Consider the following 125,306-nt stretch of genomic DNA (forward strand, 5'->3'; position numbering starts at 1 on the left):
GAACGGCCCGGCCCGGCCAGAGCTCCCGCCGGGGCCGCGGGGGAGAGCCGCGCACCGGGCAGGGAGGGCGCACCGGGCAGCGCCGGGTGGGGACCGAGCGGTGCCTGCTTGCCCCGGGACTGCGGAAATCGGGAACCGGGAACCTCGGAGGCTGCGGGAAGTGCCACGCCTGCGGTTCCTGCTCTCCGAGAGCCCCGGCAAACCCCGCACGCCGGTGCCCGTGCCACGCCGGTGCCCGTGGCACATTTCCTTCTGTTCACCCCCGGTGCTGCCGGCACCGGCGCGGGCAGGTCCGTGCAGTGGCGGGGATCTGGCGGCACATCCCGGGCGGTGACACCGGAGTGCCGCGGCGGGATCGCGTTATGCCCGGCTTTGGCTGATCCCACACCCACCCGGTCTCGCTCTCCCGCGGGGCTCTCCTTGCCCTCCGGCTCTTCTCAGGGTCGGCTTTTGGTCAAGGGGGGTCTGTCCTGGGACTCGGGATGACCCCAGAGCAGGCTCAGGTTGCAATGGGGTTTGGGGACAGGCGAGGAGGTGGGGATGCAGGGAAGGAGTGCTGGCTCCAAGGGGCTGATGGAGAGAGACGTGTCAATCCGGGCAGCAGCAGCAGGACTTGGGGGGCTCAGAGGGTCCCAGGCCAGCGTGGCCGTAAGGGGGTGAGGGCCTGGCTGAGCTTCACATCCCAGTGCTGGACAGCCAAGTGCAGCCAGCAGGAGGAAGGAAGTGGCTGGTGCTGAGCCTTTGCTCCACGCACTCTCCTGATGCTGGACAGGGCACGGAGCCAGTGCTGGCACAGCTGGGCCTGATGCACCGAGGGATGGAAATGTGGACAAGCCAGACCCAGCCACGATGGCAGAAATCTTGTCCTGGCAGTGCCGGTTGGGAGCCTGGCACGGGCCCACCCGTGTGTGGTGTGGCTGGAGCGCTCCATGCTCCCATATCCTGCTGCCTGGGGGCTCACCCAAGGGGGTCACCGTGCCACCACATGCCCCACTCCAGTGACCAGAACCCCTTGGGTGGGTGGTGTGGAGGTCCCGGGGGCTCCATCCCCACCACGCTGCTCGGGCCCGTGGCAGGGGCAGGAGGGTGGGGTGGGACCCCCGCACCCAGAGCGCACGGAGGAAGTGGAGGTTTCACAAGCTGGGGGTACACGTGACACGGGGAGTGTGGCAGGAGGAACCACCAGTGGCCCTGCAGCGCCCCGGTCCCCGCAGCACAGCCCCGGTGGCCATGGCGCCCTGGCTGCCCACCAAGGAGAAGTATGGCGTGGGTGAGTGGGGGGCTGCTGGCACTAGGCGCTCGGGCACAGGGCTGGTGGAATGGGGGTTTCTCAGGGTGAGGTGACATCCATGGTGAGGTGACATCCCCTCCCCCGGCTCTGGTGGTGGCAGTTGGGTGATGGCACCAGTGGTGCCGAGCTGGTGCCGCTGTGAGGTGATGTGAGGAGGGGGCCAGGTCCCTGCGGTGCTGGTGCAGGAACAAACAGGGGTAGTGGGGGCTGCAGGGCTGGTGACAGAATGCTCGGGGAAGGGGACCAAGCAGGACAGGTGCCAGCAGAACCCATGCACCAGGAGTGGTGCTGGTAGGGGTGGGAAGCACTGGGGTGGGGGCTTGGCTTCCCTCCAGGCTGTGGTTTTGGGCTCAGCCCGGCTGTTGAGGCTCTGGGGGAGCCTTGAGGCACCCCAATAACTTTCTTTAGGTTCCAGCTGGGGCTTTGTAGCTGCCTTAGTGTTGGTGATGGCAAAGCTGTAGGCACCCCCATTCCTCATAGCACCCCCAGATTGGGTTCCCTGTGCCCTGCACCAGCCCTGGGCACCCCCACTCCCTGCAGCACCCCCAGCTTCTGCTGGCCCTGGCAGCCCTGTGCTTCTTCCCGTTTCTTGTGGGGCCGTTTCCTGCACCCTTCCCTTTCACTCTCTGCAGTGCTGGAGCAAGGGCTGAGCTTCTGCAGCGTCCTGGGCAGCACCTGAGTGAGGGCTGAGCTGCTACTGGTCCCAGCTGGCTCAGGGTCTCTGTAGGGAGTTCAGGGTGATGGGTGGGGTCCTGTGGGACCTCAGGGCTCCTGGTGCCCCAAGGTGTGAGGGTCAGCATGAGGGGTCCTGACAAGCCAGGTGGGTCTGGGGGTGCTGAAGTTTCAGCTGGGCCTGGCTGGGCCTCAGGGTGGACACAGGCATGGTCCTAGCAGGGACTCCCGGGTGCAGGACCTGTCCCCCAGTCTGGGGGCCAAACCAGGGCTGCCTGGCCGAGAGCTGTCCTTGGGGCCAGAAATAGTCACAGGGACAGCAGCAGCACAGCTGGGCAGGAAGTGGCTGGCCACCGGAGAGCTCCTGTCCCCACGGCGCCCCTCCCCTGCCACCAGCTCTGCTGTCCCTAAGCAGACCTGTCCCTGGCCACCAGCCCTGGGCAGGGGCTCAGCTGGCGCTGACCTCCCCGCACTGCCTGTGCCAGGAGCGGGACCACTGGCACCCAGGGTGCGGGTGGCAGGCAGGGGGGTCCCAAAAGTGACCCCCGAGTGTCAAAAGGAGGCTAGGGGCTTCTGCTGTGCTTGGCTCTGTGTGGGCTGTGCCGTGGCGGTCCTCGGGTGTGGAGTTGGTGTGCTCGGGGGTCTCACGCTGTTTGTGGGGCTGGGGGTCTTCTCCATCTCTTGGGACTGAACGGGGCCTGCTGGAGTGCTGTGGGGGGCTGGCTGTGGGGTGCAGGTGCACAGGGCCTGGGGGCTGGTGAGGGGCTCCAGGCAGGGATCCCAATTCCCAGCCCCTCTTCCCACAGCCGTGTGGAACTTCCCGCGCACCAAGGAGCATCACCTCCCGCTGCAGGTCGGGGAGATGGTGCATATCCTGCAGGCCTCCGAGGGTAAGGGGGACCCCCGGGTGCACCCCAGGGTTCCTGCACCCTCCTTTGTCCCTGCAGCAGGGGCCAGGACCCTCAGCCTGGCTGACGATGTCCCCTCCCCTCGCAGGCTGGTACTGCGGGTACTCGCTCCGGAACAGGGCTGCCCGGGTAGGTGACGGGATGCTGGGGTTTTGGGGGCAGGAGGGGCACTGCTGGTGGCTTTCCCTGTCCCTGCTGGGTGTCTGGGGGGACGGAGGGGGCATGGACAGCGGCTTGCCTTTTCCTTGGGGGGATGCTGGGGTTCGAGGAGGGCAGAGGGTACAGCAGGCTGGGCACTGGGAGCCTCCAGCTGTTCCCCCCTGAGGGACAGCTCCCAGCTCGGGGGTGCCGACGGCTCTGACTCCCTCAGGGCATCTTCCCGGCCTCGCTGATCCGGCTGAAAGGCGGCGTGGTGGAGCAGCGGGGGTAGGTACGGGGCACGGGCAGGGGTGGGTGGGCTCCACCCTCTGCCCCGTGCGGGGTCCCTGCGGTGCTGGGGCGCTCCACGGGTGCCTGTGCCTCCCCTAGGGTGGAGGAGAGCGTGGTGCCCGCCGAGATGCCCACGGTGCAGGAGATCACCACCACGCTGCGGGAGTGGGCCACCATCTGGAAGCAGCTCTATGTGGTGAGGGACGAGGGTCTGGGTGTCGGGGGGGATCTGGGAGCGGGGTGGGGGACATCTGGTGGCCGCGGTGACCCTGTGGTGCTGCCGCAGGCCGGGCAGACGGAGCGGTACGGGCAGGTGAAGCGGATGATGCAGGAGCTGATGGAGCAGCGCTCGCAGCTGCTCTCGGGGACGCTGCCCAAGGACCAGCTCCTGCGGCTAAGGAAGGAGGTGACCGGCAAGATGGACTACGGCAACAAGTGAGGGCGGGGACGGGGCACGGGGACCTCCAATCTGCCTCTGGCACAGGCTGTGCTGTGCCCCAGGTGTGCTCCCTGGTGGCCTGGCTGGCTGTCCCTGTGTCCCCATCATCCCAGCTGGCTGTCCCGTGATGGCTGGGGACAGTAAGTGTGCCACCAGCTGCTCAAGCCACCTGGCTAAGGGCTATGGCTGACAAGCCGTGGCTGGGACAGGAATGTTCTCAGTGCTGCCAGCTCCTGTCCCTTTTCCTGGTCGGATCTGTCCTGCCCCCTCAGACCCTGTGCAAGGACAAGTGAATCCTGGTGGGACACACGGCCCCGTGTGCCCCCAGTCCTGCCTCACCCCATCCCGGCCCCTGCAGGATCCTCGCGCTGGACCTGGTGGTGCGGGATGAGGACGAGAACATCCTGGACCCCGACAGGACCAGCGTCATCAGCCTCTTCCAGGCACACAGGAGGGCGGCACAGACCCTCACCCAGCGCATCCAGGAGGAGACGGTGAGGCTGCTGCTGGCCCTGCACCCACACCCTGTGCCAGGGGATGTGCCAAGGGCTGAGCTGTGGGGCTGTGCCCCCCTTGTGCCCCCCAGAGCCCGCAGCAGAGAGCACCAGGCCATGGCACCCACGGGGCTGCTTCGCCCTCTCACAACCTCTACCTCTGCGTCCGCAACTTCGTCTGCCACATCGGGGAGGAGGCGCAGCTCTTCATGGCCCTGTACGACCCTGGCGAGCAGCGCATCATCAGGTGGGGCCCCGGGGCACAGGACAGACCCTGCCCCTGCTCTGCTGGGTGCTTGTCCTGCTGCTCCCTGTGGCATTCCCCCCGGGCTGCCCTCCTGCCCAGCCCAGAAGGACCCGGCGGGTGTCACGGGGGGAAGGGGCACGTCCCTTCACAAACGGCTTCTCCAGAATGGGAGGGTTTGTCATGGCGTGCCTGCCGTGCAGCCATATCCCATGGGACAGCTTGTCCTGCCCCAGGCACTGGGGAGGTGACCAGTGCGGTGACTGGGGACAGCCAGGCTGGGCCAGTGCCTCGGGGACACTGGTGGGATGAGGGGTCCGTGCGGTGGGAGCTGGGAGGGGCTCTGCCATCCCGCTGCCCACCTCAACCATCCCCCGCCCCGCAGCGAGAACTACGTGATCCGCTGGGCCAGCACCGGGGTCCCCCAGGACATCGAACTGCTCAACAACCTCAAGGTCGTGTTCACGGTGAGCGCAGAGCCCGAAGGAGCCGCGCTGCTGCCTCCCGCCGCCCCCTCCTGCAGATCTGCTCCCACCCCCAGCATTTCGGGTGCCCCGTGTCTCCCCGACAGAAGCCGGACCCCCACCAGACCCCCCGCTCGTGTACCCCAGAGCCCTGCCCTGGTGCCGGGACGTGCTGCCGGCCCTCTGTGGTCCCCTCCCGGTGCTGGGGGTCTCGGGGTCCCTTCCCGTTGTTGGAGGTCCCGGGGTCCCCTCTCGGTGCTGGGGGTCTCGGGGTGCTCCGTCCCCGCTCGTCCCACGCCCCTCGGCGCTCGCTGACTCAGCGCTTTGGCTGCAGCGCAGCGCTGACCCCCGGGACGCCGCGGAGCCATCGATATGCAAATGAGCCGGGAAAATCAATGTTAATGAGCAGCATCAGCACTTCGGCTCCGCTGCCGCCCCCCCCGGCTCTCGCCCAGCTCAGAGCCCTCTGCTCTGCTCGCTGCTGATGTCCCCGCGTGTCCCCACGCGTTGTGGCGTGTCTCTATCCCTTCTTAGCGCCGCTGGAAGGTTTTGGCGCGGGCGCAGCACCCGGGGGACCCCATCCCTTCCCCAGTGTCTCCGGGGCTGGGGTAAAGGGCCGCCCTGACATCCTTACACCGTGCCAGCTTGCCAAACTGCCTGGTCTAGGGTGACCCATTGGTACCATCGGTCCTGGCATTGTCGCCATCCCTGGGCCTTGGGACTCCTGGGGTGCACAGAAGCCCCCAGGGCAGCGGGGCTGTGTGCCCACTGCCCCCACAGTGCAGGGCAGCAGGGACCCTCTGTGCCCACTGGTTCCCCCTGCCCAGCCCTGGGCACCCCGTGATCACCTGGCGGTGGCACGTCCCCGGCAGTGCTGCCAGTGTCACACGGCCCCTGTCCCCCAGGACCTGGGCAGCACGGACCTGCAGCGGGAGCGGCTGTTCCTGGTGTGCCAAATCATCCGGCTGGGGCGCATGGACCTGCGGGACAGCCACAGCCGCAAGCTCAGCACGGGCCTGCGCCGGCCCTTCGGCATCTCAGGTGGGGGTGGGCTCCATGGAGACCCCCAGGGACTTCCGTGCCACCATCCTGGCACCCCTGCCAGCCATCACATCAAGCTCTGTGATGTCCCTGGGCTGCTCCCACTGTCCCTTTTCCCTGCCTGCCCACACCGTCCCCCTTGGGGACAAGGGGCACAACACCCGCCCTGTCCTGGCACAGGGGACCCCCAGCACAGCGCTGCTGAGGTGTCCCCAGAACCCTGGGGAGACCCTCTGCCTTCACCTCCCTTCACCGTCTTGTTCTGGGCATGGATCACTGGCTGGGGGTGCCACCTCTGCCACGGTGTCACCTCCGTGTCACTGCAGTGATGGACATCACCGACATCACCAAGGGGACGTGTGACAGCGACGAGGACAAGCAGCACTTCATCCCTGTCCACCCGTGAGCCCCATGGGCGGGGGGAGTGCCTGGGGGGGGCAGTGCTGGGGGGCAGCGGGCAGGCTGGCATGGGGACACCAGGCTGGCATGGGGACACCAGCTGCCAGGGGACAAGAGGTGCAAGGATCAAAGAGAAAAGGTTTTTTTCCCCTAAATGTGGCTTTTCCAGGGTGGCTACTGATGGTGATTTCCTTCACAATATGATCCGGAAGGCGGTGGAGGGGAAGGACATCAACCACAAGGGACAAGGTAGAGACGCTGTGTCCCCGGTGCCCACTCTGTGACACAAGACCCCCTCCCTGGCCATCTGCTTGTCACGTGAGGCAGTCCCTGCAGAGTAGAGGACTTGCTGTGACCCCTGGTGGCCCTGGCTCCCCCAGCTCTTGCTGTCACCCCTTGAGAAATCACTGTGGTCCCTGCAGGGCTCTGGGTGTCCCTGAAGATGCTGTGGGGAGATCTGAGCCAGGTGAGGAAGGACCACCCGCACCTGGTGGACCGCAGCACGGCGGTGGCTCGCAAGCTGGGCTACCCAGAGGTCATCATGCCAGGCAAGTGTGGGAGGGACAAGCCTGGGGGTCCCTGGGGATGCCAGCATGTGCCAGGACCTGGCTGACAGGGCTGTCCTCCCCCAGGTGATGTCAGGAACGACATCTACCTGACGCTGGTGCAGGGCGAGTTCGACAAGGGCAACAAGAAGACGCAGAAGAACGTGGAGGTGACCGTGTGTGTCTGTGACGAGGCGGGAAATGTGGTGCAGGTATGGCAGGTGTCCCCCGTGTCACCTCACCTCGGGTATGGCAGGTGTCTCCCGTGTCACCTCACCTCGGGTAGAGCCAGCAGCTCCAGCAGCAAAACTGTCTTTGAAGAGCCCCTTGGGCCACTGGAGCTGCCCAGAATAGAGATCTGGGAATGGAATAAAGATATGGGAAAATGCTGTAAACGGGGTAGAGAGAAAATCGTCTTCCCTTGGGGACAGCCAGACCCCCTGGCCATGCCCATCAGACATCCATCCCCAGCACAGGCAGAGGGGGAAGGAGCTGGGGACTGGCAGGAGGCCAGGGGGTGTCAGACCCAAGTGTCACCTCCCCAGGCTGGCTCTTGCCTCTCTCCGGGTGTTGTCACAGCAGTCCTCAGCTGGCTCCTGAGGAATGGGCTGGAATTGCTGAGGGCTCATCTGGGCCGGTGCTGGGATGCATCCTCCATCTCCATCCACAGGGCCAAGCCCTGATGTGCCCTGGGAGGGCCGTGTGTCCCTTCAGAGGTGACACCAGGCCTGGCAGAAGTGGAGGGGATGGCGTTCAGGAAGGTGTGGGCAGGAGGGCTTGGGGCATGGTCAGGGCTGGCAGGGATGGGAATTCTCCCTCCCTGTGAGGCCATTTGGGCTGATCCTGAGCTATCTCCTCCTGACAGAACGTGATCCATGCGGGAGCAGGGGACTGCCCCACCAGCCACTACCGCTCTGTTGTCTACTACCAGCAGCGGCACCAACGTTGGATGGAGACTCTGAAGGTCTGGGGAGCCCCAGGGCACAGGGACTGGGGTGGGAGAGGGCTGCAGCCCCTCCAGGCTCCTCAGGGCTGCTGCAGGGGGTCCCCTTCAGGGCAGGCGTTTTGGGGGGCAGTCCTTGGTCCCATCTCAGGGACGATGGAGATGCTGCCAGGGTCACAGCATGACCCCTGGATGGACACCCAGCATGACCAGCTCTGGGGAGGGTGGTCCTGGGAATGGGCACTGCAGCCCTGTCCCCATCCCAGTACCCCCAGTTCAGCCTCACTGGTTGACTGGGAAGGATGTGGGGTTATTTGCAGCAGTAGGCGGTCTGGCACAGCCCCTGCTCGGGCACAGAGGGACATTGCCCAGGTGGGGGCTCAGCCCGTGCCCCCTGCCCTCACCTTGGCACGCGTTCCCACCCAGATTGCTGTTCCCATCGAGGACGTCCACAGGACCCACCTGAGGTTCACCTTCCGCCACCGCTCCTCCAGCGACTGTGAGTGTCCCTTGCTCCAGGCCTTCCTCCCTGCCTGGAGGTGTGTCCCTGGTCCCCTCCGACTCCCCCTCACCTCACCCCCGTGTGTCCCCCCCCAGCCAAGGACAGGAGCGAGCGGATTTTCTCCATGGCCTTCGTGAGGTTGATGCGCCCCGATGGCACCACGCTGCGGGATGGGGAGCACGACCTGGTGCTCTACAAGGTATGGGGGGGACCCCAGAGCCCCCTGAAGTTTGGGGAGGGGTGTGGGACAGCAGCACTTCTGAGGCCAGGGTGCCAGTCCCTGCCTGAGCCACCGTGCTGGTGGCACGTACCCGAAGTCCCCGAGGGTTTGCGGTGCCTCCCTGCCCGTCCTCGCTGTCCTTGGTGGCGGGGGCTCCCCGCACACAGCGTCTCCAATCCCTGCGCTGCTCCTTTGGAATGACAAGTTTTGTTTGGAAAAAGGTGATTTAAGCGTTTGTGACGGGGAGGGAACGTCCCCGTGGTGGGGCTGCGCTTCACCTGATTTCACCAGCCCTGGCGCTGCTCGGGTTTGCTCCGGGAGAGTGGAGGGGAGGGGAAATCGCTGTTCATTTGGGAAAAACGCAGTCAGCTCCAACGTGAAGGGCCCCTGAAGGGGCTGCCCCCTTACCTGGCGTCCCCTTCCTGCACTGGGGCTGCTGCGACCAGAGCAGTGGGAGGCATGAGCTGGTCTCTCTGCCAGGGCGAGCTCAGGGCTCTTCCCTGTGTGCGGACACCTCCTGGAGTCCCTGCCTGGCCATGGAGCTCCAGTGTCCCTGGGGGGGTCGCCTGCTCCCCCGCCCCTGGGCTGCTGCATGGGAGTGTTCTCTGATTTTGGCAACGTGACCACAGTTTCTCCAGGCGCAGCCACGTCCCTCCCTGAGTCTTGCCTTTTTTTGGGATGAGCCAACCTGCTCCCTCCTGCTGCAGCAGCCCAGGACAGGGACAGACCATGCTGTTCCTCCCTGAGGCTCCTGAACATTTGAAATCATTATTATATCCCTCCTCCCTGCTTTATTTTTGGGCAAAAGACCCAAATTCTTTGACTGCTGCCATGGCCCTCGGCGCTGGCTCTGGTCCCTGGCTCTCTGGGGACTGTCCCCTCCACAGCAGGAGCATATTGGGCACCTTTGGGATGTGCCAGTGCTGGCTGTGGCAGTGAGAGGAAACCTCCCACACCTCCCTGCTAGGAGAACAAACCCCCCACACCTCCCTTCTGGGTCCCTGTTCCCCTCAGAGCTGTCCCTGCCCTCCTGAACCACCACGTCCTGCGCTGCTCCGTCCTCTCCCTGTCTGACTCCGGCTCTTCCCGGCAGACACCGGGGGCTGGACTCTGGGAGTCAGAAGCTATTTCATCTTTTTATCTCTGCTTGCCAAAGGAATGTGAGTGAAAGGCTTTTAGCTGCTCAGACCTCTTGATCTCCAGCTGGTCTGAGCTCCAGCCAGTTTTCCCTGCGCGGGTTCGGCCCTGGGAAGGAGCACAGGGCTCCTGTGTGTTGGCTGCTCGTAGCAGGTGTCCTGGAGGGGAAAATCCAACAGGAAACATCTCTGTCACCTCCATCTGACCTTCAGCTGGAGGGGTTTCACCCTGAGAGGCTGCAGGCAGGGAAGGATGGATGTTTGTGAGCTCTGCAGCCCTGCTGGCTGGCTCTGGTCAATCCCTTATGTCCCAGGCTGGCCAATGAGCAGGAAAGGTCATTCAGAGTCACCCCAGTGAGTCCTCCTGGATGGAACCTTTTCAGCTTAGAGTAGAGGACACAGAAATAGGCTGTTTTGGAGGCCCTGGCATGCCCATACAGGTAGCAAACGTAGGGTGACAATGGTGTTGTGGAACAGGCTGTCCTGGACACCTGGGTGTTGTCCTGCTCCATGTCAGTGTCCCGGTGCGTGCCGGTGTCCCCACTGCATGTCCATCCCCGCAGCAGTGCCCAGGGGTGTTTAATTTCCAGCCCCACACTCCTCTTTGTCACTCTGCTCCTCCTGCCTGTTGTCCTGTCCCCGCTGTGTGACACGAGCTGGGGTTTGGTGTCTCCCCCAGCTCATTTTCCCAGCTGAGGGGTCCCTGTGGATCCCCTCAGGGAGCAGCTTTGTGGGATCAGCGTGGGGGAGCCAGAGGGTACCCAGGGGTGGGATGAAGGTTCTGTATGGTGGGAGGCACCAGCCATGGGGTCAGCACACAGCGGGCCAACCCTGTCCCCTGGGGCTCCAGCTGTGACCTGTGTTGTGCCCTGCAGGGTGACAGCAAGAAGCTGGAGGACGCCAGCGCCTACCTGTCCCTGCCCTCGGAGCGGAACCTGTCGGAGTCAAAGCTCCTCTCTGGCTCCTCCTTCCGTGTCAGCGGGGCCGCGCCGGCTTTGGCCGTGTCCACCCGGGACAGCTTCCAAATCTCCACGCTCATCTGCTCCACCAAGCTGACCCAGAATGGTGAGTCCTGATCCCCCACGGCGGGGGAGGCGGGGCTGTGTCCCCTCCCCGGTGCTGTTCCCATCCTCTGGATCACGCTGCTCCCGATGCTCGGCTCTCCAGCGCCCATCGCACTGGGACAACGGGATGAGAACAGTGGGAACAGCGAGTGCTCAGTTACTGTTTGGCCATGCTCAGAATGGCCAAGGCTGTTCCTGGGGAGATCAGCTCCATCAGGGTATTTTGGGGGGGGCTGCAATCCGCTGGAGAGGAGCAGCAGCGAGTGGAATTCCCACTTGAATATGGCTGCATGACCTTCCTTCGGAATTGAGGTGGGAATTGGAGCTCTGTGGTTTAACCCCCCATTCCTGGGTTGGCTCAGGGGAGTTTCCACCCCTGGCCTGCTCTACACAGGTCGGGGCAGCTGAGAACATTCGTGCCCCCTTAGCCCTGACACATCCCGCCCTGGCCAGGGAAAGGCCCACGGGAATTCTGGGCTCTCCTCCCACCTGCTGCAAGGCTGGAAGTTGGGAATGGCTCATCCTGCTCTGGCTGAAGTGCAGGGAGCTCGGGGGATGTGACCTCGTGGTGTGGGGATGTGACACATGGTGACAACGTGGCTGCAGGGCCCAGGGCACTGAGGTTCAGCATGGAGGGGTCAGGGATGAGGCTGCTCCATTAATTCCCTTCCTGCAGCACGATTTTGTCTCCCACAGCCACGACCTATTTAAAGTTTGTGCTTTATGGCCCTGGCCAAATCAGGGGATTTCAGCACTGAGCAGTGGCTGTGTGAGGGGGTTCTGGCTGTTCCTGGCAGTGTCCTGGCAGCTCCTGGGCAGCCAGGATGGGATGGGGGAGCTGGGGGTTTGTAACACTGGGGTCAGTGAGTGGTCAGTGCTGACCGCCCCATTCCTCCTGCCCAGTGAACCTGCTGGGGCTGCTGAAGTGGCGCTCCAAGCCCAGCCTGCTCTGTGGGAACCTCCAGAAACTGATGAACGTGGATGGAGGGGAGGTCATCAAGGTACAGCCAGGATTTGCTCCCCTCCCTCCCTCCCTGGTTCCTGCACTCCCCATGCCCACCAGCTGGGTCTTGGGCAATGCTGGGGTCAGCGCTCGAGCCCTCACAGCCCTCATGTCCCCCCAGTTCCTGCAGGACACACTGGATGCCCTGTTCTCCATCATGATGGAGCACTCGCAGACAGATGTTTATGACACCCTTGTGTTTGATGCCCTGGTGAGCAGAACCTGTGTGGGTCTGAGCCCCCCCCAGTGACGGGTGGGCACTGGGCCAATGGGGTTTGCTGGTCTGAGTGACCCAGCCCAGGGCAGGGCTGCGTTCTGAGGGACACTGTCCCTCTGGGGGACAATCCCAGCAGGATTCAAAGGCATTTCTCCCACACCAAGCCAAGAATGCTCCCGGTGATGGGACCAGGCCAGGGTGGGGTCGGGATGGCTGTTGCTCTGCCCAGGCATCCCCTTGCCCATGCTAAACCGTGCCCCTTGCCTGCTGCCCTCAGGTTTTCATTGTGAGGTTGGTGGCTGACAGAAAGTTCCAGCATTTCAACACGGTCCTGGAGGCTTACATCCGCCAGCACTTCAGCGCCACGCTCGCCTACAAGTGCGTTCCTGGGGGCTGTGGCACGGGGAGGGAATGCTGGGGGACAGGGCTGGGACAGCCAGGATGGGGCTGAGACAGTGGGTGCAGGGTCTGGCAGGGCTGGAATGCCCACAGATATCCCACCCCGCAGGAAGCTGCTGGCGGTGCTGACTCAGTACGTGGAGCAGGCGGGCCGGGGGGAGCCCTGCGAGGCCCTCCCACGCACCTTCAAGGCCCTGGAGTACATCTTCAAGTTCATCGTCCGCTCCCGGCGCCTCTTTGCCCAGTAAGTGCTCCCAGTGCTCCCAGTGCCGTGTGCCAGCACCCTGCTGGAGCCTGGTCCCTGGCTCGGGGTCTGTGGGAGGGAGGTCCCTGTGCTGTGGGAGCGCTGTCAGTGCCATCGTCAGCCCCAGGGTTGTGGCAATGGCAGCTCAACCCACCTGGTGTGGCACCCAGGTTGGCACCCACCGCTCCTGGCTGTGGTGCTGTGTTAGCTCGTCCCCAGGCGAGGCTCCTCCATGGCTGTGAATCCTCTCCTCGAGGATTCTGGCAGTTTTCAGCTTCGTGCCATCCTCTGGACGCTGCTGGACGATGGTGATCCACTCTGAGGGTGGGCAGTGCTGTCCGCCTTAGGGTGGGAGAGCTCTCTGGCCACCCCAAATTCCCAGCAATGACCCTGCCCCACAGTGACCCTACACCACAGTGACCCTGCCCCGCAGTGACCCTGCCCCAGCCACCCCTGACAGGGGGTTTCCAATGAGCTCTTAAAATCCTCCCACAACCGAGAGGGCAAAATGTCCTGGGCAGTCTGTGCCCCAGTGCTGGGAAGGTTTCCTGGAGCCCAGTTAAGGTCAGTGGGAGGTGTCCCTGCTCATGGCAGGGGTGTTGGAGGGTTTGTGAGGTGCCTTCCGAGCCAAACCCTGCTGTGATCCTGTGATGAGCAGAGCAGTGGGCTCAAAGGTCAAGGTACCCACAGGCACCTCCAGAGCGCCCTCAGACCTGGTTTCGCTTGTTCCCCGTGGCCATGGGGTTCACATCCCAGTCTGGGTGATGGCACAAACACCCCTCTTGTGGGCCAGCGTGGGAGAGGAGGAAGTCAGGACACGGCCATTGGTGTTACCCCACAAAGCCGGTGCCGTTCCTCTTTCGTTCCACGTACGCGGCACCGAAAGCCGAAGTGTCCTGAGGGAACAGCAGGCAGCGAGGTGGGCAGTGAGGGACCCCCACACACACGTGGCAAGGGCCCCCTGCACGGGGTGGGCACTGGCTGGCACCGAAAGCAGTGAGATCGCCCCATCCCCAGGCGCCGTGGTTGGGCAGGTGGTTGGTTTTGGGGGAATGAGGGCTTTGCCTCCTCCACCCCAAGCCCAGGACGTGTTGGGGTCCCTGTGGGTGCTCCCACTGGCAGTGAGGAGCTGTGCCAGGGTCCCTGTGCCCCCAGGAACTGTCACACCTCACTTTGCACCACTCTGTATTAACTGTGTGATTTGAGCCCTGTGTGTCCTTGCCACTTCCATCCCTTCCTGGTGTCCCATCCGTGGCTTCAGGGTGCTCCAGAGCTCTGCTGTGCTCCAGAACATCTCACCCAGCACCTGTCTCTCCCTCCTGTATGAGGACACGGAGCAGATTCCCAGCTTAGAGTGCTCCTGGCAGGAGAAATTAATTACGCGGCGCGTTTGCAAACAGCCCCGTGAATGAGTTTGCCTGGAACAGACACATCCCCGAGGACATTTAGTGATTTTATATAGCTTCCCTTTATCTCAGCAATCTCTACATGCAATAACACGGGCCCCTCAGATCCTCTAAGTGCTCTGAACGTGCTGCAATTTGTACGGGCTGTAATCGACAGGAATTGGGTTGTAATTAGAGTCAGTTGCTGCAGATTGCCGGGTCTGGGATTGCCTGTGCTGCTGCTGGAGCCGGACAAGCAGTGCCTGCAGCTCCTGTGAGGAGCCCAGGTAGCTGCAAGGATGGCTGAGGGCCCTGTCCTCCACCTTGGGACACCTCCCTGTGTCCCCTCAGGGGCCCCGATGGCACTGCGGTGACGTCTCTCCCTCGCTGCTTCCTCCTTGCTGGTTCCTCTGGCTGTTTCTGCTTTTTGGCCATCACTGAGGGCAGAAAAACTTTCTCTGCCAGTGCTCATTGTCCTCTGGGATTTTGAGGCCAAGCTGGACAGAGCTTGGAGCAACCCATGGCACGGGGTGGGCCTGGATGGGCTTCAAGGGCCCTCCCATCCCAAACCAGTCTGTAATTCCAGGATTTCCTTACGTAGCTGGTGGCTGGATATTTTTTCCTGCCACTTCTTGGTGTCAGTGGTGGGGGAATTACCTCAAACAGAGACTTTATTCCTGTGATCACACCTCAGCTTTGCACTTTTCCTGCTGCTTTGCACTTTTTCTGCAGCTTTGCGCATCCCATGGCTGAAATTCCCTCATTCAGTTCGCTCTGGTCCAGCGGGTGATAGGGGCTGGAGGGCTCAGGAGGTTCCTGCTCAAGTGGGACGGTGCTGAACTGCTTTGAGAGGGTTTTGGGCTGCAGAATCAGGCTTTTTTTTTAAAGAAAAAAAGAGGTTTTGTGAGTGGGCCTGTGGATATGATGGGGCAGTGGCTGTGGCAAGGGCTGTGGTAGTGCCAGGGCTGTGACAGTGCCAGGGCTCACCACTGGATCCAGCCCTGCATCCAAACGTTCATGGACGAGTGTAATTAACTGGGAATGTGGTGACCCCTGAGCAGGGGCTGGCGGTGCCAGGGAAGGTGTGTGCCATGGTGACACTGTGGTGACAGCACAGTGACTCTGGCCACTGCAGGCTCTACGAGGGGAAGGAGGTGGCCGAGTTCCAGCGCTCCCTGCAGCGGTTCTTCGTCGCCCTGAACCAGCTGATGCAGTCCCCGCTGGAGGGTCCCACTCTGCTCTCCCAGGTGGGGCGTGGGGCAGTGCTGGGAGGGCTCAGCTCTGCTGTGTGGTGGGAGGGAAGGTGTCCCAGGCCAGGCACTGGCTGTCCCCATGGTGAGGTGACACAGTGTTCGTTTTTGGGGTGACACTGTCCATCCTGTGTGCAGACCTCCTGTGGTGTCAGAAGGAACTGCCACCCTGTGTACTGCCTTGCTGTCCCCAGCTGTCCCTCCTTGTGCACGCTGAGACCCCGAGCCCCTCACTGCACTGGGGTTGGGTCAGCAGCTCGATGGCACTGGGCAGACGCTGTCCTGGCCATCATCCATGTGCTGAAGTGTGCAGAGGAAAATCTGGATTTTCCCAAGGGTTCCTGGGGATTGTCCCCCACCCTGGATCTGGCCTGGCTTCATTCCCCGCATCCAGGACCAGGCACAGGGGGCTGAGGGAAGAGACCTGGTGCAGGCTGGATGGGTCTGGGATGGGACTACACTCTGCACCCACAGCCACCCAGATAATGCTGGTGGGAGCTCTGTCTGAAGGCAGCTCTCCGGTGTCTCTGCAGGGAGCAGCCCTGAAGTATCTGCCCTCCATCCTCGAGGACGTGTTTGGGATCTTTGACTCCTCTGCTCTGGGGTAGGGTCCCTGTGCCCCCACCAACCCCAGCCCCCCTGTCATGCTCAGCACCTCCCACAGCCACCTCTGTCCCTGCACCCAGCACAGAGCTCAGGGTGAGGGCAGGCAGGGGTGTCTGAAATCACCTCCTGATCCCCTTCCCAGTTCAAAACTGGGAGAGTTCTGCTCAGTTTTAGCAGCTGCCTGTGCTTGGGCAGGGTCTGAGCCTGGGAACTCAGCCCCAGCTGGGTTCATTTTGGGAATTCAGGCAGGATTTGTCTGCTGGGTGCCTGTGGTGGGCACAGCTGCCCTGTGGGACCATCCTGCCCCACACGGTTCTGCCCCATTTAGAGGCTCCCCCCACCCAGCAGCCCCATCCTGACCAGAACCTGGAGCTCCTGGTTTACCTCCTCTCCTGATGGCAGGGCCATACTGCGGGACTTTGTGGGGAACCTGCTGCCCCAGCGTCTGCTGAAGCAGAAGCTGCAGTCCCTGACTCACATTGCCAGCACCAAAGCCTTCAGGTCCCACGGTGAGAGGGGTCCCGGTGGCACTGCCCTGGCTGAGCTCACCCAGAGGCCATGGCACAGCACGGGGATGAGTCTCTTTGCCTCATGCCCGGCATGGCTCCACAGATGGGGACAATCCCCTCATGCCTGTGCCCCTCTGTCCCCCCCAGAGTGCCGGGAGCTGGTGCTGCAGGCGGCCCTGCCCATCCTGCAGGAGCTGATCCAGGCAGGTGAGGAGGAGGAGTCCTGCATCGAGCTGCTCAGCAGCATCCTGGAAGTGCTGTACCAGGCCCAGAAGGTAAATCAGGAATCAATGGGCAATGACCTGACCAAACCCCTCTGAGTGGGGTTAAGCACCAGTTCCTGGCCAGGATATGTTTGGAGTTCACTGTAGTGAGCCAGGGGACTTGTGGGTGTCACCATGCCAGCAGAAACATGCCCAGAGTGGGGCAAAAACCTCGTGCTTTCCGCCTCAGGGAGTTTCTGGTGGGTTGCCCAACATCTACATGAGTGGGGAAGGGGTTTCCAGGCTCAGGGATGACACTGACCTGAGGGTGGTGGGCACATCACCACCTCTGCAAAGCTGGGAGGAAGGTGAGGGCAGGGAGGAAGACAGCAATTACCAGTCAGCCCTGGGCAGTATCACACTCCAGAATGAGGAGTGATGGCCCCAAACGTGAGGCAGAGACATAGTGGGCACCCACCCATCCAAATATGGCCTGTCTGGGGTGGGCTGGGGCCAATCCTGGGGGTCTCATCCCTGATTCTGGTGATTGCAGAGTGCAGAGAAGCTGCGAGCGCAGCACAAGGACCGTGGGGACGTGGAACTGGTGAGTGTCCCCGCACCAGCACGTTTTGAGCCTGCACAGGGCTCTGTGCTCTGGCTTTTCAGGAGCCTTCCTCTGTTCCTGCCCTTCCTGGCTGCTCTGGGGTTCCATTTGGGGGCCCTTTGAAAGTTCAGGTGTCACACCTGCAGTGCAGTCACTGGCACTATGGAAGCTGAGTTGGACACTGTGTCCTGGAAGGTGGTTCTTTAATCCCCACAACACCAGGGTTACAATTTCTGAGCTTTCCATCCCATTCCAGGAAGCCCAGGAACAGGATGGAAAGGTCAGAAATTGTGGTGAAATGTCTCATTTTGGGCTTAACTTTTAAACCTGAAATAACCTTTATGGAGAGCATTGTGGGACGCTCTTGGGGGAGGATTCTGCTTGTTCCAACCCCATGAGAGTTGAATCCACCTTTGCCTGCCCAGCACCAGTGCAGCCATCCCCATCATCCTCAGCCATCCTCGGCTGTCCCCACTGTCCCCGGCCAGGTGGCCACTTTGCCAGGGAGGTGTTCAGGGCTGAGCGGTACAGAGATCCCAAATCCCATATTTATGCTGAAGCACATTGTCTCGCTCTGTCTCCCGCTCTGGATCTTTCCCATCTCACCACCCCGATGCCACCACCCCTTGAATGAGCCATGCTGGGACATACCCCACAGCTGGGACGTGCCCTGCCATGGCCCTGACGCCTCTTACCTTGCAGGCACAGGTGAAGAAGCACATCCAGGTGATCCTGGAGCAGCTGCTCCCCACGGTCAATCGCAGGGTGATCGTCCTGGACCGGGAGAACCTGCTGAGGGTGAGTCCCACTGCGCCGGGGCAGGCACGAGGTGTGGCTGATTTGGGGCTCTGGGTGTGTGTCATTGGCTCTGCTCCTCGCTGGCCCTGCTGCCAGAACCCAGCAGGATGGGCTTGGATGTCAGGGATGTGCCCAGGGGCACGCAGGGGAAAGCAAGAGCGGGGCAGGAGCAGCCAGAGAGTAGAGGGGAGTGGGTGGGGGACAGAGGAAAAGCTGTTTTGGGAGCAGTGAAGGGTTTGGGCTGCATTATCTGGAAAACAAGCAGCTGAACCCAGTGAACCGGCGCAGTTTTACATGTCGAGAGCGTGTGTGAGGAGCTGGACACCCGGGAAGGGAGGCGGCTCGGAGCTCTGCACGGAGCCACGATGGGAGGGGACAGAGCCAGGGCCAGCGGGGGCTCGGGATCTTCTCTGGGGACGTGGTGGCAAACCCAGGAGCTGCACTGCGTCTGAGGGTGGGCTCTGAGCTGTGTTGGTGTGCGCTCTGGAAGCTCGGAGCAGGGAATTGCCGTGCTGTACCGTGCCACGCTTTGTGCCGTGCCCGGGGGAGCTGTGGGCAGCCGGAGCGGCAGCTCTGCCGCCGGGGCCGTGCCGCGATCTCAGCGCCGGGCTGTGATTCAGCCGTGACTCAGGCAGGAGATGCATGCGGGGTCGCACCGGGGCTCCATCCTGCTTTTCTCCCTCGTTCCCAGGCTCTGTGACTCAGGGCCTGGGGCAGCCGGAGCCGAAAGCGCCGGGCAGCGATGGAAGCGGGGGTGGGGGGGATGAAGGTGGTGCGGGTGCAGCCCACGGCAGCAGGGAGCGATCCTTTGCTGTGCCGCGCTCCTGCTGCTCGCTCCTGGCTCCACAGGTGCCGTCTGGCAGCTCTCCCAGCACCGCCCGTGGTTCCCGTGCTGCTGCCGCAGCTCCTGCCCGCAGTCGGGGCTCCCAGACCTTCAGCCCAGGCTGCCCCAGCAGCTCCAGCTGGTTGGGAAGGGCTGAGGAGACCAAAAATACGTGTGCCCGCAGCGGGACAGCGTCCCTCCATCCATCCCGTTGCTGCTGGGCAAGAAGGGAGTTGTGTCCCTGGGCTGCAGCCCCCGAGTGCCCCTGGCGCACGGGATGGGGTTTAACACTGTGCGCATCTCCTGCTTTGGGGTGCTGCGGTGTGGGCACCAACTGGAGAGCTGCCCGCCCTCTATTCACCTCTGTGGCTGCAGCAGCTGCTCCCCGTGGCCGGGGGTGGCCGGTGCTTTTGGAGGAGGCTGGACAATGTCCCCCTTCCTGAGGAAATGGCCCCGCCGGGAGAGCTGTGGCTGCTGCCACCACAGGCACCCCTCAGGGTGTGCTCTGGGACTCTGGGACCACGATGACAAGTTTTGCCTCTCGTGGCAGCCCCACAGTGGCCGGGATATTTGAGCTCGTCGTTCCTGTCTCCCTATAATCAGCCAGTGCATCTTCTCCACCCATGAGACCCCCGCCCAGTCCAGGGGTTTTGGGAACAGGTCTCCTTCTCCAGGCCATTTTCCACTGTCTCTGACCAGCGGAAATCCTCGGAGTTCCCAGTTAACCTGCAGGAAGCAGTGGGAGGGATGGGTGAGTAGCCCCCACTGTGGGCTGCAGGAATGGGCCAAATTTGAGCCTGAGGCACCTCAGGGAACCCCGAAGAGAGGGAAAATCCAGAAAAACAGCCTCTTCCCCCTCCTCATTCTCATCCTCCTCCAGAACAGAAGCGCACAGGCGGGAGAGGATGTAACAAAAATAGCGTCTCCGTGGAATTTATTGAATTCTCCTTAAATACAGCCGCTGCTCCCCTCGCCGTTTCCACACCCGAGCTCCCCGCGTTCAACGGAATGGTTAAAAATAGAAAAGCTGGTGCTACCCAAACCCTACCGTGGGAGGGAGGGAGGGAGGAGAGGTGGGCAGGGGGTCAGTGCTGGAGCGGTGCCCCCGCGCTCCGGGCTCACCGGGCACCGCGCTCACAGGAACCAGAAGCATTTGCGCCGGGATTTCTTCACGTCCAGCTTTGCCGGCAGCCTCGACACGGGCGACGGCTCCTGCCTGGGCGGTGAGGTGGTCCCCGCCGCCCCCACCGCCACCCCCGCCGCCCCCAGCGCCGTCGGGGGGGAGCTCGGCCCCGTGTCGCCCTCGATGTGGCTCAGCACCCGCTGGAAGCGGCCTTCCTGCTGTCGGAAATCGTGCTCCACGCTGCGGCACGCGGGGCGAGGGGACCGTGTCAGAGGGGCAGCGTGGCATCCCCTTGTTGCAGCCCCCCACCTGCCACAGCCCTCCTCTTACCACGGCCCGCTGTCTGCCACAGCCCCTGGTACCCCAAACACAGCCCCCGGGGAGCTCAGTGTCCCCAACACAGCCCCCGGGGAGCTCAGATTCCCAAACAAGCCCCCAGGGAGCTCATCCACCCAGGGCACATCGCCCAGAGCTGAGCCCTGCTGAGCTCCCAAAGTGGCACAGGGACACGGCCAGATTTCCTGGGGTCACTGCGCACCCCTGTGAGGGGACATCCTGCTGCGTGTGCCTTCAGACAGCCCCTGCCCACCCCCTGTGGGCTGTGAGGGGGGCCCGGGGCTGGATCCCTCCCAAACAGCTGCCCCATCCCACTGGAGTGTCCCAGCCTCCCTTCTGCCAGAGGGACAGACCAGTATCGGCCTGACCTCGTGGCCTGGGGTCTTTTGGGGATGGCTCCTTCTCAGCTGCCTCCCCTGCCCCATCCTTTTGCTCCATCCTCTGTATCCAACCCCATGGCTTTGTGTGTGGCTGGCAAGAGCTGGACACTGGTCTGGAAGGGGACCAGTGCTGAGGTGGGGGGGCGAGCTGGGGGTCTGTGGGACCCCTGTGAGCAATGAGCCCCCTGGAGAGGGGTTTTGCCTCCCAGGGGCTGAGGACAGCTGCAGCATCGGGAAGTGGTGGGAGCATGCGAGGCTCTGTTGCTGCCCATCACACGGCTGACAAGGCAGGAATTAGGGTCACCCTGGTCCGGGTAGGTGAGGGGGACTGTGTCCCCCACCACAGCTCTCAGGTTTCCTGCCAATGTTGGAGCCCTCAGTGTCCCCACAGGTCCACATGCCTGCAGCTGTTGCTGTCCCCTCCGGCCCTTGCTGTGCCCACAGTGTCCCTGCAGCCCCCGGTGTCCCCGCAGCACCCTGTGGTGCGGGCTGGCTGCTGGCAGCCACGTGCCGCGATGTTCCCTCACACGGAAAACACGTCAATCTCCTCACACCAGCCACGTCCCATCGGATCAGCGAGGTGCCGCCGAGTGTGCCCGGGAATGCCGCACGTGGCGCAGCCGCCCCGCACACGGGGAGCCCCCCGCGAGCCCCCCGGCGCGCTGACACCTCCTGTCACCTCCTGTCACCTCCCCCGACGAGGACAAGGAGTGTCCCAGGCATTTCTAGAAAAATGGGTGAGGGGTGCAGGCCATAATGAGGGGGGACAGTGCAGGGAGGGACCTCAACTCCCCTGCAGTGACACAGGGAGGGGTCAGCACCGCTGTGGGACCCTAAGATGGGACAGGGACAGGAGGGTCTGATCCCCTCCATGGGCCATCCCTGGGGGCTGGTGCTGGGGGTGCTGCCCCTGCTCCCTCACCCCGTGTCCCCCCAGAGCCTCTCCTCATCCCACGGGTGGCAGCGAAACCCTCAGCGAGTCCCCAGGGGAGCCCGGCCGTTCTGGGGAGCCACCTCCCCCAGATGTGACATCTGTGCCGCTGCCGTGCTGCGTGGAGACAGGCTCGTCAGGCCTAATTAGCCTGAAGTCCCCCACCAGCTGCAGCGGGGGAGTTTGGAGCAAGGGGGACTGTGTGGGGAACAGGAGCGCTGAGGCAGCACTGCCACTGAGCACAGGGACACCAGGGGACCCCAGCCAGGCACCCCTGGCCTGAGGTGCCCCGAGGAGGGGGCACAGTGCTCACAGAGCATGGCAGGGCAGTGCCACATGTGCACCACGGTGATCAGGCACCACAGAGCATGGCTTGGGACCAGCTCACCGTGTCCTACACATCCCAGTGCTAACAGCATCGGCCTAATTAACAAATTAGCAAAACAGGAACACACCTGGCCAGCCACCTGCACTGCAGAGGGAATGGCCAGAGGGACAGAAGGACACCCAGGGGTGCCCAGAAGGGCAGAAAGCTTTTGCAAAACTGCAACCCTCCCAATTCCCCCAAGGACAATGCTGGGAGGGCATGAGATGCCTTTTCCCACACACCAAATGGGATCTGAGCTGGCAGCATAGCAGAGGAAGGGGCTTCCACGCTCTGGCCCAAAGCCAACGCTGGGAAGCAGAGCCCAGGCCCTGTGTTCCCAAACCACAGCGAGGGGCAGGAACCCATCTGCAGCATCTGTGCAGAGCTGGCACAGGGACAACAGGATGCAGCCTGGATTTGGAGCGAGCCCACGCACCAGCCGCTAGCGAGGCTTCCCCGATAGATTGCTGTTACAGGAGATAAATGCTCTGCCATCGTGCCAGAGCAGCCCCCTTCCAGCTGCTGCTCCTCCATGGAGATCACCCTGGCTGATCCTGGGAGCAGGAGCTGCTCCCCGTAGGGAGGAGGGGACAAACCCAGCCCAAGTGACTGCCCAGACACCCAAGAGTGGTCTGTGTGTGGTGCCCCCAACACGGGGACAGGAGGGGCAGGCTTGACTGTCGCCCTCCCTGCTGCCTCCCAGCCGGTGGGGAAGTCTGGGAGTGCAGGGAAGCAGAACCCTCGGGATGCTGGGAGCCAGGGCTGGCCCTCACCTGTAGATGATGCAGGCACAGTCCCGGCAGGTCCCGCAGTTGGCGATGTCCTGCCCGGTCCGGTACGAGTGTCGCCTGTGACAGAGATGAGCTGTGAGCTTGGAGACCCGGTCTGGGTCTGCCTGAGTTCTCTGCTGCTCCTGGTCCCTCGTGTGCCTCTGTGCTCCCACTCCAGCAGCCAGGAGCCAAGACTCTCCTCCTTGGCTCCCAGCTCCTTTTCTCCCTGGGATTCAGACCCTCTTCTCCCTGTATTTCAGCCTTTCTCCTCCTGAATCACAACTCCTCTTCCTCTCTGAGATCCATCTCCTCTCCTCCCTGGGTCCCACTCCTTTTCCTCTCTGAGATCCCAGCCCCTCTCATCCCATGTGATCCCAGGTGCCTCTCAGCCTCGCAGATTTCTCTGATGAGAGTGATCAAGTGCTGGGCACAGTGGCATCTCCAAACCTTTCCCGTTCTGTCCTCCCCTCCCCATCCCAATCCTCATCCCAAGGGGTCCCCACGCCTGCAGCCCCCACACATCTCCCCACACACGGTGCCATGGAGAGAGCACAAGGCACATGGCAGTGCCCTGGCACGGCAGTCCCCTGGCAGATGGGCACAGGGAGATGCTCCAGACTAATCTCCAGCCTACACCAGACTCGGAATTTATCTTTTTGATGCTTTTGTACCAAAGCATCCTTCTCCTCCTCCGGGAAGGTGCACAGGACTTGGATTAAGCTGATTCCTGACCAGGCTCAGCTCATGCTGCTGCATCCTCCTCCCTCTCCACAGAAGGGAGAAGAGACCCCACATGTCTCTGCTGCTGGGGCCAGACCCCAACCCAGAGACAACCTGATCCCAAGGGCTGTACTGGAGTCCTCTGCTGGCAGGTGCTCCCTGCTGGTCCCTGCTCATTCTGCTCTGTCCAAAAGGAGCCCTGTGAATGCTGTTGGGATTCCCTTTGGGACCCTTTCTCCATGTCTCCATTGCTCCTTCAGGGCTGTGGACTTTGGGGGCACAGCTGAAAGGCCGTGTCCCACATATACGTCACATTTCCCCGTTGAAATCTTCCTCTTGTTACTCGACCTTGACCACGGTTGTTCTCAGTCCTCAGAAACTGGGTCTGTTAATGCACCAAATTACACATTGCAATGGGGATTTATTCTGCCAGCACCTGAATTAGATCATGAGGCCCTTTATATATATTTATGTATATATGTGTGGTACACTTATGTGTGTGTGCCTGCGGCTCTGGCACTGTACAACAGCCCCCCTCAGCTGGGAGAGCTCATCCTGGGATAGTCTTTCATCTTTTATATATACCCGTTTTTGTGGGATGTTGCTGGTGGTCGATGCCAGGATGTCTCAGGGCTGCTGGCCCTGCTCTGTTGCGCAGTGGGCACCTGGGATCTGATCTGTGGCAAACGAGGCTGTGCTGTTCTGCAGCATAAGGTCACCAGGATAATGTTTCATGTGATTTCCTATCCCTGGATTTCCTATCTCTGAGCATCTTGTTTGCTTGTTTGACTGTAACAGTAAATGGAGTTGAGGTCTTAATTAAGGTGTCCTGAACCCCCGAGGGGTCCCTCCCCACTGACAGTGCTCCAGGGGTGGCACAGGGACAGTGTTCCCTGTGCTTCACTTACAGCCAGAACCATCTGATTTAACGGATGGATCGATCTTGGATGGCAATCTTGGGCGTCAGGAACAAGCCCCAGAGATTTTACAGGAGGATGCCAGGACCGGCACCTCTTGGGGGTTTGCTGGTTGCCCTCGTGTGAGATGAGTTTGGAGCATTTCAGCTTAAGGCCGTCGTGGGCTGTCCTAGTACACCTTGCTCCATTTGGCAAACCTGCCTGGGAGGCCTGGAGAACACCCTGCCCCTCGGAGCAGGTCCTAAGCAGGGCAGGATGGGGGTGCTGGGCACCTCCCCGGGATGCAGTCACACCCATCACGGGGGCAGCAGCCACTGGATTTGTGCCAAAGGTACCTCCATGGATGGGGCACAGGGATGTGGTGCCTGGCTAAGCCTGCTGTTGGGATGTGACATTCCAGATCCCCGCTCCCAGGGACCAATGGGCAAATCAGCTGCACCAGAGCCGGGCAGGGGCCCAGCACCCCCTCATCCCCCAGATCTGCACCCCTGCACCCATCCCTGGGCACAGGGAAGGCACCCTGGGCACGTGAGACTTCACACCGAGACATGGAGCCACGTGCACATGGGACAGCAGCTCTGATTTTCTCAGAGGGAAACACCTTCAGGAGGCAGCAGCATCCAAATCTCTGTCAGGGTCCCCCAACCTGCAACCTCAGCTGCCGGGGACATTGTCCCCACAGCCCCCCACTCTGTCCCCTCCTACTCACCCATCCCGCTGCGCCTCCTTCTTCTCCAGGTCCTGGATGACGTCCAGCAGCACCCGGATGGTTTGTTGGCTGGTCTCCAGCACCCCTTCCAGGGACTGCAGCTGGGAATGCAGGTCCCCCTGCTCCCCGGGCCCCCGGGGGCCCTCTCCCTGAGATGTCCGGGCGTCCTCGTCCCTCGCTGGTGGTCCCACCGGCGCCTTGGCCACCACCACCAGCTGCAGAAGGTCCTGGACGTGGTGCAGCGTGTCCGGCTGCTCGGCGGCGAGGCAGGGCTGTCCGTGCCGGGGGGCCTCCGCTGCCCACCCGGCCGCTTTTGTCCCCACGCCGGGGCCCTGTTGGGCTGCGGACAGCGGCTCCCTGGGCCCCTCGGGCCCTGCCCAGCCATGCCCGGGTTCGGCGGCGCGGAGCCGGCTGCAGGTGCCGAGGGCAGCTGGTGTCTTGTCCGGCGTGGCGGCGGCCGAGCTGTGCCAGCCCGGCGCTGGTGGGACGGGGGCCGGCGAGGCGCAGCAGGGTCCCCTCCACAGCGCGGCGCAGAGCTGGTGCTGGGGTGGCGGGGGGTCCCGCGGGGGGTTGCCCTGAGGTGGCTGGCGGACGCCGTGGGTGTCGGTGGCGGGGACGGGCTGCCGGCGGTGCGGCGAGGGCTGGCACGGGGGCGCCGGGAGGCCGCAGGGCAGGGTCCGCTCCGAGTCGCTCCGGCCGAGCCCCCGCTGCTCGGCGGGCGGCCGGGGCTGGCCGCAGGGCACGGAGGCCGGGCGTGGGGTGACCCCGTGGCTGCCCCGGGGGCTCCCGCGGAGCTGGGCACAGGCTGGGGGTGGCGGGCAGGGCTCGGGGGTGCAGCTTTGCACCGGAGGGGCGCAGCGGGCAGCGGGGCACCCGGCCGTGCCTTGGTAAGGAGGAGGGGGGTCCCTGGGTGGTGGCGGTGGTGGTGTGCGGCGCACCTTGGCGTGCTGGGCGAGGGCCGCGGGGTGGTCACGGGTGGGGAGGCTGCCGGGGGCCCGCGGGGGCGCGGCCCAGCTGGCCACGGTGGGCACGGCCGCTCCCGGGCACCGGGCGTTCGCCACGGCGGGCGGGACCGCATCCTCCGCCACATCGCAGACGCTCTTGCTGCGGGGCTGGGGGGCCGGGAAGGGCTTCTGTAGGCTGGGGGAGGTCTGGATGGCGGTGCTCATGCACGCCTTCCTGGGCATGGGCAGCGTCAGCGAGCCGGGCTGCGCCTGGGGCCAGCTGCGCCGCGAGGCACGGAGAGCCGCCGGCTCAGGGGGGTCCCTGGGGGGCGGCGAGGCACGTGGGGTGTTGTGGCCGGGGCCGGCCGCGGGCCCGGGCGGGGGGCTGTCCGCCCGCCCCGCGCCGGCCTCCACCAGGTCCTTGAAGCGGACCTGCTGCGTGCGGTTGCGCCGGCGCTTGAGGCGGCTCTCGATGTCGGGCGAGTCGCGGTTGAGCAGCACCGAGCGCACCGTCATGGCTTTCTCCTGGCTGCCCTCGCCGGCGGGGGCCGGGCCGGGCACGGGCTCACGGCTGACCATGGCTCAGGGCCGCGGGGCCGGGGTGCTGCGGCGGGCCGAGCGCCGGCGGCCGGAGCCCTGGGCTGCAGCCGTCCCCGGAGCTGCTGGGGCGGCGGGCAGCCTCATCCCGCGCCGCCACGGACAGGGGATGCTGGGCGGGAGGTGGGCGAGGGGCCGCCGGGCATGCTGCCCGCCGCCCGGCCCTACAGCCCCCGGCACGCCGCCCCGACAGCCCTGCCCGGCACCGCGGCTCCCCGCCGGCGCCCGCAGCCCATCGTCCCGCCGCAGCCGCCCGGGCTCAGGGCCGCCCGCTGCGGGCCGCCCGGTGCCGGCCGTGCCCGCCCATGGCTCCCGGACCTGCGGGGACAAAGAGAGGTGCGTCAGACCCGGCCACGCCACCGCGGCCCCCCGAGGACACAAGTGTCCCCGTGGAACTGCCGGCCTCTCCCGCCTCGGCTCCTTCCCAGCCCACCATCACCAAACGCGAAGAGACAGGCTTTGATCTGCGGCGCTGCCTCCTCAGCACAAAGGGAGAAGGGAAAAGAAAGCCCTTTAGCATAAACACGTTCCGAGTTCACAGCTCAAATGAAGCAGAAGCAGCTGTTAAAAATAGCTCTGCCTCGCCGGGGCTGGTGCCTCGTGCGTGGGGCGCGGGCAGCGGGAGGGCAGGGCAGGGGCAAGGGCCAGGGGCTCCCGTGAGGGACGGACGGACGGACGGACGGACGGACGCGGGGCGCCCCCCGCACGTGGGACACCCGCCGTACACGGGCACCAGCTCTGAGGGGGATGGACAAGGCGTGGGGCACCCATCCAGCGCGGGACATGGCGGGAGTGGGCATGGCCACAGTGACACAGGGCACCCATCACGAGTGAGGCATGGCCAGATGGGTACAGGGGACGTGTCATGTGTGGTTGTGGCCGGACTGGGCACCGGAGGTGTTGCTTGGGCTGCAGGCATGGGGGACCAGCTTTGTGAGGTGTGGTGAGGCAGCGGCTTGAGGACACGGAGCTGCTTCAGACACATGAGAACAGCAGGAGGGAGAACCTTCAGTAAGGCCGGGGGATGTCACTGACACCAGCAGCACTTCACAGGCGGCACAGGGGCAGGACCCGGGGTCACAGGGGGGATTTCACCCAGCTGTATCCCCATCCTTGCCATCATCCTGGTCCCTGCCGTTGTCCCCGTCCCTGCCATCGTTCCCGCACGGCTCTGCAGGGCTCCTCCTCCCCACACCTTCAAGGCGAACTGTCCCAGACCTACCCCTAGCACCCACCCCCGTGCCCACCTGGCTCTGCCTCTGCCCACTGGGCCGCCGGCGGCTGCCCCGGCCCATCACACTGCCCGGGCACCGGGAGCACGGGGCACACCGGGAGCCCTGCTGGGATGTCCCGGCGTGCTGGGGAGGCCGTCGGCTCGTTTTGGGACGCAGCCAAAGACAGAGATTCCAGCCGCAGCGAGCAGTGGTTCAGCTTTGCCGCACCACACCGTGTCCCGTGTCCCACATCCCCGTGGTCCCCGCCCCAGACCACAGCCCGGTGCTCCCGCAGTGTCCTCGCACCCTCTCCGCACGCCGAGGCGGGAGCCTTGCTGCCTCCGCAGCCCCCCTGCCCTCACTGCGGACGGACACACGGCTCAGACACCCCCGTCCCCCTCCCTGCCTTGCCTTGTTCCTGCTGGCACGAAGCGCTGACTCAGCACAGCAGCCCGGAGTCCCCAGTGCCGGCACAACCAAACTTCCAAGCGCTGCGTGCCGGTGCCCCGTGCCCGCCCACGCCGGCAGTGAGCACTGACCCAGCGGAGCAGGGGGGGCCTCACAGCCCTCCCCTGCGCCCACCCTGGCCCCGCACGCCCCGGCGCCTCCGCACACCCTGCTCCGTGTTCGTCGGGATGCTGCTCCACGCGTCGCCCAGCCGCCCGGCGCTTCCCTTCCCGAGCTTGGAGCCGTGCCCAGACACCCGGAGATGTCTGCGAGGCAGGACGAGACGAGGGATGGGATGGGGCTCCTCGTTAGTATGGACAGCAACAGGCGGAGAGGAGCGAGCTGGCTGGGGCTGGAGCCAGAGCCGCCCGTCCTCGCTTCCTCCATCACCGCATCCCTCCTGACCCGGGGGCACCCACGCTGGCCTGGGCAGAGCCTGCCGGGATGTCCGCGGCCGTGGGATGAGCCACCCCTGAGGCCCCGTCACAACCGTGGGGTCACCTCTCTCCTTGTGCCGGTGCCCAGAGAGCTTGGTGCCCCCGGCAGCATCCTCGGCTGTGGCCGTGCCAGGGAGGGCAGCACGCCGAGGGCAGAGGGAGCTGCCGGCCACATCTCCGTGCTGGAGCCGAGCGCTCCAGAGGAGCCTGCGTGTGGCCAGCCTGTTCCGGAGGGGTCCCTAATGGGGACGTGGTGCGGAGGGGGCTGGGAACGGCTCCAAGGGCCGGGCACGGTCCAAGAGCAAGACCAGCCCTGTGATGCTGCCACGGGGCCCTCGCCGAGCCGTGGCTGACGCAGCACGGGACGAGGCCGATCCCCTGCCGACGCAGCAAACGCGGCGCTGTCACTCAGCGGGGCCCCGCCGGAGCACCCTCGGCCTTCCCGAACCGCCAGGAGATCAGAGAGGAGCCACAAGGACAAAGGGAAGCCTATAAATTATACATGGAGGCAACTCCGTTTGGGAACGGTTCTGAGGATGTCAAACACCCACGCCAGGACCCTCCCACGCATCCCTGCGTTTTCTTTGTGCTGTGGTTGGATTTAGTGCCGCGCTCGGGCACTGTTTGCAGCACACCGGCATCCCTGAGCATGAATAACGAGTCCCATTGTGGGATGGGATCAGGATGGTTCAGCCTCGGGGCTGCCCTGTCTGATGGACCCTCCTGGACTGTCCCTGAGCCTGAGGAACCCACTCTGCTGATGACTCCAAAGGACATCTCAGATGCACCTGGCACCCAGCCACACCAGCACTTCCCAGCCACTCTTCCAGCACATTTACTGGGCAATGGTGCTCAGTGCCTCAATCCTGGGGCTGCTGGAGCCCCTCCAAAGTCCTGAGCCCACCCCAGCCCCTTCCAGGGTCTACTCCAACAGGATCCCAGGGCTGTGGTCACTCCTCTGTCCAGAAGAGACCTGCACAACCTCCCGAGGCCAAAGCAGGAGCCCTGCTGCTTCACTCTGATGTGCCCTGCCGGACATTGGGGTCCTCCTTGGAGTCGTCAGTGGACAGCAACTTCAGGAGAGCCCAGTGGGTGGGACAGGGAGCCCCAGAGCCCTGGCATGGCGATCTGGGGGGTGCAGGTGGGCTGGAATTGTCCAGGGAATGGGTTTGGTACTTGACTAATCCCCCCTGAAGGATGGCAGCATGAACCAGCCACGCCAGTCAGCGCGGGGTTGCGGAGAACACGGCTCATCAAACCCATTTGCTGCCGGGCTTGATGAGGTTCCAAGTTTGGTCAGTGGAGGTAAAAGCCTCGGCGAAGCAGGCTCGGATTTCTGTGAGGCATTTGACATTTCAACGAAGAAAGCAGGATGATCCCAAAATAAAGTGGCACACATTAAGTGGATTAAAACCAGCTAACCAGCACGTCTCTGCTCGTAACCATCCCGTGCCCCTGACCACAGAGGGAAACTGAGGAAAGGGGAGGAAATGAAGAGCAAGGAAGGGAAAAGGCCAGTACAGAGGCAGGCAAGGGGCACGGAGCAGAGGCTGTGCAGGATGGGGCCCTGGGTGTCAGCTCCAAGCTCCACTCACAGCAGCTGGAAATGTGTGTTGGCAGGTGGGAGAAGCAACTTCCTTAAAAAGTGAGGCCAGCTGGCACAGGAACATCTTGGAAAGGTTTTGCATAGTGGTGGACCCTCCATCTCAGCAATTTTTTAAGGTCTGAGTGTTTTCTTCCTCTGGTTCCTATGGGAATTCCAGGCACATGGATAAGGTGAGACATCAGGTCACATCGGTGATGTGCAGGTGAAAGCAGGTGACTCCACTGTGACATGATGGGTGCCATGAGTTCTGCAGCAGTGGGTTCTGCTGGATGCTTGCACAGTTGGGAATGATTTCTCCTCTGCTGAGTGACCCCAGGAGCTGAGGAAGCATCAGGAATCTCTTCTCATGGACGCCCCTTAGAGAGCCCCAGCACTGGGTTTCTCTGGCCAGCGCCGATGGGTGGTGAATTTTGTGATTAAGAGGCACCAAACCTGCCAGGTTTGCATCATGGGAGACATCTCTGATGGTGCAGGGCTGACCTCAGAGGTCAAAGCCTTGCTTCACACTGCCCTGTCTGGAAAGTTACCTGCCAACTTCAGCCCTTTCTCCACCTATCCTCTCCTTCACCGCTGCCAGTAATGCCGTGGAAGAGGGAAAAACGGAGCAGACACATAAATCTTCTCCTCAGGACACAGGAAGCCAGGAGATGAGATTTATGAGAGAGGAAGTCAGGTTCTCCTGGAACCGCAGAGAAGTGAATGACCCGGCTCTGCTCACAAAGTAATGTCTTTGTGGAGTAACACGTCTGATTTTCCCGATCTCCAGAGGGGAGTGAGGTGCTGCTGGCAGTGGAGAGGGGCAGCGCTGGAGGATGAGGCACTGGAGGGGCAGGAACCAGGCTCATGACACATCACAGCAGAGCCTAATCCCGCCTTGGCTCTGGGAGGACTTGAGGCGTTTGTTCTCGGATCAGAGCATGTGTGGGACTCGAGGATGGAGGACTTGGAGCAGCTCCTCGGGCAGCTTGCACACCCGAAATCTGGTTCCTCGCTGAGGAAGCTCCACCACGAAGTCAGCTCATGCCCTGCCCTCATGCTTCTCTTGGAGGCTCTTCCAGAACCCGGCTGCTGGGAGCCTCACAGACCTTCTCATTTCCTGCAGGCACTTAATCACGGCCCGTTTATATCCGACTGTACTCGTGCCAATGGAGCGCTTCCGCTCGAGCAGCTCTTCTCCCTCCTCGCTGCTCAGCCCTCGCAGTCCCCAGCAAGGAGATGCCCCTTCTCCAGCCACATTCCCAGCACTCCCTGAGTCCAGCTCGACTCCTGTTCCCAAGGCCAGCTCCCCATGTCCCTGATGGACTTCGCAGTGCCCGACCCTTCCTTCTGGGCAGTGCTCAAGGCTCTGCTCGAACACCACAGCGGCTCTGCCAGGTCCCCCGGGCTGGTCGGGCCAAGGACACGGGCACTGTCCCTGCCACCAGGACCACGCCTGGGGTCCCTGTGCCCCGCAATCCCCCCAGCCCCGCATCAAGCATCACCCAGGAGTTCTGGGAGTGGCCCCAGCACACGGGTCCCAGTGCAAGCAGCGGCTCACACGAGCCGAGGGATCCGCACTCATCCCTATGTAGGTCACTGGCTGAAGTGCTCTGCGGGAACATTAGTCACTCTCCCAGCCACGGGGCCCAGGAGGAGGCTCTGGCACTCGGCCGAGGCAAGGAGCCCCCGCCACCCACCTCCCCAAGGCGCCAGCACCCATGGCCACCCCGCGGGCTCCTCTCTGGGACCACCCAGGCTCCTGGCTGGCCTGGCCACGCACACCATGGCTCGTGCCCATGGAAGGGATCCTGTCGTCCGGGGAAGGAGGAGCAGCATCCTCCTGGCACGTGGAGGTCACCAGCTCTGCTTCCATCGCTCCCCTCCGACTGCGGATGTGCTGGTGCTGCAGATGGAGGCTGCACACAGCCGGGGAGACGGGAGTACAAAGCCTCTGCACGAGCCTTCAGAAGCTGCAGAAGCCAAATTATTCCTCTGTCTCCCGTGGATGCTAATACGGCTGTCATGGCAGTGGTGTCTCTGTTCCCTGTGCTACCTGCTGGCGTTCCCACCTCTCTGCCAGGCAGAGGAGCGTTGGTATCACTGTTCTAATGAGACATGAAGAGGTGGAGTGACCTGCCTGGGGGAGCACGGGCAGAGAGGGGCAGACAGCGCGTGCGGAGCGGGAGCAGCTCAGGAGGAGTTTGTTCTGTGTCCCAAGGCTTCCCTCGGCTGCATCCGTGGAGGAGCAGGCGAGCATCCCTGGAGCTGCTGCCGGCACAGTGGTTCAGTGGCACCCCCGGGGCTGGAGGAAGCACAGCCAGCTCAGCTGCTTCCTTCCCAGTGAATGGGCAAAACCATCCTCCTCCGAGCCCTGGAGATGCCCTGTGTGTCTAAACAGACCTGGGAAGATGCTTGTGGTGGAGATCCAGCCCGGAGAACTCGGCTGGTGCCCAGCACCCAAACCCAGCGCTCTGCTGGCATCTCCAGCACGGGCTGATCCTGCAGCAGTGACAGGACAAGGGAAGTGGGACACGGCCCAGAGACTTTTGGCCATGGGACACTCAGCTGACCTGCAGACCCCTGCAGTCCTGCTCTGTTCGGGAGGATGTCTCAGCTCTGGAGAAGGGGTTGGGCACCCATCTGGAGTCCACCTGCCCCAGAGTGCAAAGCAGCTGCCTGGGTCAGGGGACCCTGAGCTCTGTGGGCTCCCTCACAGGCTAAAAATGGCATCAGAAAGCCACCAACTCTCCCCAGAGCACACACCTGGAAAAAGCTGGAAAGGCGTCAGTGCCCAGGAGTTCCTGCATCGCCCCAGCCGGTCCAGGCTCGGGGGGCTCGGTCCTGGGTGAGCAGGGACCTCCTGGGGCAGCCCCTGTCCCACCAGCACCCACCGGCCGTGGTGCCAGCAGCCAGCAGCACGGCCTCTGCAGCTGCAGCTCCCAGCACTGAGAACGTCCTTCCAGAATACAAATTCCTGCCTTTAAGTGCATTCCCAATGCCATCGAGCAGCCTGCCCCCCTTTATCTCTGTGCGCTTTAGACAACCGCTGGCTACCAGGGGAGTCTGGGGATTAGCAAGTGTCTTCCTTCCCGTCGTGCCTCAGTTTCCCCACCACCAAACAGTCCAGACCGTGCAGAACATCTCTGCAAACACGCGAGGCAGGCTCTGCCCGCGGCACTGGTTAGGACCGGAGTAGTGTTGTTAGCAGGGACAGGAATAGACCCACTAATTATCTGTGGCCTCTGGATGCCACCATGCTATTAAGTAATTACAAAAATTATCATTTGTAAAGAAGACAACCTCAGCCCAAAGGAGCTTCTGCGACGAAATCCACCCCGCTCCTCCGAGCGTGCCGGAAGGACGAACGCTCCCTGCGGAGAGGGGACACCGGGAAGGGCCGGAGGTGCCAGCCTCAGCCCGGCTCCGCCCGAGGGTCCCCCCGCGCTGCTCCCGGCCCCGCTCCTCGGGCGGCATCGCCGGGAGGGAGCGCAGCCGGCGGTCCCCGCGTCCCCTGCCGCCGCGGCTGTGCCGAGGGGCACCTTCCCGTACCCCCGGGAGGGGCCGAGTGTGGAGATCGCCGCGAGCTGCTGCCGGCACGGAGCACGCTGTGCCCCTCGGAGCGAGCAGCTGACACCGATGTCCCCGTATGTCCCCGTGCTGGCACAGCCCGGGCCCGGTGGTTACTCATACGTGTCCACCTCGTGCTCCCAACACGAAACCGGCTCCGCGGAGACCTCGGCCCCTCTCCCGCACCGCTGCCGGCAGCCGCAGCTCCGGCGGGGTTTGTGTGCGTTCCCGCGGGGAGGATCGGGACCGGAGCGCCCCGGGAGGCACCGGCGCACCCCGGGAGCTGCGCATCCCCATTCCGCGGGACTGCCTGGGGCTCTCTCCCGCATCCCGGAGCCCCGCCGGCGGACACAAGGCCTTGGGCGCGGAGCGCGGCGCCAGGAGCTGCCGGGAGCAACGTGGGCTGAATCCCTCCAGCCCCGGCCGGCGTCACCGCGGCGCGCGGTACCGAAAGTGACATCCCTGGATCTGCGTGTGCGTGTGTCACCCGGCACAGCCCCGGCTGACGGACGCGTTCCTAACGAGGGGGAGCGGAGATGAGCCCGCCTGGCCGCTCCCCAGAGCGGCTCCAGCACGCAGCGACCCAGCGAGCGGCGGGGCCACGGGGGCCGGGGCGGACAGGGCGAGGCTGCGGCACCGCGGCACGACGTGGGGGTCTTCGGCCCCTCTAGCACAGCAGCTCCCACCACAGATGCACCTCCATAGGCTACACACCGTGCCACCGTTCCAGCACGGCTGTTGTCCCCCAGAGACCCCCGCCACGGCGGCCGGGGGCCACCTCGGTGCGGGGTGCCCAGCGTAGGGGGCTCGGTGCGGTGCACGGTGCCTGCTACAGGATGCTCGGTGCGCGGTGCCACCGTCCCCGTGCCTCCAGCAGTTCCCCGGGCAGCGCCTGGTCGCCGGGAGCAAAGGAGGGGAGGACAGGGAGGTCCCGCGACCCCCAGGGATCCGGTGACACCGAGGATTCCCCTCGCCAGCCCAGCTCGGCTCCTCGCCCCGGCCCCGCCGGCCCCCGCGCATCCCGCGGGCCGAGGGTACCCGCACCACTCCCGCGCCCTCGGGGTCCCCGCACCGCCGGGCAGTCCCGGTTTCGGGGCTCCCCGCACCGTGTCGCCGCTCCCAGCCCCGGGGTTCCCACGCCCTGGCCGCGGGGCCGCCCAGCTTCCCGGTACCGGCCGGCGCCGCAGGGCCGATGCCCGCAGCACCCGGTCCGGCCGCCGCCCCGCTCCCCGGCCGAGCATCCTCCGCATCCCGCCCGGTACCTGGTGCTCGGCGGCGGCGGCGCGGGTCCGGCAGCGGCGGGCGCGGGGCTCGGCGGGGCGGGGCGGGGCGGCGCGCGCTCGCCGGTACCGGGGCGGAGCGGCGGGGGCGGAGCGGGGCGGGGGGCGGAGCCCCGCGATGGGGAGCGCGCCCGGGAGCCGAGCCCCGGAGCCCTGGAGGAGCCGCGGTCCCGGCACCGGGAGGGCGCTGCCCGGGCGGTGCGGTGGCTGCGCGTCCCGGTCCCGCGGACCCCCGGCGTGCCGGTGCTCGGCGGGGCGGCCGCGGGGCTGTGGCACCACATGGATTCCCGAAGGAGCGGGAGGTGTTGGGGTTTGATCCGTTCGCTTTGCACGAGAGAATTCCCTGCAAGCCCCTCGTAGGGGCTCACGCTGCTTCCCTGCGGCAGCACTCGGCGGGTTACGCCCCATCCCGAGGAGCTCCCGGGGCTGCCCAGGGGCTGGTGGTGCGAAGCTGGAGCCCTTGGTCGCCAGCAGCAGACGCATCCCTCCCTGAACAGTCCGCTCTGGTCTGCGTGTGATTGGCGAGGTCTGGCCTGGGGCTGCAATGGGGCTCCGTGTCCGCAGGAATCCAGGAGGGAGCTCCGGCAGTGCCGGACCTGCCAGGGCTGGAAGGTGCCCGGGATGGGCAGTGGTGGCCAGCGCCCGGTGCTGCCCGCACAGGACTCACAGCAAGGCAGTCGCTGGCCATGGGTTGGTGCCTGAAGCCACCCACAAAGCTCCATAAGTGACACTGGGGCACGGCAGGGCCCATCGCTCCTCCTGAGCATGCCGGATGATGATACCCCAGAAGCAGCTGCACTGCCCTTTCCCGCAATTTCCAGCCTCAGGTGTGTTTCTGCGACAGCTTTCTGGGCAGCAGAAGTTGTGCACACTCCACTTGTCTTGCTACAAAGTTGGGAGCCTCCTGGGCTAAGGGCTCAGTTTGGGACCTTTCACTGGAGGCACTCCAGAAGAAACCTGCTTGCCATTTTCAAAATGCCCTTACATCCATAGATGGTCTTAAATTTATCTCAAAAATGACAGAGGTGCTTCCACTCTGTAATTACACTTGCATCCCCCTACCATGGCATCATGGTGGGTGCAGGAGCCATCCCATCCCGGAGTGGGATACACAGTCTGGGAACTGGACGTGAAGGGGCTGGGAGAAGAGGTCTGGGGAGCTGGGGAAGAAAAGACCAGGGAAGGCAGGGCTGAACAGACTCCAAGGCAGCTCTGGGTTATGACTGGAGGAACAAGGACAGTGTCCTGCTCCATAATGCAGCTGCAGGACCCAGCAGGGCCTGATCAGCTCCTCTTCCCCAGAGCCACTACGTGGCCTGCATGGCCGCCATCCTGAGCCAGATGGACAAGGACCACTACAGCACCTATATCCAGGCATTCCCCTCCCGGCCTGAGCTGATGGTGAGTGCTGCCCCCCGACAACACCTCCCTCACAGCATCCCCCTGAAGGCACTGCAGTCCTGCAGCACAGCTCCTGACATCTTTCCCTCCCTTGCAGGACTTCCTCATGGAGACTTTTATCCTTTTCAAGGACCTGATTGGGAAGACGGTGTATCCCGGTGACTGGATGGTGATGAACATGGTGCAGAACCGGTGAGGGCCTGGGCAGGGCCGTGCAGGGGGATGCTGGGGTGGGTGTGAGCACCTGGGATGCCTCAGGGCAGGGGACAGTGGAGCAGGGCTCTGGACATGCCGGACTGGTGAACTGGACAGTGTTTGGCTGCCCTGCAGTGGGCACAAAGGACCTCTCCCCCTCTGTGGGATGGTGGTGGGCACACCAGGCTGGGCACTGGGCACACCAGTGCTGCCCTCACTCAATGCTCACTCGCCCCAGGGAGTTCCTGCGTGCCATCAACCATTTTGCCACCACCTTAACTGAGATGTTCCTGAGCAACAGCCACTTCGAGCTGCAGGTGGGTGGGTGCTGCTTCAGTCCTGCTTTGGGCCAGGTGGGTCGGGAGAGGACCCAGCCTGGTCCTCAGCCCACTGTGCCACCCAGCCTGGTGCTCATCCCTCTGCTTCCACTGCAGCTTTGGAACAATTATTTCCACCTGGCCGTGGCTTTCCTCACCCAGGACTCTCTGCAGCTGGAGAATTTCTCCCCGGCCAAACGCAACAGTATTCTGGCCAAGTGAGTCCGCACCCCCACAGACCTCAGGTCCCTGCGCCGGGCTGCCACCATGCCCCGAGGTCAGGGATTTTGGGATGAGCCAGCTGGGGTCACCCGGGGCTGTAGAGCAATGCTGACTGACCTCGGTCCCGGCAGGTACGGGGACATGAGAGCCACGATCGGAGCATCCATCAGGGACATGTGGTACAGCCTCGGTGAGCCACGGTGTGCAGTGATGGGGGATTTTTGGGTCTCTGTGGGCTGATGTCCATCAGCACCATCCCCAGAGTGGGCGTGGGGAGCGGGGTTTTGCTGGTTTGGGCATGGGAACCTGCACGGGTGTGGATCCGCCCCTCAGCCCCCCCTGTCCTCCCAGGCCAGCGCAAGATCGAGTTTATCCCGGGCATGGTGGGTCCCATCCTGGAGATGACGCTGGTGCCGGAGCTGGAGCTGCGCAAGTCCACCATCCCCATCTTCTTCGACATGATGCTCTGCGAGCACCGGCTCACCGGCAGCTTCAGCCGGGTGAGAGCCAGGGCGGCTCCTGAGGGAGCAGGATGGGGCGGGATGTTGTGGGAATCACCCGCACCAGGGGAGTGGCATGGCCTGGGAGCGGGGACGGAAACTCTCTCTTTAGGATGGTCTCTGGGGCGGGGCTGCTCCAAGTTCAGCCCGTCTTCATCCCCTCTCTGCAGTTTGAGGATGAGATCCTGCGCAAGCTGGACAGCGAGGTGGAGGGCGGCCGGGGGGACGAGCAGTACATGCAGCTTTTCAAAAGCATGTGAGTCTGCAGTGACATCCCTGCCACCTCCTCCCCAGGGCACGACCCTTTGCTGTCACCATTCCCTGCCATCCCACTCCTCACACTGTGCCCTGGCCGCGGCAGAAAGGGACCAGCAAGGAGGAAGGCCGGTGCCTGAGCACCATCGTGTGCCCCCTGCCCCTGCCTGCCCCGGGTGTTACCTCTGCCTCAGGCGATGCCATTGCCCCAGGTGTTATCTCTGCCCCAGAAATCACTCCTGCCCTGGGTGATGCCCCTGCTCCACCCAGACTTTGTCCCTGCCCTTTGATGCTGAGCAGGGCAATGGTGGGAGCACTGCCGTGCTGGCTGTGCAGTGGGACCCGTGGCCCCCTCTCTTCCCCAGCCTGCTGAGCTGCTGCCAGAGCCACCCCGAGCTGGCCAAGCCTGGAGAGAACTTTGTGAGGCTGGTGAGCGAACTCCTGGAGCGGCTCCTGGACTACCGGGCTGTCATGAATGATGAGAACAAGACCTACAGCATGAGCTGCACTGTCAACCTCCTGGTGAGCACTTGTGCTCTGTCTGCTCCAGTTCCCTGAGGCTGGCAGGGCTCATCCCCGTGTCCTCAGCTCTCTGGGGAAATGGGGATGGTTCTCATGCTTCCCCAGGTCCCCAGGGTTGGTAGGGCTTGTCCCTGCATCTCCCCAAGTCCCCACGGTGCCCCAGCACAGCCGAGAGGGGTGCATGTGGTGCCAGAGCTGGCATCCCTTGGGAATCAGCTCCCCAGGGCCATGGCCAACCCCATCCCTGTGTGAGGAGAGTCCTGGCAGCACCATAGCCCAGAGGGTGGCAGTGTGGGGGGCTGTGGCATGTGCCACCCCCGGGGCCACTCAAACAGCCTCGTCTGCCTTTCCACAGAACTTCTACAAGGAGATCGACCGCCAGGCCATGTACATCAGGTGAGCACAGCCCTGGGAACACCGGCAGCACCTGGGCTGGGGGCTCCCGAGCATTCCCAGTGGGATGGGGCTGGCAGAGTGCCCTGAGGGGCAGGGTGATGGCTCTCTGTGCCCAAACCATGTTGTACCCCACACGTGAGACTGTCACTCCCCACACACACGGCTCTGTCACTCCCAGGTACCTGTACAAGCTGAAGGATCTGCACATCAGCTACGAGAACTACACGGAGGGAGCCTACACGCTGCTGCTGCACGCCCGGCTGCTCACGGTGGGCACGGGGGGCTCGGGGGGGCTGTGAGGAGGGGCAGCCCTGTGGCCTTGGTGTGACAGGTCTCCACTCCCTTGTGCAGTGGTCAGAAGAGTCGAATGCAGCCCCTGTGCCAGACCCACACGGCCTCCACCTGAACACCCAGCGCCAGCTGAAGGAGGCTCTGTACAACCAGATCATTGAATACTTCGACCAGGGCAAGGTGAGTGTGGCCTCCTGCTCCTACAGACCCTGCAGCCTCTGAAACCCTGCAACTGGAGGGAGCTGGGCTGGCTTAGGGTAAGCCTGGCCTCCTTGCCACCACTGCTCCCTGTTCCAAGCTCCCAGACCCCATTCTTAGCACAGCCCCTCACTCCCCACTGCTGCAGAAAGGCTGGAACTGCCCTGCAGTGAGCCTGGGCTGGATGGTTCAGTCATCCTTCATGCCATCCCTATCTGTCAAAACTACTACACTATTCCATCCCTATCCCATCCTGTCCTATCACATCCCAGCCCAGTCCTTGTACTGCCAGGGGCTGGCAGGTCAGACATCTCAGGACAAAGGCTTGATTGGCTGGGCTGGGGGGCCTCCAGGGCTGGAGATGATAGGAAGCCAAGTCCTTCTGCTGCCCACTGGACCACCAGTCCCCACAGGAGAGCCCTCTCCCCCTCCTCATAGGGGGCTGGGGTGCAGGTGCTCCTACAGGCAGGGTGATCTCTGCTGGATGTCCCTGCTGTCCCCTTCCCCAGTTCACCCTGCACTGTGGGGCCCTGTCCTGGCCCCTCTCTTCTCCAGATGTGGGAGGAGGCCATCCACATCTGCAAGGAGCTGGCGGAGCAGTACGAGAACCACGTGTTCGACTACGAAATGCTGAGTGACATCCTGGTGGGTGCCCGGCTGGACTGGGGGTGCTGCTGGCACGGCAGGATGGTGGGGATAAGCTGGGGGGAACGGGGGGTCCGCAGGGCCCCATGCTGTCCTCATCCTGCCCCTCTCCTCTGCAGCAACGAGAAGCCAAGTTCTATGAGAAGATCCTGAAGGTGCTGCGGCCCAGCCCAGACTATTTTGCCGTGGGGTACTATGGGCAGGGCTTCCCCACCTTCCTCCGGGTAAGCAGAACCAGGAGCAGCCCCACAGCTGCCACCTCCACAGCCAAGGAAACCCTCTCCTCACTGGTCTCCACCTGGATGTGGAGCTGTGGACCACAACTCTCTGTCATCATCCAGCCTCTTCCTTACCCAGCATCTGTCCCATCCATGTCTGTCCTGGAGATGGACGTGTGTCCTGGGGGCAAGGTCAGATGGTTTGCACAAGTCCAGTCACTCTCCGTCCACCCACGCTGCCACGCCCTCGTAGAAGCCACCAAATTTGTCAGGAAGGATTTGTCCTCAGTGACATTGCTCGGCTGGCACCAATCCTGGTTCTCCATGTGCCTTCTTCCTTTTCCCTCTAGTTCCTGGGTTTGGGGAGATTTTTTTTTCGTATCAGGGGGGTGTCTTCTGCTTGGCAGGGGGCTCAGCCATATCAGCACCAGCTGATGAGCTCTGGGGCTTGCTGGCCCCATTCTGTGGCACAGGGATGAGCTGTCACCTTCTCCCCCTGCAGAACAAGGTCTTCATCTACCGGGGCAAGGAGTACGAGCGGCGTGAGGACTTTGAGATGCAGCTGCTGAGTCCCTTCCCCAATGCTGAGAAGCTGAAGAGCACATCTCCCCCTGGCCAGGACATCACTGACTCCCCAGGGCAGTGTATCCTCTGTGCACAGCGACGGGGCTGGGTGGGTGGCTTGGTCTCTGTCCATCACTCTCCACGTGGGAAATCCTTAAATGCCTCTCTGTGCCCCTGGGGTTCATCCCTCAGGGCTCTGGAGCCCCTCTCCCCAGCAGCCCTGTCCTGCAGTGTGTGCTCGTGGCTCCTTCACTCCCACAGACATCCAGTGCTTCACCGTGCAGCCGGCAGAGGAAGCCAAGGTCCGGCTCAAGGGCCGCAGCATCCCAGAGCAAATCACCAAGTGAGTGTCCAGCACAGGGAGCCCCTGCTCTGCTCCCTGTGGGTGGGTGGGACACAGTGGGGGAGTTCTTTCCCACTTCTGCCCCTTCCCTCCCCACAGCTTCTACAAAGCCAACCACATCCAGCGGTTCAGCTACTCGCGGCCGTTCAAGAGGGGCCCAAACGATCCCGACAATGAATTTGCAGTGAGTGCTGGGAGGAGCTGCCAGGACCCCCAGCTGGGAGGGACAGGAGAGCTGGGGGGGCCCTGCAAGGAGCTAAAGGTCCAGAGGAGAGACGGGGGATCCCCGGTCCTGGGATGGGGAAGGTGGTGGTCCTGTGTCCATGGAGGTGGGAGCCCCCCATGCCATGGGGCAGCCAGGGGTGACCCAGGGTGATGGGAGAAGGGTGGGGAGTGACTGCTGCTCTTCCCAAAGAACATGTGGATTGAGAGGACGACCTTCAGGACAGCCTATCCCCTGCCTGGCATACTGCGCTGGTTCGTTGTGACCTCCACTGAAACGGTGAGGAGGGGGCTGGGGACAGCAGGGCTTTTCCAGGATGGACACAGCCCACAGCCCTGCCAGGAGCTCAGGCTGGGGCAATGGGGAACGTGTCCTGCCTGTGCCATGCTCCATGGGCAGCAGGGACAGTGTGTGGGCAGCAGCAGAGGTGCTGGAGGGGGGTCAGCAACTGCTGCCACGGCTCTGTGCGTGGGCTTTGTTCCTCTGTCAGAGGCGGGTGCTTGGCCAACATCCAGGGAGTCTCAGGAGCCATGGCAGTGGAAATGTGATGTGCCCTGGCTGGGCTGTCACAGGACGCTGCAGGCACAAGGATGTATGGCTGCATGAGTGCTGCACGTGTGTCTGCTGTGGTGCTCAGGCTGTGCACCCCACTGTGGCACAGCTGCACCCTCAAAGTGACACCAGTGGTTACCCAGGTTTCCTGCAGCCTCGCTGCTGCCTCGTGCCCATGGGACTGACCCTGTGCTGGGAGCAGGGACCAGCATGGCCAGCACATTCCCATGAGCTCTCGCTCAGCCCCAGGCACCCGGTGCCAGGGGTCTGAGGGGCTTCTTGGAGTGAGACGTGCAGCCCCAGGGGTCCCTCCTGCCGGGCTGGGCAGAGCCCACCCTGCCATCCTTAAGGAGGAGGGGGCAGGGGGTTGTGCCTACAAGTGTTGACCCCTCCCTGCCCACAGATCACCATCTCCCCCCTGGAAAATGCCATTGAGACCATGATGAAAACCAACGAGAAAATCATGAGTGAAATCAACCGGCACCAGAACGACCACAGCCTGCCCATCAACCCTCTCTCCATGCTGCTCAACGGCATCGTGGACCCTGCAGTCATGGGCGGCTTCACCAAGTATGAGAAGGTGAGGGCACGCAGGGGCTGTGTTGGGGCCAGCTGGGCACAGCCAGGACTGGCACCAGCACCACTGTACCATCCCCAGCCTGTGTGGAGCTGGGTCAGCCCAGCAGTGGGACTGAGGAGGGTCGTTGCAGGCTTTTTTCCAGGAGCCCTACATGCAGGAGCACCCTGAGGATGCAGGGAACATCGAGAAGCTGAAGGACCTGATCGCCTGGCAGGTACCAGGTGCAGCCTCCCTCTGGCAGGGACAGCTGCCCCCTGTGACCACTGTCCCTCCCCAGCCCAGGGAGTCCCACGGGTCCCCGTTCTCCCACAGATCCCGCTGCTGGCAGAGGGCATCCGGATCCATGGGCAGAAGGTGACGGAGGACCTGCGGCCCTTCCACGAGCGCATGGAGCAGTGCTTTGAGCAGCTGCGGGCCAAGGTGGAGAGTCAGTACGGTGTGCGTGAGATGGTGAGTGCCATGATGGGGGGCATGGGGCAGGCACGGCTGGGGGTGACACTGGCACCATGGGGGTGACACTGGACAAGCCAATGCAGGTGTGGGGCAGCAGGGAGCAGCTGGCTGAGGCCACAGCTGGGGCAGGAACAGGGTGAGGAGCACAGGGCATGAGGGACCTCAGGGTCCCTGCCTGCTCCTGGAGAGGGCACAGTGCTGCTTGGGGTGGCTGGCAGTGGCACAGAAGCAGGACTGGTCAGAGAGGGCACTGATGGCCCTGGCTGAGCCCAGGGAAGGGTTGGGGAGGCTCTGCCCTCTCATCCCTCCTGGCTGTCTCTCAGATGTTCTTTGAGGACCGGCGGAGCGGCCGACCCCGGTCCATAGCCTGGGTACCTGACTGGGACCAGCTGAGCCACGCTGGAGCCAGGCAAGTGCTGCAGTGGGGAGTGCTGGTCATCCCCTCTCACCCCCGTCAGCCCTCCCTGCTGAGCTTCCTCACTCTGGCCCGGGTGCTTTTCTCCCACCTCCCCAGTCCTCTGCCCTTCCACCTTCCCTTTATGCCAAGTGCATCTCAGGGAGCTGTCCTTCCAGGCCACCACAGTGGCCCTGTCCTTATGGGGGGGCATGGAGGAGAGGCACCCCATGTGCAGCCCCCAGGCTCACCTGGACACTGCTGTCACCTGAGCCATCCACTCTTGTCCCCCAAACCTCCCCTGCTGAGCTCTGCTGTACATGGTGCCTGGCTGAGTGCAGCCACTCCCAGTGATGCTCCAGCTGGTCCATGGCAGAGCCCTGCTCCTCCTTCCCCTGCTGCCCCTCACCTGTCCCAGTCACCCCACAGCACGGAGGCACCCCCGACCCCAAAGCCTGCCCCCCGCCCCTCTGAGAGCGAGGACCGCAGGAATGAGCGCAGGGAGAACCGCTCCAGCTCCATCTTCGGGCCGCGGCGGCAGGACACACGCCAGTCCATCTCGGAGCTGCCAGAGCCCAAGGTGATGCTCAGCACAGCCCTGGTGCCTTCCTGGGGCCCTGCTCACGCTCCTCTGGGTGTCCTGCTGCACCCAGAGCCCCTGGCCCTGCCCGCAGCACCAGCCCCCAGCCTGGATGGGACACCCTCGAGGGGCTGGTGGCAGCCCCTGCTGCAGGGAGGGCTGGAGGGGTACAAGGCTGGAGACCAAGAGCTGCAGGGGCTGCCAACCAGCCTGGTCCTCCAAGGTGCTGAGCCTTCCTTCTGTGCCCCAGGACGAGAAGTGGAGACTCTCCTGCCCCATGAATGAGAGCAGCCTCAGCGCTGATGGGAAACAGCTCCCGCCAAGCCGAGCTGCTGCCGGCACTCAGTCCAGCACTGCAGGTACAACCTGCCAGGCCACCTTCCTGAGAGTCCCTACAGCCCCACGAGCAGGGCCGTGCCCTCCCACAGCACCCTCAGCACAGGTCCCCTCACCCCCTTGTGGCGGTACAGAGTGGGAGCGCAGGCACAACCCCTGCTGAACACTCCCTGCGGGGCTGCAGCCATTGATCCTGGACCTTGTGCCACGAGCTGTTCCTGGTGGGAGCCAGCCCCTTGCCCCTGGCTGGGCTCACATCCCATGGCACCTCTGTCCCCTCTGCCCAGCACTGCCACACTTCTGTAGGCAGGAGCACTGGCCCTGACAGCCCTAGGGACTTACAGCCCTGGGCACAGTGATAGACCCTATGCAGCTCCAGGCTGGCTGAACTTCCATACCACTTCTCCTGCCTGCACAGGCTCGTCCCTGTCTCCCACCGGCTTTGGTGGCCGCGTGAGAAGCGCCAGCAAGCTCCCACCACTGCCCCGCAAGTTCAGCCTCGCGGTGTATGAGACATTCCTGGAGCACAGCGATGCTGCAGCAGGAGGGAAGGTACTGGAGGGGAAGCACTGGAGGGGAGGCACTGGCTGGTTCTGGCCCCCTCAGCCCCACCACCCCTCATGTCCCTCTCTGCTCGCAGGCACCCACATCCCCAACAGTGGATGGGAACAGAAGCCTCAAGTCACCGCCACTGCCACCACCCAAGTCCAAGCGACTGTCACAGCTCTGACCTGCTGCCACCTCAGCTGCACTATTTGCAGAGGCCACCCCTGCCCAGAGTGCCCCTGTGCCCAGCCAGCTGCTGGACCCATAGCCCTGCCTGATTCTCACCTGCTGAAGCACCTCTTGCACCACTGACATCCAGAGCATCCCACATGGCCATGGGACTCCCTGTGTGCACTGGGCACTGCCACCCAGTGTCCCGACAGCTCTATTGGCACCCTCCAGATGTCCCCTGGGGCAGGGACCCACCTGGCCCTGGATGCTTCCTATGCCACTGGAGCCATGCTGAGCTCCCACACATGCAGCCCCTCCCAGCCATGAGGACACCCTTCCCTCTTCCCGAGCTGCCCACGGACTGTGCCAGTGGCAGGGAGCCAGAGACTTCCCCAGTGGCATTTCTGCGTGATTCCTGCTCTCCACTCGTGGGACAGCTCGCGTCCCTTGCCTGCCCACCCCATCCTGCAGCACTAGGACAGATTCGTGGAGTGAACTGCACAGGAGCCAGCCAGGTGTGCACACGGGCCCTGGCAGCCTCACGCTCCGCAGTGCCACCTCTCCTGCCCACACCTGCCACCTGCACCAGGCAGGTGTCACTGCCCTGACTGGCTATGCCACGCTCAGCTCCCGCCTCTGCGCTGCAGCCATGGCTAATAAAGGGCAAATGCATCAGCCAGGCACCTGCGTGGGGCTGAGCACCCGTGCGAGCCCCAGCACCCATCCCTGCTTGCCCACGGCCCACCCAGGGGCCCATCCCAGCTGGCATCACCCCAAAGCACAGGGACTCGCCCTCCTGCCGCAGGGAAGGGCCCCAGGGAGCCCACTGGTCATTTCCCAAGCCAGGCTGTGCTGGCTGGACACAGGGAGGGGACTCGCTGCTCAACTCCTGAGCTAGCACAGGGCTCTTTATTCAGGTGGGCTCAGTTGTATTTACAGTCTGTTACAGGGGGACCTGGACCCGTAACCAGGGGCTGGGGAGGGCAGGGGCTGCCTGCAGCTGGGAGCTGCCATCAGCAGGTTCCGCTCTACGGGGGAGAGTGGGATCAGCTCCCGAGGCGAGGGCTGAGGGACAGACACGGGGAGAAGGCGCCTCGTGCCACAAACATGGGGCCTGGGAGCGGTCAGACTGCGCTGGTGCCAGGCTCTCCCCGCATTCCCAACGGAGCAGCGGGTGCTGCCTGCCCAGTTCCTCACAGAGGGTTGGCTGAGGAGGCTGCCAGGCGCTTCCCAATGTAGATCCTGGATTGGAGAGAGTGACTGTGAGGCACTGGTACAGGGTGCTGGGCCCCCAGCAAGACAGGAGCAAGGGGAGATGGCAGCAGACTGCTCCAGCTGCTGGGAGCAGTGGTGCATGGCAGCACCCAAGGATGAGCAGCCCAAATGCAGAAGTGTTCCCTCCTCCCCCAGTCCCAGGGTGAGACCCTCCAGATACTCACTCCAGCCCCATGGTGAGACCCACAGACACTCACCCCAGCCCCAGGGTCAGCAGGTGGCTAAGCAGGAGCGAGGGGATGAAGAGCAGCAGCAGCTCTGAACTGAAAAGTCTCTTCTTCCTCCCCACTGCACCTCCCTGCAGGCTCCACAGCACTGGCTGGGGGGAGCACACAAAGGCAAATTCCCTGGGAAAAGTTCATGGTTAACAGGGTCACAGGGACAGCGGGATGGGGACCAGCAGGACGTGCTGGTGGGGGACATAGGACTTACTTTGGAGACAGGTACCGAGGGCAGCGGGTACAGGCCCAGCCCAGGGACGCTGTCAGGCGTCGCTGCCTCCACTTAGCTTCCTCTGGCACGTCCCACTGGAAGGAGACACAAGGCAGGTCAGAGCAGAGCCTAGGGGCACAGCAGGGTGTGGTGGGGACAGCTCCCTCACCTGCCGGGGGTGGGGGCAGCCTGGCTGGGGGTGGCTGTGGGCAGGCAGCACCTCACTCTCCCCAGGCTGATCGCTCCCATGGCTGGCTCTGTCATCATCCCAGGCTGGGGAGCCCAGCACAAGCAGGGTCCTGAAAACAGAAACCCTTAGTTACTGAGCCCAGCCGGTGGCCCCAGTGCCAGCCACAGCTCAGCAGGGCTCTGGAGCCTGGCTCCCCCTCGGGACTCACCCGTCACTGCTCTCTGTCTCCAGCTGGGCCTCCAGCAGCATCCGCTCCACGTCGGCGTGGCAGGAGAACGGCGAAGGTGCCAGCTCGGGTTCGGGGCAGCCTGGGCCACACCGCAGCTCCACCCAGGAGCCTGGAGGGGCTGTCAGCCCCTGCGCTGCCCCGGGCCCACCCCTGCACCCCATCCCATCCCCACCACGAGCCCTCCCCAGCACAGCCTGCATCCCTGCCTGCAGACTGCAGGAGCACCAAGTGCTATCCCTGACCTGGGACGTCCTGTGCACCCCAGGGCTACTGTCCGGGGACCCACATCTTCCTTGGCCCCCACCCCCGCAGTGCTCATCAGCCTCCCTTATGCCCCCACTGACCCAACCCCCAGTGCACACCAGCCTGCCCGGGATCCCTGTGCTCCCTGGCCCCCGGCGCATGTCAGCCCCCCAAGAAACCCCGCCTGGCCTCCCCACTAACCCACTCCCCATCCACAGTGCACATCACCCACCCGGAACTCCCGGTGACCCACACCTCCACGTGTGCACGTCAACCCCTCGGCTCCCCACCGTCCCGAACACCGCGGTGCCCCGGCCCTCCCATTGTCCCAAACCCCTGGGTGCCCCGAAACGCCCCAGTTCCCCGCCCCGCCCGGGTCTCCCATTGCCCGGATCCCGCCCCAGTGCCCCGGTTCCCCGCGGACCGTCGTCACCGGCTCCCGCCATGGCCCCGCGGGTGCTCCGCGCGCAGCCCCCGCCGCTGACAGTCACGTGACGCCCGCGAGCCCCCATGTAAATAAAACCACCGGCACCGGGCGCCGGTCTCTTAAAGGGGCACTGGCTCCGCCCGCTGGGGCCCGCGAGCCGCAGCTCGCCCGGCCGCGGGGGCGGCGGCCCCGCCGCGTTGCCTCTTTAAGCGGCGCCTACGTGCGGCGCGCGAGCAGGCGTCGGCTGCGGCGCGTGCAGACCCGCACGGAGCCGGCCCGGCCCCGCCCTCCCCGCTGGCCCCGCCCCTCCGTCCCGCCGGCCCCGCCCCTCGCCCCGGTGCCCGCACAGCCCGAGCCGCGCCGGACGCTGCCGCCGTTTATTTCCGCCGCCAGGGGGCGCCCCCGCCCCGCCCGTCCCGTCCCGCCCGCGCGCTCCCGGTGCCACCGGCCCGGCCCGGCCCGGGGCTCCGGTCAGGGGTTGCCACCGGCCCGGTCCGGCCCGGTCAGGGGCTGCCGCCGGCCCTTGCCGCGCCGTGCTTCTCAGCGAACCGCCTGCGGGAGAGAGCGCCCTCAGACACCGCGGGGCTGTGACCGCCCCAGGGGCCTCCCGTGAACCCCACCCGGGATCTCCGGTCTTGCCCAGAAGCAGCCCCGAGGGACCGGGACCCGGGGGCACTGCAGCACCCCAGGGCCCGGCGCTCTCTGGCTGCACGCTGGCTCTGGTTGGACTCGTTTCATTCGCCTGGAGCCCAGGGAAAGGGGTGACGGCAGCAGGAGCTGCTCTGGGAGGGCCACAGGGAAGGTACAGACCCTGCTAGGGACAATCCCGATGCAGCATGGACCAAGCCAGGGCAGTGAGGGATGCCAGGGCTGCCCATAGCAGCTCACGGTTTTTTAGGACCACCCATGGGAGTCCCCGTGCCCCAGCAGATCCCAGCCAGGTTTCCCAGTCAGGGTTATCCAACAAGATGGTTCCCTCAGCACCACCCCAGCCATCCAGTGCCCAACAAGCCCAGGCATGCTCAACTTCCCCTCAAACACATCCTCAAATTTCTGTATCTTCCTGAACCAAGACCCACACACCAGAACTGGCCTCTTGTCCCAGGATTTGCCTCATGAAAACCCTGCACAGAGATCAAACTGTGCCCTCACACCACGGAGGATTAATGGCACTGTCCCTGGTGCCAAACAGGAATGTCCTGCCCAAGACCGAGGGTGCCATGGTGCCAGTGGGACCTCAGAGAAAGCCAGTCCCACAGAGGCTCCCATCAGCCAGACATGGACTACACTGGAGAGCCCAGTGCCTGGGGCACCCCACCTGCAGGGGCTGGGATCTGGGGGCTTGGGCAGGGACAGATTTTGTGTGGCCCTAGTGCGGGGAGGTGTGGAGGGGCTCTCACCTCCTGGCATAGTCATACAAGGCTCGTTTCCTCTCCTGCAAGGACAGGTGACGCTCCACGGAGGATTTTGCAAACTGCTTTGTAGCCGGCTAGAAGAGAAAGCACAGGAGCCATCAGGAGACAGATGAAGCAGGGGCGTCCTTGGTGGCTCTGGAAGGACCTGGCATGCCAGGCTGGTGCTCCATGCCTCTGGCTAGTCCTCAACACAAGCCAACAGAGCAGGGAGACACAACCCCAAAGTACCTTGGAAGAAGGTGCAGCCACAGAGCCCTGGATGCCAGAAGCAGCTGCAGCCTGGGAGGTAGACGGGGCAGGCAGGTCTTCAGTCTCTTTACTCTCAGGGAAGAAGGGAACTCTCCCCTCCAGCAAGTTGGCAATGGTGGTATCCACACAGTTGGTTTGGACTGTGGGGACAAAGTTAGAGATCAGGACGCTCCATCTTGCTGCCACTGTGTTCCAGTGCAGCGGGGACACCGTTTCTTCTTTCACACCACAGAAAGTGCCCCCACATCCCCGCTGCCACCCCAGTCCCTGCTCACCCAGGTCTGTCTTGATGACCTCCAAGGGCACGTGAGGCAGCACCTCCTTGACCTGCTGTGCCATGGCCACGACCCTCATGTCCTCGGGAGCAGCCCCAGGCAGGTTGGGGGGCACCCTGGGCCGGGCTGCCGGGCGCTGGCTCAAGGCTGCGGGATAAAGGACAGTGGGCACAGGGTGAGGGACTAAAAGTGGGTGGTCTGTCGCTGACAGCAGAGAGAGGCCCCCCCAGAAGCAGAGCCCAGGCTGAGGTTCTGTAGCCAGGACCCTCACCTGGGGCAAAGGGCAGCCGTGACGTGTGCCTCAGCCTCTTCATGTGCTCGGTCCTGTCAGCAGCGGTGATCCGTGTGGATACCACACCCAGCTCCATGGCCAAGAGCTGTGGGATGCAGAGGAGTCACACATAAAAACACACAACACACACAGCCCAAGCAGCCCCTCCATGCTGGGGAACATGTCAGAGGTACATGAAGCCATGGTGAGGGGAAAAAGGCTGGGAACTGGTTTCTCCAGGGCCTCTGGGATGCACTTCAGTGTTGCAGAGTGCACAAGAAGGGCCAGGAATAGCAGTATCATCCTGTCAAAACAGGCTGACAAGGAGATATGTCTGAAGCTGTGAGGTACCCAGCACATACAACCAGGGTGGAGAAACAACTGCTTTGTTTCATTTGTGGCATTATAAAAAGGGGGGTTAAAGGTTTGAACTCGATGGGAAGAGCCCTGACAACTGCAGAAAGGCTCAGTGTGGGGTGGCAAATAAGCCATGAAATAACTGAGCTCTTGCAAGGGGCAATAAGTATGTACCAGAGCTCCCATCACACAAACACATCCAGAAACGCCTTCTGCAACTCTGTCTGCACCCCACTCTCCTCTGTGCCCACCCCAAAGTGCAGCAGCCCTGCACATCCCTCTCCCACACCACCCTCCTACCTCCTGAACTCGGAGCGCAAAGTCCTCACTCCGTTCATCCGCTCGTCTGGGGACAGACGGCATCCACCTGAGTGGGGACAACAGCGCTTGGAGCCAGCCCTGCTGGGAGCAGCCCCTGGGGACACCCTGCCAGGGGCAGCCATGCCATCCCCACCTCCGCACTCCCTGCTCACCCCACACCTTTCCCCACGGGAGCACCAAACCCCAACACCCACTCTCAAATCCAGGACATGGCAGAAGACAGAACTGGCTCACTGGAGCTCGGTTTGCCCTCAAGTGTAACACGAGGGATCTGCAGTTCCCAGAAAGGCCTTAATGAGGATCCGTGGCCATTTACATGGAAGTAGAAAACAGGTCACCCAGAATTCAGGCATATAGAACCAAGGAAAGGCTTTTCTTTGCAGAAATACACCAAGCCCTACATTTGATTCCCAGTCCCTTCCACTGTCCTCATTTAAGGAAAGCTACTCAGCCAGCCTGGGCTCACTCAGGCCCTGGGCAGGGGTCTGGACCACCCCTGCACCATCCCCCTGGACCACCCCACTCCCAAGGGATTGCAGGGACAGACAGAGACACTGAGGGCCAGCACTGCTGGGCTGAGCAGCCCAGCTTCAAAAATACACCTGGAAACTTGAACTGAACACCTGGAGAGACTGAGACTCCTCTCCTTCCCCAGCAGGAACCAGGAGCCCTCTCCACATCAGAAGCTGGTCCAGGAGCTGGACATGGCCAGGCCCAGATGGTGCTGAGCCCAGCCCTGCTGAGGCACCCAGGGAGGGAGCTGTCACTGCCATGGGGACACCACGGCCCTGCCCACCCTCAACCCTGCCCCAAACGGAAGAGAGAGACGTAGTACCTTACTTGATAAACTGTGAAGGGAACGAAGAAGGTCCAGAGCAGCTCTGTGATCCAGGAGGAGTCAGCCACGCTCTGGGGGAGAGAACACAGTGAGATCCCAGCCGTGGAACAGGAGCTGGTCCAGGTTCCACTGGGGAAGGAGGTGGGCAGAGCACACCTGAGCTGTGGCTGGAGGATTTGGGAAAGTGGGAACAGCAAAGCCAGTGCAAGCAGGGCAAGCTCCTGGGCAGCTTCACCCTTGCTGGTCACCACCAGTTTTCATTGCTCCCAGTGAAAACTTTCCTCCCACTAAGACAGCAGCAAAAGTTTCCCTCAGTATCTCCACATTCCCTGCTAGTCTGTGCCTTCAGAAAGCACCAAAAAAGCCTGGAAACCTACTAAAGCTTCCTCAGAACCCTGAACAATCCTCCCTCATTCTGGTGGCAACAGCCTCTCTGTGATGTCCCAACTCCTGTCAGCTCTCCCAGGGAACAGCACAAGAGGAAACAGCCTCAGGCTGTGCCAGGGGAGGTTGAGGTTGGATACTGGGAAAATATATTCCTCCTTGAAAGGGTTGTCCAGCTCTAGCACAGTGGTCCAGGGCAGGGGGGAGTCCCCATCTTTGGGGGGATTTAACAGCCCTGTGGATGTGGCACTTGGGGACATGGTCAGTGGTAGCCTTGGCATTGTTGTGGAATGGTGGGACCCAAAGGGCTCAGAGGGATTTTCCAACCCAAATAATTCTGTGATTCTCAGACAGGGATAAACCTGCTTGGTTTATCCCACAGCCTGGGAAGAGGAGCTGTACATGAGAAAAGCCCTGAAAGTCCAGCCATGAGGAAAACTGAGAAGCCTCATCTGGATAAACAGAACTTCAGAACCCTAAACCCAAATGCCTGGAGTGATGCCCACAGCCAGATCTCAGTTACACTGGCTGTGCCACAGAAAAACACACTCCTGCAACACTCCATGCAACTGGAGATGGAAAAAATTCTTTCTCAACCCCAAATTTGATGTTTGGCCCAATTCACTGCCTAATACACATTACACAATTACACAAGAAAACTTTCTATAAAACACCAATTGTACCATTCAAAATATTACATCTCCAACCCTTCCAGATTCTGATGGTTTAAAATCACCCCAGAAATCCACCAGGATTTACTCAGCCAGTGTGCAGGGAGCACAAAGTCCTGCTCACACTCTGAAAGTAAAATTTCAGGCAAGAAGAGACTGTAACCAGCACCTCCACAGAGACCTGCTGCTCTCCCTGACATTCACAAGGGAAGGGACGCACAGAGACACACACACAACTTGTTACAGCTCAGAATTTCTCTGAGGAACCAAACCCACAAGCATAAGATACTCCTTATAAACTGTCCAGAACAGAAAAACTCTCCCACTTCTCTAGAGAAGTTGTTCAAAATGTAACTTATCCTCATTGCTAGAAAACTACATCTTCACCCACACTTGTGGCCTGTCTCAACTCTGGCTCAGCACCTCTGGCCTGGCAGGGGTTACCAAAGATCTGCCAAATATTCCTGCAATTCCCATCCCTGCATACATCCAGGTGACTCCTCGCCCTTCCAGGGGTCACCAGATCATAAATAATAAACATCAAAAATAAAAAATTCAACAAAGCCTCTCTGAGAGCAGCTTCCCTGCGAGGCCTTTGGCAGCGCTGCCATTGCCCTCGTGAACTTTACCCCTTGTGTGGGGCTGCTCTTGCACCATGTCCTGTGTCTGTGCCTGGGGCACCAGCTCAGGCGCCTCCAGAGCCCTGTGTGACCTTTGGCACAGGCACTGACTGCAGCTGGTCTTCCACAGCAGGGAACTCACCAAGAGGAAAGCAGACTGTGCTGGCCATGGAAGCCAGAGGCACAGTGACAGCCAGCTGGGCCACCAAACATCTGTCAGACTGGCCAGTGTAACCCGGGGAGACCTGACTGGCCAAATTCCCAGGAAAGGCCCTGGGAACTGTGTTAGCCCTCAGCAGCTGACTCCAGGGTGCCAGGCCACACCACAGGCACCAAAGCAGGAGCAGAAAGAAAAGCTGTACCCACCCCACAGCCTGCCCCTGTGCCCACCACTCACCACAGCCACCAACGGCCTCCGGACCTGCAGGGCAACGGGCTGGACCTCATCCAGGATGGAGAAGGGCCAGGAGCTGGAAGGGAGGAATTCTGCAGTGAATGATCCCAGAGCCACCTCAAGCCGTTCTGTCACAACACACCAGAGCCATTCCCAGCCACCCTGCAGTGAGAATTCCCGCTCCCCTGCTGTGGGAATTCCCACTCCTGCACCTGAAGCGGAGCAGCCCGGCCCTGCCGTTGGTGGCCGCCTCCTCTGGGAACAGCAGCAGGGGTGGGTTCCCTTGGTGGGCCGAGTATTCCTTCAGGGAATCCACCAGCTCCGCACGGCTGCCTGTCACACCCAGCTCCATGAATCCTCGGGACCAGCAGATGAAGCCTGGGGCACCGCTCAGGGCAGGCTGCAGGGAGAACAAGAGTGAGGAGGAAACGCTGCCCAGCCCACCCCTTCAGGCCCTCCTGCCCCTCCAGGCCCACCTTCTCAGGTGACAGAGGTGACAAAGTTCCTGTTCATTAGCAAAAACTCCTCTGGGACTGAGGGTGACCTGTGCTGACAGCACTGGTGGCTGAGAACAAACACCTCACTGCCAGCCCTCAGCCCCAATTCCACAGGAAATGGATTCCAAATCACCAGTTCAGACCGTGCCCTGCCTGCCAGACACAGGCACTCCCAGCTGCCCGTGCCCCCAGTGTTCCCTGCAGCAGTCCCTGACACACTTGGCAGGACACACACTGCTCCCAGGAGTCCTCCCTCTCCAGGCCAGGGGTAAATCAATGGCTGTGCAGGACACAGGAGCCTGCTGACTCAGGAACTCCACACACAAAGAATTTTACAGGAGAGCAGGGACAGCCCAGAACTACCCAAGCACCACTGACATGCAGCTCCCTCAGCAGGCTCTGTGCGCCCCCTAGAACTGCCCACCCAGTGCTGGGGGAAACCCCACAACCAGCCCTGCCCCCTTATCCAAAAGGCCAGAGAAGGAAGCAGCTTCTGGGATCTGCCCACTCTTCCACCAAAATCAACTCCCACTGCAACAACTCCTGCTGCTCCTCACCCTGTTCCACTTTTTCATGCAGAGCCCACAAGTGACACTGAGCCACAGAAAACACCTCAAGGTTAACACCCTGAGTTAATAAATCAAATCTGGAGATTAAACTTTCCAGGATCTGAAAGAGCTTAGAAGGAAACTGGAGAGGGAATCTGCACCAGAAACTGGAGCGACAGGGCAAGAATTAATGGGTACAACCGAAAGAGAAGAAATTTAGGCTGGATGTTAGGATGGAAGAAATTTTTGGGTGTGAGACTGGCAGGCTTGCCCAGAGCTGTGGCTGCCCCTGGATCCCTGGAAGTGTCCAAGGCCAGGCTGGACAGAGCTTGGAGCCACTTTGGCTGGGCAGGGGGTGGCACTGAGTGGGTTTTCAGCCGCCTTCCACTGTGCCCACTGCAACACCAAATGGGGCAGAGCCGCCCGTGCCCCGCCCTCGAGGAGGAGCCCCGGCCGCGCCCTCACCGTGTTGCAGGAGGTGAGCAGGCTGACGACGTTGTGGTCGAAGGGGGTGACGTGGTTGGCAATGAAGACCCTGGCGCCGGCCCCGCGCAGCCGAGGGTCGCTCTGACGCACCAGCAACCCCAGCACGGAGCACATCACACGGACAATGAACCTGCCAGGGGAGCAAGGATCTTCCTCGAGTCCTGCCCTCTGAGCCACTGCGAGGTGACACGTCCAACAGGCAAGGACCCAGGAATTCTGGTGTCCGGATGAACGACACTGGCACCAACTGGAAATGACACGTCTAGAGCAGGATTTGGTGTAGGGCTGGGACTGGGGTGAGGGCAGCAAGTGCCCACAGGACTCCTGAGCAGCACACCAGGCTGATCCATGTGCTCCAGACCAGTCCCTGAGCACTCCAGAGGTGACTGCCAGCTCCGGGCTTGGCAGAGGAAGCACCTGCAAGGCTCCTGAAGACAAGGAGTCCCGAAGGCACAGCTCCCCACAGATCCTTCCCTGAGCCAAGCCCCCACGGTTCGGGACACCCAGGGGCCGGGCGCGGCCCTGCCACCCCACACCCACCCGGGAGCCCCCCGAGGTCACGCACCGGCGCACGACGCTGTCGGGCAGGGCGCAGCTGACCAGGAACACGTGGACGCCGATGAAGACACGCAAGACGAGCAGGCAGAGCCCCACGGGGGCGTAGAGCAGCAAGGCCAGGAGCAGGAACCCATCGGTCGGGAATCTGCAGGAGCAGAAAGGGGCCTGAGCGCGGCCGGGACGATCCCCAGGACCCGCCCTGCGGCCGCCGCTCGGCGCGGTCCCCCCCGGCAAATCTCCCAAGCCACTTCGGGCACACCCCGGACCCTTCCCGGTTCCCCCACGGGTCACCCCGACCTTCCCCACGGAGCTTTCGTGAGACACCCCCGGCCTCCGCTGGCTCCGCGACCCCCGCCCAGGGTTCCCGCAGTTCTCGCGCGGCTCCCTCGGGAGTCTCCACCGCGCGGGCCCCGGGCGGGCGCTCACCGGTGCGAGTCGAAGAGCCGCTCGGGGCCCGGGGCCGCGGGTGGCTCCATCCCCGCCGTGCCGGCGCCTCACGGCCGCCCCACACCCGCCGCCATCTTGCCCGCGGCCGCGCGCCCGGCCCACGCGGGGCACGCTGGGTGCGCGCCGCCTTCCTGGTCCGCACCGCGCCGCCGCAGCACTCTCGCCCCGGCCGCGACCCTCGGCGGCTCTGGCTGACTCGGTGAGCGGCTCCGACAATGCAGCTGCCCTGCTCCGCTGTCGCGCCGGTTATCGGCACATCTCTCTGACGGCGGGATAGTAGCTCCCAGCAGGCCTACAACTCCCGGCGTACCCCGCGGCAGAACGCGCTTCCGGCAGGCCCCGCCTCGGAACTACAGCTCCCGGCGTGCTCAGCGGCGGAGGACAGCTTCGGGCAGACCCCGCCTCAGGACTACAACTCCCGTAGTGCCCCGCGGCCCAGCCCCGCCCCAGCGGGGCGCGGTTTCCGCTCGGCAGCATGGCGGCAGCGGCGCGGAGGGTGCGGATCCGGTGGATCCCGGTGCCACCGAGTGTACAGCTCTGGTGCCGAGCGCTGACCGGGACCGCTGAGCCCCCACCGCCCCCTCTCCCTCCTCCTCCTTCCCATCCTCCGCCGCCCTCCGCGCGGGGCCGGTCTCTAGCGGCGGCGGTGGGCGCCGGGGCAGCGGCGCTGCTGCTGCTGTGGGCCCGGGAGCGCCGCCGGCCCCCGCTGAGCGCCGCCGTGCCCGCCCCGCCGCCCTCCCCGCCCTCCCCGCCATCTACCTCGCCCCGCGCTGCCTTCAACTTCATCGCCGACGTGGTGGAGAAAACGGCGCCCGCGCTGGTCTACGTGGAGATCGTGGGCAGGTACCGGCACCGGAGGGTCTCGGGGAGGGATTTTCCTCCTTCCTGCGCAGTGTGGCCTCGGCCCTTCTCCGGGCCCTCCGCCGGCCTCTCCTGAACCGTCCCGGAGGGCTCCCACAAGTGCCTCGGGAGGGACCGACACGCGGCTGCCGCACGTCGCTGCCACATCCATGTCCTCCGGGGCCGTCTGGCGAAGCTGCATTTCCAGGCTGCTCCGTTACTCTGCCTGGGAGCAGCACTTGGCATTTCCCTTTGAGCTCTCTAATGTTCTCACCGTCCAATGCCTCCGGCCTCTTGGAGCACCTCTGTGCAGCAGCTCTGCCCTTGAGCTTGGTGACTGCTGCTTCAGCTTGGTGCAGTGTCACCCTTTCTGCCTCGCAGTGTAAGGAGGCATCAGCTGGTGCTGCTCCTTCTCTGGGTTCCTTCCTGTTTTCCATTCACTTCACTGGACTGCTAGCAGAGATTGGGGTGATTGACCAGGGCTCAGAGTTGTGAGTCCGCTCCCACTATCAGAAAACGTTTCAGTGGCCTCTTTGGTGTTTGTTACCTGCTCCAAGGCTGGACTTCATGTGTTCTGGCCTTGTCCCTGTACTGGTTGCAGCCCCTTCTGCTCTTGTATGCTTCTATTCCTGGTAGCATTGTGCCTTTGTGGCCGTGCACAAGCTCTGGATTCCTGCTGTATTCGTACAGATTCCCCTATTTGGGATAGGGAAGGATTCCCCCATCGCACTGCTCGCTGCTCCCTGCTGCCTCCCAGCCCTGTCCCTACCACCCCTCCTGACCCGTGCCCTCCTTGCAGGCACCCCTTCCTGGGCCGGGACGTGCCCATCTCCAACGGCTCGGGCTTTGTGGTGTCCCCAGACGGGCTGATCGTCACCAATGCGCACGTGGTGGCCAACCGGCGGCGCGTGCGGGTGAAGCTGGCCAGCGGTGAGATGTACGACGCCGTGGTGCAGGACGTGGACCAGGTGGCCGACATCGCCACCATCAAGATCAAGCCCAAGGTGCATGCGCGTGTCACAGCCGTGGGGACGCTGGGGAGCGGAGGGGACGCTCCCCCTCTGTCCCGCTGACTGTCTCGCTCCCCACAGCACCCGCTGCCCACGCTGCCGCTGGGCCGCTCGGCCGAGGTGAGGCAGGGCGAGTTTGTGGTGGCCATGGGCAGCCCCTTCGCCCTGCAGAACACAATCACCTCGGGCATCGTCAGCTCGGCGCAGCGCGGCAGCCGCGAGCTGGGCCTGGCCGCCACCGACATGGAGTACATCCAGACCGACGCTGCCATCGATGTGAGGGACATGGGGACACGGGGAGGGAGGAGGGGGTAACATAGAGCACGGGGTTCTGGCTGGTCACCCTGGGATCGGCCTCAGGATGGGGCTCTTGTGGTCTGCTCATACTCTCTTTCCTCTGCCGCAGTTTGGGAACTCTGGGGGCCCCCTCGTCAACCTGGTGAGTCCTGCTGCTTGTTCCCTTGCTGGCTGGGGCAGGGATGTGCTCTGTGCCCTTTGCTGCTTGCCCCCTCTGTGGCAGTGCTTGTGGGTGCTGGGATGCTTACTGGAGGGAGGAGGGCTAAGCCTGGCATGAGCACCCTGTGCAGTATCTGAGGCAGCTGGAGCTAATGGGGCTCTGGTGGAGCCGAGGTCTGGCTGGTGCTGGCAGGGCAGAGCCAGGGACTGCATGAACTCATCCCATAGACTCAACCCCTGGGTCCTGCCCAGCCTCGGCAACGTTGGGACAGCAGCCTGGGGAGGGGTGGGTGCACAGGCAGGACCCCAGGCTGGTGCAGTAGCTCCCCTGCTCTCCACAGTGATCCAGGCTGGGTAGCCCAGTGCCCTTTCCCTGCAGGATGGTGAGGTGATTGGCGTGAACACCATGAAGGTGACGTCGGGCATCTCCTTTGCCATCCCCTCCGACCGGCTGCGGAAGTTCCTGCAGAAGGAGGAGCACCGCAAGAGTGAGTGGGAACCTCCCTGCTTGGGTGCTGGGGAGGAGGATGAGAGAGGGAAGCTTTGGCACAGCTGGACTCTGGGCCCTTCTTCCCGAGAAAGGCAAGGAGGGCAGAAGTCTTTGGGGTCTTACCTGGTGCCGCAGGAAAGCTGTGCTGCTGCTGCCCTCCTGGTTCTTCTGTGATGTTGGGGAAGGACGTTCTCTGTCAAAAATCTGACAAAGCAGGGAAGCCAAGTCGCGGTGCAAAATGCATCACCTGAAATGCTCCTGCTGATGTTGGGAACGGAGCTGTTGTAGGGATTTGGAGTGGCTCTGGATGCTGGCTGCCCCGAGGGCTCTGAGGGCTCGGCCCGGTTCTGAGCACATCTGTTTTCCAGCCATGACATTCCGTGCCCTTTCCTTCCGCAGGCTCTTGGTTTGGCAATGCAGAGACAAAGCGCCGGTACATCGGGGTGATGATGCTCACCCTCACTCCCAGGTACCTGTCCTGAGGTCAGGGGCCAACAGACTGGTCCTGTTGGGGCAGGGATGTGATGGGATCTTCCCAACTAACCCCGGGTGCCTGGTTTTGGGAGGATTGTCTCCACAGCTTAAGCTTTTGCTTTCAAATCTCTTTGTGCTTGTGTTGTGGTTAGTCTCTCAGCTGGCTCAGTGGTAAGTTGGAAACTTGCAAGTTTCTACACTGGTGGCAGACTCTGTGAGCTGATAAAAAGTGCTCTCCCTGACAGGAGGGTGGAGCCGGGTGAGGGTCAGGTTCTGCTCCCAGGAAACAAGGAACGGGACTTGAGGAAACTGCCTCAGGTTGTGCCAGTGGAGGTTGAGGTTAGATATTGGGAAAATTCCTTCTTGGAAAGGGCTGTCCAGCCCTGGCACATCAGCCTAGGGCAATGGTGGAATCCCCGTCTCTGGGGTGATTTAACAGCTGTGTGGATGTGGCACTTGGGGACATGGTCAGTGGTGGCCTTGGCAGAGCTGGGGGAGTGGTTGGACTTGATCTTAGAAGTCTTTCCCAACCCAAACAATTCTGTGAAGTGCCCATGTCAGCAAGCAGGACGTGTGCCCTCACCTCTGGGAGCAGTTCTCAAGGACAACACCTGCTCTGGTTCTTTAGCTCTTGCAGCCACATTTCAGAGACCTGCAGCTGCCTCGTGGGGCTGGTGTTGTGCCATGCTGGGCAAACACCTTCTGGGGCTGTGCTCTGCCCTCCTAAAGGTCTGGTGAGTTCCCCAGTGCCCAGCAGATGGTGCTGGTAATCCTGCAGAACCCGAGGGATATGGGAGGCCAGCCCAGATTCCTCCTGCTTCCCTGGCCATGCTTGCAGGGACCGGGTCTGTCAGGAAGCAGCGTGAAATTCCTCGGACACGGCTCCCGGGATGTGGCTCCAGCTTCCACACAGCCCCTGAGCTGGTCCAGGGAAACCACCTGACTGCCAGGCTTGTTTGTGCCCAGCAGGAAGGGCTCCCAACAAGGGATTGCTCGCCTTGGAATCAGGTGACTGCCCTGAATGCCCTGGACCTTTCCATCTGGAAACCTTTCCCTGGCACAGGAGGGAGAAGCTCCGTGTTGGGCACAGACCCCATTGTTATATCTGTGGTGCCCAGGCCAGATAAGAAGCAGTGGGCACAGAGACATGTGAGAGTCCACAAGAAATCCCTTTTTTTACTGTAAGGAGGGTGCTCAGACCCTGGCACACATTTCCTGGAGGGTCCTTGGAGGTCCTCAAAACCCATCTGGACACAGTCCAGAGCAGCCTGCCCTGAGTGGGTTTGCTGGGGGTCGGGTGAGATGACCTTGAGAGGCCTCTTCCCACCTTTGCTCTGTGAAATTGGGAAGGAATGGCAGTTTGCACGGGGCTGTGGGACAGCACAGTAGAGTTCAGCATGGATTACAGCCACGTGGGGAGCCCTGACTGGCTGAGCAGGGACTTGAAAGGAGCAGAGCTGGGCAGAGACTGAGTGTGTGGGTCTGCAGGGATTGGAGCTGATGCAGTGTTTGAGGGAAGAATGCTGTCACTCTGGAGAGATCCAGCTGGAGTGCTGCATCCACTTCTGGATTTCATTCAAGACGGGTGAGGAGCAGTTGGGGAGAGTCCAAAGAGGAGCTGTGAGTGATGCAGAGTTTAAATTTGGTTTAGAGATCCTAAAATCTGTGGGAAAGTTGGAGAAACTGATTGTTTAGACTCAGGAGGAGAGCTCTGCTGACATGTCTGTAAGAAAGAGGGGCACAGCTTGTGCTGTGTGTCCTGCCCACCTAGGGCAGAGAAGTGAAACCACAGCAGGTGAGGGGCAGGTCTGAGCCTGGGAAGGGTGATGTGACATGGGGATGTGCATCACCACAGCTCACACATCCAGCTGGAAGCTGCTCCAGGGCTTTCCAGCTCTCCCTGGTGCCACTGGGATTCTCATCTTCTCATTTTGACAAGAGAATGGCGGTGTTTGGGGCTGGCAGCTGTGGCTCGTGCTCAGTAGGGTGCAGGGACACAGAAGGGGAGGTTCTGCGCTTGGTCCCTAAGCCTGTGCAGCTGCAGGGAGTGGGGTGGGAGCCCTGCTCTTCCTCCAGCTCCATCCCTGATGCTGATGTTCACTCTGCAGCATCCTGGCAGAGCTGAAGCTGCGTGACCCCACCTTTCCCGACATCTCCTACGGCGTGCTGATCCACAAGGTGATCATCGGCTCCCCGGCACACCAGTAAGTGCTGCCCTGTGCCTCAGGGGTGTGCGAGGCAGCACCTGTGGGATGTCCAGAGCAGCAGGGCTTGGGCTCTGCAGCAAAAACCCACCCGGGGACCTTTTCCCAGGCTGGCTGTCTTGCTGGCCAAGTGCAGCTGTAGAACCCCAGGTGCCACAGCTCCTGCTGCACTCGGAGGACGATGACGCCGAGTGTCTGCACCACCCTCTGTGTCCTTCATCAGCGTTGTCCCCGCAGGGCAGGGCTGAAGGCCGGGGACGTGGTGCTGGAGATCAACGGGACGCCGTCGCGGCGCGCCGAGGACGTGTACGAGGCAGTGAGGACGCAGCAGAGCCTGGCCCTGCTGGTGCGGCGCGGCTATGACACCCTGCTGGTGAGCGTCGTCCCCGAGGTCACCGAGTAGCAGAGGCCACCCGGAGCCGAGGGCAGGACTGAGATGTGTCCGTGCTGGCCAGGCAGAGACCGAGAGCTCGTGCAGGGCTGGAAGGGGCCAGGAGAGGGGCCTGTGCTTGGGTGACTTGTGGTGCAGCTGTTCCCCTCTATACTCAAATAAAGCACTTTTCTAGTGGCCCCCAGGGCCATGTCGCCTCCTTCCCATGGCAGCAGCAGTTGTCTGGTTGGAGGCTGGGCTGTGTGGGACCCTGCTCCTCCTGTCACTCCGCACATGAGACCCTGTGGCTGGCCAGGAGCTTGCTGTGCCTCCAGGGAGTGTTCATGGTGTCCTGCCACCTGCTTGGTACCCACCTGGGCTGGGATCCAGCTCCTCTCTGTACCTGGCAGACAGCTGTCGAGCCACGGATTGTGTGGCCCCTCTGTGAGTCAGAACGGGTCAGGGACCGGCATTACCTCCCTGGAGTGCCACGGCCGTCTGGTCACATCCCTTCTGCTGGGAGCTGTGCGACTGTTCCAAGCTCTGTGTCCACATCCCCTCTCATGCAGCAGCTTTCCAGGCCTTGGTGAAATTGGTGTCAGTGCTGGACTCGTGGTGGCCAGGGCGTCATCTCCGAGCCCTGATGTCCAGGAGGGCTGAGGTTGGGAGCTGCCTGTCCCGCCCCCAGCTCGCTGTCACTGCTGCAGCTCTGCTCCCACACACACCCGGCCCCTGGGGACAGCTGGCGGCCGAGGGCCTTCGGGGAAGCAGCAGCTCCGGCTGTTCCTCGCCTTCCTGGAAGAGCCACCGCCGGCGCAGGAGCAGCGGCCCAGCGGCTCGGGCAGCCCCGAGCAGCGGAGGAATGCGGCTGTCGGGCCAGGCCCTGCCCGTGACGGCACTCCCAAGCCCCGGCCTGTTGCTTTTGGGACGTGAAAGAAGCACAGTTCCTCCTCAGGGGTGCCGTGGCGAGGGGCGGCTCTGCCACTGCTCCCCCCGCGCTCGCCCTGCCCTGAGAACAGGCCTCCTTTCAGCAGCCCCGGCCTCGCCGGAGGAATTCGCTGCCCCGGCCAGCGCCGCCGGCTCGGGGGGAAATCGCGGCGTGTCTGGCATAGCTGCTCCGGCTGCGCTGACCGCAGCGTTCCAGGGCTGAGCCAAGGCCTGCCCCCTCCTCCTCCCCTCCGGGTCCCCGGCATGGGGAGGGAGCTGGTGGGGTCAGAGCACCCAGCTGAGGGGTCAGAGCCGGGCTGTGCCTCCCTCGGCCCTCGTGTCACACCCGAGTGTTCCTGCCCAGTGTCTCGGTCCCAGGCCCTGCCCGGGCTGTGCTCCCCCACACCAGTCGAGGCAGCCCCTCTGCGCTGTGAGAGCTCAGTTGTTGTGGGTCACAGTCCTGTGGACCCCAATCCTCAAGGGTTACAGCCCCAGGATATGATTTCTGCTCCATAATATTCGCCCTGGATCTGGTGAGGGGGAACCAGCTCTTCACCGCATCCCTGCTCCTCTGTTCCCCCCACACGGTGCTGTGGGGCTGCTGCTGGTCCCTTCCTCTCACCCACCTGGGCTTCTCCCAGGGGACCAGCCCTGGCTGGGGAGGGTGCTGAGGGCTGGTGTGGGGTCAGGGCTGTGTGGATGAGGCACTGCAAGATCCAGGGGATGTTCCCACACTGTGCCAGAGTGTGGTGACCACTCCTGCAGCATGAACCGCGCCACCTGCTCCTGCCAGGCTCCCCAACCCAGAGACGTGCCAGCAGCCATTGGGAAATAGAACTTACAACTTTATAGAGGAAATAAAATTACAACTCAGAGATGGGGTAGGAGCCACCCCTGGGCAGCGCTATGGGCAGAGACACCTGCACCATCCCCAGGGGACCAGGGGTTCCTGGGGCCCCGTGTGGAGGGTCAGCCCCGGGGCCAGCTGTGGGAAGGCTGTGGGGTGAGAGGAACCAGGGCTGAAGTGGGGAGTGGGAGTTGGGGTGCAGCTGGGGTGGGAAGGGCTGGAGCGGTGGGGGGTGCAGGACCTCCCGGACCGTACCCGTGTGCCGCAGCCCAGGGGATGTGGGCACGGCCTTCTGGCCAGTGGTTGGGGTGGCAGCCCCAGGCTGGGAGGTGCAGGTGTCGGTGCCTCCAGCACCAGCCCTCCCGAGGTGGGGAAGGGCAGCCGGTGGCGAGTCCTGGGCAATCCTCGGCAGGACGCAGTGGCAGCAGCACTGGGCATCATCAGGCCTCCCTGCCGGTCTCCCAGCAGCTTCCTCCCACCCGTATGGGGTGAGGGAGGGAGATGCCTGTCTCCCCAGGGCCAGGGCTCTACGAAATCTGGTTGTTGAGCTGACCTGGGTACTGCTCAAACCGCTTGTTTGCCTCCTCGCTGAGCGCATCTCCTGCGGGCAGAGGGCAGCGGCTGTCGGCTCTGGTGCAGCGCCAGCACCTTCCACTGTAGCTGCCCCCAGCACCACGATCCCAGCCCATCCTCATCCTCAAGGCTTCCTGCAGCCCTGTGACTGCCCCCCACCCCCACCCCTGGGCCATGCCCCAGGCCATTACCGATGTGGCAGCTGTGTACCCAGATGCGGTGCCCGTCATATTTGCAGTTGCATTTCATGGCATTATTGGTGAAGTCACTTTCTGCCACCTCGAAGTTGGGGTTGATCACGACCTGTGGGGCACTGACAGTGAGACCCTTGTCCCAGCCCCCACAGGATGTGTCTCCCTAGCTGTGGAGGGTGTGCTGGAGAGCTCCAAGGAGCCAGTGGTTGCTGATGTGGTGGTCTTGTCCCTGAGCACCATGTGCCCATGAGCAGTGCTGCTCAGAGTTGGAAAACCCATGTGGCAGCATGTCTGAGCAGCCCTGCACGTCTGTGGGCACAAGGATAGGCACTGTCCCATGCCAGCACACCCACCAGCCCCACTGAGCTCCAGTGGGAGAGAGGAATGGGTGGCTGAAGTGTGTGGAGTGCTGAAGTGCAGGGACAGAGGCTGGGAGGGTGGCAGGAGGGGCCGGGGAGGGTCAGGTGCAGCACCTGCAGGATGTAGTTGCCTGGCTTGACGTCAGTGATGTCGATCCACTGGCAGTCGATGTCGTGGCGGTACAGGTCCCAGCAGCCCACGGTGATGCCCTGCTCCCCAAAGTTGGCACACTCGTATCTCTTGGCCACGTCTGCAGGCAGGAGGAGACACAGCTCGTCCCTGCTGAGACCCCCAGCCTGGCCCCATGATGGGGACACAGGCAGGGACACTGCTGCAGGGCCCCACGTCACCCACCTTCCTCGCACTCAGTGTCCTCCAGGCAGAAGCTGGCCTTGTGTCCCTCGGCCACCTTGGTGCCGTTGGGGGTCAGGATGTCGTAGTGTGTGAAGATGTCCATGCTGTGGTAGTGCCTGTGGGAGGGAGCCAGCACCTGCTGCAGCCTGCCCTGCCCTGCATCAGCCCCCTGCCACCTGCCCAGCCCCTTGCTGCCAGGAATGTCCCCACAGCCCCTGCTCTGAGGTGGCAGCACGGTGAGGTTGGGCAGAGCTATATCCTGCCCTGGAAGGGGACACCACTGGGGACACCCAGCCAGCTGGCCTAGGTAAGCAGAGGGCTCAGCTGCAGGGCACAGCCTGCAGTCCCATCCCTGCCCTCCTGGAGACCCCAGCCCCAACACTGCTCATCCAGGAACAGCCCTAAGCCAAACCAGGTGAAATTGGACCCTGGGCAGCAGACTGGGGCTATCCAGGGTCACCCCCACCTGGTGTTGTCCTCATCCAGCATCACCCTCTCACTCAGTGTCATACTTGCACATTGTCACTCTCTTTCAGCGTCACCCCTGCCCAGCACCCTCCTCACCCAGTGCTGCCCTCACCCAGCCCATTGCAGCACCACCACCCTCTCCGCACCCTGACCCCCAGCCCCATCTGTCCCCTGCCCGTGCCCCACACGCACCGATGGCACTCGTGCCAGACCCAGGAGTGGCGGCCGGCCTTGGGGCGGAAGTCGGCGCGGCCGCGGTTGTGGATCTGGGAGGAGAAGCGGAGCAGGCGGCGGTGTCCGTAGGGCCAGTTGGCCAGGCGGGCCGAGCTGGCCAGGCAGTTCTCCTCGGCAGCACAGTACAGCATGTGCAGCGGCCGGTCCTCGATGTACGCCGTCTCCTGCACCAGCGGTGCATGCAGCAGCAGGTCGGAGGCGGCTGGGGACAGGCGGCTGCTCAGGGACATGCCCTGCTCTCGGCAGGGATGGGGCGAGTGGAGGGGACGGGGCATTGCCCAGTGCTGGCAGGGCCGAGCCAGCCAGGGGGGACATGTGCCTTCCCCACTGGCTGGGAACCTGACCTCCATCTGCAAACCCCACTGACCACAGCCCCTGGCCCCACAACACTGTTGTCTAGATAGCCCACTGCCCACACTGCCTGCAGACCTCAATGTCCATCTACACCCCTGCTCACAGACCCCACTACCCACAGACCACACTGCCTGCAGACCCCACTGTCTACAGACACCACTGCCCAGAGTCCATGCCCACAGACCCTACTGCCCACAGACCCCACTGCCTGCAGCCCCACTGCCCATGGACACCACTGCTCAGAGCCCATGCCTGCAGACCCCACTGCCCACAGACTCCCTCCCTGCAGAACCCCCACCCACAGACCGGCCCCCTTGCAGCCCCCATGGCCGCTCACTCTCGGAGCAGATGACGCCCGCAGCGAAGCGCGTGCCCGTGTTCCTGCAGCTCAGGCTGGTGCCGTGGTGCTGGCAGTGGCTCAGGGACATCTCGTGGCCGGCGCACTTCACCCCGCTCATGACCATCTCTGTCACGTTGCTGGCGTCCCAGTACCACGTCTCCTGGGGAGGGGGTGAGGCAGGGTGGGTGGCGGGGCTGCTGGCTGGATTGCCCAGGATCACTCATACCCAGGCTGCAGCCAAGACCCCCACCACAACTGCCCAGTCCCCTAGCTGCCCAAATGGCTCCTGTCCTGTGACACAGAGCAGCCACGTCCCTCTGTCCCCATCTGTCCCCATGCAGCCCCATGGTCATTTGGGAAGTGCTGGCTGGTGCCTGTGCTCGCCAGGGCGTGACCAAGGCCCTCCCCGCTGGCACCTACCGTCACTGCGTGCAGGGAGTAGCCCAGGCCGAGCTGACGACAGGCCACCATGGCCTCCTTGGTGGTCCAGCCATCGCTGCACACCGTGCCCCACTTACTGCCTCGCTTCACCTCCACGCGGCCCTCAAACTCCGTCCTCCCGCCGGCCAGGCGGATCTGCGGGGAAACCCTGGGGCCGTGAGCGGGCACCCCGTGCTGTGCCACCTCCTGCCCCACGCCCATCGCCATCCATCCCTGTCCCCAGCCCCGTGAGCAGTGGTGGTGGTGGCTGCTGCTGCCCTGGCCAAGCTGGTGCTGGCACCTACTTGTAAGCCGTGGTTAGCGAATCCCAGACCCAACTGGCGACAGGCCACCATCGCCTCGAGCGTACCCCAGCCTTCGCCGCAGACCAGACCCCAGCGGGGCTGGTCCCCATCGCCAGCCCCCACCGCCACCTCGACCCGCCCCTCGAAGCGGCTCCGGCCCCCGCTCAGCCGAATCTGCAGAGAAAAGCAGTGGCAGCATCATTGCCACCACCGGTGATGCTCCCCCTGGGACTGCAGGACTGTCCCCAGCCCCTGTCCCAGCACAGCCAGGGCTGTGCTGCAGTGCCTGGGGAAGCCAGGAAGTGAGCAGAGCGAAGCACAGCTTTAGTGGGCAGGGAACTCCCCAAAACTGGTGGATTTGGGGACAAGAAATCGCCTGTGAGTTTGGGAATCGTCCCACCAGCGCAGGGAAAACAGTTCATTTTGAAATGGCGTCATTTCAGAAATGACAGGTGTGAGAGAGTTAAAGACCATTAAAAAAGCTCAAAGTGGATGAAACGATGGGCCAGGGCAAACAGGAACAAGCGGCTCCGTTTACTTGTTTCATCACAGGTTAAAAAAAATCTCTCTTGGTTGATCCACAGTGATTTTTTTTTTCCTGGTGTTTCTGCTGGGGAGTGCACACAGGCTTGCAGCAGGAAAAGCAGCAGGGAGCAGCTGCCCCACACCTCCCCTCACACAGCAGCACCCACAGAGCACCCAGAGCCCCCACAGCCTCACCTCCCCCTCCCTCCTCACAGGAGTTCCCACCCAGAAAATCCCTGAGCTCCCAGGGCATCCCTTGCCCCAGAGCGGGGGGAAATGTGTGGGGTGCAGAGGAGGAGAGTTGAGGGTCCCGTGGATCCTGTGGGCCTTTCCCAGCACCCTGCACTGAGACCCCACTGCTGGGAGCCCCATGGAGCCAGCAGCCCCCCGTGGTGCGCACCAGGTTCTCATAGCCCATGTAGGGGATGTTGCAGCGAACAGCCGCGTCCTCTGAGTGCTTGCAGTCCTCCTGTGTGATGTTCCTGAAGGGGCAGTTCCAGAGGGACTTCTCGTTGCCCCGGCACTGCACCTCGTTCAGGTGGATGGGGCCCGTCCCTGCACGAGGACAGCAGAAATCAGGGCCCTGTGACACAGGGATGCCCAGGGCCACCCTGTCCCCAAGGCTGCCCTCCCTTTTTAGCAGGTCTGAGGGAGTTGGACACTCCAGCCTCCACATCTGATGCCTGGGGCAGTGTGGTTGAGTGGCCGTGGTCCCATTGAGATGCTCCAGCAGGACACTTCAGCCAAGCAAAGCCTGGATAAATGCCTCATCCCCAGCTCCAGGAGGTGATGCCTGGCCCCTCTGCCCCATCAGCCTCACCTTGCCCCATGCGTGCCCCGGTGAGGGCCTCCTTGGCGCTGCCGAAGCCCAGCTCGCGGCACACAACGCTGGCCGACTGCAGGTTCCAGCGGTCATCACAGATGGTGCCCCACTCGCTGCTCCTGAGCACCTCCACGCGGCCCTCGCCCACCCTCGCGCCGCCCTTCAGCCGGATCCGGGGCTGTGGGAGCAGGGACAGGTGTGGGACAGTGTGGAATGGCACAACACGGTGCTGCCCATAACTCCTGGGATGTGCGGGGACAGGGCACCGTCCCCATCTCCTCCTCTGCAACCGGTCACCCAGCAACCCACACACCTGCAGAGCCCAGGGGACAGAGCCTGGCCGTGGGGCACTGTCCGGCTGTGGGCCACCACAGGACTTGTCCCCCTCCCTGCGGGGCTCACCTGGCCTTGCTGCTGCTGCTGCTGGCGCTGTTTCTTCTTGTGGGTGTTGCCAGTGGCGAAGAGGGGCCCGGGCACGCAGCTGACCACAGCGGGCATGCCGGCCCCACAGGCTGCTGAGGAGTTGCCCCGGTAGAACTCAAAGGAGCACATGGACAGGTGCACCTCTGTCCCCGTGCAGGACACCGAGTGCAGGCGGTAGTTGAGTTGCTGCCGCTCCGTGAAGAGCCTGTGAGGGGAGAGGAGCCCTGAGTGACGGCCAGCGTGGCCAGTGGCAGCAGAGGTGTCACCAGCCACCCTGCCTGCAGCTGCATGTGCTGGCTGTGCCCCTTGCACTGTCCCCAGGGTGACACACAGTGCCTGCCAGGCACCCACCCCTTGTCAACTGCCTGTCCCACACCCCCAGCAGCACAGGGACACGCGTGGGGACACGCACAGCTCTGGTGGGACTGCATGGGGCTCCTGTCTCTGGCTCTCCACCGGAGCCATTTACCTCTTCTTGGGCCCTACGTCCTCCCTGCGCTTTTGTTTAGGCTGAGATTTGGAGGCCAGCCTGGAAAATAGAAAAAACCATCACAAAGCCTGGGGCCTCAGGCTGTCACCTCTGCCTGCAGCAGTGACACAGGGAGCACAGCCTGCCCTGGCTTCACTGGAACTGGGCACTTCGGCCCCCAGAAAGACTCAGGTGCATCCCCTTTGTGTCACACAGGGGTGCAACAGCATCATCTGCTGTCAGCAGTGTGACACAGCCACACTCCGCAGCAATGATGCAGTTTCCCACATGCATCCCCACCAAGGAAACTGCTGGATGCAGCCACATCCTGCTCTGCCTTGTCACACTGCAAAAGATCAAACACCAGCAGCTACCATTTGATCGGCTGGGTATGGGTGAGGTGTGTCTGTGTCCTCATCCGGATACCACACCACCACTGTGCCATGTCCCCAAGGTGCAGGACACCCGGCAAGCAGCACCAAGCAAGCAGCACAGGCAGCCCCAGGGTGCCTGCCCTGGGGCCATGGGGCACGGTGGGACTTGCTGCAGGCTGGCAAGGACCTGCTGCCAGCGAGGGAAGCAGCCCTGGCACAGGCTGAGCCATGAGGGGAAGCTGCCTGGGGCTCAGCACACACAAGGTGTAGGTGCAATCCCAACAGCCTCAAATGCTTTGCTTTACTCAGGGTGGAAGAGCTAAAACCCCAGAGCCCATAAGGAATGAAGAGCAGAGTGGCCCAAAGGAGGGCAGGGGACTCATAGCCCCAGGGACCAGGCAAAACCAAGCCTGGCCACTGTCCCCACAGGCCAGCACAGGTTGGTGCCAGCCTGCACAGCCCAGCGAGCCCCAGGACACAGCACGGGGCTGGGATTCAGACAGCCAGAGGGCATCAGTGCCCATTCACACTCAGGAAACCACATCTGGATCCTGCACCTGGGTCCCCAGGAAAAGATGTCATGGATGTGGCGTGAGCCCCAGGGACAGTAGCAAGACAGTGGTGTGGGAGGAGATGGGGGGTGTGGGACTGTTCCAGCCAGGGCTGAGGTGGGAGCTGTGAGGATCCTGGCTCTTCCAGCAGGGAGGGAAGAGCACAAGAGGAAACAGGCATGACTGACAACAAAAGGTTCAGGCTCGGGGTAAGGAAAACCTTTTGCCCATGAGGGTTGTTCCATAATGGAGCAGAAACCACAGAGCTGCAGAATTTCCATCCTTGGAAGGTTTCAAAAGCCAGCTGGACGAGGTCCTGGGTTTAACCCACGGCTGGCTCTGCTCCACACAGGGAGTTGGACGAGGATTCCCAGAGGTCCCTTCCAGCCTGGATTAGACTGTGCCTTCACATGACTGTGGCTCTGCAGCCTCAAATAGATCAGCCCCTATAAAACAGTGTGGCTCTCAGGAGCCAGTTCCTGCTCAGGGCAGAGGGACAGGACTGCAGCCTCATGGAGACACAAAACATTTCCCCCAGTGCTGCAGGGGAAGGACCTGCTCGCTGGGAAAGGGGCAGTCAGCACCAAACCAGCCAGGAAACAGCACATTGGAGCAAACAGGACCTTCAGGTGGGGGTTGAGGAAACCCATGGGATGACCCTGCCTGAGTTCCCATCACCAGCTGCAGGAGCTGGCAAGGGTGACTGCTGGGGACACAGACCTGGGAGTGTCACAATGAAGAGCTCACAGTGGGTGTAGGGCACATTCAGCACCAGGGAAGGTGGTGGGACTGGGGCAAGGCCCTGTGCTGGGGTCAGAGCATCATGGCAGGAGGCTCAGGAAAGAGGTGCCACACCACAGCCCAGAGAGGATGGGCTCTGGCTCACTGTATCCACCAAAAAAACCCAGCAGCAGGATTCAGGGATGGAGGGAAAAGGCAGCCAGACCAACCCCTGGGCCTGGCAGAAAGGCAGCAAGAGAGAGTGGGCAGAGGATGCAAGAGACCCCAAGCAGATGTGGCACTTGGGGCAGGATGTGCCACACTGTGCCCATCAGCACTGCTGAGCACAGGCTCTGGTGCCCACACCAGCCCATCCTGTGGGGGATGGAGGGGTTCACAGCCTTTCCAGCATCCCCACTGCTGCTTTCTGCAGAAAGCAGCCCATTTCCACAGCCCTTCCTCCCCATCCGCCAGGAGAGACAGCTCTGCTCCGAGGCTTCCTGCTCCCCTCCCAGCATGCCAGGACTCCTGCCTGGAGTGCAGGACAGGGCTGCTCTGCCTGGAGCACGACCAGCTTGGGAGAGAGATCGTCTCTCGTGGGGAATGGGGAAGCCCAGCACGCACAGGCAGGTCCCCTGGGGTGGAGTTTGTCCTACTGGGCCAGCACAGCCCAAGCCTTCAGTCTGCTCTGTCCGGATCCGTTTGTGGCCGGATCCATTCTGACAGCAGAGACTGGTGGGGCCGGACAGCCCAGCTCTGCCACGGCTCAGCAGCTGGGGCGCCCTGGCCCCTTACCTGCTGCCCAGCCTGGGGCTGCGGCCCTTCATCCTGGCTGCTCGCCTCAGCCGCCTGCGGAGCAACACCAGCGCTGCCTGCTCAGGGCACACGCACTGCCAGGCACGGCGTGTCCATGCCCTTGCTCCAAGCCATGGTGTGGCTGGAGCATCCCCTGATGGCGGCAAACCTCCCCTCTGGATGGGGACACCACTGCCAGGCAGCAAAAGCGCTCCCCTTGGAGTGGCCTTTGCTGTCGTGTGTGTGGTAGGGGGATGGCCACGGCCCCCCAACCACCCCATGGCCTCCCAGCTTGGTTTGCAAGTGTCCAGGTGGCCAGCTGGGGCTTGGAGTGGTGAGCAGCGGGGTGGGAGGGATTTTAGGAGCCACAACACCCAACAGCACAGCCTGTGCTGTCCCCCCACGCCCTTGGCACAATACCGAGCCCCGCGCCCCTGGCTCTGCTTGGACACCCCACCCCTGTAGGCTCCCTGCTGGCCTCACTCACCTGTAGAAGTTCCTGTTGACTTTCTTCTCCGCCGGGAATCCCATCATGCCACAGATGACGCGGCTGTTGTGGCTGTCCCAGCCCTGGTCGCAGATCTGTGCCCAGCTGTCCTTGTAGCGCACCTCCACGATGCCCTCTGTCACCGGCAGCTGCCGCCGCCCCCCGGACACCACCGGCCGCAGCCGGACCTCCTCCACGTGGCTCTGCTCGGTCTGCGGGGATCAGGTCAGCCCCAGCTCACATTACCATCCCATCACCCCTCCTCCTGCCAGCCCACTCCCAGGGAATCTCCAAGGATGCAGGAGAGGGGTTCCCAGTCACAGGTGGGGCGCAGGGACAGCCTGTCCTGCATTCCTGCTGACCACATCTGATGGCCCTGGGCAGCCAAGGACTAAACCTCATCCAAAGAACTCAGTGCCTCTTGTCCCCTTGGGCCCCCAGGTGCATCTCTGGGGAGCACAACCAGTAAAGCCAGTGCTGCTTTCCTGCACCCCCAGGGAGAGCTCCCAGACTGCCCCACACCCAGGGCACACTGTGGCATCCTGGACACCACCAGCTGCCCACTCTGGCCAGCAGCTTCCTCACCTCGATGACGTTGGAATCCTTGAAGCCTGGAATGCGTTCATCCTTGCAGACAACACCTGCATCTTCCTCATGGCTGCAGTCGCTGTTCCCCCAGCCCCGGTGTTTGCAGTCCCCGATGCTCTTCTCATTTCCAGCACAGTTCACATTGTCCAGCCAGATCCGCCCTGCCAGACACAGCCTAGGGGTGAGGGGGAGCCAAGCATCCCCTGGGAACAGGGAAGGTGCCCACCAAGCATGGCCAGGGACCACACAGGTTACAGCAGGTGCTGTAGCACAAAAGCTGAGACCAGTGAAACGCCAAGATAAAGTTCAGGGTGAGGATTTCCGCAGATGGGGAGTCTCCACCTCCCCGAGGGACTGCCCTGACAGACAGAAAGCTCCCACACGTGCACACATGAGCACACAACCACCGCCAGGCACACTGCAAACACAGAACCTGCCCCTCGCAGACCCCCGGGCAGTGTGGGGGCCGTGCCGGGGGGACGCTGTGCCCACCACCCCTCTCTTACCAACTCCTTTGCCGTACTTGGCGCTGTGGGCCCAGCCGGTGGCGGCCACGAAGCCGAGGTGCCGGCACAGCACGTGCGCGTTGCCCAGCGTGAAGTCGTCGTCGCAGATGGTGCCCCACTCGTCGTTGTAGAAGACCTCGACGCGGCCCTCATTGTGCTTGCGGGGGTAACCGGCCAGGCGGAACCTCAGCTGGGGCCCGGGGGGAGGCGTGGGGCTCGGGGCGGTGGGCTGGGCACTGCCCACCCACAGCCACGCGCTGCCCACCAGCACCAGCAGCTCCGGCCATGCCCACGGGCCGCAGCCTCCCATGGCAGAGTGGCCCTGCAGGGGCAGATGGGCAAAACTGGACCAAAATTGAACACCAGCACCTCCATCCAGCCTCCCCATCCAGCTCCCATGTGCTGGTTAAACCCCCTGCCCAGCACCAGCACAGCCATGTGCCTTGTCCTGGCCAGCGTGCCCTCGACACACGGCCCCTGCACTGGCCTTGCACCCCTGGGGCTGTCAGGGACCAGCCCAGTGCCCCTGTCCCCTGTCCCCCTCTGCCTACTGAGCCCCCACCACGCTGTCTGGGCACACCTGAAGGGCAGTGAGGAGAGATGGGCACAGGGGTACCCCGGAGAGGTGAATGGAAGGAGGGAAATGAGCTGCCAGAGCTGAGGGAGCTGGAACAGGCTCAGGGCATAGGGAAAGCCCAGCTGGACCGGCCAGGAGCTTGATCCAGCAGGAGCAGGGAATGGCTGCAAGCTGAGGGGATTCCAGCCCACGCTCCTGCCTTCCGTGACGAGCGAGGCAGCCGGAGCATTCGCATTCCTCTGTGCCGCGTTCCTCCGACAATATTTGTGGCTCCCTGAATACCTGAGGGAGATGTGGTATTCCTGCACCAGTCCCACGGCAAACAATAGTGAAAACCCTTCTCTGTGAGCTGCCCTCCCTTCCTTCCCAGTGTGCTATTCCCATGGATCCTGTAGCTCAGGAGCAGCATTTCTGCACGGCTGGTGTTGAAAAGCTCTGACTGATGCTCGCCCACGACCACCAGCACGGCCACTTGCCCACCTCCCTGTCCACTGCAGCCTCGTGCCACCATCCCTGCCAGACCCAGGGGATCGGGGACTGCTTCCCACCCTTCCACGGTGGGAAAGCATTCCCTCAAAACACGGCCAGGGCAGCCCCCCAGCAGGATGTCTCTGTCTCCAAGTCCCCCCTGAGCACAGATCCTGCCTGCTGCACTCACACAGACTGTGCTTGCCATTAGGAAACATTAAAAAGAACAAGTTTTGGGTTTCCCAGGGTGATTTAAAATTCCCATATTTAGCTGCAGTGTCACAGAGAAAGAGAAACAGATTCAATCCCCACGCAGAGCTGGGGGCTGGCACGGCTGCTCCACCTCCCCATCAGCCTCCAGGGCAGGGTTTTCGCAGAGGAATCAGCCCCATTCCTGCTTCTTTTTCAGATGATGAGGACTAGGTCCACGCTCTAGCCTCTTGAGAATGCCTCCTGGGCCGAGGCAAGGATGAACCAGGATGGTGCCCAGTGGCAGCCCCTTTTCCACACCCATAACACCAACACAAGCCTCCACAGGGCCCAGCCCTGCTGCCTGCCTGCCCCTTTGGGCACACGTCACACTGGAGATGCCACCAGGAGCAGTGAGAGCCTCAGGATGAGCCCAGTGCTTGCAGAGATGCTCAGGAAGAGAGTGAGGAGTAACAAGGACCAGCACTGCTGGTCCGATTCTACACCAGACACAGTGGGGGGAATGACTGGACGTGGCACTCAGTGTTTTGGTCTGGGTGACAAGGTGGGGGATTGGTCACAGGTTGGACTCGATGACCCTGGAGGTCTTTTTTAATCCTGTAATTCTAAGAAGCACATCACCTCCCTCGGAGCAAGCACATCAGCATGGGTCTGGCTCTCTCCTCTGTCACAACTGGGGCACAGGGGACACCACAGAGCTGGTGGGGACATGGCCCAGGCAGCTGGGAGCCCTGGGGTTGGTGGGAGCCAGCTCTGGGTTCCTGGTGCCTCAGCTGCCTGCTCTGGCACTGCCAGAGCTCAGCAGGACGCGTGTTTGTGGGCAGACAGCAGGGAAACGCTCTGCTGAACCTTTTACCCGGCCAGCAGGAAGGGAGGGTGGGTGCAAAGGGCCACCTCAGCCCTGCCAGTGGCTTAGGAAAGGGGATTTCTGGGCTTGGAATGGGAATCCTCCATCCTCATCTCCACACTGCCTGGGAAGCCGCAAAGGGATGAGTTTGCCATCTCACAGCAGTGACAAAACCTTATTCCACCCCAGGGACACTGAGGGGACATCTCCCTGCCTAGAGGGCCCCCTTAGTGCTGTGACACACCCTGGGGTGTGTTTCCTTAGGGAAAGCTGGAGTGCACAAGGATTGGAGCTTCCTGAGCGAGCAGGATGCTCTGCTGTGCAGCTGGGCAGTTTTGCAACGGGGTCAGTCCAACCCCAAAGGACAGCAGCACAATTAATGCCAATCTCCACGGTCCAGCAGAAATAGCCCGTGTCAGGAAGCAGGAATGGCCTTTTATGAGATCACAGGTCCTGTTAATTGGAGTAACTGTGCTGATATAACAGGCTGGGACTGGAAGGCATTCGATTCATCTTGCACCACCTTTTAATGAATAATTAGCACTCGACAAAATCAGTGCACCTTCTGGTAAGTGGATTAAAACTGGTCACCTGCTGGAACTAAAATGTGGTTACATGGGGAAGTCACCACTCTGTGGCCTTTCTGGTGAGGATCACATGCTTTTCAAAGCAAAACTGTGCCAGGAGGAGGAAAAAAGTACCTTCCTGGTACAGACTGAAGAGACACAAATGGGGGGGAAACAGAGATGGGAATAGGGACAGCCTGGTAAATCAGCATTGTGCAGCCTACATCCTTGGCTACGAGGAAAATTTAAATCTGCGCACTGAGAAACAAAACACAGAGGATCAGAGACCAGAACATGGCACCTGAAAACTGCTTGGGCTTTGTGCAGCAAATCATTGATTCCCCTCTGAGCCTCAGCAGCGTGACCTCCAGGGTCTGCAATCCCTGCTCCTGGGTCCTGCTTCAGCTCTGCTCCAGCATCTCTCATCCCCACTGTGCTTCCTCTGCCCTGGCACCTCAGCTCCGCCACTCACCTCAGAGTTTCCCAGTGACATTCCCAGCTGAGCTCTGTGAGGCCAAAGCCTTTTCCATGCCCAGCCCAGGACAGCTGCCATGTGAGCTCCCTGCAGGCCAGCACGGCTCCTTCCCCGTTCCTGTACCACCTCCCTCTCCGAACACGCTCCGTGTCCATGTCCCGGGCAGTCAGGCTAACAGGGCTCTCATTGTCCACATCACTTTTTCCGTTCTCTGAGGCACAAGCCGTGCGTTTGCTCCTCTCCTGCTGCCCAACTCCTCGTTCTGCTTTGCAGGCTTTGCTCCAGCCCTGCCTGCTGCTCTGGATGGGGAGCCCACTCCAGCATCCCGACCATCCTGCTGTCAGCTCCAGCCAGGGACAGTCTCCTCTTGGAGCAGGGCCTGTGCCACTCTGGATGTGCTGCCCCAGGCACAGATGCTCAGCAGAACTCCAGTGTAAGGGTAAAGGGCTCTGGAGGATGGGCTGGCTGGGCGTGGGAGCCGGGAAGCAGCCCAGGTTTTTGCCACTGCCCAGGAAACCTCAGGAATGTCCCAGCTGGGTGTGCACGAGGCCCTGAGCCACATCCCAGCTGGCTGGCTCTGGTGGTGGGGTGTCCGAGAGTCTGCGCAGCCAAAATCCTGGGGCTCCCTCCAGTTCTCAGCCTCAGCCCTGCTGCACTGCTGAGGTTGGCATGGCTGAGAGGAGCCCTTCAGGGCAGGGGACAGCCCCACAAGGCAGCAGGAGCCACAGCAGTGCTCAAACTGCTCCCATGCCGGCCCACTGGCTCTGCTTGTCCCAGTGGGTGACAGATCGGGGGACAGAGTCACTCTGACAGGGCCTACAGCCCTTATGGCCAGGCACTGTCCCCATCTTGCACAGGGGCTGCCCCTTCCAGAGGGGTCGGCTGTGCTGGTGGGGGTGCCCCAGGCCCAGGACTGTTCAAATCATGTGTGTCCTTCTGCACTCACTGGGCATAGAGCAGGACATCGGTCTGCCCCACCAACACCCCGATGGTGGCCAACAGATCTTGGGAAGGGGAGGCTCCTGGTGAGGCAGGTCCTTGGATGAGTCTGTATTTAATCAGCATGAGGCATCCCTGCCAGCATAGGGATGACATCCCAAGCCACAGCAGCAAGAAAGGGCCAGGCCACAGAGGACCCTCAGGGATATGCTCACTCAGCAGCAGCCTTGGACACACCCACGGGGGACATGGAGCATCCCAGGCACTGACAACTGGGAGGGCTCAGAGAAGAGCAGCACAAGAGACCGAGGACCTGGGAAATCCGCCAGCACAAGGGAGAGGAAGCTCGCTCTGTTTATCCTTCCTTGAGAAGGTTAAGGGGTGACACAGTCACTCTCTGTTGATGTCCCAGGCCAGGACATCCCTGAGAGCAGGGGGTCACATCCCCAGCAGTCGGGGCAGGAGAAGGTCTGGTGAGTCCCATGGCTTCAGGGCTCCATCCCTCCCCTTCTCCCCAGGGCCCCCCCCCACACGGCCCTTTCGCAATCCGGCTGCCTGGATGTGCCTGCTCCGCTTTCCCCACTTCCCGGCAGCCCTGGAGTGCCGGGAGCGCATGTGCACCAAGCAGGGGAGCCCCGACACCCCCACCCTGCTCCGGAGGGGACCCGACATGGGTCACAGCTCCGGGGTAAAGCACCACCAAGGTCTGGAAGGGAGCAGGGTTCCACAAACTGGTCCCAGAAGCACCAGTAAGGAGCACAGGGTGTCACCATAGGGATCTGGATTCCCGGGCAGGATTGGTGTCACTCCCAAAACGACAACCTCCCGTGGCTGGGAGCTCACTGCCCCTCGCTGCCTGCCCCTGCCACTCACTCTGTGCCCTCAACCCAGGCAAGGACAGGGACCCTGCTGCAGAAGAGACACTCCGGCTCTAGGGGGGGTCAGCAGGAACAAAACATTGTGTGGGGCTGAAGCTGCACTGCCCCTGAAAACTCCAGGTCCAGCCCCTTTGGGCTAGCTGATGTCTCCACGTCCTGGGGTCACCCCCTAAGCCAGGGCAGGTCACAGCACAGCTCCTTGCAGCTCCTACCCCCACGCAGCCTCCCCAGGACCCTCAGCTCTGCCCGTTCTGCTCTGAGCTGCCCCGGGCTCGGGAGAGGCAGCCCTGGGAGGAACCAGCTGCCGGCAGGAGGGAAAGACCTCGGGAGGAATGTGCAAACATCAGCCATCCCCAGGGGCTGAAGGGCGGGCAGCGGGGCTGCGGGCTGTAGGGATGGCGGTGGGGCTGGTGTCCCAGGCACCCTGGAGCAGAGAGCCAGCCTTCCTGGACCTGCTGGAGACCGGCTCAGCTGCGGGAAGAGCAGCTGGGAAGGCGAAAAGCCAGCGGCGAGGAATCATCCCTTCCAGCGCCGCCAGCCCTCCCGCCCCACATCCCTCCATCCATCCTCCTTCTTCCATGAGGGAGTTCGGTCTTCATGGAAATCTTGAGTTTCCACCGGCCCTTGTAATCCACAGCTCGGCCCGCAGCTCACACGCTTTGGGGTGCGGTACAGCCCCGAAGCGGCACCCAAAATCCCGCCGGGTCCGCCGGGCTCCGCTTCCCGCGGGACACCGGCGCTGCCCGCCCCGGTCACGCTGCCCGCGGGGCACGGCCCACGGCGGCTCCCGGACCGCGGCAGCGCCCACGGGCACGGCACGGACACGCTCCGACCACCGGGGCCCCGCACCCGGGACACCCCCGAAGCGCCCCGGCCCCGCAAGGCGCAGCCCCCGCCGCTCCCGGGCCCCCCAGAGAGTGCCGGCGGGCCGTGCCGAACCGTGCCGTACCGAACCGGGCTGAGTCGAACCATGCCGAACCGAGCACAACCGAGCCGAACCGAGCCGTACCAAGTTCTGCAGTGCCGAGCCGAGCCGAGCCGTGCAGTGCCGTTATCGTGTCCTGCCGTGCCGTGCCGTGCCGAGCCGAGCAATTTCGGTCCGTGCCGCCGCGCTCCGCCCCGGCCCGCCCCGCGCCGTGCCCGTGTCCGTGTCGGGGGCCGCCCCGGCCCGCGCCGAGCAGCCCCGGCCCCGCCGCCGGGACGGCCCGGACGGGCCCGCGCCCCCGGCCCGCCGCCCCGGCATGGGGCCGGCTCCAGCCCCCGCCCCGGCTGGGCTCCGCTCCAGGGCCGGCCCCGGCCCCCCGGGATGGAGCCGCGGGAGCTGCCCGGCCGCTGCTGGGGCCGCGGGGAGCTGCCCGCCCAGCCGCCACTCCCGGGATTTTGGCCATCCCGACCCCAGCCAGCCCTCTCCCCATCCTGGGGTCAGGGCAGCCAGCTCGGAAGGGCAAGAGAGGGAAACAGCCAGGAATGGTTTGCCCCTGGCTGCCCTTTTCCAGAGGCTGCGACGGGGTGGCTGGACAGATCCCCGCCTTGGTCATCCTGCTTATCCTGGGCAGGTTGCGGCCCCCAGAGCCCCCCGAGCCCGGGGGTCCCATCCCGCAGGAAAACCCTACAGGGCTGGGGCCGTGAGCTCTCACTGCCAGCGGCTGGAGCACCTTCCCGGAGTGCAGAGCAGAGTGAAGCAGCGGGGGTGTGTGGGGAGCTGCTTTGTTTGAGGGGACACAAGCCCGACTGTGGCAACAACCAGTGAGAGATGTGTGAGAGTGCATGAGGGTGTGAGAGGGATGTGCTGGCACCCCAACACTTTCCCCCAAGAAACGAGCCACGGTGAGAGCCCAGCAAACGCTTTATTGCCAAGGACGGCACTTCCCTCGGGCCCCAGGCACAGCAATAGAGGCTGCCTCACCTCATCCCATACCAGATCAATCCATACAGACGAGCAGGTCCTCAGTGCTGAGAGCCAGCCCCAGCACCGGCTGCCCAGTCTCAGGCCACACGGGGTGGAGAGAGCTGGGCAGCCCAGCCTGCATGATAGGGACACTCCCGTAGCACTAAGGCACCGTGCTGTGCTCCAGGACCGCAAAAACCCAAACACTGCTCGTGGGCTCCTGCAGGCCTGAGGGTCTGCAGACAGCCTGGCTCCCCAGCAAACAGGAACAGTTGGGGTGGCACAGAGGTGGCCAAATCCCGTGAGTAGCAGACATGGCTCTCTGCTACCCAGGTACCTCACAGCCCTGCACACATTCCAGGGACATCCTGATCGCCCCCATGTCCCCTCTCATGTGTACCTGGCCTGCTCGAGGTGCCCCTCTGCTCCTGCTTGCTGATGCTGTCTGGGATGGGGGGTTCAGCCTGGCCTGGGGGACCAGCCTGGCCTCGGGCACTGCCTCCCTGTGCCCCGTCAGAGGAGACGTCCCAGGAGCTGAGAGCCAGGAGAGCTGCCCCAGGCCACCGGCAGGGCGACAAAGCCCAGCTTGCTGTAGAAGCTCAGCTGCTGCCGGTCGGCATCACTGACCTGGCAGAACACTCCCCGTGACCCTGGAAGGGAGGCAAGAGGTCAGGGCACCAGGACCCCAGTGCTGGGTCTGGGGGTGCAGCGACAGGGACCCCCTCCAAAAGGGGATCGGTCCCTCCCCTGCCCCTTTGTCACAGAGTGTAGGAGCCTCCGTGGCCAACAACAGAGTGCCCCTGTGATGCCCTGGGACATCAGGTGTCCCCCAGTGCAAGGGGAGGGGACAGTGCCCGGGAGCACTGTCAGACTACACCAGAGAGGGGACAGCTCCCACCTCCAGTGGGTGAGGGAGCAGTTGGGATGGGGTTTTGCTGGATGAAGGGCCAGCACTCGGAGGTCATGCTCACCGTTGGCCCTGAGTGCGCTCAGCAGGCAGAGGGCCAGGCTGCGACTGGCCCCCACGTCCAGCACACGGGGGGCTGTGCCCAGCTGTACCAGGGAGGGGAAGCGCCTCAGCACAGGCTGGGGCACTGCCAGCGGCTCTGCATGGAAGAAGAGCACTGCTTCCTCCAGGGCATCCTGTGGGAGACAAGCACAAGTGAGGGAACCACCTCTCCCATCCCCGCTCCCCTCTGCTCCAGGTGTCCCCTCACCTGTCCCAGAGCTGAGCCCCCTGTGCCCAGATCGGGGGGGGTACTTGTGCCGTATGGCTGGCAGCCAGCTGCTGTCTCGCTGCTGCAGGAAGCCTTCGGCGTGGAGCGCTCCGGCTGCGTAGCCACACGGGCCACCCTCATCCTCCAGCACAAAGGTGTACTCGGGGCTCAGGCTGAGGAAGCTGCCCAGGAGCCTGCCAGGCAGAGCGAGAGCATGGCTGAGCTGAGCCTGGAGTCCCTGGGAAACCTCAGAGCAGCCTCCTCCTTCATGCCCCAGCTGGACAGCACCCACCACTCACTGACCACCCCTTGAGACCCCCAAGAGAAACCCTCAGACAAGGGGAGCCATTGCAGGCTCCAGCATCCAGGCTGGACATCCACAATGGTGGCTGCCACGACCCTGCTAGACATCAGCATGGGGATGTCCTTCCCTGTCCCTCCCAGTGAGGCCACTGCCAGCCACCGGGCAGTGCTGGTCCCCACAGGGATGCCAAGAGAGGCCACCACCTCACTCCCCAGCCCTGCATCACATGTCCAGGCTCGGCACAGCCTGGCCAGAGGGAGCCTCAAAGGGGCCACATCTCACCTGTCACCGAGGAGATCTGGGTGGGCCACGAGGATCTCTGCCACTTTGGGATCACAGTCCAAACTCTCCCGGCACATGCGGTAAAGCTCTCCCTGGAAGACCCGGATCCGTGTCAGCCTTGGCTGTGCCTCCCATGCCACAATGCCAGCCACCACCTTCTGCTGGCCTCGGGCTCATGGCCACAGCACAGCCAGCCTTCAAACCAGAAATTGCCATTCCGGTCAGGCATCCCGAGAGCAGCCGCTGCAGAGACGGCCCCATGCTCAGAGCAGCCAGAACGGCACCAAAAACAACACTGAAAACCAGGTCTGCAGAGAGCCTGAGCACAGCAGGACATCCCCAAATGTCCTGTCTTGGTCACAGTTGAGTCTGCTGCTGCAAACATTCTGATAAAAGCCTTGCTCCTGAAAGGGGAGGCTGCCCCTGATCACCCAACAACAGGGGCAGGACCATGTCCTGCTGTGCCTGTTCTTGACATGGGCTGATGGGCTCAGCTGGCTTTTCCTCTCAGAGCTTCACAAACATTGTTGTTGTCAAGGTTCAGCCTGAGGTGAGCTGCACTCATGTCTCTGGTGGCTAGATTTGTGGTTTTAGCCTTTCCTTGAGCTGGAGAGGAGCAGGGTGAGGGAGAGGGGTGCTTGCTGCAGGTACATGGGGAACCTGAGGCTCTGCTGGATTTGGCAGCACTTTAACATTTTGTGCCTCCATATTCAGATTCTACCTTTCCCTCACCATCCCATCGAGCTGCTGGGATATCAGAACAGGGGGCTGGGACCAAGCAGGTCACAGCTGACAGAAACTGCTCTCTCCAGTAGGGAATCACCCCATAAACCGGATGAGTGTTTGAAGAAGGGATTTGGAGATGGATCCCCACAGGCTCTGGCAGGAGGTTGTCATCCAGACTTGTCCTGTTCTGGAGTTTTCCTGACATCTGCTCACTGCCAGTGCTGGAGATCATCCACAACCTAGCAACTCTGCCCTGGTGCTGGTCTATCCATGGCTGAGGGGGCTCCCTCTCCTGCTCTGCCCAGGCCCCTGTCACAGAGAGGTGGGTTTGCTGAGGCCACAGCACATTCTCCAGGCCAGGGTCTGACATGCTGACACAGCCCTGAGAGCTGCCCCAGGCCAGCTGGCTGTGAGCAGAGCTGGACCCAAGGACCCTCCCTACCTGTGTTACCCCAAACTGCGAGCTCAGCCTGGGGTCAGCAGCAGATGAACCCGTAACTCATCATTTTATGGGCAGCACAAGCCATGCAAAGGCTCTGGCAGGACACCCCTCCATGCCAGGGCTCCCACCTTGTCCAGGGGCAGCAGTGGGCGCAGCAGGTACAGCTGGCTGGACGGGAACAGCGGCGGTGGATGGTAGAAGAGATCACAGCTGTTCCCCACAGGCAGCAGTGCCTGGAAGAGATACAGCCCATCAGTTCATCTTGGCTCCAAACCTTGTCCTGGAGGCAGCAGGAGAATGGCTCTGAGACTCCTGAAACCCCAGCAACCAGAGCTGAGGTGCAGAGGCCGGGGATAGCTCTGCCTTCCCGAGTTTGCAGCAGCTCAGCAGCAGAGTTGGAATACTGGCTTTCCAAAGGCTCCTTCAGCCCCTACAGTGAGGGACACACTCTCACCTGCAGCTCTCCAAAGAGACCCCCACGACGTGCCCAGGGCTCTGCGTCCCTCCCCAGCAGGATTGGGGCAGTGATACTCTGGCACCCTGGAAGCAGCAGGACACAGACACACACGAGGTGAACGAAAACCAGCCAGGCGGGGGGAGATCAGCTTCTGCCATGCAGATCCCTGCTGTCACAGCTCCCAGTTCCCCAGCTGTGCAGCCCAGGATGGTGAGGATGTGCCCTACACGCTGCTTCCCTAAGGAAGGGGCTCAAGGCACACGGCTCCCTCTCACACTGAACTTGAACACCTGCTCAGGTCATCACCTGGTAACAGTTCTTGGTTTGTTAGAGGTTACAAGGCCCACAGAGCAACCCTAAACCAGAGGAAAACTGGGCAAAATGATGCAGAGGCATTCAAAAACCAGCCCCACCTGTCACCCAGGGCATTACTGCTTCCAGAACCCTTTTTCCACACAGGCTAAGGGGTCTTTGGGTTAAAAGGGCTGCAGAACCATATCCTAGAAATGGCTATGAGATATGGTGAAGATCTGCTCCAATGACTGCTTTCTCCCCCTGGCAGCAGCACCTCATCCTGCCCCAGTGTGTCATTCCCAGGGCCATTCCTGCTCCACTCGGCAGGCAGAGTGTGGGGAAGTGCAGCCTGATGGCGAGTGCTGGCTGCTGCTGTGGGGCTGGAGGTGATGGGGGGCAGCAGTCAGATCCCCCACCCAGGTGGGTGAGCCAGGGCGGTGCCTGTACTTACAGCCAAAGCAGTTCCCCCAGGTGCCCTTGGGGTCAGGCTCGCAGAGGAGGTGACCATCTGCAAAGGAGGTGAGGTGGTGAGCACAGGACACGGGGCAGCACCAGAAGAGCTGTCAGAGGGAGGTGAGCTCCCAGGAAGGACCCTGGCACCACCAGCTGCACACTGGAACCCCAGATCTCTGGGGTGGATCCCAGACACCTTCACCTCCTTCGTAGGGAAGCAGTGGATCCCTGGAGAGGATCAGGTGTGTGCCAGGGCTGCGGGGTGCTGGGTTTGGATAGGTGTGATGGGGGCTGGCAGGGGTTGGCATCAGCCACGTACCCAGCCACAGGACGAAGGCACTGGCGGCCAGCAGCAGGTTGCGGATGTCCCAGAGGTAGGGGTGCAGGTCGTAGAGCAGCGCCCGGCCGGCGGTGCTGACCAGGCGGCTGTGCAGGCGGCACGTCCGCTCGCACAGCAGCTGGAAGGACTGAGCCCGGCCTCGCCACCGCGTGCCCTGGGGACACAGCGCGTGTCAGCCACCTGGGGGACACCCGAGACACGGCAGCCACCTTACTGCAGCAGCATCAGGAGCAATCTTACCCCGCAGGCATCAGGCGCCGTGGCCGGGACCCCCACGCTGAGGCTGTTTGCCCGCAGCCACCGAAAGTGCTCCAGGAGCTCCTGTGCCAGAGCCCCGTGGTGGTAGGGCAGGTAGAAGAGCTCCACCAGCATCCGCACCTCCTCCAGCGTCAGTGGTGCTGCAGGGCTGGACACGGCCTCGTCTGGGGTCAGTGGTGCTCTGGGGATGGATCTGGCCTCCTTTGGGGTCATCAGTGCCACAGGGCCAGACTCAGCCTCTTCTGGAGCCGTGAGGCTGGTCCTGGCCTGCTCTGGGGTCACCTGTGATGTGGGGCTGGTCCTGGCCTCCTTGGGGGTCATGGGGCCAGACTCAGCCTTCTCTGGGGTCACCTGTGATGTGGGGCTGCTCCTGGGCTCCTCTGGGGTCACCTGTGATGTGGGGCTGGTCCTGGCCTCCTTGGGGGTCATGGGGCCAGACTCAGCCTTCTCTGGGGTCACCTGTGATGTGGGGCTGGTCCTGACCTCCTTGGGGGTCATGGGGCCAGACTCAGCTTCCTCTGGGGTCACTGGTCCCATGGGGCTGGTCCTGGCCTCCTCTGGAGTCACCTGTGCTGTGGGGCTGGTTGTGGCCTCCTTGGGGGTCAGTGGTGCCATGGGGCCAGACCCAGCCTCCTCTGGGGTCACTGGTGCCATGGGTCCAGGGCTAGCACCAACCTTATCTGTCAGTGGGGCTGGGGCACCAGGGCTGGCACCAGCCCCAGGTCCTGGGGATGTCTGGGGCACATCAGTCTTGACGGCCTCAGGCTGGGTGCTGCCGGGAGACTGGATGGGGCTGCCATCCCCTGTCCTGGCATCACTGCTGGGCAAGGAAATGTTCTGACTGATGTTGGTCCCATTGCTGGAGCTCGTGGTGGGGCTGGGGAGGGTCTTGGTGGCCACTGGGCTTCCTACAGACTGGGCACTCCCAGCCACACTGGGCAGAGCAGAGGAGGGCTCACAGCTCTCCCTGCGCCCTGGGGTGGGCTGGTCCCCAGCCCCTGTGGGGCTCTGCTGATGGCCTGTGGGTGTCCTGTTCCCACTGTCCTTCTCAGGCTCCGAGGTCAGCTCCCTGCCCCCCTCCTCTGGTGCCACTCCACAGGGCTCAGGGCTGTGCTGATCTGCCCCACCAGGAGCAGAGTTGTGGGGCTGAGGGGCAGGAGTGACCTCTTGTCCTCCCGCTGTGCCAGGCTGCAGCCTTGGTCCTTCCTTGAGGCTGACACTGGGGTGTCCTGGGGTCCTTCCTCCTGGCAGAAAGGAACAAGAGGGAAGCTCCTTTGGCACCTGCATGGAAACTCCTGCTCATGGGGCAGGACAGTGCTGAGAATCTCCATCCCTGAGCTGGCAGGGGATGAGTTGCCAGGACCCTGGGCTCGAATTCAGGCCCCTGGGGCTGGTGAGGCTGTGGCTTTGCAGAGGCCAACATTGCAAAACACCAAGCTCACCCCTGGCTGACCTCTTCTTCCAGAGCTGGCCCAGGCTCTGCTTCTGCCAGCCAAGGAAACTCTCTCCAGGATGTGTCCGTGTGGGACAGCTCAGCAGGATGGACACCCACACCTGCCCACCATGGCCCTGCTGCCACACCAGCCCCTGAGAGCCTCCAGATGGGCAGGGCTGGGGCTCCCTCACCCCCCAGCCACCGAGCTCCTGCCAGAGCTGTTCCAGCCCTCCAGGGACTGAGGGATGCTGCACGTGCAAACCTATTTCCTACCTGGCTCCAAGGCCTGCTGGTTTATCTCGGCCACCCAGTCACACAGCGCCAGTTCCAAGGCTTCCTGGGGGCTGTAGCTTCCATCCTGAGCACCTTGGCTGTCCTCCAGGGCCGCCACCTCCTCCATTCCTGAGGAACTGCAGCTCATCAGCCTGGGCGGCCCTGGTTCTGTGCAGGAAAGCTGCAGGGCTGGGCAAGGATGGGCAGGCACAGAGCTGCCAAGGCACAGGGGCCAGGTACCTGCATGGTCGGGGGGGGCACAGCTCCCCAGCTCGCTCTGAAACCAGGTGCCCAGCGTGTGTACGGGGATGAAGTTGGCCTGGAGCTCACAGTTGGGGTTGAGGAGCAGCCCGTGGAGCCTGGACATGAGGCCAGGAGCACGGCCCATGTAGGGGCCCAGGAAGACACGTCTGCAGTCATAGTCATTGGCGTAGAGGTTGTCCCAGATGACGGGGCGGCGCCTCAGGACAGCCTCCACCTCCTCCAGCAGCGCGGCTGAGAGCTCCTGAGACACCACCTTCGGGCCTGGGGCACCAGGGCAGGGACACACGTGGGGCACAGGGTCCATCACAGACACACAGCAGGGACACACACATGGAGATGGGGTTCCAGTCACCACACCCACACTCCCGAGTCAGGAGAGCAGAGGCCCAGCTCAAACTGCTGCCTGGCTGGGGCTGCACACCCCAGGGTGAGGCACCACAGTGGGGCTGCTGGTGGCTCTCTCAGGAGTTTGCAGACACTGCACGTGGCTGCACACCCAGAGCTGATCCTGGCACTCACCTGTCCAGATGACACCGATCTCTGGGAGCAGCTCCTGGCCGATGGTCTGCAGGTAGCAGGACTGGCTGGGGCTGGGAGAGCAGAGCGAGCTGCAATATTCTGGGGAGAGAGCACAGAGCATCCCCTGAGGGCTGGGGACCAGGAGAGGAGGGATCATGGACAGGGGTCCTGCTGCAGTCTAATCCTGAAATGTCCAGAGCTCCCCTGGGAGTGTGAGGAGTCCAGGGAGAGCTGTGGGGGCTGCCAGGGCACTCAGCTCTCAGCAGGGACAGGGGCCGGGTGCAGCCAAAGGGCACCCCAGTCTGAGGGGGCTCCCCAATTTGGGCAGCTGGGCTGTGGGCAGTACCTGTAGGGCAGAAGAGGAAGACAGAGGGTTGGCCCAGCTCCTGGTACACCTCGTTGGCCACAGAGGCCTGAGCCTGTGCCAGGGAGGGGAAGACATCTCTGTCAGCTTGGCACATGCAGGGGTCGATGTCGTCGAAGAGCAGCGCGAAGGAGCGGCACCCCATGGCAGCCACCTGTGGGCACAGACAGGGGCTGCTGGGATCCCCGGGCAGCAGAGAGCCCCACGGGGCTGGAGAGGGGCACCTGGGCACAGCACAGCACGGGGCAGCTCCTGCCTGGGCTGTGCCAAGGGAGTAGCAGCTGCCCACGGAGCAGCCTCACCACGCCAGTGGCTCTTTGCCCTCTCTGGGGCTCTGCTCCAGCCTGTGTCAGCCTTCAGTGCTGCCCAGCAAGTTCTGGGGCTTGGCTGATCCTTCTGCTGCCCCCAGTCAGGCATGCATGGAGCCCTCAGCTCTCTGTCACCATGACATTGGCCACCCCAGAGCTGCCCCTCTGTGCAGCAGCAGAAGGGGTTCACGCCCCCACACCAGCCCATGGGGTGGGCACAGGGACCACACTTCAACACATGTGCCCCTTGCCTGGGAGCGGTGGGATGAAGGAATGGCCCACGGTACCTGCCTGAGTTTTTGCTGCAGCAGGAGCCGATCCCCCGCGCTGGAGAACACCATGTCCTGGCCAGCAGAAATGGCGAAAATAAACTCCACTCCCTGCTCGTGGGCAGCTTCCAGGAGAGACCGCATGCGGGCTGGGGACAGAGCACAGGGGGTCTGTGAGAGCTGGGAGACACGGGGTGGGGGGGACAAGGGAGGGACGGGGACAAGGGAGGGAGGGGGACAAGAAATGGAGGGGGACAAGGGATGGAATAGGACAAGGCAGGTAGGGGGACAAGGGAGGGACAAGGGATGGAGGGGGACAAGGAATGGAATAGGACAAGGGATGGAGGGAAATAAGGGATGGAGGGAGAAAAAGGATCAAGCAGTATAAGGGATGAAGGGCGACGAGGGATGGAGTGGGATAAGGGATGGAAGGAAACAAAGGATGGAACAGCACAAGGTATGAAGGGGGACAGGGGATGGAGCAGGACAAGGGCTGGAGGGAAGAGTGAACCCCAGGATCCTGAAAGCAAGGAACTGAGGTCTTTGGGAGGGGAGAGGCTCCAGGAAGACCATTTTCACTCCCTTAAGACACAGAGGACTTTTGACAAGAGTCTGTGGGCCTGGGTATATTCAAGCACATTGCCTGAGACCCACATGGGAAGTTGGGTGGTCCCAGGTTAGGCAATTCCACATGATGGGCACGGTCTGGGAGTCTTCTTGCCCTTGGCAAGGTCTGGGGGCCTCCATGCAATGGGCAGGGTCCTGGCAGGGTGGGAATAGCTGGGACACAGCCCATGCTTTCGCCTCAGGGACCCGGGATGCCTGCAGCCCCCCGAGGGGCCCAGCAGAGCCGCTACCTGCCTCATGCTCTGTGTAGGGCTCTCTCCAGAGCAGCCGGTGCTTCAGCTCGTCCTTGGGCGCGTACATGTAGCAGTTCAGCCCCCGGCGTTGCAGCCTGTGCAGGGAGAGCAAGGAGTCACCCAGGCTCCATATGGGCTCTTTGCATGGCCACATGGAGACAGAAATCTCAGCTTCCAGTGCTGAGCTCTAAGGTTTGTGTCAGAGACCAGCAGGGTGTGTCCCCTGGGAGGGCAGACACCTCCCTCTTTTGGCACTTCTGTATGGAAGCCATCTGATATATTCATTTGGTTTTATTTGTCTTTCTCAGCAGGCAATGTTTTATGTTTTCCCACGGTGAACAGAGTGGAAAGCACTTCAGGTATCTCATGATGAAAGTCCCTTATTTTGTTTCTTTCCAGACAAGAATGGACATGTCACCCTCATGTGCCACTATGTGAATGCATCCCAGTCCAGCACCAGACAAGGCCTCCATTAGACCTTTCTCATTCCTGAGGTACTCTAAAACAACACAGCTTGTTTTCCTTCCATTTTCTGTACCTCTATCTCTGGTCCCTGCACTCTGGTCCTTAATTACACTTGTCACTGCCCACACTGTCACAACTGCCCTGCCCACGGGAGGCCCTGCAGTGCCCCAGTTTACTGGTGGCAGGTCCTGTCCGTGCAGCTCATCCCACTGTTGGCCCCTGCATGGGCAGCAGCTGCTTGGAGAGGAGCTGCAGCAAAAACTTCCATCCCAGTGACAGATTCTGAGCACATCCTTTGGTCACAGGGACACAGGGTGACACACAGACACGCATGGGAACTCACAGGGACAGCAGGGCCACCTGCACCAGGCAGGGATGGCAGCCTCAGGACACAGCAGCCACCTGTGCTCAGGATGGAGTGATGCCCTCTGTTCCCTAAGGGTTCAGCCCGGCTCCAGCGAGCCCGGGATGGCTGGAATTGTCCTCGTCCTCGCTGGTGGCAGCGGGGACGCGGCCAGCACACGCACACGGGGCTGCACCGAGATGTGCGGAGCCCCAGCACCACCTGCTGGCACGGGGCGGCCCCGCGTCCGTCTGTCCGTCCCGCAGCACCCACGGACCCGGCCCGGCGCGGATCCTTCCAGGCGCCGCGAGAGCGCTGGAACAGGGGGACACTGCAGGAGCATGAGGCCCCTTGGCTGCCACCGCCCCTTCAGGGAGGAAAATTCAGGGTACTTGCCATTGAAAGAGGAGTTTCCTCTGATCCATTGACCATGGTCTCCCATAGAAACCTGTCAAAGGGAGGAAATAAAAGGCAAAATGCAGTCGTTTGCGAGTGCATTAAAACAGTCTCTGGACTGTTTTAAGTCCCTGGACACAGAGATACCCTGCCAGACATGCAGAACCCATTCTGTTGTTGGGACCACTTCCAAGGAAGGGCCCTTCCTACTTCTGCATGTAGGAATATCTGGGAGGTGCAGAGTTGTCTGCAAAGCCAGGGAGAAAGGATATACAGAGGAGCACAGACCCCTTCCCCTGGGGACAGGCTGATAAATGGGTTTGGAGAAATGCAGATTTGACAGCTCCTCAAAGCAGAGGTTAAGGAGAACATGTCAGTGTCCCAGCACAGACCCGAGATTTGGCAAGGGAAGAACCTCCAGCCACTTAAATTGTCTGCAAGATCTGACAGCTGCAATGGGAAGTCTCACAGAAAATCCATTACGTCTTGGACAGTGATGGCAATTTGCCATCAAGGCATCTTCCTGCTTTCTCTCTGCATCACAGGCAACTTCTGAGTCAATCACTGCTCCTTCCAGCAGTCAGGGCCAAGGGGAGCAGATTTTGGGAAGTGATGGCATTCCCAAAACTGGGTGGTGCACAGGGGCAGGCTGTACTAACTCCATTATGCTGGGAGGAAAGACCAGCTCTCCATGTCTGGCATGAGGCCAGTATCACCCAGGGAAGCACCTGCATTTCCCAAAGCACCTGAGTGTCCCAGAGCTCATCTGCCCTCATTCCCTTGGCTCCTTTTGGCAGGAGCCCACCCTGCAGCCCCCAGCACCAGTCCTGGGCAATGGTGAGGGGGGTTGCACCACAACAACACCCACTCTCCATCTGTCTTCTCTCTGCAGACAGATTTTCTACCTGCCTGAACACCTACATAGTTATTCCATATACTTTGGAATAATACACAGTCACCTTGCTATCCATCCCCCACTGTGCACGGGGCCAAATTTGTGGCCACTTGAGAATGCCAGCAAACATTTTGGCCATGAAAAGCTATTTCTGTGGTAAATAATTTGCTATTTTGAGATCCCAGCGAGGTCCCCAGAGTCCCTGTATGGCACCTGCAAGTGACACTTTCACAGCATGTGTTGCTGTGAACTGACGTGGGCTGGCAAGGAGGCCACTCAGTCCTGCACACGCCCTGCCAGCAGTGTTCTCCTGGAATGGATTTGCCAGCATCATCCCTGTCCTCTTTCCCAGGTCAGCTCTACTATATCAATGATTCTTGTCTGACTCATGCCAGCTTTCTCCACCCCTGCATTTCCTGTTTATTTTACATTTATTTGCATGGTGCTCCTGCTTCCTCTCAGGTGAGGCAGAGGGCAGTGCCCCTCACAGGGGTGCTGTGCTGCCAGAAGAAGGGCAGGTGAATTTGCCTGGTGGGTGCCAGGCCTGGCTCAGCTCCAGAGGGAATTGGGGATGTGGGGAGGGAGAAGCACAGAGCTCTCCCTGGCCAGCTCTGGTCCTACACTGCTGCCCCATGGGCAGGGTGGGCAGGGGGGGATACACTGGGAAGCTGTCCCTGAGTCCAGGGCAGCCAAGAACCCCGTGTAGAGCTCTGGAGGCTGAGCAGAGGGTCCCCGTGCCCCTCTGGGGTCTGCTGGGGTGGCTGCAGGGAGAGCTGGGAGCATCCCAAAGGTGCTGGTCCAGACCCCTGACAGAGATGGGGAGCTGTGCAAGCACCCCACTCCCGCCTCCCCCCGACCCCGGTTCACTTGGGGTGCATCGGAACAACCCCTGCAATGCTCGGGCGGGCCGGGCACCGGCCCCCAGCCGCGGCTCCGGAGGGACCTACCTTCCACCACGCCGCAGAGGAAGCGCGGCCGCTCCGCCATCCCCGCGCAGGAGCGGCCCTGCCGGCGCGGGGGCAGGCGCGGGGTGCGCGGGAGGGACCGAGCGATGCGCGGAGGGACGGAGGAGTGCGCGGGGGGATGGAGGAGAAGCGGGGGTTGAAGGAGTGCGCGGAAGGACGGGGGGCGCGCAGAGGCGGAGGGTGCGCGGGGGAATGGAGGGTGCGCGGGGAGGGGGGAAATGTTTGCGGGAGGGAATGGCAGGTGCGCAGGGGGACGGAAGGATGCGCGGAGGGGTGGAATGTTTGCTGGGGGATGATGGAGCGCTCGCGGCAGGGGATGGAAGGTGAGCTTCGCGCAGGGGCGGCTCCACCGCCCGCCTCCCCCCGCTCCCCGCGGGGACGCGCTCGCCGCAGCGCAAGGGGCGGCCCCGCGGGTGGGGCCGGGGCGCGGGGCGGAGCGGGGGGGGGTCCCCGAAATCCCCTGCGGATCCCCCGGGAGGCGATGCTTGAGCCGCAGTCTCGGAGCCCACGGACAGGAGCCCCCGGCGCTGCAGCCGCTACCGGCCCTGGGCACCGGGGCCCCGCCTGGTGCCCACACCAGCCCCGGTCCCCCACGTCCCCAACGGCGGGGATTCTCCTGGTGCAGCCCGAGGACACTTCCTTCTCCTGCCCTTGAAGCTTCCCGCGAACCCGCAGCCCCAGAGTTGTACCCGAGGGGTCGAGTGTCATTATCTTCTTGTGTTCACCACTGAGCTGGCACCCGCCCTGGCCACACCCTCATGCCAGGCCTGGGGTGCGATGTCTCTCCAGGTCCGTGCCATCGGGCCGGTCCATGTGCCTTGCAGGTGACTCACCTGCCTACCTGTGTCAGGCTCTTTGCCTTGTGCCACCCTGCTCTGAGCTGCTCTGAGCTCGTCTAGCTCCTGGTTGTCTCCGTCCCACAGGCTGTGTTTTGCAGACGTGCTGCCACGTCATGAGTTCCCTGTCCTGCAGCTGCACACAGAGCCCTGCCTACACACTGGCCGGGGTGTTTGACACCACCAAATCATTCTGTTCTTTTTCAGACCACTGTGTCTGTCTGTTGATGTCATTGTTTTGTCAGAGTTTTCGGTCTGATTGTTCATCTGTCTTGTACACTCTGTTTTTGGTATTGCTGTGGTTACATCCCGTTGCTGTTTCTAGCATGTTGTTCTTATCTCAGCCTTCATGATCTTTACTTTTTGTGCCTCTAATTCTCTCCGTCCTGCCTCGGGGGAGGGTAGGGCTATGAGCAATTGGTCTGGGATGTTTCAATGTGAACACTTAATTGGGGAATGTCATTCCTAAACCAGGACACCAGCACAGTTTTGTTACCATGCAAATGTGAGGGGTGAAGCCAGGACAGTGCAGAGGGTCACCCCTGCATCCATCTGGGCGCTGCAAAACTCCCTTCAGCAGCTCTCCCCACCTGCAGCTGTTTCATCAGAACCACAGGTGGAGAAATGGGCACCAGGGCCTGGAAAACCAGGATTCATGGCTTCTCCCTCTTCCCTTTGCAGGTTCATGTGGTGTCAGGAAACTGAGTCATGGTGCCTGGGCCATCAAAGTGGCAAGAAGCCCACAAATGTCTGACCAACAGTAACCTGGCAGGGTCACATCAGAGTGCCACCAGGCTGGGTCATCCACGCTGGGGTGTGCTGAGCACAGGCTGTGCTTGTCCTTGTTCCTTGCCTCACCTGCAGCTGGGAATGCTGGACTCCAGCCTAGCCCTGCAGGAGGGCAGAGTGGAGTGGCCAACCACGGCAGGGACAGTACTGGGAGCAGCCTGGAGTGGCCTCAGTGCCCATGGACATGGCATGGCTGGAGGTGGAGAGGTAAGGATGGCAGTACCCTGTCCCCAAAGACAGAGAATGAAGCCGTGCAGGGCTGTGCATACACAGGTGTTTGCTGCGATTCTTTGCCTTCTCTGCTCTCTCTAGGAGCACCTGGCTAACCCACGATTTTCTTGGACTGTGAGCTTGAGGTAAGCGGCCTCTAGTTCTCCACTTCATTTTTTCCCTCCTACCAAAGACATCACTCCTTTTTCCCGTCCCGTGAAACCTCACCTACGCCCTGCCGGCTCCCCACATCGCCCTCGCTTTATCCTCCGCCCACCCGAGCGCGTTTTCCCGTCCGCAGCGAGACCACACGCCTGTGTCACGCCTGTGTGTGCACAAGTTCACGCTCACGGACGCGCGCACACACGATCACACTCACGCACGTGCACGCGCGCACACGCAAGCACGCCCCGCCCCTGACACGCGCGTCCCCGCCCGGTCCCCGCCCGGTCCCCGCCCCAGCGGCGCGGGCGGAAGCGCGCGGGGATGGAGCCGCCGGCCATGGAGGGACCGCTGCTGGTGCAGCACAGCCAGAAATTCGGCGCCAAGGTGGGTCCGGGGGTCCTTGCCTCCCTCTCCCTCTTCCTTCCCTCCTCCTTTTTTCCCTTCTTGCCTTCCTCCCTGCCCTGGGGCCGGCTGCGTGCCGGGGCGGAGGCGCTCCCGGTGAGCGGCCGGCCCGGCTGGGGAGCGGCCCCGGCGCGGTGTGACCCCGCTCCCCGCAGCGCTGGAAGCGCGGCTGGTCCGCGCTCTACCCCGCCAGCCAGCACGGCGTGGCCCGGCTCGAGGTGTTCGACAGCAAGGAGCCGTCGGCGGCCGGGCGGGCGGGCACCCGGCGGCTCGCCCGCACCGTGGTGCGGCTCAGCGACTGCACCAGCGTGGCCCCGGTGGGCGAGGGCGGCCCCCGCGCCGGCACCGCCACCTTCCGCCTGGAGACCCGCGACCGCAGCTTCCTCTTCGCGGCCGAGAAGCAGCAGAGCGAGGAGTGGGTGGCGAAGCTGTGCCAGATCGCCTTCTCGGTGAGCCCCGGCGCGGGCGGAGGGGACGGGACGGGACGCGGACATCAGTGCGTGTGTGTGACCCTTTCCCAGCTGGCAGCTCAGGGAAGGACACCCTGAGGCAGCGCCGGTGGTCCCAGGTTTAAAGCGCCCGGCCCTGGCACTCCGGTGCCTTCTCAATGGCTCCTGCTGTGGTTTGCGGGACTCCTCAGTGTGCTGTCAATAATTCATGGTTGTGGCTCCAAATTTCAAGTCGGGCTCTTCTTGCTCGGTGTAGAGCCCGTGCTGGCCCCTGCAGAGAGCTGGCGGGAGGCCAGGTGATGGCCGAGGAGCGTTTCCTCTTGGCCCAACCACTGCCGCCTTTCCTGCCACAGCAGCGGCGGCGGAAGCGGAGCCTCGAGAGCGTTGTGGTGCCTGGCTCCGGGTCCCTTCTGCTTCCAGGACCTGGAGCCCCCTTTCCCAGCCTCAGGGCTCACTCCTGGCTGCTGCTGGGGGCACCCCATCTGTGCTGGGCCTCTGGAACAGCTGTCCTGCCTCCCATCCTCTGCAGCTGCTGGAGCTGGTGGTCAGTCAGAGTGACCAGCCGAGGCTGTTTGGGCAGCGGGTGCCCTGAGTGTGGTTTTCCATCCCCTCTGGGAACAGCAGCCCACGCCTGCCCTGCACCACAGCGCTGACTCTCCCTCCTGGGAGGTGTTTGCAGAGCCCTGGGTTGGGCTCCAGGCAATTCCAGGCTTGGAGTGTTGGGCAGGCCTGCCTGGCAGGAGGACTGGGTGCACAGCTGGTGATCCCAGGATCTCCTCCTGATGGGTGTTTGCTGGGTGTGATTTACCTTTGTCCCTCATGCGACTCCCTGCAGTTGCCTGCCAGGCCATGCGTGTCTGTGCAGCAAATGCCAGGGCTGGGAGGCACTGGTGGAAATGACTGTGTCTCCTGATGTGGTCAGGGTTGCGGCCTTTGCCCTGGAAGTGTCTTGTGGGGCTGAGCTGGGGACACAGCACACCCTTGGAGTGGGGCAGGGTGGTGGCCAGGCCAGGGAGCACCTGCTTGGAGCAGGGCTGTGCTCCTGCCATCCCTCACATGGGAGCCATCATTTGTGTGCCTGAGGTCCAGAAGCAAGCTGACAGTTTAGGAGGTTGTGAGCAAAAGGCTGCAGGGCTGGCACGTGTTTTAAAAAAGCCTGACCTGGAGCAGGAGGCACAAGAGCTGCATGTGGCCTCTCTGCACAGAGCTGGAGATCCTCAGCTGGGATTGCTGATCATCAGCATGGAGAATGTGATTTTGTGTCACGTTCCTGCCCAGAGGGTGTGCAGGGTCCAGCAGCTTGGGAGCTGGGGCCAGAGATCATTTGGAGTTCAGAACAGGATTTTTTCTTTTCCTTTTGAAGATGAGTAAAAGTGCAGTCGAATGGAGTCTTAGAGGCTCTGGCAGATTTGGTGGCCCTTGGCTTTCCAATCCCAGCTCTGCTGCGTTGATACTTCAGCTGAGGAGGAGCTGCTGCTGTCAGCTCTCAGGACATGAGGTTTTAAGACGCAGACACAAGGGCTGGATGGCCCTTTTTTGCACCTTGTTTGGGCTTTTTGTTAAGAAGCTCATGTGTGTGGTTTTTAAAGTGAAACTGTGGCACTTGCCTTCTGCAAGATGCACCCTCTGCTGCAACCCTAAGGAACACCTCCAGCTCCTGGCCACACACTGAGCCCCCTTTGTCCAGCTGCACAGGGCTTGGTGAGCTTGTAATTTCTGAGGGACTTTTCTGCAGGAGGATCTCTGAAAGCACATGGGGTTTGTGTCCTTTGGGGCCCTTTGGGGCAGTGTGTGTGTTGCATTTTCAGTTCTGCATGTGCTAAAATAGAAGTGCTCGCTTCCCCTCTGCAGGCTCGCCCTCCTCCTGGGCAGGGCAGGACGCAGATCCTCGTGTTACCAGGCAGTCAGTGCTTGTGCCAGGCCAGGAGGGTGTGTTTGGGTTTTGCCACGCTTTGGGGGCAGCTCTGTGTGTTGTGCTGCCCTGCTCCCTGTCAGTGCAAGAGCCCAGCTGGGGACAGGGTGCTGCCAGGAGCTCAGGGAGGTCCCCCCTATGCTGCCTGGCTCTGTTCATCCGTGTTCATGTAGGCTCAGGGGGGATCAGACACTGGCTCTGGGGTGGGCAGAGTGCAGGACAGCCAGGCTGTGTGGGGCCAGGGAGGGCAGCAGGGCCCAGGCTATGCACGGGACACTGGGAGCTGATGTGGGAAGAGAGCTCTGGGTCTGATCTGCTCTCCTTTGCCAGGGAAATGGCCCCAGCGATGGTGTGGTGTCACAGTATGGCCGAGAGGGCAGCAGGGAATCGCCGGCCCTGGAGATGGCCGTGAACTCCATCTACTACTCCAGAGATGAAGGTGGGACCTGCTGCTGCCCTGATTTGGGGCCACCTTCCGCGGAGCCTTGTCCTGCTGCAGCCCCATCACTGGAGCCATGCTGGGCGTTGCCTGTGTGCCCCTGCCCTGAACAGCCCTGTCCCCACAGTGGGGCTGTGTATCCCCCTGCCCTGTCCCCGCAGTGGGGCTGTGTGTCCCCCTGTCCTGTCCCCACAGTGGGGCCATGTGTGCCCCTGCCCTGAGCAGCCCTGTCCCCACAGTGAACGCCTTCTGGGTGACGGTGCAGCGGACCGAGGCTGCGGAGCGGTGTGAGCTGCGTGGCACCTACGTGCTCAAGGCTGAGCGGGACAGCCTCGTCCTGAAGGACCCACGGACAGACAGGATCCTCTACGTCTGGCCCTACCGGCTGCTCCGGAGATACGGCCGGGACAAGGTGGGGACAATCTGTCACACTGGCTGTCCTCAGTTATGGTGTCACCATGCTGGAGCATGGGCTGGCAGGACACTCATCCCCTCTGTGGTTGTTCCACTTTCACTGAGGCCATTGCTTCTGCTGCTCTCCTTCTCCATCCCAGCACTTCCCAGCTGGTGCCCTGAGTGGGGACATCCCTCAGTGCTGCACACAAGCTCTCCCCAGGCTCCAGGAGCCTTGGCTCCTGGCAGTCCTATCTCTGCCCTGGGTTCAGTCCCTCCCTCCTAAGGATGGTGGCCAGAGCAGAGGGGCTTTGAGACACCAATTGCTCTGGATTTGTTCACTCTGTGGGATGAACTCCCCCTATTCTCACTGACCTTTGAAGGTCTGCCCCTCTCCAGAGTCGTCCTGCAGTGAGTCCCCAGTCTGCCTTGCTGCTACCCTGAGTGCAGGAGGTCTGGGCCATGCTGGACAGGAAGGAAGTGGTGGCCCTGGGGCTGTTCAGAGGTGGCCCTGGGGCTGTTTGTAGCAGTGACCGTGTTGGCCACACTCTGCTTTTGGTGCTTTCTGTGGCCCATTCCCAGCATAGAGGTGGAAACCGAGCTGCCCTTGCAGACATGTCCAGCTCATCTGCAGAGTTCATGCTGGGGGCAGGAGGAGAGTTGCAGGGTGTGGGGAGCTGCACCCGCAGTGACCTGAGCAGAGAGGGGCTGACTGTGCTTCTGTTTGGCAGCACTGGCCCACAAAAAGAAGTTTGTCCCCAGAGATGTTTGTGGCAACTGCAAGGGGCTGCTGCTGCTGCCTGTGAGAGAGGCAGAAAATCGCCGTGGTTAAGGGAATGAGACTCAGGAAGGGTGTGGGTGTCAGCTGGTGGGAACCTGCTCACCAGAGTGTGTTCAGGCCAGGGGATGCACAGCCCTGGTGCAAGACTTCTCTTTTAAAGAACCTTTTACCGTGAACAGATTAATGCTGGTAGATCAGTGCTTTGCTTCCTTGGTAACCGAGCTGCTGCTGAGCTTTCCCCCGTGGAAAGCCGTGTTCTTCCTCTTGTATCTCTTGCTTCCAGATCGCTCCCTTCTTACCTAGAGTTCCATACTAGTTTCCCCTGCTGAACTGGCACTCAGCTTCTCACTCCTACTCAGTGTTATTTCCTAGACTGTCTGGTGCCAGTGGTTGAAACTGCTGGAATTGCTCACAGAAGCCAGCAGGGCTCCAGCAGGAGCTGCAGCTCTCTGGGGCACTCGCGGTGGTGTCCCCTCAGGCGCGCTCCAGTTCTACAGCTTGTGGCGTGGCCTTTCCCTGCCCAGCTGCTGGGCACGGGGTGGCCTTGCTGTGGGAGTGGAGGGAGCCGGATTTCAGGGCAGTCTCTCCTGCAGGATGTGCAGGATCAGCGCTGCAGCCACAGACCCTTTGGTGGGAAGCACAGCCTGAACAATACACGGGTGCTGAGCGGGATGTGACCCTTCTGCTTCCCCTTCAGGTGATGTTCTCCTTCGAGGCTGGCAGGCGCTGTGACTCAGGACCTGGAAACTTCACCTTTGAGACCAAGCAAGGCAACGAGATCTTCCGCCTGGTGGAGGCCTCCATCCAGGAGCAGAAGGCGCAGGTGGAGGAGAACCGGCAGAGCTGCGACTCGCTGGAAGCCGACAGCCCCAGCATGGTGCAGATCCGCCAGGCCCTGGCTGACAGCCTGAACCTGGAACTGCCCACCGAGGGGGACGATGCCCCGGCACACAAAGCAGGGCTGGCACCCAGGGCCGGAGCAGCAGCAGCAGCAGAGGACAGAGACGCCGCATCTCTGCTGAAGAGCCGGACTCTGCCAGAGCTGCCCGTGCCGCCGGCCAAGCCCACGGTGTCCAGCACCCCGCCGCGCTCCCCTCTGTCCAAGGTGCTCCGTGCTGTGCCGCCGGCCGAGGACCTGTGCAGTGTGTACTCAGAGCCCCTGGACGCGGTGAAGGGCCTGCAGCCGTGGCCGGACCCGCTGTACTCGGACCCTGTGGACAGCAAGGCCATGAGCACGGCCAGGACGCCCGGCGGGGCTGTGGAGGAGCCGAAACCGCGGCTGCCGGTGCTGCCGTACCCGGGCCCGTACGAGCAGGGCCGGGCCGAGGGGCAGGGCCGGGCCGAGGGGCAGGGGCGCGGGCAGGGTCGCAGCCAGGCTCCCCCTGGGCACAAGGAGCACATCTATGACGAGCCCGAGGGCCGCACTGCCCGCTCGCTGCGCTCCCTCACCTGCATCTACGACGAGGCGCGGCCCACGAGCGAGGCCTGGCGCACGCAGGGCCACGACGGCGGCGGGGGCTATGAGTACCCCTACAACCCCAGCACTGACGATTACTCGGTACCCGCCTTCCCGGCCAAGGCCAAGAGCCCCAAGCCAGTGCCAGCCCCCAAGCCCCAGGCTGCCTTCATCCCCAAAGGGGCAGAGAGGGTGGAGGACGCTGGCCGGCGATGGGGCAGCGCTGCCCCTGAGAAGGCGCTCGCCAAACCCAGCCTCAACAGCAGCAACAACAACAACGTGGAGGTGCTGTACAGCCAGGTGGTGAAGCCCCAGCAGCTGCAGAAGAAGGAGCAGAGTGTAGATGAGTACAGCTTGTCGCCTGTCTATGAGGACTTAGGGGTGATCTAAGCTGCTCTGTTATCTCAGCAGGGACTGGGCATCCCAGTGCCAGCTGGGCTCCTCCTCCCCGGGGTGACTTGGGGCTGTTTGGGCTCAGGTAGAGCTCCTTTTGCTCACCAGTGCTGAAGGGCTGTTTTTCTCTGGAGGGAAACAGCAAGAGCAAGAGAGCTGCGGCTGGTGCAAGCCCCAGTGTGGTTCTCCAGCTCTGGAGCTGGCTCCACTGTGCCTTCTGATCTGCAGGAGGGCTGGTATTTTCCTGTACCTGCTGCTCTGGCTCTGCTCTGGCTTCCTGTCTGACCAGGCTGCAGGGCTCTGGTGCCTGTTGTGCGTGGAAAGCTGCTTGCCATCAGTCTCCAGAAGTATTTTTATACAAAGTTATTTTAATATTAAAGTCTGTTTGTCTCAGAACCGACACGTTTGCCTGTGGCATGGATGGGGAGGTGCAGGTGCACGTTTGTGTCTGTGCCAGAGCTGCTGAGCTAGGAGGGAGCCTCAGAGAAAAATGCCTGCCAGGTTGAGCTGTGGCTGGATGCCCTGGTGCCAGGAGATTAAGGGAAATGAGAGTCAGGCTCAGATATGTGATGGCCTCCAGGCAGAAGGGCTGGGCTGGGCAGGGACAGACGCCAGCTCTGCTGCAGCTCAGTGGCGGTTGATGAATCATAGGATCTCTCATTCTCCAGCTTGATCCCACAGCTGATCCCAGCTGCTTTGGAAGGTCTGGAAGGGCCCAGTCTGGGCCCCATTGATTTTAATGGCAAAATCTGTGATCCTTGTTGTGTGCTTTGGGTGATTGCTGCGTGGCCAGCCTCGGGCAGAAACCTGCCCAGGAAAAAAACCTGGTTGTCCTTTCTGTGTGGGGCCACAGCAGGCATGCTGGCAGTTGCTGTCCCCACGTCTGGGTGACATCTGCAGCTTTAGCAGCCTGTTGGTACCAACAGCACAGGCTGGTGACAGGCAGTACTGTGCTGTGCCTCTGCAGGGAGCTGAGCACAACTTCTGCAGCCCCAGCTCAGCCAAACTATTGGGGAAGTCTGGAGGTTCAGGTCCCCAGGCTGGTGACATGGTGACAAGGTGATGAGCTCTGGTCATTTATCGGATGCCTAGGTTGCAGGGGAAAACCTCAGTCCTGTAAAGATACAGCTCAGCTGTGGCCAGGACCAGTTTGTGGCTGTTCCCCTCTGCTGGGTCCTCTTCTCCACTGGGGTTTTGCTGCAGGATAAGGGGAAAAGTCTAATGGATTTTGGGAAAGCTGAGGGAGGTGGTTCCAAAAGCTTTGTTGCCTCCCTGCTGTCCCCTCCCTGAACCTGATTTTGTCACTTCTATGTTGTTGACTGGTTTGCAGGCTCCAGGCTGGGCCATTTGTGTGTTCATTCCTGCCCTTGGCTCCTCCCTGCACCCAAGGATCCCTGTGCGTGTAGGGGTGCCTGCCCTGTCTTCCATGGTCCCTGCCCTTGATGTCTTGCCCCAGCAGCTGCCTGATGAGATGCCAGGGCATGGGAAGGGCCAGCCCATGCCTTTGGGCCCGTCAGAGCCGGGATCCCAGGGAGAAGGGATGGCTCTGATGGGATTGTGGTGCTTGCCTCATGCCCTTGCTCACCTGCAGCACAGGTCAGTGGTGGGATAGCAGTGCTGGACATGTCAGAAACCACAGGCAGAGAGTGAACTCCATGGGGGATAACTTTATTTTGAAACAGCTTTTCAGAACCAAGTAATTAGAACACAAACTGCTGGTGCTTAACATCAGGGGCTCAGTGAGACCACCCCACCTCGGCTTGGTCAAGCTGCCCTTGGCTCCTGCTGTGCCAGGGGCACCTGCCCTACACCTGCACTGAAAAACAGGCTGGCATCTGGGCAGGAATTCTCTGGAATTGCTCTGGCTTGGCATTTGCTACAACCCCCTTTGTGAGCTGGGGCGTTGGACAGCGAGGCCAATCTTGGAAGCAACCAAATCATCTTGGAGAGCAGAACTCCAGGCTTTAAGATTTAATCCAAGCGCCCTGTTTCATTCCTATTCAACCACCCCACTGAACCTGCTGCTGTGGGATGAGGGCAGCTCAGCACGACTGCCTGCCTTGTCTGATTTCCTCCCTGCCCTGCCTGCAGCTCTTCTGACAGTGATCTGTGGCCTGTGCTAGCCCAGTCTCAGAAACTCAAATTTGAGGTACACTGGTGACGTGTGCTGGCAAGAACAGGAAATACGTGGTGCTGCTGCTTCTGCTGCAGGGGACAGCTGATCTCTGGACAGAGGGTCCCCGAGCAGCAAACTTCCTGCAGAACTGGCTCGGTGACGAACACAACCGTGAAACAACAACAACGAGGAACAAACGATGGGAAGTGCCTGTCTGACCAAGGCCAAGCTCAGTGTCTTGCCTGACCACATCCGCCCAGCTGCTGAGCCGGGACCTGTGGCTGCCCAGGGACAGGTCCTGGTGCTCACTGCAGGAACTCCTCGTACTCCTTAGGGAGCAGGGAGTCCTCACAGGAGCCTCTCCTGGCTGTTGCTGCTGGTCTGAACGTTTGGAGGGAAGGGGGAGCCATCAGCAGGGGAGCCACTGCAGCTTTGGCTCTGCTCTGAGGCTGCAAGACAAAACACAAATCCTTGTGGGACGAGGCGCTGGCTTTGCCTCATCTCGCTGGTGCTACACCCAGCCCCGGCTGGAATGTGACCAGGAGGGCACAATCTGCTGGAATGTGACCAGGAGGGGATGTCAGACCCCATCCAGGCTGCTCACATGGAGGGAGGGACTCACCTGCCTAGGCTGGTGCCGCTCCAGGCGTTGCTCCCGGGGCTGGGGCTGCTGCCGGTGTGGAGGTTTGTACAAGGAACCCCTCAGATATTTGTAGAGGTTGCTCTTCAGGTGCAAGGGGTTGTAAGCAACTTCCACTTCCAAGTTGTTCAGGGCGCTCTGCTTGGAAGAAAGAAGTTGAGTTTGCTACAGGATGTGACAGGTAGAGGCTGTGGGGTTTGCATGTTGTGGGGTTTTTTTTTTGGTTTCTTTTTCAGGGATAGTGTTGTAGACACTCCAAGCCACCCTGCAGTGAAAGGTAAAGGGATTTTTGGTGTGCTGCAACCCATAAGGAGCACTCTTAGCCGTGTATAGAACAAGAGGCATCTCCAAACAGATCTTAATGGATTTAAACATCCCCTTGCAGGATGCAGTCCTACCCTTTCCCATGCCCAGAATCAGCCAACAAGCTGGAGCACTCTCTGGGCACTGTCACCCTCAGCTCTGCTTCACAAGGCTTCTTCTCCCCAACAGACACGCAGCATTGCTCCAGAGGACAGGTATTTGCTGTCCATGGAGAAAGCCTTGTGCTGGGAAGGAGTTTTGGAGTGCTCCATCACACTCCAGCTGTCACTAGACATTGTCACAGCCATTTCCTTGTTATCTGCTGATAAGGAGAGCTGATAATGAGTGACTCACCTCGATGGGGCCCCTGACTCGCTCGGGGTGCTCAGCCAGGAGGGCTGGGAAGGCTGAGGGCAGCAGGAGCTCTCTGATGGCCACTGCTTTCACCAGGAGAGTGGCAGAGTCAGAGGGGATGATGACATAATAGGAATGCACCACCACGTTCCAGTTTGGTCCAGTGTTCTGGGGCTCGTGCCTGGCCAGGAGCATCCACTTCCTTTTCTAAAGGGCACAATCCAGGTGTGAACAACAGGCAACAGCCACTTCCTTCAGCACTGCCACTGTGGGCTCAGGGCAGGCACAAACTCAGACATCAGGGAAGGGGAACTATTCTGCAGCAGGGCTGAGGACAGCATGGCATTTGGTTTGTTTTTTAGCAAGTCAATTCTTAAGAAAAACACCCGATTTTGCTTTATGTCTGGTCAGTAATGGCCAGTTCTCCACACTCCAAGCCTTGGTGTCCTGGTTTAGGGCACATTTGGGAGTAAACTTCCAAAGGGGTCCTTCTAGAAAGCAGATTCAAGTGGCCCCACCCCCTACTGGTTCAGGAAAAGATTTCCTTGGAGAAAAGTGGAAAAAAACCTGTTTATTTAACAAGCAAAGTATTCACAAGCATAAAAAAATGAATAATGACTTTTGAATACAACCACCTCAGACATTCCACCGCTTCTCCTTCTCCCCCCTCTTCACTCTCAGATCTAGTTTTGAAGGTGCAAAACTTATTTCTGGGCTAAACAGATGAATGGGGATACAATTCAGCATCATAAATTTGGGCACTTGGTTAATTTTTTTCGCTGTTAAAGTCGCAAATCTAACTCCACCTCTGGCATTTGCACTTCACACCTCCAGACGCTCATTTCTGGAAGGTTTGAGGGTCTTCCCTAAGGTCAGATGAGCTGCAGCATCTTTCTAGCACATGGAAGGATTCACAAGCCCAACTCTGGCCCGTGAGATGAAGTTGCAGCTTTTAAAACGTTTCCTGGTGTAGTCAGGCAGATGTTACAAGGTGTGCACTCACTGTTCCTTTCCCTGGCCATCCCTCCCCATCACACTGCAGTTTTCACCCACTCACCAGCAGACTGTGACACAAAGCATGGAAGCTGTGCTGGTTTGTCTCCAGTTCATCCCAGTCCAGCTGCCAGCAGCTTGTGGGCTTGATGATGAAGGGCAGCCCATAGAGTACAGACTCACAGACCCCTTCAGACTTCAGAGCCCTGCCAGGATACAGCTCATGTTAGTGCTCATCATTCTAAGGACAACCGCACAGCTTAGAAATCACATTGCTTTTTCCTATAAATAAACATCAGAAAAGACACTGCCATGAACTGCTGCCAGGAAAGGGAATTCTTAGGCAAAAATCACAGCACTGCGAGGCATTGCTTAGGCTCTGACATCCCAATTAATTGCTGTGGCCTCGTTAGGTAATGAGAGAGCAGAATTACTGCAATAAAACATTTCACTGAAAGAACTTTTGCATGAAATGACACCTGTGGTGTCACACTCATTGAGTGCTGTGGTGACACCAGGTGTGACCATGGTCTGTGGTGTTCCATGAGAGGAAGAGTCATGGAACTGGGGGGTTTTCACACCAGAATTTGGCTCACCAGCACCCCAGGGTGAGGTCAGCAAGGCCCCAGGGTGATGCTGCACAGGAAAGTGAAGCTTTTTCTTACACCCTGTCCCAGTTACCCAGGGGAAGACAAGGGGCAGCACTCACTTGAGCACCCGGAGTTTGTGCAGAGCTGTGGATGGCCAGGCTGCCACGTGCCAGGGAGAACTGGGATCTGCTGCTCTCCCAGTGCCATCAGCTATCCCTGAAAACAGGGCTGGGTCCAGCAGCCTCTCCTGCAGATCACACTTCAGGCACACTGGGAGAAGGAGCAATGGTTTAGGTCGCTGGGATTGGCAATATTTAGCACATGACATGCTCAAAGCACTTAAAAATTAATGTTTTATTGGGGGAAGGAAAATACTAAAGCCTGAGACAAGGCATCAACCTGTCCCCAAGCCCCTCTGCAAAACAGCCTTTTTTAAGTGCAGCTCTCTGTAAGACAGCTTTTATTTAAGTGCAGCTCTGGCAGAGCAGCTTTCTGAGCCTGATGATTTTCCAAGTTATCAACAGACATCACCTGGGTCTCTAAATGGGAGGGAAGGTGCCCCTAGGACAATCCTGGGGAAGCATTAAGGCTGAGGGGTTCAGGAGCTCCTTGAAGGGGAACAGAAGGGAGAGAAAATGAAATACTTATGGTGTTCTTGGGTGCAGCAGCATGGCCAAAACTTCCTGAGGGAAGGAGGAGATGGAGCTGTTCCCTCTCTGTGCCATGGTCATGGAGCCACGTTTTAAACAGCATCTCCAGGCTGATGACATTGTCCTCTACAGTTTGCACCTCGATGTCCATTCCCAGGATTGCCATATCTGCAGGAAAAAAAGGAAAAAAAAACAGGTGAAAAAGCACCAATATTTTCAGCCATCTGAAAGATTTCTCTGGTTTCTCATACCCAGCAATTATTCAGCTCCTTGGTTGGAGGTGCAGTCAAATGTGGTGGGATGTAGCAACAACTTCTAAGCATGGAGAAATGTAGGCTGGACAGTTAGGCAGGGTATAAACAAGATAAACCCCCAAAACGCCCCAAACCACCCACAAATAATAACTCAAAAGTGCATCCAGATGAGAAGCTAGCTTCAAGTCCATCAGATAAATAAAAATAAAGTGGGATAAATTAAATAAAGGAAAAAAAAATCAATTTGCAAATGGCATAAGACATGCAATATAATCACTTGTAAACACAGAAGGTACAGTCTGGCAGCACTAATAGCTTTACCATACAGCCAGGATGTGGAAAGGCTTTCTGAGAAGATGTGTAAATAGCAGAAACAGCCTTTTTTTTTCCCCCCTTGTGTTTACCAGGCCAGCAGGGGGTTTAAAAAACAGTGCTACATCCATCTACACTAAGAAATCTTTTCTTTATTTGCCATTTTTTGCAAAAATGACACTTATGCATTAAAAAAAAAACAACCCAAAAACCCAAAGAAAATGCCCCAGAAATTAATTCATTTCTGGCTGGCAAATAATCCAGGACTACTGTAATGATTGTAATTCTTCAAATGCTCTGCAGGACACACTTTTTGACTGTCCCCACCTCCCAGCCTTGAGGAAGAGATTATGTTGGTTGTGTCTCTGCAGCAAAGCAGACTTGACTTCCACACACAACAGGAGATTTTTGACAGTGCCCTTGCTGCTAAAAACCTTTCCTTATCATCCTCTCTGACTGTCCCTAGCAGCCAGGACATTTAATTCCATTTTTTTTCTCTTTATTTTTTTTTTTTTTTTTTTTTTTTTTTCCAGTTGTGAGCTGCTCTTCATGAACTGAGCTGTTCCCACTGCCAGCCCCTTGCCCTGACACTGAGTCTTGCTCCCATTTCCCTGCAGAATTCCCTGATGCAGGCTGATCGTGTTTTGGATGCATTCCCCGAAGATTTTAGACTTGGGCTTCTCTCAGGGATGTGCACTGGAGAGGGCATTAACAGCTCAGAAGACAAAGCAGCAGGAAATCCATGTAATTGACTTTTACAAACAGCAAAACACAGCTGACAAGGGGAATTATTTGTGTTTTGGGGCTGGTAAATGCTTTAGTTCTTCCTTCAGTAAATATTTCCCTGTTTTTGTGTTTGTTTTTTTTTTTTTTTTAAATTTTCTCCTCTGTAGCAGATATTTAATCAGTTACACATCTGCAGCTAGCACAAGACATGACAATTTTAAAAGAAATTCACTGCATTCATTAGGAAATAACCAGGTTGGGGTGCCAACATCTCCTGTGCAGTGGATCTCAAACTTTCTGGAGAGCAGAGCCCACGCAGAGAAAGGAGCCCTGGGACTTGCAGAAGATGGGCTGTGGTCATAAAAAAGGCATTAGTGCTTTATCTGCAGGACTTGGTTTTTGTTTTTATCAAACAGAAATAGCTGGGAGCCGTTATCTCCAGCACATGCAAATATTAACCTTTGTTAGAAAAAGGTCTGGCAAGGCTCAGCTTCCTTCAGGGAGTGTAATGGGGCAGGGGAAGAGAAATAATGATGATGATGATAATAATTTCTCAGGTTATCAATTAGAGACCAGTCCATCCAAAGGCCAGGCATCCTGTTGGATTATTCCCACCACTAACCTGGGAATGAGCCTATGGAGGGGATATCCTGATCCTGCTCTGGATATTAAAAAATGTTAGTAGTTTCAAATAACCCCTAAATAAACTGATGGAAGAAATATCCTCATTGAAATGAAGCTCTTGATTAAGTGCTGCATCACAATATTTATTTTCTAGCTCAACACAGCACTAATCCTGCACTTCCTCTATGCTGGATCTTGCAAATTCAATGCTTTTTATTGTAATTTTTTTATAGTAAAATGGATTTTTTTTTTCTGAAACCCAAGAAGGGAGCTCCAATGGGCATCATAAACCAGTTGGGGTCATTTTTCCAATTATCTGACCTATTCATCCCCTGTTGCTTTTCTTAGAGAGCAAATAGTGCATCTACTCAGAAAATTAGAATTTCATGACTTGACATTTCCATGACCTTTATGTCCACATTTATGTTTTCATTCCATTTGCTGGGTGACAGGACTATACAAAAACCCACTTCTAAAAATAATATGGTGAGGTTTTGCATTCCCTAAAGCAGCCCTGTGACAGAGAGGCACAGAGCATCTCCTCCTCTGTGAAGCTGAGCTTTCCAAGGCTTCCCTGCAGCATTCCCAGTCCCTGCTGTGACAATTGAGCAGATATTTGCTACTGCAACCACAAAAGAGACAAATAACACTGCCTGTCCCTCAGTAAAAACCAGAAATAACCTCTTTTAATCCTCTCTCCCAGGCTGCACATTACTGGGAAGAGTTACTGTCACTGACCAAGCCTCTTAATTAACTGTTCTTTGTCTTTGATACAGTTCCTCCTTACTCCTGCTGCTTTTCTCCAGGCTCAGAGTGTGTTGCCCCCATAACTTGATTTTTTTCCTCTTTAATCCCCCACAGTGAAACTGTATCACACATGAATTTTGAGTAACACCAAGAGCTGAAGTAATACACGAGGTCTGTAAGTTCTGCAAGGCCCAGAGAAGTGCTGTGGCACAAACTTCCTCCAGGCACAGCAGCTCCCATGACCTGAGAGACATTAAATGGCCCAAAGGGAAGTGGCAGATGTTGGACCAGAGCAAGAGCCAGTGGCTGTCGTGCTGCCCAAACCTGTAACTTCCCTAAAAATGCCTTCCACTCACCACTGCTGGGCTCCTCTGCTGGCACACACTGCTCCACGTCCTCAGGCTGCAGAAAATCTCTCTTCAGAACCTCAATGACCTGAATTCTTCGCAGGCTCACCAGATCTACATCTTGCAACTTCTTTTCCAGCTGCTTTACCATTTCTCTGCTGGGCTGACTGGTCAAAATTGTGATCTGGAAGACAAATCAGAGCACGAAGAAGCTGCCTCTACTCCAAGTCCCTCTTGAGAGGTTGAGTAGCACTGGTCTCACTATGGAGAGAGGAGAAATCTTGCTGAAATATTAAATATGAAAGACTTGAAATCTATTCAAAAGCAGAATTATAAGCATTTTTTTTTTAAGCTTTGGCTCACCTTTAAGCCAATATGAAATGGATTGAGAGGTTCACTGGAGGAACATCTGCAGGTCTTGTGCTCTGTGCACTTGTGATCACTGAGTCTCTCTGTGTAAGAAGGGACTTGTACATTAATTACAGCTCAAATAGATTAAACTTGGCCTTCTCCCTTGAAAGCTGAATTGAATTTTATATATGTTTTTAGCATATACAGTCTATCCTAAATATATTTCCAAAGAGAGCAGCAGTAGGTGTGATTCCCACCACCCAGTTTTGGTCTGATACTGAGAAAAGGAAACAAAAATTCAGCTTACTCTGCAGAAAAAAAAAAAAAAAAAGCTTGGGGTGGGGGGTGGTGGGGAATTGCAGTCACTTATGTATCTGAAGCAGAAAGAGGCCTTTTTTTGAAACTTTTTTTTAGCCTTTTGTAAGGGTAAAACTCCCTCCTGCCTGTCAGTGACCAGAGCCTGTCCCTGCACCATGTCTTACATCCCCTTGCAAAGAGAAGTACAATAAAGTTGCATAATCTAGAGGAACAAGGATTGCTTAGGGGAGTAAAAACTTCCTATATCTATGGATTAACTTAATTTTTAATGTAGCTTGTTCATTCAAGCGTACTAGAAAATGTCCTGGATTTTGTTGTGTGTAAAAAAAGGTCTTGTCTCAAAAGCTTGCTCTGTTTGTTCCAACCCCCAGCTTTAGAGTTAAAGCACAAATCACCTTTCAAATGGTCAGGAAAAATAACTTAAAGTCCCATGAAAAGCAGAAAATCAGTAGAAAAGTTCCCTGGACAGACACTGGGAGTGAGTCTCAATTGCAGCCTGATCACAGTGTGACTCTGAGAGACTCTGGAAGGGTTGAAGGACCTAAACAAAGCAGAAAGACTTGGGAAATTTCACTTGTGGGGATCTCAATTTGTTTTTTATGACTGGCAGGTGGACCCTGATCCTGGGAAGTCTGAAATGCAAGATTGTTTGGAGCTGATATTTTCTGCTGTCCAGAGGAAAACACCATTTCTGTGTGAGTCCTTTCCCCTCAATTACTCCCTGTCCTTTCATGTCAGTTGATATTGCTTAAAAAAAAATACTTCCTCCTGTGAACCTTGCTCTGCTTTCTGCACTCACACGTCTGTTCTCATGTGTTATTAGCAGCTTCCCTTCCCTTTCTGCAGAAACACACATTCAGAGCTGAAAGCACAGCCACCAGTGTCCACCAAAATCTATCAGATCCTGGACCAGCTTTCCCTAGAAATGTCCCCTTTTCCACAGAAATCTGTCCAGAGGGATTTGAGGACTTGATATCTTCCTTCAGGATTTCTGGACAGTGGATCTCTGAAACAGCCAGAGTGGCTGAATACATGAAATACAGAAATTTTTCTGCATGTTCACTGCACACAAAACACACATTTATAAAGCACAATGATGTGGGATGGACCCCACTCCCTTCCCAGCATTTTCTTACCTCCACAGAACTATTTGTGGAACCTCCTGCTGCTGTGTGCCTGTTGTACTGCTTGAACTGCTGCAATCCATCCTGCACAGCTTGCACCACTCCGTTCCCCCACTGTGGGAAGCAGCCTTCAGCCGGGAGCGAGCGGAGCTCCGAAATGCAGGCTTGAACTCGGGAAAAGTTCTCTTTCACTTGCTGCAAACACAGGGTTCAAGGAACAGGAAAAGCTGGTAAACACCATGAAATACCTCCCCATAGTGAGGAGGAAGGCTAGTGGTCACAGAGATGTCAGCTCACCTGAGCCTCACCGAGAACTCAGAGCTGAGACAGAGCCAGCAGCTAAACCAGTGGCCACAGGGAAGATATTGAGTGAACTCTACCAAATTTATTTAAAGCAATACAAAGATACGGCTGCCAGAGGTCACCTTCCCCACTGGAGAGGCAGCAGGTGAACATTTGACTCGTTTGCTTCAGGTGTGTGGAGCTCTGAGTCACTGAAGCACCCCTGAACCATGGGTGGGCTTTCAGTGGGACTGAGTGGGAAGCTGCAAAGGCTCTGCTCAGTCCTTACTCAGTCCCACACTAAATTTTTTGATGTTTAAATGCTGATTTCTTATCTTGTCACCATTTTGCTCTCCCCCACAGTTATCTACTTCCATTGTGGCTTCTCTTTCTTTGCCCTCCCTGCCCTTTCCAGGGAAGCTTTATGGTCTCTCCTGCTGGGGAGCCCAGTGGGAACAGAGACCATAAACAAGCACTGAGGAAAGATTAAAACCAGGGTGTGTGTGACACTTCCCCATGTACTCCCCCCCCGTCACTATTTTCAGCTCTGGGGCTTTCCTGCCTTGATGATTTGGCTAACAAGCACCCTTTAACACAGCTCTGAAAAACACCTTCAGTACAGCAGCTGATGTCTACTATTGGAATGTAGCACCCAAAAAAACCCCCCAGCAGAGTGAATACAAAGAATGGCTGGGAAATTATTAATATTATTGTAAAAATGTTGTGCAGTTAAACTTATAATTTGTTCTTGATTTACCAGCCAGAACAGAGAAGGGATCTACTTCTATTTAGAGGAAGAAAGGATAAAACACAAGCATGTTCTTCAATCTAGCCAGAAGAGTAAGTAAATTAAGAACCCCCTGGAAGATAAACCAAATAAATGCAAATTAGGAACCAGGTACAGGTTTCACAATGACAATTATTTCATCCAACCACTGGATGAAATTATCAAGGGAAGTACTTGATTACCCATCTTGTCTTCAGATCAAAACTAGATGGCTTTCTGGAAGGAAGTTTTAACGAGACAGGGGTACTTTAGTGAAATATAATAGCCTGTGATATGAACAAAACAAAACAGTGATCTAAGGGCTCCTCTGTCTTTAAAAACTGTGACTATCAAAATGAGGAATTGTTGTTTAAATAAAAAAGACAGCTGATCAGGAGCAGCAGTCATAAGATTATCCTTGTCACGTTATCTATAACCTTTCCTACAAAATAAACACCACCATTAGCCAGAGTCTTCTTGCAGATCACATTTGCTAATTTAGTCTTGACCTCTGGTTTTTTATTTTTCTCAAGATGCGAAGGCTTGACAAAACTTTTCAGAATGTTCCCACCATTGCTGTATAAAGTGGAAGGGTTAATCCTGTGTGTTTACACTGCTGTTGTGTAAATGGGAGTGCTCAGTGTGATTGTTTCTAACAGGATGACTTCAAAAATTCTTGTGAACTTTAAGATGCATATTTGTATTCCCAAACTGTTACTGCAGAGTTGCTACTCATTCTCCACCTACATTTATTCCTCTGCAGAGCCCTAAATGAGAGCAATATTTGTTCTTACTGACTTAGATCTCTATATTTAAAATCTGTGTGGATGTGGCACTTAGGAACATGGTTAAGTGGTGGATTTGGCAGTGCTGAGTTTAGAATTGGATTTAGTCTTAGAGGACTTTTACAGATAATTCTGTGATTTCAGGATGTTTCTCAAATTCAGCACAGATATTTTAACTCTGCACCTTTCCCCTTCAACATCTAGAACCTCTCACACATTGGTAATATTTGTCCAGAGTCCAAATTATTACAGCTTGAGTTGTGTGTGACAATTCTGACAGAGAGGCAGTGCAGCACAAAGCAGCACATGAAAGGCCCAAGAGATTCTCCAAAACAGATGTTTTAGGAAGGAAGAGCACAAAACCTAATTTATCAGGTTCACAGATCAAAAATGACACTCCTCCTTTTAAACTTTGTCCTTCCACAAAATTCACCTCGCTGCGAAACGACCGTCCTGAGAACGGCTGATTTTTTTTTAGATGTAAATTTGTATAGAGATTTTTTTTAGATATGAATTTAGATATAAATCCTAATTTTTAATCCCTGAGCTGCAGCAGAGCTTGGGGCATACCGTGAAGGGCAGCAGACACTCCTGCTGGGCCTGCACCACGTACAGACTGAGCAGAGGCACCCGGCAGGGCCCTGCCAGACCACAGGCCAGGCCCAGGACGTTTTCCAGAGCCTCGGAGAGCAGGGAGCAGGTGTTGGCCCAGGAAGGGGAAGTGACATCCACCACCAGGATGCGGGATGGCTGCTGGCTGGGGGCTTTGGCAGCAGCAAAAATCCTCCGTGGTTCTGAGGGCAGTTTTCTGGAATTCATGGCTTCTGCATGTGGGTGTTACGTGCACGGTGACGCAACTGAAATAAATAAGAGAGAAATAAATAAAGAACAGCAATGAGTGAAGCTCTCCCTTTTCCATTCACTTGAAAGCACAGCTCAGTAATAATTTAGACCCTTATATCCTTTTTCTCCAAACCAGTTGCTGTCCATACTCTAACAAACTCACGCAAAACGCATGTGGTCAGGAAACAGAATGTTTTCACTAATGAAAAACGTGGCAGAGAGGCTCTTACAGGAGCAGTTTCAAACATTGGCAGCATGGAACTGTGTGAGGTGATCCCCCAGCCTGGCTCTGGTGCATCCATCAGCTGCTGGAAAGCAAAACTGGGAGCTCCACCTCCCAATTCTGCACTGACCAGAAGGTTGCACCCAAACCCTGGGGAGAACAGTCCCTGCTCCTTCAACCCCAGCAGCATGAGACAAGTAGGTGGAAAAGCCAAAAGAGGCCAGCAGGATGCAGCAAGAAAATCCTGCATATCCATGATTTTTACTTTGTGGGTGTGAAGAACCAACCTTTGTCCTTCAGAGTGTCAAACACCTGGGATGAGCTCCTCCACAGACCTTGAATATGACATTGGTTCCCCCATCTCCCTTCAACCTTAAGCACAAGAGCATTTTCCTGTTAAAAATTTTCTTCTTTACTTCGTGAGCAAAGAGCCTTTCTAATATCCTCTTGTCACGAAATCCAGGCAAATAATTCAGTGCTGTTTGTAAAGATACAGGAAATGCTTCAAAAAAGAAAAGTGTTGGTATAACTGCACACACCGCAATATGAACTAGGATAATTTTTTTTTTCTTCCTACAGTTTTCTTCCCAGCAGAATTAGTAAAAGTTTGAAGAAACCCTGGGTTTACACAGTTGGGCTCTGGTCAGAACCCAGGCCTGTCATTTGTGTGGGGTGTTCAGCTCACACAAACAGCTCTTTTATGGTCTCCAAGGAGACAAGATATGCATTTCCTACAGCCTCCAGCACTTTGGAGTAAGAATTTCTGTAAGGTTTGGGAAGAGCAAGAAATGAGTTTCTATCTGGCTGAAGAATCATCAGAAACAAAAAAAAAACCAAACTGAATTTCTAGAATTCCTTAGGATGCCTGTCAGTGCAGGCAAAACAAGAGTGATCACAGCCTGAATTTCAAAACTGGGGTTAACACTTCAGAGCTGATTAAAATGTTATAAATACAGATATAGATCATGTAGGTATCCTGCTTTGATTAGTCCTCTGGTATAATTTGATTGTCAAATGAAAAACTGCCAGATACCACTTTAATCAGTGTCTCTCCTGGAGCTTTTCAATTTACAGCAGAGTTTACTCAATTACATCACTGAATCTGGGAATGGGCTTGTCTGTCTGAATTTTTTGTGATGAGGCTTCAATGCTACCGAACTCTGCAAGCCCCCAGAGCTTTCTCAAACAAGGAAACAAAACCCATCCTGTCAGAAACCCACAGGAGCTGGGCCTTAGCATTGGTTTCAGAGAGGAAAATGAGCTTTGATGCTGAAGCAGACACAGTTTTCCTCATTTTGAACGAATTCTCTCATTCCTGGCACTCTGCAGAACTATTCTTATTTTAAATTGGTTTTGTTAAAATAGATCCCTCATCAGCTCCTTACCAACTGAACTTCATTCCTTCCTAATTGTGGTGTCTTAATTAATCTCTGCTTAGCAATATTAATGCGATTTATATGCATCTCTCCGTACAGTATTTGACAATATTTGACCTCTTTTATAGCTCTGGTGAGGCTGGAGAGCAGAGGAATTCCGTGGAAGTGGCAGCTGTGGTAAAATGACATCCTCATTTAGGCATTGGGTGGACTGACAAGAGCCCATCCCGAGGGATCCCACCACAATTCCCTGAGAATTGTGCAAACTGCGAGTTCTGGCAGCTGATTTGACATTAAGTTATTGCTCAATAAAACAGAACTCTCCAGGTGTCAGGGCTGGTGATGTGCATTTTGCTCAATGCAAGGAGACACAAATTCTGCAGAAGCAGAAAAGGGGAAGAAAGGAAACTTTTTTATAGTGAGTGATTTGTGGCTGCTAATGACATTCTGCAGTTGCACATCATCCTACGTGCTTGGTTTGTTATTAAAAAAAAAATATTATTAAATAATATCCAGGTCTAAAAAGGCATAGCACCAAAGCCACTGGTTAAAAAGGATTAAGGGTAATTGGTTTAAAAAGGTGCCATTTTCAGAGTAAGCTTCAAAAACCCTGGGAAAGAGGAATATTCTCATGTGGAAAATAAATCAAGCTGCATAAATGAGTGGGTTTACTAGAGAACAAACTGGCTGTGCAGTGTGGACGGCCTCTGGTGTGAATCCTTTTTTTCTACTTAGCCTAGAAAGAAATGCATTTATTTAAAAAGGTCAGGACGAACAGAAGAATAAAGACAAAAAAAGCAAAAGAATTCACAGAAAATCAAGCGACTGAAAACAAAATTATTCCAGAGCCTGTATAATAGAAGATATTATGTGTTACTCTGTTCATCAGTGCTATAATCAATCATAAATAAACGGCTTTAGGTTTGTGCTTTTATTGACATAAAATCATCAAACCTTAGTAAGAATAGTCGCTTTATATTAGTGTTAAAATCACTCATTATAACCTTTATAGGTTTTTGGGTTTGTTTTTTTTCTCTCAAAGGAAGAGGAGCTATAACATTGTAGGACTTCAGAAAAAGGCATTTTAAAATCCCCAATCACTAAAAATGAGTAAAAATAACAAAACCTTAGCCAGTGTGTGGACAGAGCAGCAGAGCAAGGACAGAATTCCCAGGTGCTCCTGTGGAGGAACAGCCAACCCAAACCCCACCACGAGAGCTGTGCTATCAGGGGGACCTTGTGCTTGAGTGACAGGCTGGAATTCCCAGAATTAAACTTTATAGGAACTGTAATAACTCTGCGATCAGATTATGGGCACGGCTAATGAAGCCTCACGGGGCAGCTGCTCCGTCTTCCCTGGCATCTTGATTAAGAATCCGGGATGACACCGTGTCAACACACACACACTAACCTGATAAAAACCTGCATAATTCATGGGCAAGAACGTGCTGCAGGCAGGGAATCACCACTGAGGCTGCACGGAAAATCCTGGGATACACCCACGTGCTGGAGCAGCCTGGAATTGTCCTCCAGGTCCCTGCATTTCAGTGGCTCCTGAACTCTTCTACCCTGGATGTGACCACAGAGTCTGAAGTTTCAATCTGACTGTGACATTTTCCTATTTCCTCTACTGTTTTGGGTTTGTTTTTTTGGGTTGTTTTTTTTTTTAAGCCTTGGGCAGCAACACTCCCTCACTGGTGGCTGGATCCTGGGAGCAAAGGAAGGCAGCACTTGTCCCATAGGGAAATCCTGTGGCATGTCCCACCTGGAACACCAGGATGCGCTAAGGTGGCTCTGGCTTTGGAGGTCTCTGCAGGGACTGGGAGAGCTCTGCTGGGATGTACTGGGACTGGGAAAGTTGTACTGGGATGGACTGGGACTGGGACAGCTGGACAGGGATTGGGACGCCTGCACCAGGCTGTACTGGGATTGGGACAGCTGTACTGGGCTGTACTGGGATTGGGAAAGCTGGACAGGGACAGGTGTACTGGGCTGTGCAAGGACAGGGACAGCTGTGCAGGGATTGGGACATCTGTACTGGGCTGTACTGGGATTAGGACAGCCGCGTGTGCCTGAAGGGTGGCCAAGCCCCCAAGGGGTGTCAGGGCAAACCAGCAGCTTTGCTGGGCTCCCTCACAATCCCATCCTGTGTTTTCCAGCCATTACTCCTTGCTGCCATCCATTTCTCCCTGCACTGGACGCTGTAGGAAGAATGGATGGGGAGGGAAGCACCGGGTCGTTTTCCCTCCAACCTGGGGCCTTGATGGGGCATTTCGGTGCTTCAATTAAAGCAAAACCAGGAATAAACCCCTCGGCCTAATCTCTGTTTCTTAAGGTGCACATTCCACCCCTGAATTGGGTTTCCCCCACATTTTCCTTCAAGTTTGCTCCGCACTAACAGCGCCCGAGGCTGCCGTCCTTGGATGCCTTAATTGCATTCAACAGAGGAGATGAGGACTAATTATTAACTTACCACGGGAGCACAGGTGGATGTTTTTCACCTTCCAAACTCCCACACACCTTGGACAAGGTTTTCCCTGAGGAATTTGGGAAGGAAGCTCCTTTCCCGCCGCCGTGTCCGCGGCCCCGCCCGCTGCCGCCGCCCCCTCAGCCGGCGGCGCTTCCCGATCCCGGCTCATCCCGGGGCTGTTCCCGTGGGAATGCCGAGATCCGGGCTCGGACCCACCTGGACGGGGCCGTTTTGCGGATCCCGGGCGGATCCCGGGCGGATCCCGGGCGGATCCCGGGCGGATCCCGGGCGGATCCCGGGCGGATCCCGGGCGGATCCCGGGCGGATCCCGGGCGGATCCCGGGCGGGCGGGGTCGCCGCGCATGCGCAGCGAGCGCTTCCCGCGAGTTTGGGATGCTCGGGAAAACTCTCCTCTCCTTCCCAAAAAACTGCTCCCTTTCCCAAGAACTGCGCTTTTGTGACCCTCTCATCGCACCCAGTGCTGGTTAAATAATTTTTTTTTTTTTTTAAATTTCCACCAAACGTTAATTTTGCCAAAGCAACCCCGGCAAGGCTCAGTTAAAGCCAGAGGGAGTTGGAAGATTGGACATGTGGGGTTGGAAATCCATGGCCCTTCAAGGGTTCCGGAGGAACCAGAAGATGCAGAAGGGATTAAAGGCTGGAAATTTGGAAAGTTCCCCTCTGAGAAAAAGATGATTAAAGGGCTAAAGAATGTGGGCCAGATGAGAGCGAGGAATCGTTAACTAATAGGGATAGAATGCTAATTAATGAAGAGAATTACGTGACTTAGAACTAGTGGACATCTGTGGGGCCAGTGTAGCTGGCCAGAGGTCCCTCCTAACTCTGGGACAGCCCAAAAATCCCTCCTTGAAGGGTAACTGTGTATTTTGGAGATAAAAATTTAATGGCATCAGTTTGCAGCTGTGCCAGTTCAGTGAATGCAAAAGGAAATCCAGGATTTCTCCAGAGGAAATACTTTTACTGGATCTCTGTAAACAGAGGGAGTTTTTGTTTTTTTACTCGATGCATGTGAACGATTTATATCTTTTTACTGTAAAGTGAATTATTGAGATTAGGGGTTGTTTGCCCAGTTTACTCTTTACATTTTCACTCTTGACTTCCAGCTCTATTGTGGCACGAGGGAAAGGATGAGTAAGGAATCAAGGGGGGCAGGTGGACCCTCACAGAAAGAGAGTTTACAGCCCCAAAATTGCCTGAAAACTCACAGGGAGTGTGTGTGTGTGTAAATACTAAATCCTTTATAGTTCGTCATCTTTACACATATTGACACAATTGATAAAGAAAAAAATTGATTTCAAAACAAAACGCCGTGTCTTCTGTATTATGTAGAGGATTCTAGGATATAGGAAAGCTCTGGATATAGAATCGCAGAGTTTGAAAGAGCAAATATAACTTCTGTATTTATAAATTAAAAGAATAAAAGGCTCGGAAAGGTAAAAAAAGATCAAGCCCGGATTCGCGGCTTGACTTGAGTCGCTGCTGCCACCGCGTGGTGGAAATGAAGAACTGCACCCCCCATGACACTGGCACAACAACCCAAAAAACTCCCAAACCCACGCAAAACCCCTTCTGAACCGAACAAAAAACGAACCAAACCAAACCGTAAATCCAACAAAATCCTCCTCAAAAAAGCCGAATCCCCGTTCCACCCGTAATTAGGGATGGGACGGAACAAAGCGACCGGCGCATGCGCAGTGGCCTTCCCCGCTCAGTGCTTCCGCCCTGTGGCGAACTCGCGGTACTGCAGCTTGACGTTGTCTCCCGTTTCTCGCGAATTTTAGCGGATAAAATTAACATTTTGGGAATAAAATATGAGTTCTCTGCGCTGGAGAAAATGAAAATTTTTACGTAAAATTGAGGAGATTAATATATCTTGAGGGGGTAAAAATTAGGTTATAATTAGGGGACAGATAGGGAGAATTTGAGGGATAAAACCTGTAAAGGATGGAATGAACATTTTTTGGGGGGCGGGGGGGGGGGGATGTGAGGTAAACTATAGGGGACAGAGCGAACATTTAGAGTTTAAATTTTGAGGTAACGTGTGGGAGACAGAGAACACCTTGGAGGGAAAGGCATCAGTGAATGGGTCAGGGAAGCAGGGGTGATATTTTGGACAGAGATTGAAATTTAGTAATCTGCAGATATTGTTTTTTTTATATAGATATAAGCAAAACATCTGAAAACACTCCACAGAAGGCTATGAAACCTGGGTGCTCTGGAAGTCAGGATAAATTGTGACTTTATTTCCTGGTCCTGTAGTAAGGAAATTGCTCAGGTGTACACTGATTAATTTTTTATATCCTTTGGCTCTCCTGACTGAAGTAAAAGCATCATTCCCCTCCTTCCCTTCCATAATTCCAGGGTAACTATTTACTCTTTTACAGCTGGAATTTGCAGAGGGAATCCTGCCTGGAGTGTGCTCCCAGAACATGTTTGAGCGAGTGTGGTGGTGGGTTTTTTGTTGTTGTTGTTGTTGTTGTTGTTGTTGGGGTGTTTTTTTTTTTGTTTTGTTTTGTTTTGTTTGTTTGTTTGGGTTTTTTTTTTTTGTGAGCTTCAAGCAGCTCGTGGTTTCTGTTGCCTGACAAAAATCCTGGGAAATGCGCTGCTTTTGGGATATTTGGGGAGAAATACAACAGGAAAGGTTAAAAGGAAGGCAGAAATGAGACAGGGTGGAATAGCCCTGTGACGGTTCAGCCTTGAAAATGGAAATACTCTTTGGCTTATTCCATGTATTTACTATAATGTTAGAATAAAACCACAGATAATCACTGGGAATTGGAGCACTCGACTCCCGCAGTTCCGTCTCCAGCCGCGGTTTTGCGAGCAAGGAAATTTCTGCAATTTCCAGGTTTTCCAGCCGGCGTCACTCCTGGGTCAGGCAGAGCCTTCCCTGCCATGAGGGGATCCAGGAGGTGTTTCTGGCTCTAGGGAAGGGCAGCAGTTCTTAGTTTTTATAACTTTTATAAATCCAAAAGGCTTTGGGGGTAATTTCCCCCCTTTTTCTCCTTTCCCTGTTGCTCTGAGGCGCATCTGGGATATCCTGAGTTCCCAGCGCTGCTCTTGTGCCGTGTCCTTGTCATGTCAGATCCCACATGTGAGTTCTTGAAGGGCCAAAAAAAGGGGCAAAACTTCTTCTCATAGTTCAGAAAAAGAAACTTTGGGCCCCATCCTTAATAAGTTCTCATGGCAAACTCGCTAAAGTAAATTTAAATATTGTTTATTTGTAATGGTCCGAAGGCATTCTGTGAAGAAATGGTATGGAAGATGTTCCCTGTCTTGGATTTCCAGCTGAACTCTGAACTCAGTTACCTCTGGAAAGACAATCTTCTGCTGCTAATCCCATCCATGCACTCAGAACAGCTGAAATTGTACAGAGCCAAACCTCATTTTCAGATCCTACAAGACCCACGCAGGGCTGGCACTGAGGAAAAGTGTTCGTTTTACAAGTGCCCACCGAAGAAAGAATTAATGGGGGGCTCTGCATCACAAGACCCCCGTGAACATATGGGCTCAAGTTTCTCATAATATTTTTGCTTGTTAAATTAGCCAGTTTATGAATTATGGAAAAGGAAATGATTGGCATTGACAGCTGATTCTTTTAAATGCAGTGAAAAAAAAAAAAAAAAACCTAAAAATACATCCGGAGTTCACCATTCCACAGTGCTGACTCTGGTCGAGGCTTGAGATGCTGTTAGCAACGGCTTGTTTTGCCCAAAATTCCTCATTTTCCAGGTATTTCTCTGTCTTATTCAGAAGTATTTATGGTTCCTGGGAACTTGAGGATGTTTTGAAGATGATCTTAAAACAAAGATTTTAAACTTTATGTTATAGATGGGGCATCCTTGAAACCTGACTCCATGAAGAGTTGGGGACAAGGTTTGACAATTCAGGACAAGGAAGCACAAAGTGCTACTTGCTCATGAACAATTTGGTTTAAACACTGAATATTGAAAAAAAAAGTCACAGAAATCACCTTTATTTTTAAGAGAAATCTGCATTTCTGCTGAAAATGTGCTGAAGGGTTTGGTCACCTCTGGTTTAGCTTTAGGTGATGAGAGCTTTTGGAGAATTCCTCCACCTTTCTTTTTCCTTGAAAATCGTGTGGGTGTTGTTCAAGGAACAGTGCCCGAGGTCACAGGAAATTTCATGGAATGGAATTAAATGAATTAAAATGAAATTTCATGGAATGATAGGAAATTTTGTGCAATGGAATGAAATGAAATGAAATTTCATGAAAGGAAATTTCATTTCACTTCATGGAATGAAATGAAATGCAAGGAAATTTTGTGGGATGAAATGAACTGGAATTTCAAAATTTCATTTCATGACAGGAAATTTCATTTCATTTCATGGAATTAAATGAAATGAAAAGCAATTTCATGAAATGAAATTTTGTGGAGTGAAATAAAATAGATTTTTAAGTGTCGTTCTATTTCATGAAATGGAATGGAACTGCATAGAATGTAGGGAAGTGAAACAGAATTTCATGGAATGAAATGAAATTTTTTGTGAACTAAATGAAGTGAAATGAAATTTCATGGAATGAAATGAAATTTTGAAATGGGGCTGCACTGCTTCTGCCTGAAGGTGAGGCCTGACTTTAAACTTTCACTTTAAAGTTGGGTTTAAAGAAGAAGAAATTCATCCCTGTGAGGGTGAGGAGGTCCTGGCACAGGCTGCCCAGAGCTGTGGCTGCCCCTGGATCCCTGCAAGTGTCCAAGACCTGGTTGGATGGGGCTTGGAGGATCCTGGGATGGTGGAAGGTGTCCCTGCCCATAGCAGGGGTGGAACTGGGTGGGATTTGAGGTCTCTTCCATCCCAAACCATTCCCTGATTCTCTGATGTGTTCATGCTTCCCTGCCCAAGTGATTTCATTATCCCTTTTAGCTAATTAAGAGGCTGTTTGTGTCACTTTATGTTCAGACAGACAATTCACCTTTACCAGTTGATTTCCCCCTCATTTTTGTGCCTGGCTAACTCAGAACAGCTCTGATCCCATTAACTTCATGCTCCACGTACCTGAAGATGATAATGAAATTACACCACGGGATTTAACCTGCTCAGCATTAAATACTAGGAACTGCAGCTCTTCCTGTTAGAGGAACCAGGAAATGAACAAGAAAACAAACAGGAAAATAAAGATATTATGCAGGCAGCACATTCCTTATTCTGATGTAGCCCATGGAGCCTGGCTTAAGGGTAACCCTGTGGATAAATTGAATCAGGAACTCCCCCGTGCCAGATCAGGCTTTGTGCAAATAAATCACATATTCCCTTTTCCACTGGAATATCAACATCCATGTCCTGGGCTGAGCCTGGTGCCCCACCTGTGCCTTCCAACGGGTGACATTCATGGATGTGTTTGGATAAACAGTGACTTCTTTTCTGCCTCCCCTAGAGATAGACTTCCAGGTGAGAGCAGGACCCCTAAAAGACCAGGGTTAATTCTGTTTAGTGCTGGACTCCTCTGAGACAAGGACTTTGCACACTCCAGTAATTTGCAATTTGCCATGGAGAGAAACTCTGGCTCTCCTCCCACGGGAGGAGCCCAGCAGATCCTGGGCAGCGCTTTGTGCAGCACGTGCAGCCTCTGACCCTAATCAGGATCGTGATTTATGGGATCATGTGAGTCCCCTGATTTACTGAGCATCTGTCTGGGAGCTCCTTACAAACCCTGCACTTCAGGGCTGCCTCCCATTGCCTTCACACAGAATTTACCAGGCTGGGGTGAGCTGGCTCTAATAAAAGGGCATAGGGTCTGGAAATCACAGTCAAACATATTGGATGGATGGATGGATGGATGGATGGATGGATGGACGGATGGATGGATTTACTCACTGCTTCTCTGAGCTTTAGTGGTTATCCCAAATTCATGCCTTTAAGAGCAACGCTCATAAAATAACAAACGGTGTCTCCATGTGGATGTAATTAAAATCCAGGCATGAACACACAATTATGTGAAACTCCTTTCTTCAGCTTCCAAGCCCCACGAGGCCAGCCTTTAGGTCTGAGTTTCAATGCTGATTCACTGTGTCTCGAGTGCCTGGCAGGTTGTTATTAATTTTAATGGCTTCTGTTTTCCTGCAGGAGGCCTGCACTGGTGCTGGCAATGGTGATCACGGCCTGCAGCAGTCTGGGTGTAATTGGTGTGCAGATCCTGGCAGCAGAGGAGGAAGGAAAAGCATGGACACATGACAAAAACCAAGCAGAAAAAGCTGACTGAGCCTGCAGGAGGAAGCAGCACTGTGAATCCTTTCTCTGTGAGTTTTTCCTTCCCAGATTGCTCCAAGCTCCATCCAACCTTGAGTACTTCCAGGGCATCCCTGTAATTTTCTGTGCATGTTTCAGAGCAGGCACCTGAGCAAGAGCCTCCTGCAGGTAAAATAACCCCTTAGGTTGATTCTTTTGGATCATCAGTGCTGGTTTTTATCCCTTCCTGTTGGTCCTGACAGCTGGGGGAAGGAGCGATCCCAACAGGCCATGATGGAGCAATGGCTCCTTGTCACTACACGCTGCACTTGAAGCTTTTCCTCCAGGTTTGTGGCTCCCCATTTTGGTCAGAAATGCCATTTCTCCTGCAGTTTTCAAGCAGCTGGGGGACTTCTCCCATAAATGTCATGGTCACTCCTGGAGATCCTGGGATAATACCTGGACCTGGAATCTGGGAATTCCTGTTGCAGGCATGAAATATTCCTTTGTGGTCCTTCCAGGACAGAGAGGCTCCTTTGCTCTGGTCTCAGGGCTCCTTTCTGCCTCTGGCTGCATCTCCTGCTGCGGGTGAAAGGAAATTCCAGGTTTTTCCTGGATGTAGAGGAAAGGGACAGCAGGAGCCAGCAAAGCTCTGCAGACCCAGAGGAAGAACCTGCTGCAATTAAAACCAGGAGCATGGTGGCAATATTTCCTACTTCCCCAGCTCAGCAACAGCCACAGGAGGCAAAAGAACAGCCAGGATATATTTTTCCTTTGCCTTTTCACCTTTGTTTTTGTGGTTTTGCTGGCTCCTGGTGCCAGTGGAGCAAGGAGCTGGAGCAGCACAGCTCTGACAAAAAAGGCACGAGAAATGGAAGCCTCAGCTCATGACACAACATGCATCCAGCCTCAAATATTTCGTGTTATTTGATAGCAAATTTGACATTGATGTTTTTAGAAACCAGGAATTTGCCTATCACTGCACAGAGAAGTCCATCTACAGAGAAAGGATTTTTTTTAAAAAAATCAGAGAG

At 59.4% G+C, this 125,306-nt stretch overlaps 8 protein-coding genes across 10 annotated transcripts; 3 read left to right on the top strand and 5 right to left on the bottom strand.

The window, feature by feature from the left end:
• The first annotated feature begins 1,209 nt into the window (after positions 1 to 1,209).
• Positions 1,210 to 45,733, top strand: LOC136290817 (dedicator of cytokinesis protein 2-like). The gene is made up of 53 exons (XM_066185140.1): positions 1,210 to 1,270; positions 2,770 to 2,853; positions 2,960 to 3,000; positions 3,242 to 3,297; positions 3,400 to 3,496; positions 3,587 to 3,735; positions 4,098 to 4,233; positions 4,326 to 4,480; positions 4,863 to 4,944; positions 5,847 to 5,982; positions 6,309 to 6,384; positions 6,551 to 6,630; positions 6,804 to 6,929; positions 7,014 to 7,138; positions 7,792 to 7,890; positions 8,296 to 8,368; positions 8,467 to 8,570; positions 10,603 to 10,792; positions 11,695 to 11,792; positions 11,916 to 12,005; positions 12,289 to 12,389; positions 12,520 to 12,654; positions 15,175 to 15,286; positions 15,823 to 15,893; positions 16,298 to 16,404; positions 16,552 to 16,679; positions 17,161 to 17,211; positions 17,914 to 18,009; positions 36,459 to 36,557; positions 36,655 to 36,749; positions 36,991 to 37,069; positions 37,187 to 37,287; positions 37,423 to 37,481; positions 37,643 to 37,791; positions 37,962 to 38,047; positions 38,412 to 38,568; positions 38,924 to 38,964; positions 39,143 to 39,233; positions 39,316 to 39,435; positions 40,009 to 40,098; positions 40,218 to 40,322; positions 40,819 to 40,960; positions 41,142 to 41,223; positions 41,323 to 41,407; positions 41,639 to 41,725; positions 42,402 to 42,578; positions 42,709 to 42,792; positions 42,891 to 43,028; positions 43,355 to 43,440; positions 43,855 to 44,005; positions 44,256 to 44,364; positions 44,760 to 44,893; positions 44,982 to 45,733. Exons 1-53 carry the CDS (start codon positions 1,231 to 1,233, stop codon positions 45,069 to 45,071), a joined length of 5,475 nt encoding a protein of 1,824 aa, XP_066041237.1. The 5' UTR covers positions 1,210 to 1,230; the 3' UTR covers positions 45,072 to 45,733.
• On the bottom strand, positions 19,762 to 26,752 carry LOC136290828 (INSYN2B protein-like). The gene is made up of 3 exons (XM_066185167.1): positions 25,086 to 26,752; positions 22,743 to 22,817; positions 19,762 to 20,195 (listed from the first exon to the last, which is right to left on the bottom strand). Exons 1-3 carry the CDS (start codon positions 26,606 to 26,608, stop codon positions 19,967 to 19,969), a joined length of 1,827 nt encoding a protein of 608 aa, XP_066041264.1. The 5' UTR covers positions 26,609 to 26,752; the 3' UTR covers positions 19,762 to 19,966.
• A 215-nt stretch (positions 45,734 to 45,948) lies between the features above and the next one.
• AUP1 (AUP1 lipid droplet regulating VLDL assembly factor) lies at positions 45,949 to 56,459 on the bottom strand. Of its 2 annotated transcripts, XM_066185189.1 has the most exons (15): positions 56,165 to 56,459; positions 55,746 to 55,883; positions 55,160 to 55,310; positions 53,862 to 54,049; positions 53,653 to 53,725; positions 51,578 to 51,651; positions 50,722 to 50,788; positions 50,065 to 50,170; positions 49,794 to 49,940; positions 49,498 to 49,658; positions 49,255 to 49,343; positions 46,935 to 47,064; positions 46,766 to 46,860; positions 46,531 to 46,680; positions 45,949 to 46,300 (listed from the first exon to the last, which is right to left on the bottom strand). In XM_066185189.1, the coding sequence occupies exons 1-15, from the start codon at positions 56,212 to 56,214 to the stop codon at positions 46,252 to 46,254; spliced, it is 1,668 nt and encodes a 555-aa protein (XP_066041286.1). In that variant the 5' UTR covers positions 56,215 to 56,459; the 3' UTR covers positions 45,949 to 46,251. The 2 variants fall into 2 exon arrangements, with proteins under 2 accessions (XP_066041286.1, XP_066041285.1); XM_066185188.1 differs by lacking the exons at positions 45,949 to 46,300; positions 46,531 to 46,680; positions 46,766 to 46,860; positions 46,935 to 47,064 and adding an exon at positions 48,214 to 48,406 and having other exon boundaries at positions 56,165 to 56,457.
• Positions 56,460 to 56,649: 190 nt separating this feature from the next.
• On the top strand, positions 56,650 to 62,229 carry HTRA2 (HtrA serine peptidase 2). The gene is made up of 8 exons (XM_066185190.1): positions 56,650 to 57,028; positions 57,825 to 58,029; positions 58,117 to 58,311; positions 58,442 to 58,474; positions 58,871 to 58,979; positions 59,381 to 59,450; positions 61,564 to 61,659; positions 61,897 to 62,229. Exons 1-8 carry the CDS (start codon positions 56,661 to 56,663, stop codon positions 62,060 to 62,062), a joined length of 1,242 nt encoding a protein of 413 aa, XP_066041287.1. The 5' UTR covers positions 56,650 to 56,660; the 3' UTR covers positions 62,063 to 62,229.
• A 1,559-nt stretch (positions 62,230 to 63,788) lies between these two features.
• Positions 63,789 to 79,698, bottom strand: LOXL3 (lysyl oxidase like 3). 2 transcript variants are annotated; one of them, XM_066185191.1, is made up of 15 exons: positions 79,636 to 79,698; positions 73,667 to 73,988; positions 73,158 to 73,321; positions 72,573 to 72,784; positions 69,646 to 69,705; positions 69,156 to 69,381; positions 68,751 to 68,931; positions 68,331 to 68,485; positions 67,101 to 67,256; positions 66,678 to 66,840; positions 65,945 to 66,188; positions 65,285 to 65,400; positions 65,044 to 65,180; positions 64,568 to 64,679; positions 63,789 to 64,404 (listed from the first exon to the last, which is right to left on the bottom strand). In XM_066185191.1, the coding sequence occupies exons 2-15, from the start codon at positions 73,974 to 73,976 to the stop codon at positions 64,331 to 64,333; spliced, it is 2,310 nt and encodes a 769-aa protein (XP_066041288.1). In that variant the 5' UTR covers positions 73,977 to 73,988; positions 79,636 to 79,698; the 3' UTR covers positions 63,789 to 64,330. The 2 variants fall into 2 exon arrangements, with proteins under 2 accessions (XP_066041288.1, XP_066041289.1); XM_066185192.1 differs by lacking the exon at positions 69,646 to 69,705.
• Positions 79,699 to 80,454: 756 nt separating this feature from the next.
• Positions 80,455 to 93,022, bottom strand: LOC136290846 (protein O-GlcNAcase-like). Its single transcript, XM_066185193.1, is given in 18 exon segments — positions 80,455 to 81,164; positions 81,486 to 81,657; positions 81,732 to 81,770; positions 81,772 to 81,925; positions 82,318 to 82,409; positions 83,614 to 83,718; positions 83,940 to 84,025; positions 84,688 to 84,744; positions 85,009 to 85,183; positions 85,270 to 86,531; positions 86,996 to 87,124; positions 87,236 to 87,520; positions 87,779 to 87,877; positions 88,125 to 88,296; positions 88,738 to 88,868; positions 89,577 to 89,674; positions 90,784 to 90,835; positions 92,626 to 93,022. Coding segments are annotated over 18 exon segments (3,285 nt in total). The 5' UTR covers positions 92,666 to 93,022; the 3' UTR covers positions 80,455 to 81,027.
• A 1,910-nt stretch (positions 93,023 to 94,932) lies between these two features.
• Positions 94,933 to 101,401, top strand: DOK1 (docking protein 1). The gene is made up of 5 exons (XM_066185194.1): positions 94,933 to 95,027; positions 95,201 to 95,494; positions 97,737 to 97,845; positions 98,085 to 98,257; positions 99,717 to 101,401. The coding sequence occupies exons 1-5, from the start codon at positions 94,965 to 94,967 to the stop codon at positions 100,863 to 100,865; spliced, it is 1,788 nt and encodes a 595-aa protein (XP_066041291.1). The 5' UTR covers positions 94,933 to 94,964; the 3' UTR covers positions 100,866 to 101,401.
• Positions 101,402 to 102,025: 624 nt separating this feature from the next.
• M1AP (meiosis 1 associated protein) lies at positions 102,026 to 113,969 on the bottom strand. The gene is made up of 9 exons (XM_066185196.1): positions 113,721 to 113,969; positions 111,330 to 111,512; positions 109,534 to 109,708; positions 106,509 to 106,682; positions 105,984 to 106,134; positions 105,339 to 105,480; positions 104,282 to 104,488; positions 103,607 to 103,762; positions 102,026 to 103,433 (listed from the first exon to the last, which is right to left on the bottom strand). Exons 1-9 carry the CDS (start codon positions 113,967 to 113,969, stop codon positions 103,290 to 103,292), a joined length of 1,581 nt encoding a protein of 526 aa, XP_066041293.1. The 3' UTR covers positions 102,026 to 103,289.
• Positions 113,970 to 125,306: the final 11,337 nt, after the last annotated feature.

This window comes from Chamaea fasciata, unplaced genomic scaffold (genome assembly GCF_029207755.1).
Source record: "Chamaea fasciata isolate MVZ Bird 193981 ecotype frontalis unplaced genomic scaffold, bChaFas1.0.hap1 SCAF_6, whole genome shotgun sequence".
Taxonomy (NCBI): domain Eukaryota; kingdom Metazoa; phylum Chordata; class Aves; order Passeriformes; family Sylviidae; genus Chamaea; species Chamaea fasciata.

What these genes read in the sequence shown, in the direction of transcription:
- LOC136290817 (XM_066185140.1), top strand. Translation starts at nt 1,231, where the DNA reads ATGGCGCCCTGGCTGCCCACCAAGGAGAAGTATGGCGTGG. An exon ending in CACTTCATCCCTGTCCACCC is followed by an intron (nt 6,385 to 6,550) that starts GTGAGCCCCATG and finishes TGGCTTTTCCAG; the next exon opens with GGTGGCTACTGATGGTGATT. An exon ending in CTGAGCCACGCTGGAGCCAG is followed by an intron (nt 43,441 to 43,854) that starts GCAAGTGCTGCA and finishes GTCACCCCACAG; the next exon opens with CACGGAGGCACCCCCGACCC.
- LOC136290828 (XM_066185167.1), bottom strand. Translation starts at nt 26,608, where the DNA reads ATGGTCAGCCGTGAGCCCGTGCCCGGCCCGGCCCCCGCCGGCGAGGGC. An exon ending in AAGGAGGCGCAGCGGGATGG is followed by an intron (nt 22,818 to 25,085) that starts GTGAGTAGGAGG and finishes TCTCTGTCACAG; the next exon opens with GCGACACTCGTACCGGACCG. An exon ending in TGTGCCTGCATCATCTACAG is followed by an intron (nt 20,196 to 22,742) that starts GTGAGGGCCAGC and finishes CGCGTGCCGCAG; the next exon opens with CGTGGAGCACGATTTCCGAC.
- AUP1 (XM_066185189.1), bottom strand. Translation starts at nt 56,214, where the DNA reads ATGGAGCCACCCGCGGCCCCGGGCCCCGAGCGGCTCTTCGACTCGCAC. An exon ending in GGAGGCCGTTGGTGGCTGTG is followed by an intron (nt 51,652 to 53,652) that starts GTGAGTGGTGGG and finishes TCTCTCCCCCAG; the next exon opens with AGCGTGGCTGACTCCTCCTG. An exon ending in TGGCTGCACCTTCTTCCAAG is followed by an intron (nt 49,344 to 49,497) that starts GTACTTTGGGGT and finishes TTTCTCTTCTAG; the next exon opens with CCGGCTACAAAGCAGTTTGC.
- HTRA2 (XM_066185190.1), top strand. Translation starts at nt 56,661, where the DNA reads ATGGCGGCAGCGGCGCGGAGGGTGCGGATCCGGTGGATCCCGGTGCCA. An exon ending in AGACCGACGCTGCCATCGAT is followed by an intron (nt 58,312 to 58,441) that starts GTGAGGGACATG and finishes CCTCTGCCGCAG; the next exon opens with TTTGGGAACTCTGGGGGCCC. An exon ending in GGGGCCCCCTCGTCAACCTG is followed by an intron (nt 58,475 to 58,870) that starts GTGAGTCCTGCT and finishes CTTTCCCTGCAG; the next exon opens with GATGGTGAGGTGATTGGCGT.
- LOXL3 (XM_066185191.1), bottom strand. Translation starts at nt 73,976, where the DNA reads ATGGGAGGCTGCGGCCCGTGGGCATGGCCGGAGCTGCTGGTGCTGGTG. An exon ending in GTCAACAGGAACTTCTACAG is followed by an intron (nt 69,706 to 72,572) that starts GTGAGTGAGGCC and finishes TCTATTTTCCAG; the next exon opens with GCTGGCCTCCAAATCTCAGC. An exon ending in ACTCCCTGCACGCAGTGACG is followed by an intron (nt 66,841 to 67,100) that starts GTAGGTGCCAGC and finishes CCCCCTCCCCAG; the next exon opens with GAGACGTGGTACTGGGACGC.
- DOK1 (XM_066185194.1), top strand. Translation starts at nt 94,965, where the DNA reads ATGGAGCCGCCGGCCATGGAGGGACCGCTGCTGGTGCAGCACAGCCAG. An exon ending in GCCAGAAATTCGGCGCCAAG is followed by an intron (nt 95,028 to 95,200) that starts GTGGGTCCGGGG and finishes CGCTCCCCGCAG; the next exon opens with CGCTGGAAGCGCGGCTGGTC. An exon ending in GGAGATACGGCCGGGACAAG is followed by an intron (nt 98,258 to 99,716) that starts GTGGGGACAATC and finishes CTTCCCCTTCAG; the next exon opens with GTGATGTTCTCCTTCGAGGC.
- M1AP (XM_066185196.1), bottom strand. Translation starts at nt 113,969, where the DNA reads ATGAATTCCAGAAAACTGCCCTCAGAACCACGGAGGATTTTTGCTGCT. An exon ending in CCACAAATAGTTCTGTGGAG is followed by an intron (nt 109,709 to 111,329) that starts GTAAGAAAATGC and finishes TTTGTCTTCCAG; the next exon opens with ATCACAATTTTGACCAGTCA. An exon ending in CACAAACTCCGGGTGCTCAA is followed by an intron (nt 105,481 to 105,983) that starts GTGAGTGCTGCC and finishes GTATCCTGGCAG; the next exon opens with GGCTCTGAAGTCTGAAGGGG.